A 144,179-nucleotide genomic window follows, 5' to 3' on the forward strand; every position below is an offset into this window, starting at 1 on the left:
GGGGCTCACTGCTGCGGCAGCCCTTGAGTTTTCTCTCAGTTCCAAAGGAAGGGAAGACCCGAGGCCACTGTGCCTGTGTTCGGGGCTGGTCTCTGCCGTGAAGAAGGTGCTTGTCCATGGCCTGTGTCTCAGCGGTTCCCGGTGTCCAGGTGTCTCCCGAGAAGCTCACCGTGAGCATCGGCTTTCCAGGGCGTGGGCTCATCCGAGCTCCATCGTGACCAGCGGGGGAAGCAGCTGCAGCAGCTCCTTGACCCATTGTACAGAGAAACGGAGAGTCAGAGCGATGAAGGTGTCAGTAGTGACAGAACCGGAACCCACGTCTCCTAGGACCCAGGGCTGCCTCCACCACCCCGTGTGACCTGCAGCGCTCTAGGGGACCAGCGGGCTGCTGTGCTTTTAGGGGGTGCTGGTTGTGCAGGGCCTGGGTCATGCCTGGCCGTGAGCTGTGGGCACCTCGAGTATCCAGCGGTGCTCAGGTTTCCCTTGAAGCCAGAGGGGATGGGGGAAGCTGAGCGTGGACAGCACAGACACCCAAGAGGAGAGAGAGGAGAGAAAGCAGAGACCAGGGAGCTGGGCACACGGGGTCCACGAGAGGGAAGGGCGGGACTTCCAGAAGAAAGAGCGCTCCAGAGAAACCTCCGCCCACCACCCCGAGCCCAAGCCCACCCACCTGGGCACAGTGGGGGCCCCATGGATCCCCCCATCTGCAGGAAAATGCTTCTCACTCACCACCTCACAAGCATTCCTCAAATGCCTGCTATGGACCAGCAGGCCAGCCTGAGATCTGCGGCGGGCACAGCTGCCTCCCAGGGGAGAGGAGTGGGTTCCTGAGATCTGCGGCGGGCACAGCTGCCTCCCAGGGGAGAGGAACGGGTTCCTGAGATGCAGCCGGACCCAGCCCCACGGCAGCAGCACAGGCGGTGAACAGTCGGAGCGTGCTGGGTGGTCAAGAGCCCTCCCTGGGTGTCCACTGGGATCTGTGGCCAACACCACCCGGGGTTCCCCAGGCCTTCCTAACCGCTGCTCAGCCAGGCCGAGCTGGGGGCCGAAGTTACAGCGGCCAGAGACGAGACGGCCCTTGCAGGCCTCGCTGGGCCCACCTCGGCTGCCCTTGCAGGCTGCTGCACTGCGGAGAAATGAAACCTCAAGTGATTTTTTTAATGGACCAGGGGAGGAGGGAGTAAAAAAATTTAGCAGTGCATCATTAGGGAGCCCACAAGTTCTCTGGAAGCTAATGAATAAATAAACCCTTGACAACTTCCCCCAACTAGCGCTGACAAGATAATTGGCCCTAATGTCTTAATTTCAATGCTTTGGATGCATTTGACTTTTGTTAATGAGACGTTAGCACGCATTGCGTGAGAGTGGCTTGTTTGTCGCAGGGCAGCTGAAGTGTGATTGGCCGAAGGTTTGTCTTTTTTTTTTTTTTTTTGAGACGGAGTCTCGCTGTGTCGCCCGGGCTGGAGTGAGTGGCGCGATCTCGGCTCACTGCAAGCTCCGCCTCCCGGGTTCCCGCCGTTCTCCCGCCTCAGCCTCCGAGTAGCCGGGACTACGTAGGACGAAGAAGGTGACGCTGGAGGGTTATTTCACAGCTGTTTGGTTTGGGTTTATCGTTTACTTTCCCTTTGCTCATTGTCCTCGCGGGAAGCCAGAGGAAAACCTGGGGCTTCCAGGGGCTGGGGCCTGGGCGTGGAATGGGACTCAGGGCCGCTGGAAGCTTCTCTCCCCAGCCTGAGGTGCTGCCACACGACTCCTTTATCAACGCCTGGAGTAATTCTCACTGTGATGAGGGAGCACAGAGAGCAGGTGGAACGGCCTGGACCAGCCTGTCTGTTTAGGAGGGAAAGGGACTCAGATCACAGTGGCCTGTGGTGGCTGGGGATGGGCTCTGAGTGCAGAAGCTCATGCAGGAAAGGTGCCTGAGCTCAGGGGGCGGCAGGAGAGGAGCAGAGGAAGGTAAAGTGGGGTGACCTGTGCCCCCATCCCTCCGGGCACACAAAGCCTCGGTGAGCAGAGCCTTGAGTGCAGAGGAGCCCGGGAGAGAAACCCAGTCTCCGCTCAGGAGTTCCAGGGGCACTTTCCTAACCTTCCTCCCTGACCTGGAAAGTGGTCTGAGGTTGGCACCTAGTGCCATGGAGGTCACAGAGTCCGTTCCGTGGGGCCAGGCCATGAGCTATCGGTGCCCCTGAAAAGAAGCCTGGGCCTGCTGGGCTGAGGGTCTCAGCGAGTGAGAGGAGGAGTCCATCTACACGGCTGTTCGTGCACAGGACTTTGATTTCTATGATACACTCTAATGTGCATCGACTGTATGTAATCTATCCGTGACTGCGCTGCTGACCCCTGCAACCACCAGAGCCAACCTTTAATTAACATCACTGTATATACGACTTGCAGATTCAAAGGGGTGACTGAAGTTAGTCTTCAGACAGAATCCAAATGATGGGGTTTTACGCACTAGAAATGGCCCTTGAGGCGAAGGATGAGGTCACAATTCCTGGGGAACTGTGGGGCTGCGGTGGCGGAAAGGGAGTTACTGGTAATCCCTTCCCTCATTCGCACCCAGCACACGTAAAATACCACTGCCTTTCCTAGCACATGTGCATTCTCGTTCCTCCGTTCTGATTTGATATATTTTTATCCAGGCACACATTTCCTCGGACAGGCAGGTGTCATTGGCTGGATTCTCTTTCTCCTTCCTTTTCTCTAAAACCTTCACTCATTTGCCAATCTTGGCAGACAGCTGGCATAATTTTTTATAGGTCCAGAATTTTGTAATAGACTGGAATTATTTTGAGTTCTGGATGCCCCCATTTTTAAAAATGTCTTAGGAAATGTCCCTGAGATATGGAAATGAAAACATAAAAAAGTTTAATTTCCTGCCTGAAATGGAGAAAACGTCAGAACAAACACGAATTAATTAACAGTAATATAAATTATCCTTTTTCTTTAACGAAGGAGGAATCACGCATGGCAGAGGTATGAGAGCAAATACCTGCCTGGCTCTTAGATTTAGAGAAATCTGAATTTGCATCCCGGCATTTTGTGACCTTGAGTAAGTTATTAAGTGCCTCTAGGACTTCGTCTTTTAAAAATACAAAATAGGGATGACTTTCTGCACTCATAGGACTTGTGTGAGGATTAAACGAGATATGATAGCAGAGGACACCTCATGTGGGTTCAGGCACTGATTAGTGTCTGAGCTTTGTGCATCGTCTGGAAGCTACAGATTGGCTGGAGGGAGGTCAGCATGAGCCAGCCTGAGGCCTCCTGCTGTTTATGTGCAAGACTCACCTACGCAGGGGGCCAAAGTCGTTCTTAGCACCCACGCTGAGCATGGGCTTCTCTGAGGCCCCCCGCTGACTATGGACGCAAACACCCCCTGCTTCCCTCTCTTGCCAGGAGCTCCTGACCCTGTGAACTCCAGGCAGCTCTTTACCCAACAGATCTTGACACCCGGGGAAACATTTCTTGAAGCAATTGCACAATTGCATTTTATGCCTGGAAATTCCACTTAGGCTGTGCTCCTAGGGAAGGAATCTGGACCCTGCCTCTGCCCAGGGGCCCTCCAGGTGCCCCCTGCGATCCTGCCTCTCTGGAGGGGATGCTGTGCTCACCCCAGGCATTCATGGGGGCCCCTGGAATCCTCTTCCAGATCAGATCAGCTGAGGCTAGAGCTGGTGCCAGGGTGGACTGGGAACCGCCTGGTGGCTAAGGCCATTTTCTCCAGCTTCTGTGACGGTGACTACGTGTGACCCGAGGGGAGAGAGAATTAGTAATTGGTTCCAAGGTAAATTAACAGAGGAGATGTAATGAGGAGTGTTGACTTTGTGCGATATTACTCGGTGCTCCTGTGCAATGATTGGATTTGCAAAGTCTGTGACTCAGCTTGTTCTTTGGGGAATGAACCCATAAAAATTGAGAGCTAATGAGAGCAGCCGTGTTCCTCTGACGCCAGGTTCAGATCCCGGAGCCACCTGGGGGAAAGGCTGTGAGGAATGGAGAAGGATCTGCATTGGAAATGGCACGAGGGGCCCTGCAGACTGACCCCATTCCTTCTGGAATCCCTTCTCCTCTGCCTGGTGAGTGTGCACGTCTTTCTCCCACAGGTTCCCGTTTGCCAGGTGGTGCTGGCTCTGACATCCACCCAAGGCAGCCGCCCCGTGAGCCCCCAGTGGGCCGGGCTCCCTCCCCGTGAGGTACACACCCAGCAGGCGCAAGGGGGGTGCAGATGGGCTCAGTGTCGTGGGGATAAAGGCAGGAGGGGACTGAGAGGAAGGCAGGGTTGGACGTGAGCCGGCTGGGCAGGGGCATTTATTGGGCACCGCTGGGGTCTGCACAGGCTGGTGCCACCTGAGTGTGGAGCCGGGTGCGGAAAAGGAGATGGAGAAAAGAAAAATCCCTGCTGTCGGGTGGCTTAAGACTCGTGCAGGAAAATCAGCGGATCCGAGCGAGGCACAGAGGACGAGTGTGAGTCCAGGAACGCAGCAGTTGATGCTGCAGGCCTCACAGCGCCTGGCCCGGGGCCGGCTGACTGCACGGTCCACCCGGCTGCACGGTCCACCCGGCTGCACGGTCCACCCGGCTGCACGGTCCACCCGGCTGCACGGTCCACCCGGCTGCACGGTCCACCCAGCCAGGGCAGCTCAGAGTGGAGTCATTGCAGGCCTCATCCAACTGGAGACTCAGCGTCCCCTCGTCTTACTGTTCATGGTGACGTTGGGAGTCACCAACCTTCTATCGGCTGCTGAGTATTGTTTTGATAGGTTTTGATGTTATTAAATATGAGCCATGGCTGTGCTCAGAACAGATGGTTCTTACTTATCACGTGGCTTTCTGAGAGCTGTGTGTGTAGCTCTACGCAGGTAGACCTGGGGGAAAGCAACAGTGCAAAGTGGCCTCTGCCCTTCCAAGCTTTGGCAACTGAGCAGGGAGGTGCTGGTTCCTCCTCCCACCTACACCCCCGTCAGTGCCGTCCTCAGTAACGGGCAGTGTGGTCCTCGCTTTTCCCCCTGGCGTCTGTCACTGACGGCTGCGAATCAGGCAAGGGCTGTGCGGAGCCCACAGCGGGAGCGTGGCGGCTCGGTGGCCCTGAGGCTGCAGGATGGAGCCAGCGCACCTCGCATCCCAGTCAGTGAAGAGCCACGGGCCTGGGTTCCTTTCCACCTTTGCACCGTCAAGCGGTGTGGCCTCTTACAAACCCTCAGTGCCCGTGTCCTGGGTCCCTTCTGATTGCCACAAAGGGTCAGGAGTGGGGGCTGGACCGCGAGGGTAAAGTCCCTTCAAATTGTGACCATTTGTGGTTGGACCGTGTGACTCACAGCACGGAGTTTCTGAGTTGCTTTGACAGGAGTTAGAGTTTCAAGGTTAAAAACAAGGTGAGTACAATACTGAGATAAGTAGATTCTAGGTTCGCCCTTGGAGACGGGCACAGTTTGTAGGTGTGGAGGAACGGGACATACGGCCTGAGACAGAAGAAGATCGAAGGGAATCATCCGAGAGGAAAGGCTCAGGGGATGGGTAGCTGTGGGGACAGGAGAGGTACGAGGACACGTGTCCCGTCCTCTGTGGAGCTGCTGAACGCCCGAGACACTGAGAGGAGCGCAGCGAGGTCACCTCCCCTCCCAGGCCTGTGTGTGGGTCTCACACACACAAGCGTGCGCAGCGCGAGGTGTGCACATGGTCTCAGCGGACATCCGAAAGCGTGCGAGGGCTTTACCTGCCCCGAGACCTCTCGCGCCATCTTCCCGGCAGAGGAGGAAACAGGTGCTTCTAACCCCGCTGGGCATTAGGAGGCGCCAGAGGAGCTGATGTCTGACTTGTTTAGAGGAAGATTTAGAAAAGATTTTTGCTTAGAAAGGAAAAGCCGGAAGCATAAGCACATCACACGGCTTCTGCAGCTGCTCCCTGCTAACGAGGGGTTGGCCTGGCTGAGTCTCTGGTGCTGTTGGGGATTTGCCCCCAGCCCCGGGAAGTGGCTCCCCAGGACGCCTCGAAGGGGCAGAGCTGCTGCTCCCCAGCCAGGAGCCAAGGCCAGCCCAAGTCTCACAGATTTTTTCCTGTTTTCTTCTCAAAGGTTTATAATTTTTGATTTTACGTTTATGTCTACGATCTACTGTGAATCAAGTTTTGTATACGGTGTGATAAAGTTTGTTTAATAGATAACCAATTGTCTCAGCATCCTTTGTTAAGAAACACTTTTTTTTTTTCCTGCTGAAATGCCTTTGTACTTTTGTGGAAAATTAATTGTCTATATATACATGGGTCTATTTCTGGGCCTCCTAGTTTCTTCCCATGGATCTGTTTATCTGCATTTAAGACAATATCACACTGGTTTGAGTGTTACAGTCTTATAGTACATTTTGAATCAGATGTTAGGCCTTTAATTTTGTCCGTTGTACTTTCTGATAAATTTTAAAATGATTTTATTATGCATGTGTTAAGTAGTTTGATTTAGCCATTCCACAATGTATATAAATTTATCAAAACATCTTCTTGTACACCACAAATATTTACAAGTTTTTTATCAACTGAAAAAATAAACAAAAACTTAAAACAAATTATTTTCTGAATTTCTCAAACAATATTTCTGGGACTTGGAATTGCATCAAATATTTAGATCAGTTTGGGCGGATTTGGTAACATGATTGGGTCTAATGACCTATGGACGTGGTGCATTTTCTCTGTTCCTTCGGCCTTTTATTTTCGCTCAGCATCGCTTTATAGTTTTCAGTGTGGGGTGTTGCACATCTTTGCCTGACTTGATGCTAAATATTCCTACTTTTTAATCTTATTCTTAAGAGTATTCTAAGCATTTCAAGTTCCAAATATTATTTGTTAGTATTACAGAATAAAGTTTATTTTCTGTCATGAATACATGCTTTCAAATAGGCTTTATTTTTTAGAACAGTTTTAGATTTACCAAACAATGGAGAGGGTAATATAGAGAGTCCCATGCACCTGCACCCAGGTTCTTACATTAGCATGGACAGTCACAATTAATGGACCTATGCTGGCACAGTATCAGTAACTAAAATCCATGCTCTATTCCAGTTTCTTTAGTTTTCCCCTAATGCCCGCTCCGTTTCAGGATCCCACGCAGAATCCCAGGGTACTTTCAGTCGTCGTGTCGTCCTGGCCTCGCTTGGCTGTGAGTGGCTCAGGCTTCCGTTGTCTTGGACAATCTTGACAGTTTTGAGGACTACTCGGGTGTTGTGCAGAGCGTCCCTCAGCTGGGATTTGTCTGATGTTTTCCTTGTGACTAGACAGCGGTTATATATTTCTGGGAGGAAGGGGGATCACAGAGGTGAAACATGCCGTTCTCACCCCACTGTATGAAGGTGTGGACTCAACGCCAGTGTTCCTAACCGTGGTCTTGGGCTGAGGCAGTGCCCACCAGCTCTCTCCACGGGGAAGCTGCTCCTTTTCCTGCCCCTCGTGTTGCGCTCTTTGGAAGGAAGTTACTGTGCACGGCCCGTGCTTCAGCAGAGCGGCCGGGCTGCCCCTTCTTGAGGGCAGGGAACCTACAGCGATTTGAAATTCTTCTGCGTGGGACCCTAGTCTCGTCTTTCCACGTTACTCACTTATTCAATCATTTCTTTATATCAGTATGGACTCATGGGTGTGTACTTTATGCTTTGGGCTATAATCCAATAATTGTTTATTTTGTTGCTTAGCGGTGTTCTACTTTTGGCCATTGGGTATACGTTCAGCTGGCTCCTGTGTTTCTTATCATCATCCATGTGGTTTTAAAAATTGGCTGGTTTTTCCTTTTTTCTTTTTTTTTTTTTTAGCACGATTTAACTTTCTGGGACTATAAAATATTTCAGGCTTACCTTGTCAATTTCTCACCCCAGTCTTAGAATCAACCATTTCTGCAGTAAGAATGACATTAAAAACCAAGATCTGGGTGCCAGGTACAATGGACTTTTGTACAGTGAATGTGTATCCTGCAAACGTGCATTCATTATTATGTGTGTGTTTTGTAGTTTTTATTTTTTTAAATTTAAATAAGCATGTAATCTGTGAAAATAGGCAGTTTTACTCACTTATTTATTTCTGCTCAATCTGATTGTCGTCTTCTTTTTTTCTAATTTAGCTGTTTAGAACTCCCAAAACAACAATAATTTCAGAGATAAGAACCATACAGCCTCTCCTATTACTAATTTTAGGGGAAAATATAGAATATTTCATCAGTAAATGTGATATTAATTACAGGTTTTTAATAGATTCCTATTATCAGGTTGATAGCTGAGAGATTTTGTTAGGAATAGACGTTGGATTTTGTCTAATGCTTTTTCTGCATCAATTGAGATAATCACATAGTTTCTCTATTTTAGTTTGTTCATATGGTAAATTGCAATGAACGATTGATTTTTGAACGTTTTCTGACACTAAACACCACCACTCTAAGTGGTAAATTCCCAGAAAACGCTCCACACTCCAGAAACCAGCCACATTGGGGGTCCCCAGGCCACCCGCACTTCCGACTCATTGGCTACCAGTGTAGAGTGTTTCCCAATCTTCCTCAAGGGGGTCAAGGAAAGTTGTGAACTTGCTGCTTATCTGGCTTTTTTATTGCAAGTTTGGGAGCAATGCTCTTTTCAACTCACCAAGCAGAAATAGGAAAACCTCCGCACGCTTGTGTGTACTTTGGTATCACTGTTTGCTCCTAAATAGTCTCATTCGCTTCACTCTTCGTATTTAGTGGTTTCCTTTATACACACACACAGAAACACACAAACACACACACACACACAAACACACACACAAAAACATACACACACACAAACACACACACACACACAAACAAACACACACACACAAACACGCATGCACACAAACACACACACAAACACACACACAAACACGCACGCACACAAACACACGCACACACACACAAACACACACACACAAACACACACGCACACACAAACACACACACAAACACACACACAAACAAACACGCACACACACAAACACGCACACACACAAACACACACACAAACACGCACACACACACACAAACACACACACAAACACACACACGCACACACAAACACATGCACACACACAAACACACACACACAAGTTAGCACAACTTAGCAGTCTGTAAACCACTTCCTGTAAAATGTTGGACACTCATGAAATCGTTTCCATTTACACCTCGTGTCCTTTGCACTGTTTCTCATGATTTTTGTACATGTTATAAATCCCAAATATGTGGCTATTATTTTTCATTTAAACAGTTTATTATCTTTTTTTTTTTCCCTGAGACAGAGTCTTGCTCTGTCACCCAGGCTGGAGTGCAGTGGCGTGATCTCGGCTCACTGTAACCTCTGCTCTCCGGGTTCAAGCCATTTTCCTGCTTCAGCCTTCTAAGTAGCTGGGATTACAGGTATGTGCCACCATGCCCAGCTAATTTTTGTATTTTTGATAGAGATGGGGTTTCACCATGTTGGCCAGGCTGGCCTTGAACTTCTGACCTTGTGATCTGCCTGCCTTGGCCTCCCAAAGTGCTGGGATTATAGGTGTTGAGCCATTGCACCCGGCCCATTACCTGAGTTTTTTGTCAAAATTAAAAGTAAGCCTTTAATAAATACCTTCTTTTTAAAACATTTCCAACATATATTTTCCTTTCTATAAATACAGTTAACATTTGGTATAATGTCATTTAGTCCGAAGACCTTCAACAGGTATGCAGTAACATTTGTTCAGAATATTTTGTCTTAAAATGTTTCTATTCTATGTTCAATTTTGAAGGCTATTTTTGCTAGATAGAGAATTTTAGGCTGACTTTTTTTTCTTTTGGTACTTTAAATATGCTCTTGCATCATCTTCAGGCTTGCATTTTTTTTTGTTGGTAATCTGCAAACATTCCAATATTTCTCCTTTATAGAATAAGTTTTTCTTCCTTCTGACATCTAAGGTTTTCTTTCTATCACAGTTTTGTAGCAACTTAATTAAAATACACCACGTGTTTTCCATTGGATATATATTGCTTGGGTTTTATCACCTTTCTTGATATCGCCCCACATGGCACAGCCCTGCAAGTTCCAGCAGCCTCCGTATTTCTGGATTCCAACCTCTGTCTCCTCACTTCAGTGAGACAGCTGTGCCCCGCTTGGTTTCCCTTTCCTCGGAAACCAGAACGGGAAGGGGACTCTGGAGGGGGAGGCCTCTCTCGGGCGTTGCAGTGCTATGCTGTGTGTTGTCTGATTTGGGAGAACCGTTACTTCATGTATCTTGTTCAGCTCTCTCAGTGTGAACACATCGGGGCAAGTCTGGTACCAGTGTCTCTGTTACAGCCACAACCAGGGGCTTTTCAATCACTCCCTAAGGATTCGTTAGACCTGCTAGTGTGCACTTAGAAGGCTCTTCCCACTGTATAACTATTGCCAAGTGATATGTGTCTAAAGCAGACGAGGTTTCTCTAGTATAAGGAAACTGGTTTTAAATAAAAATGCAACTCTTGCCATGCCCTTGAGTTTCCTCTGCATTGTTGGGGCTGCGTCGGTAACTACGTTTCTTGCAGGCACCAGCAGATGAGCCCCTCGCTGTCCCCCCACGTGCCCCCCTCCACTCGGGCCCATGTTTGCTCATCTGGACCCCTCCCCTGAGCAGACACTGGTCCTTCCTCAGTTCTGATGACAACACGTATCCCCAGCCAAGCCCACGGCACTCAGAATGACATGGACCTAAGCTGGGCCTTGCCCTGGCTGGCCACGTCCTTCAGCAGAAGGCTCAGCAGGTCCTGCACGCTTCGCTAGGGTCAGCATGAGTGAAAGGGAAGGCTCATACTCACGGTAATAAAACAGTTATGCTCATTCGTCGTCATTTTCCTGTCAGATGGAGGTCATTATCGGCATTTACAGAGGGTCTGCCGGGGCAGGCTCAGAGCTCGTGCTGGGTGTGCACCGGTGCAGAAAACCAGTGAGGCCTCTGATCCTGCAGAGTCTGGAATTTAGAATCTAGTTCAAGCAAAACCACTTTACTATTATTTGTCAGTAAAATGTACTTTGTTTGGATTAGTAAATGTCATTTTTCCTCTTTAGAAGTGATTTTGTTGTATATTAGAATAACATTGGGTGTAGTTCTCAAAATCATCCAAAATATTTTGGCCATGTGTGTTCACATAGACCCCAACCGTGAACAAACATAACTGTTTTTTACGGCATGTCTCTGGCACGTCCCTGGAAACAAACAGATGAGAGTGTTAGGTCACGAACATGAGGGCACCACAGACTCAGATGTGTGTCGAGGAGATCTGGACACCAAGGAGCACTCTGTATCCAGGGAAGCGTCCTGTCCGTAAAGCTTCCGCTCTGCGTGACCATTTCTGTAGGGCTCGTGCACAGTTGCAGCCATCCCGGTTCATGGCCAAGTCCTCCGCTGCCAGGAGCAGCCTTTGACCACAGTCCACGGTTACCAGTTACACGTGAAGACTAGAACGTCCAGCGTTCTTTGAAGCTGACATTAATTTTCAGCGTCGAGAAGATGCTTTTCCTCCCACCATGGGTCTAAAGTGATAAAAATCCAATCACCTTGGGATAAAGCGTCTTGTTTTTGTCTTTTGAGTAAATTTAGCACAAATGCAGAGAGTGCAGCCGTTCAGCAGAGAGAAGCGGGCAGGAACTCAGGTTTATTTTCGAGAAACAAGCACATCTCTCTGCCTCTTTCTTTGATCCAGAAAGACAAACGTCTTTTCAAGATGCTGCACAGAATATGCTAAGACAAAACGCCAACCAGCTCATGGAGAAAATCAGGTGCTTTCACTGAAAAAACTGTGTTTTTATGTTTCCATCATATAGTTCACAGTCAGCCCCTAGCAGCCAATACCTGTTTCCTCACCCAGTGGGTGGGCGCTGTCCAAGCGCTGAGGTCTCGAGAAGAGCGAAGGCAGGGGACAGGTGGATTCTCTTTGGTTCTCTTTCTCCTGCCCTTGGGGATCGGAACTCCAGGTTCTCTGGTCTTGGGACTCCAGGGCTCGCGCCACAGCCCCAGTTTCTCAGGTTTAGCCTCAGACAGAGTCACGCCATCGGCCTTGCTGGTTCTGGGGCCTTCCGATTTGCTTGGCGCGTTCCACGCCAGCTTCCCCGGGTCCCCAGCGCGCAGACGGCCTCTGCTGGGGCGTCTCAGTCTCCACAGTCATGCGAGCCCATCCCCTGATCAGTCTCTTCTCGTGTATTTGGCAACGATCTATTTCTAGTTCCAGATTCATATCTAGATCCTTCGTTTTATCCTCTGGAGAACCCCGACTAACACAAAAGGCAGGAGCCCGTCCATGAAGCGTCGTTTCCTCTTAGCAGCAGCGTCAGCCGACGGGTGCGCCGGGGCTGGAATGCTTGTCCCTCCAAAACTCACGCTGGTGTGTGTGATCGTCACTCCAGTCGTAACAGCACTAAGAGCTGGGGCTGTGACGAGGTGATTAGGCCATAAAGCTTCTGCCCTCGTGGGTAGGTTTAGTGCTTTTACAAAGGGCTTTCAGGACTGGGTTCTTGTCTCACCCTCTCACCTTCCACAACAGGAGGACGCACACAGAAGGCCCTCACCGGATGCCAGCACCTTGATGTTAAACTTCCCAGACTCCAGAACTGTGCAAAACACGTTTCTGTTCATCACGAATTACCCAGTTCCGGGTGTTCTGTTACAGCAGCAGAGAACAGACGGAGGCAGAGGGAAAGCTGGTCGCTGATTCTCCTTCTGTGAGGCTGTGAGCTCTGTGGATGGGTGTCTCAGGGGAGAATCGGGTCCTTCAGTTTGGGAGCCCTGAGTGGAGAGAGCAGCAAGAAGGAGCCAAGCAGGTGCTGTCCCCGGGACTCCTGGTGACTGAGAGGCCAGCAGGAAAGAGAAGACGCCGCAGGAGCCACAGATGGGTAAGCAGATGCCTCGGGGTGTCCATGTTTTCTGTCTTAGCTCGGCAGCAAACACACACATATCTCAGTAATATTCTTCTCCCCGGGACAGAGCGATGCTGGGGAAGGACCAGGTCTTCCTCTCAGGGTTTAAAGCAGCACGCCAGGGAGCATGATGGGAAAGGCTCTGATTTACTCCAGGGCTAGAGGATTTCTAAGACAGGGGGCGTGAAGGGAAGTCGGGCCTCTTCCAAGGCCTGGGGAGGGACGGGCCAGAGAGCCAGCTTCAAAATGATGGAAAGATGCAAGGTGGGACTCCTCCTGCCTCATTTGGTTTTGAAAATAAGGTATTTGTATTCCTAGAGCTAAGTCTTGAAACAAACTTAAATTTACATGAGGATACCTTGTCAAATATTACTGTTTAAAATGGACTGTTTAAATTAAAGCTTGGATTTTTTTAAAAATGGGGATTATTGAGACAGAGACATGTAAATTCTTCAGCCCTTGCTGGGAAAAAGGGTCACTGCACTTAAATACCCTCTTTTCAAGGACATTTATTCTTTCTTCTTTAGTGATGAAGTTTCAATGATCAGTATAAGTGTGTCCTGCATGGATATTTCTTTTCTTTCTCTCCATGTGGGAGGAAAGTGAGAAGAACTTGTAAGAAATAAAACTTGGGGTGATCACCTGCGAGGAGGCAGTCACAGCCACAAAAGCAACCATCGCTTCAGGGCAGACCCCACAGCCAGCGGCTTTGAGGTGCTTCCCGCCAAGGTGCTCTGGGGCCATGGAACAGATGCTACGTGAGGGATTTTGTACCTTGATAGACTTGATGACAGTTCTTTTAAAAGGCGGGGGAAGGGGAGCTGGACAGGGGAGCATTGTAGCCCTGGCCTGGGCTTGAAGGTTTGGACTAAACAAAGTGGTGACTGGTAGAACAATAGCAAACGCTGCGCTCTAACTGCCTGGCAAGTTCTCTTCTGTGTCCTTTCTGTTTGTTTATATTTTTAACTTTTATTTGAAGTTCCGGGGTACACGTGTGGGTTTGTTATACAGGTAAACGTATGTCATGAGGGTTTGTTTGCAGTTTATTTTGTGGTACTAAGCCTAGTACCCATTAATTACTTTTCCTAATCCTCTCCCTTCTTCCGTTCTCCCGACCCCGTGTGTGATGTTCCCCTTGAGGGCTCCATGTGTTCTTATTATTTAGCTCCCACTTGTAAGTGAGAACATGCGGTATTTGGATTTCTGCTCCTGTGTTAGTTTGCTAAGCATGATGACCTCCAGCTCCATCTGTGTTCCTGCAGAGAAGATGATCTTGTACATTTTTATTGCTGCATTGTATTCCATGGTGTATATGTGGCCTTAATTCACTGGTTCTTTAGGACAACCCTGGGACATACGTCCTGCTGTTATCTCCACATCCGCACACGAGAAAACTGGGTCATCCAGAGGTTAAGCAACATTTCTAAGGTCACAGAGCTAGTGCAAGGTAGGAATGAATGAGGAGCCCAGAGAACATTTGATTAAACACTAAGCTAAACACCTACAGGGAATGGAGAGGAAACGCGTTAGATTTGTTATATTAAAATCTATCTTTAAATAATACCATCTTTAGACATATCATTGTGAACGTTATCTAGAAATATAAACACTAATATGTTTTAAAAATAATAAATAATATTCTTTTACGGAATGTGTTCTTAAGTATCTTTTAGTTTAGATTTTGAAACAAGTGTTGTTTTGGGACTCTGTTCACCGACATTGTATTTAGAATTTTTGCATCAATATTTGTAAGTGGTATTAGTCTGTAATTTAGTTTCACTGTGCTATGTTTATCAGGTTATATCCATTTTATAGTTTATAAAGCTAATTTGAATATTTTATGTATGTTCGTTGGCTTGCAGCAATTTATGTATCATTTGAATTATTTAATCTTTGGGTGTTTGTTGGAATTCACCTGTGAAACTGTCTGGGGCTGGGTGCAGTGGCTCATGCCTATAATCCCAGCACTTTGGGAGGCCGAGGCAGGCAGACTGCCTGAGGTCAAGAGTTCGAGACTAACCTGGTGAACATGGTGAAACCCCATCTCTACTATACAAAAAGAGCTGGACATGGTGATGGGTTCCTGCAATCCCAGCTAGTCAGGAGGCTGAAGCAGGAGAATCGCTTGCACCCCGGAGGTGGAGGTTGCAGTGAGCCAAGATCGCACCACTGCGCTCTAGCCTGGGTGACAGAGCGAGACCCCATTTTAAAAGGAAGAAAAAAAGAGAAACTATTTGAACCTGGTACCATTTTTGTGTGTGTGGAATGGTAGAATCTTGATAATTTTTTCCATTTCTGTTATTAGAATTGGTCTGTTTAAATTTTCTGTTTCTACTGGCATCAGTTTTGGGAACCTGCTTTTCCCTAGGAAATTATCCATTTCACATAGTTTCACCGCTTATGTTTACAGATGTGTGCAAATAGCCAATGAAAACGTTTTTCCTTTGTCAATAATTATTTACCCCTGGACACTTGTTATTATGATTATATTTGTGATTCTACCGTTTTTCTTTATTAGTGACCAGTGGTTTATTGGTTTATTAATTAGGCCTATATTTCTTCTGTTTTCATGTTAATTTTGACTCTGTTTTCTGTATCCCCTTTCCTTTAGTTTGTGTGTGAATTACTCTTTTGTTATGTTTCTAGGTTTTAAGTTGGCAATGTAATTCACTTGTGTTCAGTCGTTGCTTAAAATGAAGCATTTGAGAAGGTTCAAGGCTGTGAGAGGAGGCTGGAGTCTGAAGTGAGATAGCTAGCATGAAATTCTTGGCCAATTTGACTAGGGGATTGTTAAGAGCAGGGATGTCCAACACACTGCACTATTAATTAGTTAAGATCATCTATTCGAAACTTCAGCTGTGTAGTGACTCTCCTCTGAGACTCTCAAATCCTCAGTAAAGGTCTCCGCACATAATTGACTTGTGCATTGGTATTTTGGAGAATGCAGGGAAAGGGTGTTGTCCATGGTTAGGATGTCAGAGGACAGACAGAAGAAAAGACATTTGAATGAAAGACCATCTTGGGGGAGGAAAAATTCTGCAGGAAGAGGAGATGCGAGAGAGAAGAAATCATGGGAACATAGTCTTTGGAAACTCACCAACATGTTGAGGACTGAGCACTGAACTTCGCCCAGCAATGGAGACAGAAGATGGAAGAAACGTTGTTAAAATATTAAGCGGACCTGCTGACTTCATAGAGACACCTTGGTTACCAGGTATTGCCTTTCACAAGCCCCACTCTCTCCAAACCGGGAAGTATTGTTTATGCTTCTATCTCCATGGCATTGATATTAAGATTCTATAAATAATCTAATGCTGGCATTCTTGTGCCCACTTCCACATCATCTTACTGGAGGTCTGGGGTGCCCTGACGGCACGAGATTGTGGGTGGGACATTGCAATCTCTACTTGAGAAGCTGGCCTTTATCAGTCCTTCTAAGTAGGTCACATGCAATCAGGAGTTTAACAGAAGCTCTTTGTGATTGTAAAACTGAAAAGTACTGGTATATTTTTCTCCTATTAATTATTCTAATCTTGGTTCAGTTACTAAACAAACAAAAAAGTAGTAAATGCTGCCCCTCTGAACCTCTGAAGAACTTCCCCACTTGTCTATGTCCTGGCTTATGTTTCTCAGAAATCGGTTCCCTTTAATTCATTCTGTGCCTCTGGGTTGTAAGTGGCAATAACACGTGGGCACTCAGAGAGGCCGGCTACAGTTGCCTTCACAGGCATCATGGCTTCGCTCCCTGCAGCCTCCTCCATAGAACAAGGAGGCATTAGTCACGGCAGGCGGTGGTCACCTGCAGAAGGCCGTTCCGGAGCCGCTGCTGGAGGGTGAGCACGCCAGTTCTTGGTTCCACCTCTCCTTGATGCTTCTGGCAATAAATCATTGCTCAGCATCTCTGATGTCCTGATACCTTGTAAGTCATTTGAGTTCTTTTTTTTTTTTTTTTTTGATGGAGTCTCGCTCTGTTGCCCAGGCTGGAGTGCAGTGGCGCGATCTCAGTTCACTGCAAGCTCCACCTCCTGGGTTCATGCCATTCTCCTGCCTCAGTCTCCCTAGTAGCTGGGACTACAGGTGCCCGCCACCTCGCCTGGCTAATTTTTTGCATTTTTAGTAGAGACGGGGTTTCACCGTGTTAGGCAGGATGGTCTCCATCTCCTGACCTCCTGATCCACCCGCCTCGGCCTCCCACAGTGCTGGGATTACAGGCGTGAGCCACTGCGCCCAGCTGCCATTTCAGTTCTTACCTTTACCTCTAAGACAAGCCATGGAATCTCTGTACATCTCTGAAAAAGGAGCATTGAAGCATAAGCATTGCTCAACACCCATTTTCCCCAGCCCATAATTTCCACAAACACATTTTTATGTCTTCTGCCTCTCCTACATTACAAGTAAAACATATCCAACCCATCTCTAGACTAAGATCGAGGTCATCTCCTCCTCATTTGTGTGCCCAGGGAAATGTGCCTTCCTCGTATTCCAAGTTTCTTTTTTGTTTGTTTGTTTATTTATTTATTTATTTATTTATTTTTTAATTTATTTATTATTATTATACTTTAAGTTGTAGGGTACATGTGCATAACGTGCAGGTTTGTTACATATGTATACTTGTGCCATGTTGGTGTGCTGCACCCATCAACTCGTCATTTACATCAGGTATAACTCCCAATGCAATCCCTACCCCCCTCCCCCCTCCCCATGATAGGCCCCGGTGTGTGATGTTCCCCTTCCTGAGTCCGAGTGATCTCATTGTTCAGTTCCCACCTATGAGTGAGAACATGCGGTGTTTGGTTTTCTGTTCTTGTGATAGTTTGCTAAGAATGATGGTTTCCAGCTGCATCCAAGTCCCTACAAAAGACACAAACTCATCCTTTTTTATGGCTGCATAGTATTCCATGGTGTATATGTGCCACTGGCCATCAGAGAAATGCAAATCAAAACCACAATGAGATACCATCTCACACCAGTTAGAATGGCAATCATTAAAAAGTCAGGAAACAACAGGTGCTGGAGAGGATGTGGAGAAATAGGAACACTTTTACACTGTTGGTGGGATTGTAAACTAGTTCAACCATTATGGAAAACAGTATGGCGATTCCTCAAGGATCTAGAACTAGATGTACCATATGACCCAGCCATCCCATTACTGGGTATATACCCAAAGGATTATAAATTATGCTGCTATAAAGACACATGCACACGTATGTTTATTGCAGCGCTATTCACAATAGCAAAGACTTGGAATCAACCCAAATGTCCATCAGTGACAGATCGTATTCCAAGTTTCTTATCGTGCATGACTAGCGCCTGGGTAATACAGTCGGCGAGCACATATTATTTGACCACAAATCCATGCTAGTCTCAAAATTCTTCTTTCTTTTTACCTGAGGAGAATTTAGTTGCATTTTAGGAATGTCTGTCTGATAAAATTCAGAGTCCTGAATCCCAGGTCTAGCTCAAATATTGGTTTGAAGTGTGAGCCTGGCGGCCTTTAAAATGAGGAATAGAACCTTTGAGCGCCTTCCTGTTGTATCCTCAGAAGAGCCCTCTGTGGCCCCTTTTTTAGGGACTCCAACCGCATTTATGGGGGTTCCATCCACGTGACCTGGTTACCTCCCAAAGGCCTCACCACCTGTCACATCACATTGTGGGTTAGGATGTCAGCATATGAATTTTAGAGGACACAGACATTCAGTCTATAACACACGGTATTCTATAACCTTTTAATACTTGTAGTTTTTCTTTTGTTTTGGTAGATTTCATTGGAGCTTCTACATTGACTATTATGATATCTGAAAACAAAGACATCCTTTCCAATTTGTATGCCCTTAATTTCCTTTCCTTGTATTCTTGCCCCAGTGTGATGCTGAATAGGAATGAGAGCCTCACTTCTGATCTTCGAGGAAAATCGTTTCGTCTTTCACCTTTAATAAAGTTTCCATTGTAGGTTTTGTTCTGGATGCCTTTTACTTCAAACGGGGAAGCAGGGTGGCTGGAGTATCTTTGCTGAGGTGTGTCGCACGGGGTTAACCTACTTTCCTCAGGAAGACGCCTTCTGTTCCCTCCTCTCCAAGATCACAATGGTCAGTCGGTCACACACCGTAACGTAAGTCAGCGTGTACTTTCCAAACACCCCTCAACGTGATCACTGCGCTGAGAGTACACGCGTGGGGGGAGAGGGCTGCTGAGTGAGAGTAGCATAGGCTACCTGCCAAACCTGGGAGCTCGTAGCCCAGAGACTGAAATTAGATACGCTCACCAGGCCTTTCAATAATCCAAAGCAGACCACAGTTTACATTAAAATAAATGATTTACAGAAAAACGATATAGGAATTCAAAGAAGGACGTAATCCCCAAGAAGTCAGAACCTGCTTCCTGCACTCAGCCTTGAAGAATGGGTGACCCTGGCCAGTCTTGTCTCAGGAAAGCCTCACATTTTCCAATCAGGAGTAACTGCTTCTCTTAACAGAGGAAGGTGCTGACTGAAGTTCAGGGAGTGAGCGGCATTGTCGGGAGGGCCACAGAAACGCCTAGAGAAGATGGACCACAGCACGGTCCGCACCAAACCCAACCCGCTCAACCTTCCAGAATATTCCCTATCCTACCGTGCCTCGCCCCTCCCTCCCCACACTTCTCAAAGGCCTCTGCCGGCGTGCAGTGTGTGAGCCTTTGCCCAGCGTTTGTTGGCAACATTGCAGGGTTTACAGACTCATCCGTCCGGGCCGTCTGCTCTGAGATACTGCCCGGTTTAGTGTGAACAGCTGTGTAGAGAAGGATGAGGACAGCACCCCCTGCTTCCAGTGTTTCTGTCACTCATGTCTTTGCCCTGGGCCCTGAGTTCTGGGGAGACGCACCCCCCTGGCATGAGAATCACAGAGCTTTCCGCCTCACGCTGGAAGCAGACTGTGGCCCTCACGAGGTTCTCCTTCGCAGGGGACCCCAGATGTGCAATTCTGTTGTCTACAAACTGGGAATGTAAATGTTTGCCCTGAGGTGTTTTTCAGAGAACTACTTGAAATGTCGAATATATCTGCACTTTTGTATTATACAATGTTACTGTAAATGTGAGAGTTTCTGGAAGCCGCATACTTCAGACTGCAGCGGGCTGGTTATGGGCTAAACATCTTTGTCATTACTGGGTAATTAATGCCGATTGTTCCCTAAAGTGACCCTATTAATTTACACGTCCACCAGCAGCAGACGCTCCTGACAGCGCTGGATGGCTGAGATGCTTGCTTTGCTCGGCTCACGTCTTGTATTAGGACGATACATCCGCCCTTTGTTACGTGACCTTGTGATCTCTGCCTCTGGAGCAGGCACAGCACATGTCTGCACCCGGCTGATGCTGGGTTTGAGCCGTGGAGTGGCAGCAGGCCTCTTGTGGGCGAGAGCCTTCAATCTGCTTGCCTGGCTCGGTTTAGCCAGTGTGCTCTGCTGGTCCCCCGAGAAGCACAACGATGCTGCCACTGCCCCTTCGGCCTGGGGGCAGAACGGACCGTAAGGTTAGCCTGGAGTCCAGGCTAGCTCAGCCCAGACGAGTTGAATCATAATCGACTTGCAAACTGTTGAGAGTGAATATAAATACTGGAAACAATTGCGATTTTGAGATACAGGGTCTGCCTGCATCCATGGTTTCACTTTCCACAGCTTCAGTTACTGTGGTATGAAAATATTAAGGTATTTTGAGAGAGAGAGAGAGAGAGTCCACACTCACATGATTTTTATTACATTTTTTTTTTTTTTGAGACGGAGTCTCGCTCTGTCGCCCAGGCTGGAGTGCAGTGGCCGGATCTCAGCTCACTGCAAGCTCCGCCTCCCGGGTTTACGCCGTTCTCCTGCCTCAGCCTCCCGAGTAGCTGGGACTACAGGCGCCGCCACCTCGCCCGGCTAGTTTTTTGTATTTTTTAGTAGAGACGGGGTTTCACCGTATTAGCCAGGATGGTCTCGATCTCCCGACCTCGTGATCCGCCTGCCTCAGCCTCCCAAAGTGCTGGGATTACAGGCGTGGGCTACCGCACCCGGCCAGCCCATCTCTATTTTTAACTCACCACTGGATCCACCCTTTTCTCTTTCTTTTAACCTGCTTGAATGCAAACCAAGCCTTTGCTGCAATGACAGCTTTGCCGATGTACATGGTGTCGGTGATGTCACAGTTCCCTAAGTAACAATCAATCTACTAAAACTCTACAGAAGAAAGCCGTTAAAAAGGATTGTGTGAGTGGCGTGTGTGTGTGTGTGTACCTGAAAACAAACACACTAAGTGTCCGTGCACACCCACTGGTCATCTTTTCAAAGAATATCATCAACAAAATCTCACTGCAGCGGCATCCGTGAGATGAGTCCCAGTGGATGAAGTGGTTTCCATGGAAATGTGTTATCGGGCTTCGGAAAAGCAGCTTGTTCTGCACATGAGAAGGATGTAAAATAGGGGCTCGGATCCCATGTGAACTCACACCGCTGCAAATATAGCCTCTAAGCACCTGGAACAGGCACGGGCAGAGGCTGGAGTTTAAGAAACAGGGTTTGTTCCACTAGCATGCCCGGGACCTTGGCTGTTGCCACGTACTTGTTCCTTGTTGTCAGAGACCCCAGAAGCCGGGAGCTCTCTGAGATTAAGCGCCGCACCTTAGTCACGATGGTTGTTGTTATTTTGTATTACTTATCAGCCAGGTATAAGTGCTTTACATCTATTATCTCATTTAGTTATCACACAACCTTAAATATGAGTTAGGTGTTTTAAGTCCTTTCTACAGTTAGGGAGGTCAGAACTATGTTTAATTGCCTCAGGGCCTTGCGAAAGCCTGGCTGCTGGTAGATGTTTAGACGGATGAATGGAGGCAGGAGTGAATGAGGGAGCAAGGGAAGACATGGGGAAAAGGTACGTTGCTCCTGTGAAGTCTCTGCCCAAGCCTGGGGAGCAGGGCACGGGGTCGGAACCATCAGACACTCGTGCTGGTAACGGGGGCCGCGGAGCTTGGGGACCGAATGGATTGGCCAAATCTGTCCAGCAACTCCCTAGATTCCTGGTTGACAGTCCCCAAGAGAACAACCCGTTTAGGTCAACTGAAGCCGAACCACTCGATCTCCATTCGTAAGTCCACTGAGGAATACATTTCTTTTTTCTCCAGCAAGCTTTAATACAACAGCCTGGATTCTCAGCCCTGGAGCCTGTTCTCCTCAGCCTGTTTTTCTGGCTCTGGCTGAGCCCCAGCCAGATAGAAGATATTTCTGAACGTGGAGGGTGGTTTAGGAGCTGTCAGCATCTCGTCCACAGAAATGGCCAGGAGGTTCAAACACCAGGGCAGAGGGCACCGTGGGAAGAGACATTTCCAGCAACTGTGGACTCTTCCTCTGAGAGTAAAAAAAATGCAAAATGCAAAACTCCTTTTTTGCTCGATGTTGATAGGAACGTACACTTTTGGCCGGGCGCGGTGGCTCACGCCTGTGATCCCAGCACTTTGGGAGGCCGAGGCGGGCGGATCATGAGGTCAGGATATTGAGACCATCCTGGCCAACATAGTGAAACCCCATCTCTATTAAAAATACAAAAACTAGCCGGGCGTGGTTGTGCGCCTGTAATCCCAGCTACTCGGGAGGCGGAGGCAGGAGAATCCCTTGAACCAGGGAGGTGGAGCTTGCAGTGAACCGAGACCGCGCCACAGCGCTCCAGCCTGGCGACAGAGCAAGACTCCGTCTCAAAAAAAACAAAACAACCCAAAAAAGAATGTGCACTTGCTTCCACAGCCTTTCAGTTATTACTGTGCCTTAGGGTAGCGAGAAGGCCCACCACCCGGATCGAACGTGGCCTTGCCCAGCCCAGGGGTACAGAGGCCTGTGGCTGTCTCTCCTTCGCCACAGAAGGTGGGTTCGTGTCCCCCACTGAACCAGGCCAGGCCCAGCCGCTTACGGCGTAAACCAGGGAAAGACCTGGTGCTGCCAGTTAGTGTGTCCACGGGACGTGCATCCCTCCGGCTGCCGGCTGTGATTTTGTGGTTCCATCCGAGACACCTCAGCACAGCTGGCGGTCCTCACCCGGGATGTGGCAGAGGCGTCCGAGAGCAGCCAGGACAGAGGGAGCTGCCGGGGCCGGAGGACTGGCTCCTGCCTCTGGAGAAGCTGTCGAGGGGCCGCTCCTTCCTCTCCAGACAGCTGCTGGGGTCCGGGCCATGGTGGAGAGAGGAATAGAATTGTGCTTCTGATATTTTATAGTGTAAAAATCAAGGAACATTTTTAGGCCATGGCTATGGGCAAAGTTCTGGTGAGTTTTTTTTTTTTTTTAATTAACTGACAAATAATGATTGTATATATTTTGGAGGTACAATGGGATTTTTTGGCATGCACATACATTGTGGAATGTTTGAATCAAGCCAGCTGACATATCCATCACCTCACACAAATAAAATTTTTTTGTAGTGGGAACGTTTAAAATGTACTCTTTTAGCAACTGTGAAATATATGATAATTATTATTAACTATCGTTCTTTGCTGTGCAGTGAATCACTGAAACTTATTCTCGGGTGACGTTTCCTGATGAAATCTTGCCTTAAATATTCTTACAACCTAGGTAGCAGATGGATATATAAAAGCTAAATTTTTTTCAGGAAATAATACGTGGTTGAATTCAGGCCAAAATCAAGTTCTTCAAGTGATTCGTCTTCATTTCAGCTGGAAAAGCTGTGTTTCGAATCCCTGTCTTCGGCCCTTCCTGTTCTCCTGGGCCTCAGGGAAGCCTAGTTACGGAACCCAGGAACGTTCTTCGGCTTCCACTTTTGAATGTGCTTTGCATTCTGCTCTTCCTCGGTGCGCTCTCCTAATACAGCCGCCTGATCTGTGCCCCAGCACAGCCAACTCCAGGCAACAATGGTGGATGTGGACCTGCACCTGCTCAGGTCTCCTCCTACTGCGGTGGAGGGGAAGACGCCTGCCGAGACCTGCACATCTGGATGGGCAAGGCCATGTCCAGTCTGGGCCTCTGTGTGCCTGGACGGTGAGGTTTCTCCTCTTCCTTGTCTCCTCGGGCCAAGGCCATGCAGGATGATGGGGCTGGGCTATCCAAGCCCACTATGTCCACACAGAGAATTGCTTTGTTTTCTGTGGGAACAGAATGGAAGGCCTTTTATTTCTAGAAGACATTATCTCATCTCCTATATTAATCCGAGATCTAGTAATGACATTTACGACCCAAAAATATGCCTTTGGAATGAAGCAGTTATCTATTGAAGAAACTTCATTTCTAACGGAGAACAGAGCTGGACTCTGACAAGTTCCAGAGTGTCTCAGGAAATAGCAAATCTATCCTGGACTAGGAACAAGAGAGCTTTGAAAACAAAGAGCTGCGGATTCCAGGTGCAGGCAGCGCCCCAGGGAAGGCGGCTGGAGCCGAGCCAATGTCAGAGCCTTTCTGGTAACCTTGTTCACCCCGAATCTTCTTTCCTACTTGCTGAGATTTAAGTACCAAAATATCTGTGATTCTAGATGTTGACATAAAAATAGCCTTCAAGCTTCACCCAGTCCTTGGGGGTCTATGCAGCAAAGTAAGCCGGTGGGGAAAGGCTGAACTTCCTACGGGAGCCGGAGCAGATGCTCACTGCCGAGCTTAGGGAGGTGATCCTGGGGTGGGTCCAAATAAACATTCAATAAGCTTGTCAGCCCGCAGTGGGAGTCCCTGCAGAGCACACGTGTCCTCCCTGTTTGTGGTGTCCCGGCAGTGACCTCACTTACTTCATGAGGGTTGCCCCAGCACCTCCTACCAGGGCCACGTTTCTCCCCGGGGAGCATGTGATCGGGGGCTCCAAAGGTGCTGGTTTTATTTTGTGGCAGGAAATCAGCACTCCCCAAGCACCGAGTGGGCTGGGTGAGGGGGGAACAGTTCAGGGGAAAAGCACAGCTCACGTCTGGAGTATGAGTAAATCTCTGACTCTCATGTCTGTCTGATTTTGTTTCTAAGAGTTTTGGGGAAGCTGGTATTCAGGATGGGTTCTGACTGGCAGTGAGCAGCACGTGTGGGTGCTCGGGAGGGAGCAGGGAGCAGGCGGAGAGACGGAGCAGGAGGTGGACCAGACAGAATAGGAGGCGATAAGGAAAGCAAGGGAAAGACAGGGATGAGAACGGGGCAGACAAGAGGGAGAGCAAAAAAAAAAAAAGGGAACTAAAAGGGAAAAGGGAGGGCAAGAAAGGACCAGAAAGTGTACTGTGTGGAGGACATGAGGGAAAGTCAGGGAGAATGCAAGGGGAAAGCTCTGCCCAAAAGATGAGATAAAAAGAACTGACGGCAGAACCTGAAATGTGAAAGGAATGCATATAAAACAGAAGGAAGAGCCCCTCATGTGAGTGGATGGTGGGAAAGCAGCCAGCACACAAGTGTGCTCCTGGCAGGGGAAGGAGGGGATGTGGGGGCTGGATGATGCCCCTTCCATGCTGCCCACATTTTGCTCGTCTGAGAAGCTCCACAGCGGAGGTAGACGACCAGGTGAAGACGGCGGAGCTCCTCCCACCCATCCCCAGGCTTCCTCGGGGTGGCCAGGCTGTTATGTCAGTAGTGGACCCAGAGAGAGGCTCCTTCTCCAACTCTGACAGCCTCTGGCACAGAGACCATCCAGAGACCGGACGCAGCCTCTTCCTGCGGGTGAACTGAGGCTACATCCTTTGATGGCCCAGGAGCACCTGTTGAGGTGGGCATGCCCTCCTTGTGGGCTGGCAGGCTCTAAGCCCCTGCATGCTGGCTCAGAAGTGCACCTGAACGGTCGGGAGCAGGGGCTCACGCCTGTAATCCCAGCACTTTGGGAGGCCGAGGCAGGGGGATTGCCTGAGTTCAGGAGTTCACGACCAGCCGGGGCAACACGGTGAAACCCCGTCTCTACTAAAATACAAAAAAATTAGCTGGGCATAGTGGCCTGCGTCTATAGTCCCAGCTACTTGGCAGGCTGAGGCAGGAGAACAGCTTGAACCCAGGAGGCAGAGGTTGCAGTGAGCTGACATCGCACCACTGCACTCCAGCCTGATGACAGAGCAAGACTCCATCTAAAAAAAAAGAAAAGTACACCTTAATGGCAAGGCTGCCATTTGCTCCACAGGGGCTCCCTGTAGTACCACTCTTAGCCCACCTTTAGGGCTAAGTGCTCAGCCTTGAAGGGAGGTGCTGGGTGCCCCTGGCATTGCTCCCAGAGCCAGGTCCTGAGGAAGGAGAAGGGCTCTAGGAAGGAGTCTGGAGGGAAAATGAGGTGAGGTGAAGTGTCCTGAACAGGTGAGCACAGCAGCAAGTCTTGATCCACAGAGAAACTGAGACTGAGCACTAGGCACCAGTGTGCAGGCAGCACGGCCCATGGACACTGAGGAGGCGTGAGCTCATCTCCTTCAGGAGGCACGCTTCTCCTGGAGCTTGCTCTCACGGTCTCCGGGCTTCTGAGGGGGAACAGCAGCCTGGTAATGCAGGCGGATGGGAACCAGCCCCCAAGTGAACAGGGGATCTCAGGTTGAAGGCGGGGACTGCGGAGGTCATCAGGCCCAGCCCACTGCTCTGGCTTGACCCCATGCCCCTGGGCTGGGAAGGACAGGAGTGCATGGCTCCGGGAGAAGAGAAGGGGAAGGGTGGAGCTACCAGGAAGGAGATGGCCTCTGCTGCATCCCACCAAGTCATTCGTCCCCATAAAATAACAGTCTTGGTTATAACTACAGGTCTGTTATCCCTCGGTTTGTAAATAGAACACCCATGTTTGAGCCCAAGCTGTGTCTTTTACCAATGGGATCAATTTTATTAAATTGCCCAGTCTCTCTGAGTCTTCTCCTATAAAGTGTTGTAGATGGTGCACACACTGCAAACTCGTTGTGGAGAATGAGAACAACGTAGGGCTAGTGTCTACCAACAACCTTCTGGAATGTAATCTGTGCTAATACACGGAAACTTTCAACCATTGCTATGAGTAAAGAACCTGATGACCTGAACAGCCAGTCATATAAACCGTATTTCAGTCAATTTGATAACCAGGAGGAAACACGTCTTTCACTACGAAATACTGTCCTGGGTCACGCTACATCTGTGCGCTCCTCCGCCCCACCCCGCCCACGTTTGCTCGTACTCTTCGTCTCGGAATGCAGGAGGTGGGTCCTCAGGGATCTCCGCAGTCAAGGAGAAGCCCTTGGCCATGCATAAGCCTCTTCCGCAATGGCAGGAGAGCTCGTTCTCCCCCTCCCCCTCCACTTGAGTGACTAAAATTGAATCAGTAGAATTCAGCAGATTAAGAAAATTGGTGTCATCCCACAGCTTCATTACCTCGCAGGAGATAATAGCACCTCCAGATCCCAGAGGGCAATTACCAAACTGTAACACATCATTCATGAGCTAACCACACATCCGCCCCTCCCTGAGCTGAATCCCTGCCACCCGCCCTTGGTGCCGACGACTTTGCTTCCAGAGGGCACCCGAGCCCAGCCGCGCCGTGCACATCCCTCCCCAACACGTCCCAAGCATGGGCAGACACGGCCGCTCTCTCAGCCTCCGAGCATGAGGACCTAGTTGCAGGTTGAGCACCTGAACCCAAAATGAGATAATACCTTTGCCAAAACTGTCATTTATTGTCTTAAGAAAGCAAATTATAATCAGGGCTGGGTGCAGCTATGTCTCATAAACGACTTTCTGGAGGACGCTGCAGGCCACCGGGAATATTCCCGCCTTCCATTTGTGTTTCCTGCAGAGAACTTCGGTCTCCCAGAGAACTTCCACGTGGCTGAACCCCACACGGGCCACGTGTGTACTGAGACTGGCACACAGCGCGAACGTCCTCACCAGTGAGGGACTGACACCAGCTCTCTTACGTCTCAAGTTAAAAAATAATAATAAAGTTTTTTTTTTAAGCAAGGGTTTTCAAGGGCCTTCCAGTAGCTTGGGGGAGAAGATACGTATTTTCTTGGATAGGCAAAGCAAAACATATTGATTACGACAATGCAGTGATTTTTGGAAGCGAATCCAATGAGAAGAGTTGCCTTTTAACGTCAGGCCACCCCAACTAGGATTTCCTGGTTTATCATCCCTTTTCTGTCTACGCTTTGTAATCACTGAGGCTCAGTCCCTGTGGGTACTGACGTTGGGTGAATCAGAGGAACAGGAACATTAAGTAATTCACCAACTGAAGACACAGCCACTCTGACTTTGCAAGCTCGTTTCTTCTATTTAAACCTGCACAACAGAGGTTCTCCAAGGCTGTGTTCTAGCCCCTCTTTTCCTCGTTTGTCCAAACTCTTCTATGGAGAATCATTCAAGTCATCATATGCGATTAGAGTGAGTGTGAATGACATACGTGTATCTTCAGCACCTACTTGTCTTCTGAGCTCCAGACCTATATATTCAAGTGCCCCTGTGATTTCTCTCCTTGGATGTTTCCAAAGCACATCAAACTGGTCATGTCAAAAGCTAGATCAGTGACCCCTCGCTGACCGCTCCCCAACCTGCTCATCCTCTTCTGGGCCCATAACGCCGCACACCCAATGGCAAGACGTGAGGCACGGCAGTCCCCCTCGACCTCTTCTCCTTTAGCCGCACATTCAGTCCCTTACCAAGTCATTTACTGACTGAATATGTATTAAACATGCCCATTTCTGTAAGCCTCAACCGTGATTTTAGTCCAAGCTACAACCGTTTTCTGCCTGAGCTGCTGAAATGGCCTCCTCTGTGTGGCCTGGTGTCCACCATCCCCACCTGCACCAAAAGTGACCTGTGTGATACTTAACTGTGATGACGCTGACCACATCAGTCAACATTATTCAATGGCTCCTCGTTAGTGTAAGGATCAAGCTACACATTTTTCACGCTGTCTGTGAAACACGTAAAGGCTGACATGAACCCTCGTACAGATCCCACCGCAATGGATCCTACACAGCCCAGACGACAACGTCAGCACCAAGGTCACAGGAAAACCTTTGGGGCATAGACCATTTATCGTAATTGTTCTGTGTTAAAGGGATAAAGGAAGTCTTTGATCTTTGGGCTTCAGGCCCTTCCAATCAATAGCACATAAAATACGTAATGCATGGCTCTTGGTTGACAGTAGGAACAATAAATCCTCAATAAATCACATTAATGAGAAATCCTCAATTACAGAAATCAGTAAGACTCCCAGACGTAACGCACACGTCACTCAGGAACCTGGAATAAACTGGGACACGTGTGTTTCTATGCATTTGGAAGTTATAAATATGCATGTGAACACTGGGTGGGGGTTATCCAAAGATGGTAAGAAACTCCTATGAATTTCAAATCCCCTAAAAGTAATTTTGCTGTGAAGTCTCAACTCACCTAATATTAATTATTTAACAGCGAATTTAACATGGGGGTTAAGAACATGACTCTGGAGCCAGAGCACCCAGCTCCAATCCTGACTTTACTAATTCATTCTGGTTCTCCGGGCAGATTACTTAACCCACCTGTGCCTTAGCGTCCTAAATAATGAGAAGGATTGTAGCAATAGTACTCACTTCATTAGAGCTACTGAGAGAATTAATTAAATTGTATACAAAAGACATTTAAAAGACTATCTAATATATAATAAGCACTAACTACATAAACTGTTCATATTGCCTATGTTTTTATGGGAGTGTGGTCAGCAGCACAATGCTTCCTAAAGGACATTCCCTGTCCCGAATCCCTAGAATCTATGAATACGTTGCCTTGTGACAAACGGACTCTGCAGACGTGGTTACAGTTTAATACCTGAGATGGGAGACAGGAGATGCCGCATATGACACAGACCTTAGGCCTGGCCTGGTGAATAATTGTACACATGCTTCTGCTCCTCTTAAGGAAACTAATTTTTCTCCTCTGAGTTTGATGTGGTTTGAAGGCGTTTTGGTGGAGGAAACAGCAAGGGTCGAACCAGTAGCAGGCTGGCTACGGGAGAAGCCTGTGGAGGACAGGCCAGAATTAGGGGCAAATGTAGGGGTGGAAAGTTGCTCTGGGAAAGTAATAATATTAGAGTGTTCATTTTGTGCGTATTATGGACTAGGCACTACTCACCCCACTTAATCCTCAGAACTCATAATCGTTTCCCTAAACAGATGGAGAAACTAAGGTGTGGACCGTGTCACGCACAGGGACGCATGGCTGGTGAGCTGCAGGTTTGGTAGATCTGGGATTCAAGCCTGCGCAGTCTCGTGCCAGCGCCTGCACCCTCGGCCCCACCCTACACTGCAGATTGACCTGGATTACACCATGTAGTGTTTGATTGACGGGATTTATTGTAGAGGTGATGGGCAAGTATACAAATGTATGAATAGGATGTGGTCATACCAGAGATCTGCCCCAGGAAGGCTGCTCCGGCATCGACACCAGGACAGTCAGGGAACCCCGGGAAGGAGAGAGCAGCTCGGAGCAGGATTCCCAGTGAAGGGAAGGACAGAGGCAAACAGGGGAGTCTGGGAGGGGTGGTGACGCTTGTGCTGGAAGAGGTGTCTGAGTTGCTTATCTGGGAATCACTGTAGAGAATCGTCAGGCCAAGTTTTGAATTAAGCACAAAGAGAAATAATTCATGCAGCTATAAAAGCCCAGAGTGGGCGGCCGAGTTGGTGGCTTTCATGGTGTCTAAATTGAGTAGCACTATTCAGAGACAGGGAGGCAAAGACGTCTCAGCCATGGGATTCATCTGCAATGTCTTCTTCCGGGAGTAAATATGTTTTTATTAGCTTTATACATATAATCATAAGGAATTAGAACATCGGAGAGAAGACGACCCTCATATAATCATAAGGAATTAGAACATCGGAGAGAAGAAGACCCTCATAAGATTGGGATTGTTTTTTAGCACAGGTACCAGGACGTCAGGTATCAGGTCACGTTAAGATGATTCGCTACAGCGTCCCTTTCCTCACTGCTGGTGGTCGCTGAGGTCTCCCCAGCCACGAGCCCTCCCCAGCCACGAGCCCTCCCCAGCCATGAGCCCTCCCCAGCCACGAGCCCTCCCCAGCCACGAGGCCTCCCCAGCCATGAGCCCTCCCCAGCCACGAGCCCTCCCCAGCCACGAGCCCTCCCCAGCCACGAGCCCTCCCCAGCCATGAGCCCTCCCCAGCCATGAGCCCTCCCCAGCCACGAGCCCTCCCCAGCCATGAGCCCTCCCCAGCCACGAGCCCTCCCCAGCCACGAGCCCTCCCCAGCCACGAGCCCTCCCCAGCCACGAGGCCTCCCCAGCCATGAGCCCTCCCCAGCCATGAGGCCTCCCCAGCCATGAGGCCTCCCCAGCCATGAGCACCCCCCAGCCATGAGCACCCCCCAGCCATGAGCACCCCCCAGCCATGAGCACCCCCCAGCCATGAGGCCTCCCCAGCCATGAGCCCTCCCCAGCCATGAGCCCTCCCCAGCCATGAGGCCTCCCCAGCCACGAGCCCTCCCCAGCCACGAGGCCTCCCCAGCCATGAGCCCTCCCCAGCCATGAGGCCTCCCCAGCCATGAGGCCTCCCCAGCCATGAGCACCCCCCAGCCATGAGCACCCCCCAGCCATGAGGCCTCCCCAGCCATGAGCCCTCCCCAGCCATGAGCCCTCCCCAGCCATGAGCCCTCCCCAGCCATGCTTCCTGTCCAGACTGTGAAGCTGTGAGCCAATTCAACCTCTTTTCTTTAAAATTACCCAGTGTCAGGTATTTCTTTATAGAAGTGTGAGAACAGGCTCTCAGGAGATGGGCGTCTCCTCCAGAAATAACTGAAACGTTTTGTGCAGGAGCTCACAGGGGCGTCTAAGGGACCGAATACAGTCGTGTGTTCTTAGTTTCTTACCCCAAACACAAGTGAATTTCACATTGCGAGAGAGTCCCTGGCGGAAGGGCTGTCAGGGCCCGCACATTGGCCTTATTTATCCCTCCCTTCACATCTCCTGTGTCTGGGCCTGAAAACTTTCTCCGGTCCCATGGAAACTGGCCCTCTCCCTCGCATCAACTTTTATAAACTTCCTTTTCTGTTTCACCGTAGAATATTCCCATATTTCTGAGAGGGTGTGTGATATCATGATACAATAAGAAATATGCATTTGATCGCTGTCCCTAGTTCCTGGCACAGAAACCCTGAAATCCTGGTGGTTTTCTGAGCAATGGGGTACAAGATACATCTCTGGTTTAGTGCAGAGACGATGCTGCTTCCGGCCAAGTCCTGTAGTGGCTGCTGTGTCAGCCACGCTGCGTGTGGCGTGGGAGAGCAGAGTGGCCCTTCCCGCTATTTATTCTTTTCTTCCTTCACAGTGGCAAGCCCTCGGTGACCTGGCATTGGGCCTTTCCCATTTGCCCAGGACCGCATGTTTCAGAAGGTGATAATGAGTGATATCAGTAATAACAACACAACCACCACAAACAAAACAAAAATCATAATTGAGGCCACCAACTTTAGATTTCTCAGGAGGAAGATGAGCAGCCGTATATTAATATACATTAAATATATGTGTATCTTTTAGTGGTGATCAATACAATTTAATAAATTTCTATAAAATTTAATAAATATTTAATAAATGCAATGTGATTATTATTTTTAGTAACACTTAATAAAAGTTAGCCACAGTGAAATTAGCTTTAATGTGGATTATCCAGACTCTGGACATTGGAGAGACTCCTCCGCCCAAACAAACGGTCAATGTTAAATTTCAGTGTATCACCCACAGACACCCCGTAAGGAGCAAACTCACGGCCGTCACAGTCCAACGTACCGCACTTTTTATGGAGCATTCAGCAGGAAACTGACCGCTGTTTTGAAGAGAAATCTTTAGTTTGCCCCAGCACGTCATGGGACCACTCTGATTACTTTATTCTGGCAGTTTCATGGCTCCAGAAAAGAGCAGATTCCAATTATTACTGTTCAGAGCCGACGTCCAGGACGTGTCGGAGTCAGGAGCCGCCGCTGGTTAGAGGAAGTCGCTCTCCCCGGGCTGGGCGCTGCGGGGAGCACCGAGGGGCTCCTCCTGTCCTGTTCTTGCTGTTGGAGGCCGGGGACCAGCTGTGATCTTCCCTCACACAGGCCTTTGCCGCCAGAGATGCCTCCGCAAAGCAGGCGGTTCCCACCGACACACTCACCTTCCCAACGGGCCGCTCTGCCTCTGGGAGGCTCGGGGGACGTCCCCGGCTGCTCGCCTGGGCTGGGGGAGACATGAACGGGAAGTCGGTGCCTTTTCAGCACATTTTTCTTTGGTCTGAACGTTTTTCACAGTAATTTGGTATTCATTAATTCGTTCATTTTACCATGAATTTGTTCAAATATCTGTTCCACAAATACATATTGTGTGACTGCTGCTGTTTGCCAAGCACCATTCTAGGTGTTCAAATAATGACTTGGGGAATAATAAAAGTGGAAATAATAAAATTAACAAACTCCATTTGTTTAAAAGTAATGGCACTTAAGATCCTTGCATAGGTGATCTTGTTTCTTGTTCAAAAGAACACTGTGGAGTCAATGTTATTATCCCTTCCTTTGAAAGGATGGGAAGCCTGGAGCCTAAATTCAGACGGGCAGCACCTGTGAGCGGAGGTGGTGTTTGGACACGTGTTCGTCTGAAGCAAAGTCCGGCGACACTGCTGTGCTGTCGGTGGCGGCAGAGCCCCCGGGAGCCTCACGCACCTCCTGGGACTATTTCCCGCTAGCTGACTGGTGGGGACATGTGTTACCGTCAGTCATTTATCAAGGAAGTTTTAAAAACTTACCCCAAACTCTTTGCCTCTCTTTCTCTTATTTATTCCATGTTAGAAACCCACCTCCATTCTGCCGTCTCCAATAACGTCGAAGGGAAGGCGGCTCGCACTCCTCGCCCAGGGCAGGAGGTGGCAGAACCTGCACAGAGCCGTGGGGAAGCCCCGCAGTCCCTCCTCTTAGCCGTCCCTCTGCCCCCAGCTCTGTGTCCGCCCGACACCTCCATGGCCCCCACCAGCGAGGCCCCTTTGACTGACAGGGATGCAGGAAACGCACATGCAGGGAAGACAGGCCTCCCTGTGTGTGGGGGGGGGGCCAGGGACGCAGCTGGCCACAGGCAGCGCCAAGCCAGCCTGGAACTTAATTTCAGCAGGGGGTTTGGTGGCACAGGTGGGGTGAAGGGGAGTCCTAGACTTCTGAGCAATCCTCCAGCTGAGAAAATCGTGTCACTTCCTGAGGTATTCAGACAGAGAGAAGTGTTAAAAGGAAAATATGCATCTCAGGCCCCTGCCCCGACATCCCAGCATTTACGGGAGGGATGTGTCGGCCGCTCTCCGCTGCTTCCTGGAGATGATGCCAGGCATGTGGTAAAGGGAAGGCTGCTCTGCTGTCCTGACTGCAAAAGCCTGAAAATCGCCCTTCACTGCCCTCTGCAGCTGTGTCCACTCCGACGACCAAAGCCTGCTTGTTTCCCAGCCAGCGCCGTGTAATGCTGCAGATTCGGTCTGGTCCGCTCTGGCCACGTTCGCCTCTCCTGGACCAAACACACCTGAGGCCAAGTGCAAAGAAAAGCACCACTGCCTGAGCGTCTCCTCGCCTCCATCCCGTCCTCCCAACCCGGACAGGTCAGCCGAAGAACTGGGCAGCGACGCCACCGCCCTCACCCTGCACAGCGTTTAGGGGAAGGTCCCTGTAACCATCAGGTGGGGGCTGGAAGTCGTCTTGGGGGCTTCAGGCCTGGGGAAGAGGGCCCAGCGCTCGCTTCGCGGCTGCCTGTCAGCACCCCGGCCAGCACCTGCTGAAAACCAGAGGGGCGTCCGGACAGCAGCTCTCGGTTCAGGGAATCCAGTGCCCTTTCGGTTTATGTCACTGGTGACCCCTTTATGGATGTCCCAGCCTGGACTTCTACCCTGAACACGTTTAAAGTCGAACCTCCCTAAACCCGTTCCTTCTCCATCCAGGAGACCCTGTAATTGGTGCCTCGGAAACGTCAGCGATTCTCAGGGAATCCTGGTGGAATCTGACAAGAGCGTGGGGAGGGGAAGCTCGAGGGAGGAGCTGGTTGGGACCGTGGGGCCTGTGGCGAGGGCCAGGGCTCTGGCGAGCTGAGGACACTCTCCGTGTAGGCACAGGGAGCGGCGTGTCTTCGGACTCTGCACACCCAGCTCGGGGGTGTGTTTCTCATCGAATCACACACACGCGTGTGAGCCTCTCGCCTGGCTTCTTGGTGCGGAGCCCCTTCTCCTGCCGTTGCCTCCCTGGCCTCTGAGAATGGAGCCGTTTAGTGTAAACCACCAGCCTGGGCGCAGCGGAGACAGAAGGATGACCCACAGGCAGGGCTGCAACCACCGGGCGGGGAGCGCGGCCCTCCCAGCAGGGGCCTGCGATTAAAGGGAGGAAGGGCGTGAGTGCGCGGCTCACAGGAGAGCCGTGGTTTAGATTAGTGGACGGATTGGCACAGAATCTGGATTACTATTTTCCAGTAGAGACAAAAGGGGCTTGTAGGCACTGTTCACTGAACCAGGCAGAGAAAACTATTTTTCAAGGTGTGTTTTTAAAGTGGTTTCGGTGTTTCAGACACAATTACAAGTACTTTTATAGAAATGTCTGTGTAACTAAGACAAACATCCATTTACAAAGTGGTTTATTTACACAGAATGTCGATTTCTTCGTGTGGAAAGACATTCCAACAACGGACCGCAGCCTTTTGGAGCTGCAGAGACAGGCCAGGGTGGCTCGGTTTCCGTGACCTTCCTCAGCTCCCACCCCGGGCGTCGCTGTGCCAGGCTCGCACAGCCTCTTCCGAAGAGAGAACCGTCACTGGAAAGAACAGCGTCTCCGTCCAGGGTCCAGGGTCGCGGAGCACAGACTCCTCCCCGCGTGTCTCCGTCCAGGGTCGCGGAGCACAGACTCCTCCCCGCGTGTCTCCGTCCAGGGTCGCGGAGCACAGACTCCTCCCCGCGCTCAGGCTCAAAGACTCTCACGTGTCCCTCTGTGTAAAGAGCGCAGCTTTTCTAGCTCCATTGTCACTTACACGAGTTTATTTTGGTTTGTGGAAAAAATAAGTATTATCCTATCTTACAAAACACATTTCAGCAGACAGCATCGAGCACTTCGAGGCTTCATTTGCATAATAAACTGCCCGGAACAATGATGATCCATAAAAGAGTCTCATAAAAATACCCTCAGCAGGTGGCTGAATAAGTGAAAACAGGGTGATTATCACGGCCACCAACGACGTGACCAGGGATGCAGCTTCATAAACAGCTTGTCGGTGAGTTAATTCGCTGGGGACGAAGGCCACGGCTGGGGCAAAAGGCCTGAGCCAGCCACACAATGTGCTTGCCAGACACCGACCCCAGCGGAGATCACATGCGTCGGGGGCAGCGGGGCTGGAGGGAACGTTCGGGTTTGACCCACACACACCTGAATTTCAAACCTGGCCTCACATTTCCCAGACGCCTCATCACACAGAGCTTTGGTTTTCTCATCTGCGAAACGAACATAAAAATACCTACATTTCGATTTGAAGACCAGAGGTTGGGTAACGGGGGAGCGGGGAGGGGGACCCCACTGTTTCGGGACCACACGCATTGTGATCATCTCATCCCTGTGGCAATCCGGGCGCTGGTGTATGTGGCATTTTCATGTTACAGATGAGGAAAGTAAGGCTCAGGCAGCTGAAATAACTTGTCCAAGGCCACTCAGGGAGGGAGCATTGAAACCGGAAGCCCCGCCCCGTCCTGCAGGTCTCCCCAGCCTGGCCGCGCTTCTCCCTCCCAGCTTCTCCCTCCCAGCTTCTCCCTCCCGCGCTTCTCCCTCCCGGGGCTTCTCCCTCCCAGCGCTTCTCCCTCCCGCGCTTCTCCCTCCCAGCTTCTCCCTCCCAGCGCTTCTCCCTCCCAGCTTCTCCCTCCCAGCGCTTCTCCCTCCCGGGGCTTCTCCCTCCCGCGCTTCTCCCTCCCAGCTTCTCCCTCCCAGCGCTTCTCCCTCCCAGCTTCTCCCTCCCACTGCTTCTCCCTCCCACCGCTTCTCCCTCCCAGCTTCTCCCTCCCACCGCTTCTCCCTCCCAGCTTCTCCCTCCCACCGCTTCTCCCTCCCAGCTTCTCCCTCCCAGCTTCTCCCTCCCACCGCTTCTCCCTCCCAGCTTCTCCCTCCCACCGCTTCTCCCTCCCAGCTTCTCCCTCCCAGATTCTCCCTCCCAGCGCTTCTCCCTCCCGCGCTTCTCCCTCCCAGCTTCTCCCTCCCACTGCTTCTCCCTCCCACCGCTTCTCCCTCCCAGCTTCTCCCTCCCACCGCTTCTCCCTCCCAGCTTCTCCCTCCCAGCTTCTCCTTCCCGGGCTTCTCCCTCCCAGCTTCTCCCTCCCGTGCTTCTCCCTCCCGCACTTCTCCCTCCCAGCTTCTCCCTCCCGGGCTTCTCCCTCCTGCGCTTCTCCCTCCCAGCGCTTCTCCCTCCCAGCTTCTCCCTCCCGGGCTTCTCCCTCCGGGGCTTCTCCCTCCCGGGGCTCCCTGTCTTTGTGGCGTCTGGGTGGGCTCCTTGCTGCTCACCAGGTGGTCACACAGTCCTGCTTCGCAGGCAGCTCGTTTTTTCTTTCTGGACCCAAAGCTCCTTGAGGACAGTGTCAAGATCATGACTGTCTTCGTAAAACACTGCTTTGCCTGTTGATCGCTCCCCTTATTCTGAGGACTCCCCTGAAGGCATCTCAGGAGCAGCAGTTTCCCTGCCAGGCCCTGCAGAGCCTGGGAGAATTTGCATCTGGTCCAGGCCTGTTCGCTCCTGGATGGAGCCTGCCTGGCTGCCCTCTGCCTGCTCATGGAGGTCTCCACTGCTCAGACCTGGGCCCTGGGAGGCCTTGGGAGGGGAGTTGACCAACAGGAAGCAGGAGAAGGGGAGGGGATAAAAGCAAGGGGAAGCCAGACAGCATGAAGAAGAGAGGTGGAAATGGTGCCTGTGCCAGGAGCAGGGTGCCCTGTCTGCCCTCAGAGCTCAGGCAGAGTTTCCATGGCAGGGGCTGGGGCTGGGGCTGGGGAGGAAGCCAGACAGATGCCACTGCCTCACGATTAGAACGGCACTGTGGCTCAGAAAACCATGACACCAAGAAGTGCCAGGAGGGCAGGGACCTACTGAGGGGCAGCAGTGGCGTGGCACGGGGCAGCCTGTCGGCACCTCGACCTTACTGCAGTTTAGGGGCGGGAATGGGATGAGGCATACGCTGGCGATGGGGCAGGGGCCAGTCCCGAGGAAGCCAATGACTCAGGCCTCTTGGTGCCAAGCAGGAAAACCCAACCACAAGCAGCTTAAACATGATCATGGGCATTTATCGACTTGGCCACCTAATAGGTCTGGGCTCAGCCAACTAGGTTCTCAAGTGACATCACCAGGTACTAAGGTCAGCCCCGCTCACCCACTCATGGGCTGAGAGCGGGGAGAGCAGGTTCTGTTGAGCAGGAAAATAGCAAATATTTACCGTGCAGGGTAGCAAAAAGAAAAAGAATAGAGAGGAACATGATTGGAGAGGAAGCTGAAAGGAAAAAGGGAGCAGGAGGAACAGGGAAAAATGAGAAGCAGGGAATCAGGCAAGAAGTTTCAAGACAGCCCATTGCAAAGGTTGGGAAAGAAACAGACTCCAGCAGATTTTCAGGGTTGATTGTAAATTTGGCAAGGATTTCACAGAAACCAAAAAGAACGTGTGGTTCTGCTCCCATCCGTACATCCTAGTCCCATCCGTCGCTCGGCTCTGGGAATCCTCTCCCCACAGCTCTAAGCAGATGCCACCAGCCTCTACAGGCTGGGCCCAAAGCCTCGCGGCTAAGCCTGTGACAAGGCGGCTCCACACCTCCCTGTGCTGCTTCACTGCCGGGTCCAGGGTCATCACCCTCCAGTTCATTCTGGGCAAAGCCACCTGCCATCCTCATGCACACTTGTCCTCGGCCTAACGTGGGCCCACGGCTTTCACCTCCCCGAACCTTGGCTCCTGTTGACCCTTCATTCCGACAAACCTGGATGCAGATCAAGATGCTTGATTTGTGAAGATGCAAGAAACTCTTATCACTTCTTTTGCTGTAATCCCTCTTTCTTCTCCGTCTTTCGAAGCATGCCTGTTGGGTCGGAAAGCAACACTAAATGGGAAGAACTAATATTTATTCAATTCTTGCCATGCACTGAGCTCTTTCTGCAGTTTTCTAATCCTCTTTTTCCTTTTCTTCATTTGCTGTTTCTTAAATTAAGTACTGCTTCGTGCAAGACAAAATGTTTTCATCAAGAAATCCTCTTTGCTGGTGTTAGATGGTTGCTGGCACCACACCGGGCTGGTTCTGGTGGAGGCGGGCGTCCTCGCTCAGCCATGGAGACCATCAGGCTCAGAGAGCTGGGCTGGCCCCCCCAGACCACGGAGCAGCAAGAAATAGAATCACAACTCAAACCTGGATTTTGTCTCCAAATCCCACAAAGCTGAACTATGGCACCATAAAGAAAAACATAAATAAATGATTTATGTGAAAGGACAGAGGAAGGCACTTTTCTTTCTGTTGCGAACAGCGTAGGTTAGAGTTCGTGCCAGACACGTTCTCTCCAAAGTCCTGCCAGGAACTTTTTGTCCAAAAAGGGGTGAAAATTGCCGTGATGCGTAGCGTGAAAGCGGAAGGGTGCAAAGCTGAGGTGTAGGAAAGAAGATGGGAGGTGTCTGTGCCCCTTCCCTGAAGGGAGGTGTGGGCTGCGGGGTGTGTGGGGTGGAGAAGTCCTGAGGGAGGCCCGAGAGCACCCTCTGGAGAGGAAACCGCGTCCCGGGAGCCTGGGCCGGTCCCCGCTGAGGGCAGGAACACCTGCAAGCCAGAGGGCCCCAGGGCCACCTGAGCAGCGCGGGCTGAGTCCGCCGCTGACTGGGCAGGGTTAGGCTGAGACAGGGGCTCCAGCCCCAGCAGGCTGGAGGTGTTCAGTGGGCGCCATTGCACCGAGCCCAGAGGGTGACGCCAGAGCAGGACTGTCTTTCAAACCTTAGAAAATCTTGGGGCCTTATTTTTACACAAAATCCACAGATTTTTAGCAAGCAATACCGTTTCAATAGTGTCTATAAAACATAATTTAGTAGAAAAAACTTACATAAATCCACAATCGTTGTTTGGAGGATGTTGGAAATACGGCGTGGATAACTACATTAGGGAATCGAAGTGGGTGGTGAAATTGTAGGACTTCTAATAATATTTCTTTCATTTTTATGATTTAAAAATTATTGTCAAGAAAATCTTTCATTCTATAGAACTTTAGAATTCCTAAGCAGGATGGAAAACCTCAATCCAAATTAATCTTGCCCTAACTCTTCCTGCCAGCTGAGATCATTCTGGTAGAAGTGGATTTAATTCTATTAAAGCTGCTTTACTTTTCAGTGCTTAATAGGATGCAAATGTATGTAATTAATTTAGTTTTTTGCATAATAAATATTCCCATAAAGTATCTTTGCTGCACGATCCCAAGTGTTTTGTTATTAATTATGTTTTTCAAAATCAGAGAAGAAATATGAATGTTGGTAAGTATTTAAAAAGCATCTATTCCTGTTTGTTTCTCTAAACTCAGTTTGGGATTAGTGGCCCTCAGCAACGGATTAAAAATTTGCAGGATGCAAGAACGGGTCTGAGAAGCTGGGTTCCTGAGCTCTGGCTGAGATGGAGGTGGCAGGAGCCGTCTGAGCTCTTCCTGCACCATCCCTGCTTGGAGCTCGTTGTCCTGAAAGAAACGAATATACAAGCAGGGTGTGAGGAGGGGAAAGCAGGCAGGCCCCGCACTGCGCTGTGCCCACCCCAGTCCCTCATGTCTTCACTGGAGGTTCAGACCCTGCCTGGGTCCAGCCTGGGTTTCCCTCCTCCTCCGCAGGGAGGATCCGCTCTATTCCCACCTTCCCACCCTGTCCACTGCTCTGCAGATCACCTGACCTCAGGTAGAAAGGAGTTTCCATTGCATTAAAACATTTTTTCCACCACAAAAGCAATATACAGTCATTATGCAAAATATGTGATTCACAGATAAACAAAAGGAAAAAATGCAAATTAACTGTAATCCCACCATTCATCGAGATTTATGTTTAACACCTTGAGATGACCAGCACTCCTTTACGTTTCCCAGAAGGAAACGTCTGTGGAGAAATCGACGTGTGAGACTTGCTGCAAATCTTCCTCAGGCCAAAACTCACCCGAACACAGAATCTTCACGTAGCAGTTTTAATAAAACTTGTCTCCTGTGACACAGGTTTTGGGAAATTCTAGTGCAATCCCTGCTTGTCCCTGGCAGCGGCCCCCTAATGCCGTCTCCGTCAGGCTGGTGGCGTCTGTCCCTGTGGAGAGAGCACGACCTGGCACCGCTGTGACCACCGGTTCCCAGGCCCTGTGGGATGAGCCATGTCCTCATGGCATCGCTGCCCTGCCTGACCTCGGGTCTGTCTCGTGGTTATTGTCTCTTTATTTTTCAGCTACCTCTTGTCTTCATAACATTTATGTCCTTGCCAGCACATGGGCAGTTTGATTAGGGGAGAATTATCACCCTTTTAATGCAATATACAACCAATGGGAGATGCAGAGACACTGAGTCTTGTTTAAATTTTCTTACAAATTAGAGGCCGGGCACAGTGGTTCACGCCTATAATCCCAGCACTTTGGGAGGCCGAGGCGGGTGGATCACCTGAGGTCAGGAGTTGGAGACCAGCCCAGCCAATATGGTGAAACCCCATCTCTACTAAAAACACAAAGGTTAGCCGGGCCTGGTGGCGGACGCCTGTAATCCCAGCTACTCAGGAGGCTGAGGCGGGAGAATCGTTCGAACCTGGTAGGTGGAGGTTGCAGTGAGCCGAGATCACCACTGCACTCCAGCCTGGGTGACAGAGTCTCCATCTCAAAATAAATAAATAAATAAATAAATAAATAATAATTTTACAAATCTGAGACATGTGCCTGAGAGACATGTCTTAGAACTCTCGCCAACTCATTGGTCAAGTCACGTATCCACAGAATAACTGAGTCGTTCTGCCGTCTTCACCCGGGAGAGTGACCAGGTCTTTATGGCTCAAGGCTGGGTTTGCTTGTAGGAAATCCCTGTGTGGGTTGCATGACTCAAGCAGCGTTGGGGATTTCTCCCTCAAAAACGTCTTTTCCATGGATGCCCAGGGAGCTCTCACGGAAGCTATCAGAATGGTCTTTGGCCTGGAGACGCCGTCATCCACAGATCTCTTCTTGTTTTAGCCACCTCTCTCTCCTCCGTGGGCTCTCTAAGGAAAATATATGCATAGGCTAAACTGGCAAAGGAAAGCAAAGTAACATTATTAATTGGGGCTTTGGTTCCAAGCCTCCAAACAGATTCCATTAAACTAGGTTGGACTCAATGGGAAATTCTTCACGAGAATTTATGAGACTATGCAATAGGGCAGATCAGAGCTTAGAACCACGTGCTGGGCAGTACATTCCTTTCTATGCACTCACAACCAGACGCTTAACTCCACCAACCAGGCCAGGGAATTCCTACAATAGCTGGAGGAAATGCAGTCACAGCACGAGGGACCCTGCTTGTCTGCAGTGCTCACTGCAAAGCCAGCCAAGCCTGGTTGCTGTATCAGGAAGAGAGAACGTTCGGAGAGAAAGCCGGTCTGGCCCTCGGCACTTCTCGCTGCAGTCACTGGAGAGGTGAGAGAGAAGAGGGACCCCACTCTGTCACGTGTTTTCTCTGAAAACAAACCCAGGACAGTACGACTAAGCGTTGACCGAGAGTTTGGAATTTCCTGTCCTTGATGCCACAAGCAACCCCAAACTTGGCAATGTACAATAGCAACTGTTTTATTACGCTCTTGGGTTCTGCGAGCCGGGGATCTGAGAACAGCGCTGGGGGGTGGCTTGTCTCTGCTCCGCACTGTCTGCATCCTCAGCGTGGAAGACCGGGAGCTGGAGGCAGCTTGGCAGCTGAGGTCTGAAACCCCTGCAGGCACACTCCTTCAGATGGCCGTTGATGCTGGCTGTTGGCTGGGACCTCTGCTGGGCTTCCAGCCAGAATATCTGTTTGTGGCTTCTCCATGTGGTTGCTTGGGCTTCTTCAAATTTCTTCTAAGAGTGAAATCCCAAGAGAACCAGGCTGAGGCCATATCACCTTTCACACACTAGCCTTGGAGGTAAAATCATGTCCTTCTCGTTGTACTCTGTTAAATCAGGGCAGTCCCAAAGATCCAGCCAGACTGAATGAGAGCAGACAGACATCCCCATTCCATGGCTGGTGTGTTAAGCTTACGTTGTAAGATGGGCAGCGTGATTACTCGCCACACCAACCCACCCGTGATTAGTAACCAAGTGTCTATATGGACCTCGTGGAAGCAAATCTACCAGTTACATTCCCACCCACCGTGAGCAAGGGTTCGCTCTTCTCCGCATCCTCACCAACAAGTGCTACCTTTTGGCTTTTTCATAAACGCCATCCTAACAGGTGCAGGTGATAACTGTGTGTGGTTTTAATTTGCATTTTCCTGATGACGAGTTGAGGACTTTTTCCTATACCTGTTGCCCATTCGTACGCCTTCTTTGGAAAAATGCCTATTCAGGTCCTTTGCCCATTTTTAATCAAGTTATTATTCTTATTATTTTGCTACTGAGCTGTACGAGTTTCTTATTTAACATATTAACCCCCTTTCAGATATATGGTTTGAAAATGATGTCTTTTATTCCATAGGCTGGCAGATGAATGGATTAAGAATATGTGACACACACACACGTACTAAAATACCTTTCAGCCTTAACAAGAAGAAAATCCTGCCATTTGCAATGACATAGATGAACCTGGAAGACATTATATTAAATGAAATAAAGCAAGCACAGAAAATCACTTACTACATGATCTCACTTATATGTAGAATCTGGAAAAACTGGAATCATTGAAATAGAGTCGAATGAAAGCTGCCAGGAGCTGGGGGTAGGAGAAACGGGGAGATGATGGTCAAAGGTCAAAGGACACAAACTTGCAGGTGTAAGATGAGTCAGCTCTGGAGACCTAGTGTACAGCGTGGGGACCTCAGTTAACAATAATGTATTTGACACTCGGAACTTACGTGTTCTCACCACACACACACACACACACGGACCTGTGAGGTGAAGGGTATGTTAATTTGCTTGCTTGTGGTAATCATTTCATGATATATGTCTGTACAAAACATCATGCCGCACACTTTAAATACATAGATTTGTGTTTGTCAGTTTTACCTCAATGAAATGGAGAGGAACGTCTCCTTTCCCTGACCTGCCGCCTGACCTGCTGCAATCCAGAGGTTGGAGGCCGGGCGGTGTCACCACCAGAGCGGAGATGGAGGCGAGTTTAAATGACGTACAACTGTGTCGGGAAGTCAGAGCGGGCACCAGGCTCCGTAAGGAGAAGCTCGGCCTCTTCAGGACGTTCTGCGAGGACAGCACATAATCCACATCCCACACGATGCCTTTCCCTGGTGACGTCATTCCCGCCATGGCGTCTGGATCGTCCACCTGCCAGCAGTGCCCAGAGCCTCAGGCCAGACCCACCCTCTTCGGATTGCCCACCCTGCAGACCCTCTCGAAGAGCTCACGGCACCCCCAGGGAGGGTGTCCCAAATGCCGCCTTCTCCCACCAGCCTGTTCTCACCGAAGTCTTGGTTATCTTGGTAAATGGCACCGCTACCCAACCAGTTGCTTGAGTCCATAAACGTAGGACTTACCACTCACACCACCCTTTGTCTTATCACCCGGTTTAAACACATCTCTCAGCCTGGACCACGTCTCTTTCAAAGTATACCTTGAATCTCTCCTTAGCTCGTCGTCTTTATCCTCATCTAGATGTGACCACAGTCAGTGCCAGCCGCCAGATCCACACCCTGCTCACATTCCTGCTTCCCTCCAGTCTACTCCACTTGCACACACTTGCACACACACATATACACTCACACACACTCATTCACGTGCACGCTAGCACTCACACACAGCACTGCAGACACTCATACACACTCACTTCCATGCCACAACCACACACTCACACACACGCCACAATCACATGCACGACCACCACACACCCACACACTCACGCACATACAGTCACAGACAAACACAAGATCTTTAGGAACGTACGTTACTGAGCATTGTTTCTGCTTACAATTCACCAGTAGCTTCCTGTGGCGTTTTGTATTTAATTCAAACTTCCTCACCCGTTCCAGAGCCCCTGAGAGCCACGGCCCCTGCCAGCCCCCCAGGTTCCCCCACACCACACCGCCCAGTCCCTCCACACCAGCCCCTGCCAGCCCCCCAGGTTCCCCCACACCGCACCGCCCAGTCCCTCCACACCGGCCCCTGCCAGCCCCCCAGGTTCCCCCACACCGCACCACCCAGTCCCTCCACACCGGCCCCTGCCAGCCCCCCAGGTTCCCCCACACCACACTGCACTGCCCAGTCCCTCCACACTGACCCCCTGTAGCTGCTCAAGGGCTTCCTCTGCCCCGTAGTTTCCACACGGCCTCCCTGCTGGGTGCTCTGCCTGCCAGTCCTGGCCTGGCTCCTCCTCCCAGAGAGCACCCGATGGAACGAGGCTCACTGGACCCAGGCACTGCTCCTGTGCTGGTCTCCACGGGGCCTCGGTCGTGGGCAGTGGGTCCATCGTTCACTGAGAGAGTGAGTGTGTTCACCTGCTTACAGTGTGTGTGTCCTACACTGTGCTCCGTGTGTGCGTCCCGCGCCGCGCTCCATGTGTGTCCCACGCCGTGCCCCGTGTGTGTCCCACGCCGCGCTCCATGTGTGTCCCACGCCGTGCCCTGTGTGTCCCGCGCCGTGCCCCATGTGTGTCCCACGCCGCGCTCTGTGTGTGTCCCACCCCATGCTCCGTGTGTGCGTCCCGTGCCGCGCTCCATGTGTGTCCCACGCCGCGCCCCGTGTGTGTCCCACGCCGCGCCCCGTGTGTGTCCCACGCCGCGCCCCGTGTGTGTCCCACGCCGCGCCCCGTGTGTGTCCCACGCCGCGCTCTGTGTGTGCGTCCCATGCCGTGCTCCGTGTGTCTGTCCCCCCCAGTGCTCCGTGCGTGAAGGGACTGACTTGCTCACCACTGCAATGCCAGCGTTTCTGGTGATCCACACGTGCTCGGCAAGACCTGGAGTGAGCACCCCAATGCCACCTCCACTATAGAGACACCCACAGAGTGTGGCAGAGGCAGCCACGGGCCCGTGTTTACGTGACTCAGTCTCTGATGCCATCACAGGTCCTCGTTCCCATGGGAATTTGGGCACATTGCTGCCCGTCTCTGAGCCCAGCTTCCTCCCCTGCATGTAGGAGGGTTTACGTCAGGCGTCTTCATGGCCCTGAATTCGGAAAACGTAAGAAGCCGTCGCTTCCTGGGGTGTTCGGGGCTGGCCCGTTGTGTTCGCCGGGAGCCTGGCGGTGTTCCTGGGCTTGCCCCCCTTTTTCGGTTAAAGTGTTGAGAGCGAGTGTGTTTACTGGCTGGAGAGCCCACGGTGTGTAAAGCTGCGGTTAACTGGCAGCTCCCTGGGACCCTGATCCTCGTCCGCTTGGAAGCTTCTTGTAGCCACGTGACCCATCTGTGTCTCTGCTTCCCTTTATGGGACCAAAGACCGCCTGACCGTGGCTCCATGTGGACGTGAAACAGGGTCTGGAGTGAGCCAAGCGGGAGAGCAGCAGGTGCCGCCCCGCGGGCTGGGACACCGGGCTGGAGTCTGTGGTGGGTGTGGACCCACTGAGCAGGCCGCGTGCACCGGGTCTCACACCGAGGGAACTCACGCGGTGCTTTCCTTGTTTTCTGGTGAAAATAATTGGGCACAACGAGAGAGCTGAGCCACCTGTGTGCCGGGCGCCCGACATGAGTGGCCTCCCGGTAAATTTGGCCAGGGCAGAAGATGGCTGAAGGTCAAAGTAGCTGCAAGGGGTCCGTCCTCAGGCATGAAGATAAATCGCTCAAAATCAGCTTGAAAGTGACCAGAGTGAAGCTCCTCCTTGACGCGGCCCGAGACCCTGTTTGCTGACGGTGATGGGTTTGCGCTAAAACGCTCACTTGCTCTTGCCCCTTCAGATACAATCAGCGACTGTCCCGCAGAGAGGGGCCTCCGCCAACCTGCAGAGTCTGGTGGTCTCCATAGAGCGTCTCTCTTGACGTTCTTCCCTAACCTGCTCTTACCCTCGGAGCGTTTCAAACACCGTGCCGGGCTCTTCTCCCTCACCCGCAGCACAGAGTGCGGAAGAAACAGCGCCAGGGCCTCTTTCCTATCCGTTTAGAGAGAAGAGGGTGGACGGTGTGGGCAGGAAGTCACCAGAGACCAAGGGTAGGAGGAGAGAGAGGCAGGATGGGAGGGAGACAGGGCAGGGAGGGAGAAAGACAAGTCATCGGTGGGCAGAGGTGAAGGGAGACGAGGGGGGAGAAAATGAGGAGCGGAGAGAAGCTTGCCATGGAGGGCACAGGTGCATTTCCCCCTCAGAACACTGGCTTGAAGCAGAGAAAATCAATTTTAGTGATATTCAAGGTTGAAACACCCACCAGCGATAGACACCCTTAGAAATGGCTTCACAAATGCATGAACAATCTACAAAGACACAGAAAGGTCCAGGAATTCTAAGTCCTCTCTTCCCTTTAGGTCTCCGCCGAGACCAAAGCAAGTTATTTTCTGACAAGGGGGTTTCATCAGACCTTGGTGCTCGCTGGGATGTTTAAGTGGAACAAGGTTACTGAGTCTTGTTTGCATCGTGCGATTCTAACGAGAGAGGCTTCTCAGTCACGCCGAACGTAACCACGTGTGCAGATCCTCATGTTCTCAGACACCAGCCCTTCTCGCAGACTGGCTCGCTCTGAACTGCAGTCCTGAGGCCCACGGTCAGCGTCCGGTCTGAGGCACACGGAGTGCGTCACCCAGAATTTTTGGAATGGAAATGCACTCATCCTCACAAGAGGCAACCACCATTACACAAAGGGAGCTTCCATGGCTCCAGGAGGCTGCCGCTCTGTTATGCCCAGGTTAGGTTCACTAAGCGGATTCCTGAAATGCTGTAATTCACGGAGGGTTTCCTCTCGTGTGTGGCTGAGTTTATCCGTGCCCCTCGGAGCCAGCCAGCTCCACCTTCCACCTGCCCCCGACCAACAGGAAACCTGAGGAAGTGAGGGGTCGGCCGTGCCCCCTTTCCTCAACCCTTCTGCCTCTCAGCCTTCCGAGGCTGCAGAATTTCACCCTTCAGAGGCTTCCAGAGTCTGCCACTCCCATGAGGAGCCGTCGTCCTCCATAAATGAAACGTAGCCCTTTCCCTGAGGAAGGGTGGGGCTCACTGAGCCTCCTTCTGTGAGGCTGGGCTTGACTGGTGGGCAAAACCGAGTGTGGCTGGGCCCGGCTGCTCGAGCGGGGCCCTCCCTGCTGCTCCCCTACCCAGAGGGTGGCCTGTGACCAGAACGTGGCCTCAGAACTGCAGCCCCTGACCCACTGGTGAACTCAGCCCAGCTGAGGATTCCCCTTCCTGTGTCCAAGTGATCTCATTGCTCAATTCCCACCTATGAGGGAGAACACGTGGTGTTTGGTTTTCTGTCCTCCCGATAGTTTGCTCAGAATGATGGTTTCCAGCTTCTTCCATGTCCCTACAAAGGACACGAACTCATCCTTTTTGATGGCTGCGCAGTATTCCACGGTGTACATGTGCCACATTTTCTCAATCCAGTCTATCGTTGAAGACCTGTCCACAATTTTAAACTTAGAGGCACAAAGGGTACAAGAGCTTCCACTTCATCACATGGAGCTGGTGTGAGAATCTCAGTACTAGGGTGTCTGAGAGATGGGGCTGACATGTCTGCCTCTCCGGAGACTCCGGCCTGGAGAAGGCCCTGACGGACGGGGAGGAAGAACCAGGTGGTTTCAGCCCGACCTTGGCAAATGGCCTGTGTCCATCCCTCTTAACCTTTGCCTTACAAAAATAACCTGCTCTCAGCACAGAAACAAATAACTAGCCGAACATGAAAATCAGGCAGAGACACCACTGGTGTGGAAAGAATAGCAATATTATCCTAATGGCTCTGCAATAAAATACAATCATGAGAGGAAATTTACCCTGAAATCACGTTCCTAAGCTCTGCAGAGAAGCCTCTTCAGCACATTGTCCCTCCGAAAGGCGTCTCCCTGAGGCATGGGCAGGGTCTTTTCTTACGCCTTTGCCTCTAGACTGAGGCCCTTGTCTGTGGACTGCCCAGAGGCGAGGTCCCAGCTGCCCCGTGGGTCCGTTTCCATTGAGAAAGCTGCCTGGTCAGCCACAGACTTGCCAACCACGTGGAGCATGGGGAGCACCTGGGCCCGCTCTGGTCCTGCGGCTTCGGTAAGGTCCCTTCCATGGGGTTGAGAAACTGACACAGAAGATGCAAACTGTTTCTTGGTCTTCACATAGGAGACCTCCTCTGGTATATAGTCCAGGCACTAACATTGCAATTCTGAAACTGTGCGTTCCTCTGTTCAAATTTGGGTCCAGCAATACTTTTCTGTCTCGTGCTGCTCAGCAAGTCACCTACGCCCAAAGCACACAGATTCCACAATGCAGCATGCGCGTGGACATTTCTGTGCCTGCTGAGTGGCCGCTGGCATTGTGGAAAGGCCGGTGGTGTAGCACAGAGCACAGGCTTTGCGCCAGGCTGGGTCCTGGACCCCGTAGCCTGGACCACATCACTCAGGATGGCAGGTTGTGTGTAACTGAAGAGGGTTGGACCTGGCACTTGTTGATTCACATGTTTCAAGCACCAATGTAACTTATATATTCATGAAACATACTGCTTATAACAGCTCTCTGAAGTATTTGCATCTGTATTTTTTGTGCGAGGAAACTGAGACCTGGGGAGGTTAACTCGCATATAAAGTCCCCAAGCTGATACGTGGCAGAGCCACGCTTTGTAGAACGAAGAAGTTTCTCCACTTAACTCCTCTCAGCCCCAGTTCTGTCATCAGTAACTGAAAGAAAATAACTTTGTGGGGTTGCTGTGAGGACTAAGAAAGAAAAGCACCAAGCACAGCTGTCTGCATGTATGTGCGCGCTCCCTCTTTCCAGCCGTGGAGGTTAAGCCCAGGATGAAGGCAGCATTTATGACGACTGTACCAGGGTACAATCATCTCTTATTTAAGCATTTATGGATCTGTACTCAAAGCAGTTCAAGGAAAACATGAAGACACCTCAAAAAGAGATATAGAACCAAGCAAGAGGAAGTAAAATGTAAAATAAGTGGGTCAAGGAACAAAAGAAAAAAGAAAAAAATGGGTGAAAAGTAGAGAGAGGTCAGGAGAGACATTCGAACCAGAACCTCGGTGGTGTTGCTGTCTGGGGACCCGAGAGTTACTATTACTGAGCTCCAAACTGGCTGTGGGGTTATTGTCTGTTCGTTTTGCTGTGGAGGGCACAGCTGCTCCTAGGACGCTGCTCAGAGAGATTTCTCTGTGGACCACCTTTACTGAAAACCTTCTGTGTTCTCAGCTACAACTACATGAGGAAATAGATGGACAAATGGCGCGTTTTTGGACAATTTCTCAGTGCGAGCTGAAGATATATTTCCAAAGCCCAAATCAGAACAGATGAGGCTAAAAGAGCGTCAGGTGGGGCATTCCAGGGCCTCCTGAAGGTCTTTCTTTAGCAACCGATGCACAGCCTGGTGCTCCCTGCCCACGAAGTGCTTGAGGTGTTTCCTCGCTGGCTCTTCGTACATCTTCCTGATGGTTAAGTGAGAAGGAACCCTGTCAGGAGAGGTGTGCCAGAAGGCTGCCCTTTGGCTACCGGGGAAAGAAACGAGGGAGACTCCCAAAGCAGGACCAAAACTGGCTGCAAGAGGTCTCTGGGCACGATCTCCCCTCACAGGAAGGACCTCCCCTCACAGGATGGATCTCCCCTCACAGGATGGATCTCCCCTCACAGGATGGATCTCCCCTCACAGGAAGGACCTCCCCTCACAGGATGGACCTCCCCTCACAGGATGGACCTCCCCTCACAGGAAGGATCTCCCCTCACAGGATGGACCTCCCCTCACAGGATGGACCTCCCCTCACAGGAAGGATCTCCCCTCACAGGATGGACCTCCCCTCACAGGAAGGATCTCCCCTCACAGGATGGACCTCCCCTCACAGGAAGGATCTCCCCTCACAGGAAGGATCTCCCCTCACAGGATGGATCTCCCCTCACAGGAAGGACCTCCCCTCACAGGAAGGATCTCCCCTCACAGGAAGGATCTCCCCTCACAGGATGGATCTCCCCTCACAGGAAGGACCTCCCCTCACAGGATGGACCTCCCCTCACAGGATGGACCTCCCCTCACAGGAAGGATCTCCCCTCACAGGATGGACCTCCCCTCACAGGATGGACCTCCCCTCACAGGAAGGATCTCCCCTCACAGGATGGATCTCCCCTCACAGGATGGACCTCCCCTCACAGGATGGATCTCCCCTCACAGGATGGATCTCCCCTCACAGGAAGGATCTCCCCTCACAGGAAGGATCTCCCCTCACAGGATGGATCTCCCCTCACAGGAAGGACCTCCCCTCACAGGATGGACCTCCCCTCACAGGATGGACCTCCCCTCACAGGAAGGATCTCCCCTCACAGGATGGACCTCCCCTCACAGGATGGACCTCCCCTCACAGGAAGGATCTCCCCTCACAGGATGGACCTCCCCTCACAGGATGGACCTCCCCTCACAGGAAGGATCTCCCCTCACAGGATGGATCTCCCCTCACAGGATGGACCTCCCCTCACAGGATGGACCTCCCCTCACAGGAAGGATCTCCCCTCACAGGATGGATCTCCCCTCACAGGAAGGATCTCCCCTCACAGGATGGATCTCCCCTCACAGGATGGATCTCCCCTCACAGGATGGACCTCCCCTCACAGGAAGGATCTCCCCTCACAGGATGGACCTCCCCTCACAGGATGGATCTCCCCTCACAGGAAGGATCTCCCCTCACAGGATGGACCTCCCCTCACAGGATGGACCTCCCCTCACAGGAAGGATCTCCCCTCACAGGAAGGACCTCCCCTCACAGGATGGATCTCCCCTCACAGGAAGGATCTCCCCTCACAGGAAGGATCTCCCCTCACAGGAAGGACCTCCCCTCACAGGAAGGATCTCCCCTCACAGGATGGATCTCCCCTCACAGGAAGGATCTCCCCTCACAGGAAGGATCTCCCCTCACAGGAAGGACCTCCCCTCACAGGATGGATCTCCCCTCACAGGATGGATCTCCCCTCACAGGATGGATCTCCCCTCACAGGAAGGATCTCCCTTCACAGGATGGATCTCCCCTCCAAAATGACACCTGCCACTTGCACAGTCCGAGGCCGCCGTAGAAACCAGTCCTCAGGTTCCCTGTCCTTGGTGGGCTCATAGTTTCATGATGCAAACCCACACCTGAATCCCCTAACCATGGTACAGCAGCATGCGGGATGCACCACACATTGCAGGAGAAGGGGAAGGAGCTTACCTGGTCGAGCCACCACCAGCCACCCCAGGGCCACAAGCTTGGCTGGAGTAGGTGGAGTCCAGGAGAGGATGGTGCAGGGAGAAAGAACAGTGCACAGCTCCGAATCCCCCTCTTTTTTGGAGATATAACCACATGCTCAGCGCTTGGTCCAGCTGATACGTTGACCTTCACAGATTGAGGTTTGACTCCAGGCCCTCCACTTACCAGCTGGTGACCTGGACTAGTCACTGTGCTTTCCTGTGGGGGTAGCATTGATGTGTGAATAAGGAATAAGGTAATAATATAATCGAGTAATAAATAGGACGCATAGTGTCTGTGTGGTGAAGAGCAGACCCTCGGAAGTGATGGCTGTTGGTGTTTTGTTACCACTGTGATCACACACGAGGGAAATGTGGCCCATTGGGGCAGGTTCGACCCACGGCTGACACCGTTTTTCCGGGTCTGGCTGTCTCCGCGTTGTGAGAACACTCAGTGCCCCCCGAAAATGTGAGCAGGACAAGGGCTTCAGGGCCACAGTAAACCCTCTACCTAAGATCTGGAGACGGCATCAGGCGAAACCCAAGGCTCGTTGTGAATTGTGACGCTTCTGTCTTGTACAACCAGATCAGAGAGAGCGATAAACACTGAGTGGGTGTCAGACCTCTGCAGCTGGACACCTGGTGGCCAAAAATGCAGGAGTTAAATCCGGTTGGAAGGGGAGTCTCAGCAAAGATCTGAGCTGAATGGAAAGTTTCTGATGAAGTCTCAGATTGTCAGTGGCTGCTCCATCCTTTACAGCCTCTCTCCCATCCCTGGCCCGGGACACCCTCCCTCCACCTGGACTAGAACTTCACACAGACTCTCCCATCCCCGGCCCGGGGCACCCTCCCTCCACCTGGACTAGAACTTCACACAGACTTCAATCACAAACATCACAAACGTGTCTCACAAAAGTGTTACCTGCTTCCATGGCAAAGGATTTCTCAGAGTGAAAGTCCCGGGGTGCAGGAATGGCCTGAAGTGAGAGCCCGAAGCCTGGGGTTGACTCAGGAGGAAACAGCTCCAATGGGAAGGGCCCTCCCTGATCCCTGGCTCTCTCACTTTCTGTGGTCACTACTCACGTGGCAGTCACGTGGTGGGGCAAGGAGCAGAGCCTCGGGAAAGTAAAGAGGTAGCACTTGACTCCAGTCCATCTCCTTAGTAGCTGTGTGATCCTGGGCACAGTCACTTATTCCCTAGATCTGCACTATCCAATGTAGCAGTCACTAGCGTACTGCGCACCCAGGCTGGATGGCAGAGCCTACTGCATACCCAGGCCGGATGGTACAGCCTGCTGCATACCCAGGCCGGATGGCAGAGCCTACTGCATACCCAGGCTGAACTTCAGAAAGAAAATTAGCTTCCTGTGGCCGGGCGTGGTGGCTCACGCCTGTAATCCCAGTACTTTGGGAGGCCGAGGCGGGCAGATCATGAGGTCAGGAGATCGAGACCATCCTGGCTAACATGGTGAAACCCCGTCTCTACTGAAAAACACAAAAAATTAGCCAGGTGTGGGGGCGGCATCTGTAGTCCCAGCTACTCAGGAGGCTGAGGCAGGAGAATGGCGTGAACCTGGGAGACAGAGCTTGCGGTGAGATCCGGCCACTGCACTCCAGCCCGGGCGACAGAGCGAGACTCCGTCTCAAAAAAAAAAAAAAAAAGGGAATTAGCTTCCATAACTTTTTACTTTATAAATTTCTATACTTTTAACTTTTTGACTCTTTTGTAGTGACTCAGCTTAGAACACAAACACATTGCCCAGCTGTAAAAGAATATTTTACCTTTGTATTCTTATTCTATAAGATTTTTTCTGTTTTCAAATTCATTTATTTTTAACTTTTTAAACTTCGCAGCTAAAAACTAAGAAACAGGCGTGGTGGCTCACGCTGTAAACCCAGCACTTTGGGAGGCCGAGGAGGGTGGATCACTTGAGTTTGGGACCAGCCTGGCCAACAAGGTGAAACCTCATCTCCACTAAAAATACAAAAATTAGCCGGATGTGGTGACAGACCCTGTAATTCCAGCTACTCGGGAGGCTGAGGCAGGAGAATCACTTGAACCTGGGAGGCAGAGGTTGCAGTGAGCCAAGATCGCACCACCGCACTCCAGCCTGGGTGACAGAGCAAGACTCGGTCTCGGGGGGAAGAAAATCTAAGACACAGATGCACACATTAGCCGAGGCCTGCAGAGGGTCAGGATTGTCACTGTCACCATCTGCCACCTCCACATCCTGTCCCACTGCAAGGTCTTCAGGGTCAATGACATGCATGGAGCTGTCATCTGCGGTAGCAATGCCTTCTTCTGGATTTCCTCCTGAAGGTCATGCCTGAGGCCATTTTACAGTTAACTTATTTTTATAAGTAGAAGGAGCCCACACGTTAAAACCATAACAAGTATAGTATACTAAATACGTAAATCAGTATACCATTTATTATCATTATCACTTATTAGGTACATGACATAATTGTGTGTGCTAGACTTTTATAGGACTGGCAGAGCAGTATGTCTGTTTACGCCAGCATCACCACACACATAAAGAAGATTAAATGATCGTATTTATTTAATTACCCACCTGTTTGCTGTCTGTCTCGTCACCACTGGAATGTGAGACGTGCAGTCAGGGGCCGTGTCTGAACGCACAATGCCCATCCCATGTCTACAAAGGTACCTGGTACAGACTGATGATCCGCACCACAAACTCTCCTTTCTCCACCCTATCCCCGCACCGCAAATTCTCCTTTCTCCACCCTATCCCCGCACCGCAAACTCTCCTTTCTCCACCCTATCCCCGCACCACAAATTCTCCTTTCTCCACCCTACCCCCGCACCACAAATGTGGATTCCTGGACTCAGGATGCGTTTGTGGAAGGAAGGAAGGAAAGAAGAAAGCAAAGAGGAAAGAAGGCGGAGGAGGGAGGAGGGAAGAAGAAGCTGTTAGATGTACTTTGGGCAGCCTCAAAAATCTCACACAGTAAATATTTTTGTTTCTGGAAATGAACGTGATGGTTGGGAGACCAACCCAACACAGACGGTCATTTCACACGTCGGCTTTTTGACAGCCTGAAGAAGTTTGCACCTCTTAGGTGTGTAAGTTGTGAGATGTGCCTTGGGCCCAGGAGAAGGACAGGGGAAGGGTCAGTGGTGTTTTGTGCTCTGTTTGGGAATGTTCCCTTGCAACACCGCAGCCTATCCACACCCAGCCGCTTCGAGCACTCAGGTCCCAGGCTTTGCCAGCTGCTTTAGAGGAAGACAACAGCAATTGACTGCCTTTCTTTCTGCTTTCACCTTTTAAAGCATAGAATTTATTTAAGAGCTCACTCCTTAAATGCAAGTTTGAAGGTGAAGGAAAGGAGCTGCACGTACAGAGGGGGTGTCTCACGCTGCCTTTCACAGGCTGCGCTCCCCGGGGTGACACAAGGAACATCCTTGAGACATTCTCTGTGTGCAGTCAGAACACATGAAAGGCAGTGGCAGTGCAGCATGCACCGTGCACACGTACATAGGCACACAGATGCACACAGACACACGGCACACAGGTACACATATGCATGCACTGCACATATACCCACATGCACACACGTATGCAAGCATCATGCACACACCGTACCCAGAGACACACACACATAAACACACATGCATGTACACATGCACATCTGCAAGAAGAAAATTAGGTGACCAGAGCTAGTAATTACACAAACGCCTGTCACACCACAGCAGAGGCTCTGCCCTGTCAGCCGTGGCCGGCAGGTGTCAGCCCACTGTGGGGAAGGGGCTTGGAGTGTGACTCCACCGTGGGCTGCCGGATGCACGTTATTTCTACGTGAATCACTGCTTCTCAGGGCCTGGGAGTAGTCCGTGGACAGGCGACCTGGAGGAGCAACCACAAAAGGCCCAGGGCTTTCTCTGCTCCAGGTTAACTTGGTTGTGAAGAAGAATATGCCAGAAAGCTAACCAGCTGGAAAGCTCCTCCTCTAAGGGAGAAAGGGTCCTAGCAGCACAGGAAGCCGTGGCTGCTCTTGTATACCTCTCTCCATCTCATGAGTCTGCTTTTGAATGCCTCCTCGAGGTGCCGCTCCCAGGCTATGACTGGCTAATCAGGTCTGATTCACGGGACTAGGATGCCATAATCCTCAAACAGGAGGAAACTATGCTAATAATACGTTCATTTGTTTTAAAGCCTCCACTTAAGGGGATTGGGTTGGCCTGAGCCCAGGGCCCCTGAGAGCTCAGTTCCGTCTGTGAGGGGCCTGGGGGAGGGGTGCAGGGCATCTGTACTGACTGTAGACACGATGGGGTGTGTGTGTGTCTGTGTGTGTGTGTGTATGGTAGAGGGAGGAGGATGTGATGGGCTGCCTGTGCACACACCCCTCTCTCCAGCTGCACGCCTGCACTCCAGGAACCAAAACCCAGCTCTGTGCCAGCGTCTCCCATGACTGCTCCCAGATGCCTTTGTTTCAGCAGTTCTGGCTCCTCTTGGCTCCAGGCATCTTCTTGCTATTCCTCTTTAAATATTCCCAACGTTCAGGCTTCAGCGTCCATGCCAGCCCCTCCCTGACCCAGCCCCAGCCGCGCCAGCCTGGCAGGATACCAGCTCCCCACAGCCTCTCCCATGCATTTCAGCCCACTCCCTTTGATGCATCGGTGACTCGTGGCTTCAGAGTACTGTCTTCATCCAGGGTCTTTGAACAGTGCAGCCTGAGGCAGAAGCTTTGGTGCTACCCGCGTTCTGATTGAGTACAGCCTCAGGGAAACAGGGAGGAGGAGCAGTGGATTGAGGTGGGGAGGGAGGGCGGGCAGACCTGGGTGCCACCGCTGCCGGGTAGCAAGTGTCACTGCTGTGAGTATCTGTGTGTCAGGACAGGTGAGGGGAAGGAGACGGAATCGAACTCCCCAGCTCCCCTTGGGCCTGCCTCTCGCTGGCCAGCACCTGCCTCACAGGCACCGACATGCCCCCGCCCATGCAGGGGCTCTGCTTGCAGCCCCTGGTGCACATGGCCCGCCTTCCAGGCCAGGCTTAGGAGACCAAGCCCCACGGAGCCAGCCCAGCAGCCTGCAGTGGAGTCAGCAGTGACCGGCTCCAGGGCCTGGGGCGCCCGCTCTGCAGGGAGGCTGTGGCACGGAGCCCTCGCTTGCTTTTTATGGCTGCCCAGGGTGGAACACAAAGCAGAGAGGGTTCCAGGGGGCTCTGAGGTGGAGGAAAGACGGTCTGGGATACGATCCGGAGGTGGGAGGCGGGCACAGCCCTGAGACGTTGTTTAGAGAAGAGAAGCTGCCAGAGGTTAGAAAAAAGCCTGGAGTCTGAGAGGAGACAGGGCCAAGACCAATTCATTTCTGTGAAAAATTAGGTTTCAGAGCAGCCCTGTACAAAGGGCAAGTTCATTTTATGTTTCACCATCTGCACTGGACGTGGTTGGAAAGTCATCGATGCCTCAGGTCTCAATGCACCTTCCCTCCAGGTTCACCTCCTCTGAGTCTCTCAACACCTCTCCCCACGTGGCGGCCTCTGAGTAATGCCAGCCCCCAACCCCTTTCCTTTCCTGCCCTTCAAGCATGTCTCCCAGCACTGCCCCTCCCAGCACTGCCCCTCCCAGCACTGCCCCTCCCAGCACTGCCCCTCCCAGCACTGCCCCTCCCAGCACTGCCCCTCCCCATCTGCACCTGGAGCCCAGGAGAGGAGGCCTCAGCTGAGCCTGCATCTCCAGGGAAGAATCCCAGTCCCAGGAGCCACCTCCTTCCTGGCCCTTGCTCCCTGCAGTCCCAGCTCCCACCTGGCCCAGAACCCAAGGCACCCACCCCCCGGCCTGCTGCCGTCCCCTGGGTGGTCTGCAGTGCGGAGCAGGACAGGAGCTGCCAGGGCCTCTCTGCAGCCTCCTCTCTAGGGGGTCAGAGCCCATCAGGCTGGAAGGAGGGTGGACGCAGGTGCCCGGTTAGTATCTCTCTAGGGGGTCCGAGCCCATCAGGCTGGGGAAGGAGGGTGGACGCAGGTGCCCGGTTAGCAGTCCTGGCGGGTTGGACCCTGCATGCAGGGGCGGCTACAGCCCCCCCCTCTCATTCCCCCACTCCTCCCAGACGCACCTGGTAAGACCTGGAGAAAATTGCTTCTCCAGCACAGTTAGGGCCGTCACGATTAGCAGGACTGGAAGTTCCATTTTTACAGATAAGGCAAATGTGTTTAGATTCGTGCATGGTCTCTAATTAGAACAAATAGTCTTAGCCACACAGCGAAGCAGAATTGATGATTCACTGATAGCTAATGGCTTTCAAGAAACAACAGATGTACTTAAAATGAAGATATATTTCATGGTGTATTTTTCCCTCCAAAAAACACTTTTGGTTGATTGAATAATGCATTATAATGATTAAGCTGCTAGTTCCAAATATGTTCTCAGGAATTTATGAAGCAATCTGCCCTCCCAGCCGCCCGGAGAGGAGCTTGAATGCACCTAAGAGAGAAGAAGGCAAGACCTGTGGCCCCCACGGCTTCTGGCAAAGTGGGAAGAGCTGAGGGGTCTTCACGACTGGGGAGCGGGGGCTGCAGGGAGAACGGACGTGGGTCCCGGAGCACACCCAGGAAAAATATTCGTAAAGATAGAGGTAGGGAGGGGAACCCACTGTTCTCCAGCTCCCTGGGCCAAAAGCAGCCCTGGAGGCCACTGGCACAGCCTTCAGGAGCAGGACTCAGACCTGGCGCCAGGCAGGAGCCCCCCCACCGCCCCCAGGCCTGGGAGGGGCACGAGGACCTGAGAGGCTGAGCCGACAGAGAACGACGGTGACCTGGGCCTGGAGTCTATCAGTGAAATCTACACTGAGGAAAATATGCACTAAGTATCTCAGAAGCCCCCACAAGGGCAGGGCAGTGAGTGTGTAAGAGGGAGGTGGGGTGGGGAGCCCGGAGCTCTGAAGTTAAATTGATGCCACTGACCCACCCCTCAAATGATTTCCGGCCAGAGTCTTCTCTGCTCAGGACTCCATCCCTGTAAGAAAACTGAGGAGCTGGATTGGGAGAGGAGGGAGGGCCTGGAACATGAGTTCTAAGCTATCAAAAGGGGCTCTGCTTCCCCTAAGGCCATGGATGCCGTGTGCCCTGTGGGACCGACACACCACACTCCCGCTCTCCAGCTGCCTATTTTATCTTCCACGCCCAGGGAGCACCGAGGCCCTCCCCGGAGCCTCCCACACCCACACAGCACGCTGTAGCCGCCTCCGTCAGCTCAGGGAGGGCAGCTCTGCCTCACACTGCTGGAGCCAAGGCCAGCGCAGGGCGATGCCTGTGGAAACAGCACGTGAGGTCAAAAGCCTAGTGGGTTTCCCTGTGACGGAAAGTCTGAGCATTGAGGAAGGGTGGAGGGGACCAGGAATTAAGGGGTTACCCGATGCTGGGAACAGAAACGGGCGTTTGACATGCAGAGTTTTCCAGATCACTGGAGATCAAAAAACTCGTCCTTGTTCTAGAACTTTTAGTCTCTGGTGTGCGACGTTGGGTAAGTCACATTTCCGCTCTAGGGCACGTCTGCCTCATTTGAAAAATGAGAGATTTGGACTAAAGCGCCTCTAAAATCTCTTCCACCTTAAGAGTCAATGGTGAGCTGTCATTTGGGTGATGCGCGCTCGTCATAGCACCCCCTAAAAGACACTAAAGACAGTAGGCTGGCGGGTCATTACTGCTTCAGGGCTCCGGGTGCGGGCCCCCGAATGCCACCTCTCAGCAGAATCACGGAATCGCCAGGGCTGCTTCCGGAAATGCGGATTGCTGGCCAACGTAGCTCTACTAGATCATCATTCTGTGGTGGGACTGGCAAGTCTGTGTCTCCAGTGACTTCTCTGCTGAGTGTGATGTCCCCAGCCTTCCAAGCACCACAGCGAGGCCGGCACCAAACTCCTGATTTAATTAGTCACAACTAGGTTAGCAGAAAATTATCAGAGCATTGACGGCAAATGCTGTTCTACAATGAGCTTCTACCTGGAGATCTGTGAGGACCAGCAGAGCCACGAGGATGCATGGTTCTCAGGAGGCTCAGCACCGGTGCTGCGGAGGGAGCCATCCCGGTGGACAGGGCCTTTGGACACTCCGTGCTGTTTCCGTGGTGTGGGCTGGGGAGACTCCGGGAAGGGCCTCAGCGCTCCTGGGTATGGAAGCTGGACAGCAGGAGTTGGTGTGTCTGCCCCACAGTGCACACAGCGGCCGTGAGCTTAGAGGAAGCAGAGCCTCTCTGATAGCTCGTAATTCACATCCCACACTCCCTCCTCTCCACTCTCCACACATCCCACACTCTCCCTCGTCTCCACTCTCCACACATCCCACACTCCCTCCTCTCCACTCCCCAGCTCTTCCGTTTTCTTACAGGGATGGAGTCCTGATCAGAGAAGACCGTGGCCTGAAATCGTTTGAGGGATGAGTCAGTGGTATCAATTTAACTTCAGAGGCGTCCCTCTGCCCAGGCTCTGCACCCCACCCGCCACCTACCTTCCTCCCGGACACTCACCGCCCTGCCCTTGTGGGGCCTTCTGAGACCATTTAGTGTATATTTCACTCAAGGAAGGCCTCAGTGACAATCCAGGCCCAGGTTACCATCCTTCTCTGTTGGCCCAGCCTCTCAGGGACTGGCCTGGGATGGACCCTGGCAGGTGCAGCCTGCCTTCTGGAGGAACCCACCTGGCGAGGCTGTGTCCTGCTTCTTACCCCCATTCCTTTGCCTGAGCCACACACCTGCTTATGCCACCCTTTATCTCAGGGCGTTCTTCAGGCAATACATTCATCTGACATGGCTGAGGTATCCTCACATGGCCCCTTCCCATCTACCTGTGAGGGAAGCCACTTCCTCATCCAGAGCCCTGGACTTGCTGTTCCGTCTGCCTCAAGTCCTCTTTCGCTGGGACCCCATGTGGCTGCCTCATTTTCCTCATTACCCTGTGAGATGAAATGTCACGTCCCCAGAGATTTCTCCTGGATTGTGACCCCAGTCACCGCCTTCGTTTGTGCATTACACCTAGCACTATATGAATTGCACACATGCACACACACATGCACACACCCACGCACACACACATGCACACACACACGCTCACACACACCCACGCATATGCACACATGCACACACATGCACACACACACGCACACACACCCACCCATACACACACATGCACACATCCATGCATACACTCTCGTGTGTGCACACGCACACACATATGCACACACATGCGCACACACATGCACACACATGCACACACACACGCACACACACATGCACACATGCACACACATGCATGCACATACACATACACACACACGCACACACGCACACACACATGCACATACACGCACACACACATGCACATACATGCACCCACATGCACACACACATACACACACGCACACACACATGCACACATGCACACACACGCACACACATGCACATGCACACACACGCACACACATGCACATGCACACACACGCACACACATGCACATGCACACACACGCACACGCATGCACATACACACGCACACACATGCACACACACATAGGCACACACATGCATGCACATACACATACACACACATGCACACACATACACACACATGCACACATACACATGCGCGCACACACATGCACACATACATGCACACACACATGCACACACATACACACACATGCACACACATGCACACACACGCACACACACAAGCACACACATGCACACATACATGCACACACACACATGCACACACATGCACACACGCACACACACAAGCACACACATGCACACATACATGCATGCGTGTATCTTGTAGTTGCCGTTGTTATCCACCCACCAATCCCCAAATGGTGAACTCCATGGGGCAGTAACTTTGCCCGTCATAGTTAATCCTGTTTCCCCAGAACCTAGAAACGGGTACACTCCAAGTCCTTAACGAATACTTATTATGTAAGGTTGGATGCTAGAATAATTCCATGAATTAAAATATCTCAGTATCCTATTCTGGAAAGTAAAAAATTGGACTCATTGTCCTCGGGGATCTCTTCGAGCTTGTGTAGGCCTGAAGAAGCCACTATTTGTCCAAAAAAGAGCAGTGGGAATAACCTGAGGGCCTCGAGCAGGCCAGGGACACAAGCACCTGTCACTGAGGCTTTGACGTCTCGTGGTGAAGACCTCCTATGAGCAATGGATGTGCAGACCGGTGGTGAGTGAGTGGCTCTACAGGAGGATGGACGGTGCTCTGTGGTGACGTGGATGGAAAGTTCTCAGGGTGTCAGGAAAGGCTTCACACAAGAGGGACAGTTGAGCTCATCTTCAGGGGTGAGTTGGAATTCACCCGATGGAGAATGAAGTTAGGCATTTCAGGCAAGAGAAAGAAAAGGTCGTAGGCATATGCATTTGGAGGCACACGGCTCCTCTAAGAAACAAGGACGGACACACAAAGGTGAGAGCCACGCAGGGTGGAAAGCCTGGGCGAAGGAACAGATGCGTCCTGGACTGAGTTTGGAAAGCTCTGTGTTCCGGTAGGCTGCTCAGAACCGTTCTCAGGTACTCGAGAGCCAGCAGAAGTCCAGTACACAGATTTCCTTACAGTCACAATGAGCTTGTTTCATCTTTAATCAGAGGACTAGTTCTCGTTTAGAAAGATTGGAATGGCAGCTGTGGAAAGGATGAAGGAGAGAGAGGCACAACGAAACGCAGGGAAGTACCTAAAGTGACTGCAGTCCTTCAGCTGAGAAACAATGGATGGCCCCACTCAGCAGATTTTGAGAATAGCCAATGAAACAGATTTAAGAAAAAAATACATCACCAAAATTTGAGAGAACACGATTAATGTATTAGTCAGGGTTCTCCAGAGACAGCACCAATAGGGGAGGGAGAGGCAGAGGGACAGGGAGAGGATTATGGAGATTGAGAAGTCTCACAGTCTTCCATCTGCAGTCTGGAGACCCAGGAGACCCGGGAGACCCGGGGTGGCCTGTGAACCAGAAGAACCAGTGGTACAAGTTCTAGTTCTAGTTTCAAGGCGGGGGAACAGGATATCTGACAGTGAACTTCCAGTCTGAGGGCAGGGAAGTCCCTGCTCGGGCCATCTGGCAGAGGAAATGTGTTCTCCTTCCTCCCCCACTTTGTTCTTTCTGTTGAGGCCGTCAGCTGAGTGGGCGATTCCAAGCCACGTCGGGGAAGGCAATCGTCTTCATTCGGCCGACCAGTTCAAATGCTTCTCTCATCCAGAAACACCCTCTCAGATTCATCCAGAAACATGTTTAACTAAATGTCTGTTTGGGGCACCCTATGGCCCAATGAGGTTGACACATAAAATTAACATCACATGGCCGGGCGCGGTGACTCACGCCTGTAATCCCAGCACTTTGGGAGGCCGAGGCAGGTAGATTGCCTGAGGTCGGGAGTTCGAGACTAACCTAGCCAGCATGGTGAAACTCTGTCTCTACTAAAAATACAAAAATTATCCAGGTGTGGTGGCAGATGCCTGTAATCCCAGCTGCTCGGGAAGCTGAGAGAGGAGAATCACTTGAACCTGGGAGACAGAGGTTGCAGTGAGCTGAGACCGCACCATTGCACTCCAGCCTAGGCAACAAGAGTAAGACTCCACTCAAAAAAGAAAAAAAAAAATTACCGTCACACATGGTCGTGTTTCGCCCAGTTGCTGCTTCCTAAGTCTAAACTTAATCTCCACTGAGCTCCTAAATTCCACGTGTGGCGGAGCCTAAATCTGCAGAACAAATGCTTCCGCTGGTTCATTTCTTACTGGGGCTGGACACAGCCGATGAAAGACTCTTGGCTTCAAAACTGCATGTGTTTGAGACAGCTACTAAGTTAGCTCAAAATTCTCATCTCTAGGCCAAGATTTAGAATTGTTAGAGCCAAGAACTTTTGAGTTTATGGGGAATTGCTTCTTGACAGCAAAATATTTAATATCTGAAAGCACAGGAGGAGGAGGTGACCGAATCCAGAGACGTTCTCTGTGGATTTAACACCAAAGATAATAGGCTTTGCTTCATCTGCAGTTTTGGCTTCTTCTTTACAGAATCGTAAAGTGCTTTGGCCTCCTGGCCTTCTGTGCTATCCATATATCTGGAAAGGAAGGTGTTGGAAGAGATTAAGGAAAGAAGGGCACAGTAACATGCATTGAATGCTCAGTATGTGCAGGACATAACCCTACAGGCTTAATATTATCAACATTGAATTTTGGGATGAGGAAACTGAGGCCAGCAGTATTAGGTCATCTGCACATAAGGCATGTGAGCTGGGTGGGGTGTGGAAAATTGTGTAGGCCCCGAGTTCAGAGTTGAAAAGAACTGATTGTGGAATTAGTGGATATTTTTTATAATTTTATTTTAAAATAATTTTAGATTTTCTAAAAATTTGCAAGAATTGTACAAAGGTAATTTGTGCCTTTACCTAAATTCCCTAGTCGTTAGCGTTGGCCTCATTTCCTCTGCCTGTGGACATATATTTTTAAATTACCTACTTTAAATAACTTACATTTTTTAAATTGAGTACTTCTTATTGTAAAAATCTATTCTTATTAAAAAAAGAGAAGAAGAAACAAAAATTAGACCGACTACTACCACCAATTACTTGTATTTCCTTTCAGAGATAGTCTCTATAAAGAGAGTACACACATACACACACACACACCCTTGTTCACAAGTGGGAATCCATATAGACAGTGCTTTGTACTTTTCTTTCATTGCTTAAAATAATCCTTGAGATTACTTCCCATATGAACACATACTTCTTTATTTTTAACATCTGTATCCCATTGCATAAATGAATCTTAATTCAGTTTATCCCAACACTATGTATACTGTTAATGCCCATTTTTTGCTGTTACAAAAAGTACTGCAATGAATATGTCTGTACGTACACTTGTCCTTAGGTATCCATGGGAAATTGGCTCTAGGAAGAGAACCAGTTCATTCTATTCTGTTGATGCTAAAATCCACAGATGCCCAAGTTCTTTATGGACAATGGTGTAGTATTTGCATAGAACCTATGCACATCCTTTTTCACACTTTAAACCTCTAGATTACTTACAATATCTAGTAGAAGGTAAATGCTCCATAAATAGTTGTTTAGGAATAATGATTGAGATAGTATCTACCCAATTCTAAAATGCCTGGTCAAGTACGTACTACTTTAAAAATGACAAAACAGAGGCTTCCAGAGGTTAAGTAACTTACTGGAATCCAGCATGTGGAATTATCTCCTGGGTCTAGAACAACAGGGCAGTGTCTAAGGAAACCTCAGTTAACCATCCCTTATCCTTAGGAATCAAAGGAAGCAAGTGAGGCTCACCCGGTGACCTGGATTCCAGAGGCCTGGCCCCCAGATGTGCTGAGAGTAGAGGGAGACGCACCCTAACACGGCAGGGGAGATTCCTGAAGGCATCGCTGTCCACGGCTTCCGCTCAGTGTCACTTACCGTAAGTCTGGAGGAGGGAGGTAACTATGGCTCAGCAATAGCTCTGCAGCCAGCGGCAGAATGCTTTGCAAAACCCAGCAAAGCTTTGTGAATAAATGTCAGCCCTTCATGTTATCAATGTCAAAATGAGTCCCAGGGAGAGGCATGACTTGCCCTGGCTGCACAGCTCCTGGTGAAGAGCTGGTCATTCCACACTAAGCTGACTCCAGGCCCTGCCACATTTGCAAAGTGAAGTAAGCTTCTTTCTTCTGCCCTCAAAAAGCAAAACAAAACAGCAAGGCCTGCTATTTACCAATGGCAAAACCTCAGGAAGCCCACAGTTCTCCAAATCAAATAAAGTGAGTATCGTAGAGGAAGGGATGGTCAGTACAAACCTGTTTGCCTTGTTAACCTTGTGTCACCTCAGTGTCGCCAACACTGGACCAGGCAGCTCGGAAGCAGCAGGGTGCTGGCTGCCCGGGTCGAGCCACTTGCTGAGAGTCTGTCCCAGAGGTGAGCGCAGCGGGGAGGGAAGATGTCCTGGACGGGATGATCTGATCGCTTGCAGGTCCTCCCAAAGCCTTCCTGGCTCCTAGTCAGCAATGCCGGAAAAGAAAGCACTCAGAAGAGGGTCAGCAGGGGTGTGCTCCGGCCAGAGCTGGGGGCCCCTCCCCATGCGGCAGTCGTCTCCATTCTACGTCCAAGCAACACACCTATCTAAGGTGGTTCAGCCCTCTGCCTCTCTTTTTAGCTTTTAGCCTTTTCGGTGGACTTGTCCTATGACCAATTTAAGTTGAAGTTGGCAATGATTTCCTGGTGGAGGCAAACAAATTGGATTTTGCTGCCTTGATGCCAGTGATGAACCATGGGGTAAGAAATGTGAGTTTGTTGGCACCATAGATGGGTAATTTATAGATTCAACGCCATCCCCATCAAGCTACCAATGACTTTCTTCACAGAATTGGAAAAAAACTACTTTAAAGTTCATAAGGAACCAAAAAAGAGCCTGCATTGGAGACCCCTGGAACCCCCGGAGGGGAGACTGTGGCTGACACCGGTCCGTACCCTCAAAGCCCAGTAAATGATTAACGAACGGTTCTGACTGAATGAGCGCGTAAGATTCCCCCTCCTGGGGAGGGTGGGGCCTGCCCTTTCCATTTGCACTGTGGTCAGAGGGAGAAAGCAGCATTTGGACTCAAAGGAAAGCTTCCTGGTGCAGCTGGGCTGGGCCTGCAGAGCGGTGAGCGATGGACCTCGAGAGCTGGGGGACACTTGTGTGGTGTGAACGAGTAACACACAGCCAGGTGCTCCCGGTGCTGCTGCTGGACGCAGTCAGCCAGCTGAGCTCAGCAGGGCCCACAACAGCCCAGCGCAGCCCTGCAGGGAAGAGGGCCAGTGTCCAGGCTGCATCTCCCAGTGTCCAGGCCTGGGAACTCCGCCTCAGTTGACCACTCCACAAACATATAATGTACACGTATGAGGCAACTGCTGTGTGCGAGGCAGGGTGGACACACGCTGAGGCTCTGAACTCCCGGTAAACGTGGTTAAACGGAGAACACGGCCAGAGCTGACCTAAGGAAACTTTCATGACCCATTCCTGTCCCGGTGCCGCTCTCCCCTCACCGTCTCTAAAACCGTCACCACATGAGGCCCTCTACTAGTCAGACGACATCAAGATATTTGCAAAAGTATCCAAAGGGTCATGAGAAAGAAGCTTTTAGAAAACTGAGACAAGGACACATTCCAAATACCTCTCAACATTTCCAGTTAGATTTCTGTCTTCGGGAGAACTTCTAGGAGTTTGAGATCAAAGAGGACCTACCTCCCTTCACTGCCGCTGCCTGCTGAGAACCAGCCTTGCCAGGCAGCAGGGAGGGGAACGGAGGAGAGAGCTGGGTCCGTGCCAGGTCTCCCCAGCCCGGAGCGGAGAAGCACAGGCTGTGGGGACGGAGGAGTGTCGACTCTGGCCTCGCAGTGTAAAGGCTTTGGTCAGAGCCTGTGTGCAGAGGGCCGGCCTCACACGGGACACAGGACTCCACGGAGCACCCTCAGACCTGCCCCGCCCCCCCACAGTGCCTCAGAGAGTGTCCTGCATATGCCAAATGTAACGCGGGCTCTGCCTCACTGACGAGATTCATCTCGAGGCGTTAAATACAAACTGTGACAGACGGAGGATCTATTAGTCCGTTTTCACTCTGCTGATAAAGACGTACCCTAGACTGGTCAGTTTACAAAAGAAAGATGTTTAACTGGACTTATAGTTCCGCATGGCCGGGGAAGGTCTCACAATCGTGGGGGAGGGTGAAAGGCACTCCTTACATGTGGGCAGCAAGAGAGAATGAAGAAGAAGCAAAAGTGGAAACCCCTGATAAACCCATCAGATCTCGTGAGACTCACTGTCAGGAGAATAGCACGGGAAAGATCAGCCCCCACGATTCGATTACCTCCCCCTGCTTCCCTCCCACAACACGTGGGGATTCTGGGAGACACAATTCAAGTTGGGATTTGGATGACACAGCCAGACCGTATCAGAGCACATTCGGTCAAAGAGCCTCAGCTGAGCTGGACGAGAACCAGGATTGTAAACAAGTGCATCCCCATCAGATGATGTGTCTCCAGCAGAGGGAGGGGCCATCACTGCCCCTGAAGCAGCCACACAACTACTTCCATTCCTGGACAAGAGAAGTGCGTGCTCTCCCCGCCTGTGAAGACGAGACGCTGAGCTCTGCCCCCCAGGTTCTCTCTGCAGCTCAGCCCCTCCTTATTCACTAAGGGCTCATGTGCCAGGCCCCGTGGAGAGCACCAGGCTCAGAGGAGCGTGCAGCCTGCAGACGCTCTGCCCTGGTGCTGCCGGCGAAGCGGACAGAGGAGGTGAGAAGCGAGCGTGAAGATGCGCCCAGGATGTGAGAGTCTAGTTTACAGTCCAGGAGAAACCTCGCTGTGCGTTCAAGCTGAGACTTAAGCAGAGAGTAGCAGGCGGCTTAGGGGACCTGGTGACTAGTGAGACACCCGGGATGGGAAGAATTCCTCTCAGCCCTGGGAGGTGATGGTGGATGCTCAAGCTCCCACCCTCACAGTGCACAGCCTCAGGGAGAAAACCTCCATCAGTGACAGAAACTTTTCTGTGCAGAGCCACCTACAAACGCTACAGCTCAGGGGCTGTGGTCTGAGGCCCTGAGGCTCGAAACGCAGGACTGAGGTGATCGTCCGGACACAGCAGCTGGCCTGTGTCTAGAGCCGTGGTTCTCAACTGGGACCCCCCACCCCAGGGGGTGTGGAGACATTGTGGTCGTCACACCTGGGGGCAGAGGGAATTCACCGCTATCTAGTGGGAAAAGGCCGGGGATGCCGGCAAACCTCCTGCAGAGCACGAGCTCCACAACAGAGCGGTGCCCCGCCCAGCATGCTGACAGGTCCAAGGTCGAGAAACTACTCTAGGACGTAGCAGAGCTCCATAAATACCAGCTCCTGTTATTTTTCTCTTTCAGTCTTCTTATTTCTTGTTGATAGTCCTCGGTCTCTCCAGGGGCCACGATTTCTAGAAGTTGCCACACTTTGCCCCATTTAGCACCGCAGGGCACTGTGGCCAAGCCACAGTTCCCATTTCTTTGGGAAGTTAGAGATTTGAAAAGTGCTCATATGATGAGAGCACATGGACACGTGAGGGGCCTGTTGGGGCGTCGGAGGAGGGAGAGCATCAGGAAGAAGAGCTAACGGACGCCGGGCTTAACGTTAATGCCTAGGTGATGGGTTGATCTGTGCAGCAGCTTTTTCTTGATGAGGGGCCCGATGTTGTCTTCCGCTGCGTTCCCTGGGTGCCTTCATTGTGACTTCCAGTGGCCTCAGGAAGACCCACCTCCCTAGAGCCTGGATGTCTGGATATCTCGTGGGGAGGGCCTATGTGGCCTTCTGTGCGTGGAGTCGGGGAGCCTGTCCTAACAGCCTTGAATTCACTCTTACGCCCGTTCTTCCGCGGGGACAGAAGAAAAGGTTTCGTGTCCTACAAGACATTAATAAGCTCCTACATTAATTTTACTGCTATTACTAATATTTCTGTCAGAGTAAAGATTTTAAAATTAAACCAAAATCTAAATAGATGTATTGGTGACATCCCAGTTCCACAGGGAGCAGCAACCCTTAGAAGCTTTTGTCTCAGGAGAATTTTCATATATCTAAGGGCTCGTGGGGGGAAAAGCAAAACTGCTGAGTCTTCCAGGCAAGAAATAATAAAGTCTGGGGAAGGGAACGAAAGTAAACCCAGCCTCGTCCAGTGATTGCTGTCTCATCTTTATGCCATGCCTGAGTACGAGAGTCCTTCCCCCCGCCCTTCTCATCACATCCTCCTTTCCACTGCTGGGCTTTCTTACAGGTGCCAGGGTATTAAAAGTTTTCTAGGTCTTCAGCTAAGATGTGTCTTCAATTCCCACCTCATCCCTTGGAGACTTCCCCAGCAAAATTAGCCAAAGAAGAGCATCTGGCTTTCTTTTTACAAGAGCACCTGGCTCATCGCCAAGGGGGAGAGAAGATGATCATGTAATTGTCCCAAATAAACAGCAATAAATCTGAGCCCAGACGGGCCAGGAGTTCCTAAACAGGATCAGCTTTTCTTCTGTTTACAGGTGTACTGGCAGGAGCCTTGGCAGAGTTGTGAAGAGCAGGCCCTGTGCACACCCACGCTGTGCCAGGTCCCATCCCTGAGGAGCATTAGTTACATGGCCCCACATGTGTACGCCTGCTGTTCAGGGTATACAGCAGGCCTGCGCCAAAGCACTGAGGGATTCTGATGTGTGAAACTGCTCAAACTTGACTCTGAATAAATCCCTCTCCCTTTTCTCCCCCACCTAATCTACCATCCAGGACAGTCTGCTGACTCCTTGAGGACCTGCCTAAAGGGCTGGTGTCCAGAGTGGTTGCCTGACCAGACGCCGTGTCTGCAGGCAGGGAAGGGTGAAACCTGGGACTGAGGGCAAAGAGAAGGAGAAGTGCAGATAGGCAGGATGTGGAAGATGGAAAAGGAAGGTGAGGGTACAGGAGGATGATAACAGAGAGATCACGGCAGCGTGGAAAAGAGAGAAAGGCCATGAGAAAGGAAAGAGAACAGTTAGGAAGTTTCTGTGGATGTTAGGGAAATTGTGGGAAAGCAGGGAGAGAGAAAGACCAAAACACAAGTATTTCAGTGAGAGAAACGGGAAAAAGGTGAAAGAGAAGAAACAGCTGTGCAGAAGATGGAGAATGACATGCACGATAGGCTGCAGTAGGCTGGGACTGGAGGACGCAGCCCGAGGGAGGGAGTCCGGCGGAAGCCTGAGGACAGAGCGTCAGCCAGCAGAGGGGGGCGGCTTTGCATGGTCACCTCATATCCTCTGTGTATCTCTCAGCTCAGAGAAAACCCCGCTGGGGTGGTGGCCGGCGTGGAGACAGTGGAATTTCCGGATTTAGAGACAGATGACCGTCACTTAAGTAAGTCCTGGTTCTGCCTCTTTCCTGTGGGGACTTTGGCCAAGTCACTGGCTCCTCTGAGCCTGGGTTTTCAACTGCAGAGTGGGGATGACGGTGCTCGCTTTGCAGGATCATTGAGAACATTAGGGAAATAGAAGTCAGGGTCAAGTAACACCTCAGGTTACACGGTTGGCAATAAAATGCAGGTTAGCTATCGTTCTTTTTGGCCTTCACATTACCTATTGATTAGATCAACTGCATTTGCATAACTCAGTTTGCAGTAAGCTCAGATAATTAACAGAAAAATTAATTTAGTAAGAAGTTTTGCTCTAGGTTACTCTGCTTTTATATCACAACCTCCCCCACCCACCACACACACACACTCTCTGTCACGTTCTGCCTCCCAGTGCGCACGGTGTGGCTCCCAGCAGGAAACACAGGGTTAGAGAGAAGCCCCTGGCTGTGAACCTGCTCTTCTTCCAGCTGGAGGCACCTCCCTCTCTCCCTCCACTTGAGTGACTTGAGCAATTTACTCCAACGATTCAACAGAACTCAGCCTATTCTGTAAAGTGGATCCTCCTCGAGGCTCAATACTTGGTAAGAGACAATGGGACCTCCAGATCCCAGATGCAGATTCACAAAATATAACCTGTGGCCATTCACAGAGCTACACACACCTGCCCCCTCCCTGACATGATTCCTGCCACCCACCCAGGGCAGATCGCACTTCCCGGAGAGGGCACCTGCAGCCCAGAACTGTTGGGGGCCTCCTGGGATCCAGTGCTCACCCCCTTCAGCGACTTTACAATCACCATCAGGGCTTGCTGTGGGCCACAGCCGCACCGTCAGCCAGGAGCATGGCCGTTTACTCAGCACGTACAGCCATTCTTCTGCATCCATGAGGCCTCGACTCCAAGAACCTCCAGATACCAAAATCTGCAGACGCTTAGGTTTCTAATATAAAATGGTGTGGCGTTTGCAGATAACCTTCACCCATTCCTACAAAAACGTTAAGTCATTTCTAGATTACTTCTAATACCTAATACAGCACAATGCTATGTAAATAGTCATGATACCACGCTTTTTATTGGAATAATTTTTATTGTTATATTTTATTGCTTTTCTGAATACTTTCGACTTGTGGATGTAGAACCTGTGGACAGAGGGCCTACTGTAGCTATGCATCAGGACATTTTAAAGTCTGTGTGCTTGGAATCTAACACAAGAGAGGGTAAAAAACAGCATTTATTGTAAGTAATCAACCTCCACAATGGTTTTGGAATACAGTTGAGTCTCAGGAGTGACTTGACCCAGCGGCTTGGCTCATGAGGACACGGCTCTTTTTCTCTGCTCTTTGGAGAATGACCTTCATCTCTCAGACAGCGTCTACACGGCAATGCCCAGGCACTCACCTCATGCTAGGCCCTGAGGGGAGCAGCGATGGGTTCTCATAAGGCTCATGTTAAAAGATAAGGTAACCCCAGAAGGTCTCTGGCTGGCCTAGGTTGGGTCAAGGACTTGCTGTGGAAAGAAATCAAACAGAACGTGCCTGTTTTCACTCCAGCTGCCTCGTTAGAGTGGTGGAGGAAGAACCGTTTTCTAGAAGGAGAAGAGAGGTGCAGTGTATTTTTCTGGATGGAAAACACAGCCACACTGGTAGGATGGTCCAGTGACCTTCAGACACAAGTTAACAAGGCTCCTCTTGCACATCAGGCCCCGTCCGCTGCTGTTTGCTGTCTTCCTTGCCTCATTCTAATTGAAGAGGCCCAGCTCCCCGCCTAATTCCGTGTCTACTCAGCACTCACCCTGATGGAGACAGTGAGGGGAGCAGGGAGATCGGCTGACCCCCCAGAGACAGGAATGGGATGATCCTGCTGCTGTTTACTTGGTGGGCTCATGCTCCTCTACCTGACCATGCTGTGTTGGGATCCTTCAGAACTGGGTCCCAAGCCTGCTTTTCTTCTCACTCAACACTTTTCCTAGAGTATGTCCTACAAGCCTGTGGATCCCATCACCACCATATGTGGATGACACAGCAATACTGTCTCTCGTCCAGACCTCTCTTCTGAGCTTCGGACCCCTGTGTCCAATGGCCTCCTTCGTTTCTCTTCCTGGACGTTTCAAGAGCCTTAAAACCCAACAACCTCCCAATAGAGTTTATGACCTTCCTTCTCTCATTCTGAAACTAGTCCACTTTCTGTACTGTTTCCTAACAAATTAAAATAACTAGTAACAAAAGCTAGAAACTCAACACCCTTACTTCCTCATTTTCCTTCACCCCATAATTCAATTCATTACGATGTTCTTATTAAACAACCCTTATATGTATGTGTTTCTCTCTGTCTCCACCACAATTCTTGCCCAAACAGCCATCATACCCTTCCAGAATTTCTGAGAGTGCTGTCTATTTGGTCTAACAGCCAACCTTTCCGTCAGTTATCTTTACTGTCCGGGAGCAAGGGCCCGGTTCCCCGAGCTCTCTGGTCTGAAAAATCTGACCCTCAGCTCAATAATAATAACAGTTAGAGCAGGCTACGTAGTCAATAGCAGGAGCAGTGGATCCCCACACAAATCAAAGGCTCCAATACTCAAAGCCTGTGAACCTCCTAGAGGTAACGTACTCATAACTCGGGAATCTAAAATCAGCCAGGCCATGGGACGCAGCATCTTTATTTAAATCTGTGTGGCGAGTAAACACAGAGGGACGGAGGAAGACTATGGATGTGGGGGGTCTGCCTATAAACACGGAGGGACAGAGGAAGACTATGGATGTGGCACGTCTGCCTATAAACACGGAGGGACAGAGGAAGACTATGGATGTGGGGGGTCTGCCTATAAACACGGAGGGACGGAGGAAGACTATGGATGTGGGGGGTCTGCCTATAAACACGGAGGGACGGAGGAAGACTATGGATGTGGGGGGTCTGCCTATAAACACGGAGGGACGGAGGAAAACTATGAATGTTATAACTGCCATGTGAATTTCCAGACCAATCAACCTGTTCTTATGCTAAAATATCAGCTTCACGGACATTCTTAACACCCTTGAAGAGCTGTGACAGCAGGGAAGTTATGAGGATGGTCTCTGGTACTAGTTTTTCTGGCTTGAATCCTGTCTCTGACACAAGCTACAGTACTTTGGACAAGTTACCCCATTTACACCTCAGTTTTCTCATCCATAAAACGGGAACAAAATTAACAGCACATTCCTCATTAAGACTTTTGTGAAGTTTAATTTTAAGGTAATTTATACAAAACACACAGGACAGCATCCAGCTCATAGTAAGCACTGTATAGATGTTAATTTTTACTTTTACTAACAGGACACTGTGAGAGGGAGAGTAAACCACATCGGATACACATCCCAGAGCATCTGGGGTCCAAGGGACGTTGGACAAACCCTCACTCGTCACTCACCATCGGAGTGACCCCAGACAGGCCCATGACTTCTTCACAGTAACTGCTAAAAACTATGAAATGTGGATACAAAGAGTTCTCAGGGTTTGGGAAGGTGTGTATATGTATATGGCATTTTGTAAGGGTTTGCCATATAATAAGCCCCTAATTGATGTCAAATATTGCTCCTGAATAGCGTTGATCCTGTCCTGATGAAGATTACATCCTAAAAGAGAGAGTTCGAATTGTTCACACATAGTATGAAGTTATAGTAAAATATCTTAATATATTTGAGTACCTGGAAAACAATTCCCTGAAGTTGCATATTGGAAATTCACAAAACTGCCTCTTTGGTAGATACAATTCCCTCTAAACCAGCCTCCTTCTGGGCAGCTCATCCATGTTCTCTGGCCTTTAGGTGCACAGATGGCCGGGCAGGACAGGGACTGGCCAGCCGCTGTGCGTGGCTGTTAGATGGCACTCGGGCAGCAATCCCTTATTTAATAGCTCACCCTGGGTGACTAAGCGGCTGTAGGCTGCCAGCACTGAGCGCGCTGAAAGCTTTAATCGGTACTTAGTCTACATAGCGCATTAAAGGGCCACAGATTCCACACGAAGGTGCAGGAAATCTGGCTGCCAAAAGAGCCTGCAACGTGGCCAAGCAAATGCACTAATAAAGCGGGTCCTTCTCTGCCTGTCTCACACTGGGTCTGTCACAGGCAGGAAACCTGTAAGCCCAGAGGCTTGGACCCAGAGATTGCATGATTGCAAACATTTGGATAAGATGGACTGTAGATTTTTAAGTTTTCACACAACATCCTGAAATCAGACCAGGCAGAAGGAGAAATCCAAAACAGAACAATGATGAGTAACTCTAGGAATCAGTAATAAAAACTCCCAAGAAGTAGAAACCCAAGGCCAGATGAATTATACCACAACTGAATTATACCAAACACACAAAGAACTAACACCAATCCTTCTGAAACTGTTCTGAAAAATCAAGGAGGAGAGAATTCTTCCTACTTCATTCTACAAGGCCAGGATCACCCTGGTACTTAAACCGGATAAGGGCACAACAAAAGAAGAAAACTACATACCAGTATCTCTGATGAACACAGACACAACATCCTCAACAAAAATACCAGCGTATGGAATCCAAGAGCACATCAAAAAGATAATACACCATGATCAGGAGGGATTTACCTCAGGGATGCAAGGATAGTTCAACATACACAAGTCCATAAACGTGATGCATCACATAAGCAGAATTAAGAACAAAAAACATACGATTATCTCAATAGACACAAAAATACGTCAATAAAATTCAGCATTCTTTCATGATAAAAATCCTTAAAAAACTCGGCATAGAAGGAATACAGCTCATCATAATAAAGGCCATACACAACAAACCCACAGCCAACATCCTACTTAACAGGGAATAGTTGAAAGCATTTCTTCTAAGAACTGAAACAAAACAAGGACGCCCACTTTCATCACTCTTATCCAACATAGTACTGAAAGTCCTTGCCAGAGGAACAAGGCGAAAGGAACAAAATGACATTCAAACTAGAAAAGAGGAAACCAAGCTGTTCCTATTCGTTGATAATATGATCTATATGTAGAAAACTCTAAAGGACTTCACCAATAAACTCTTAGATTTGATAAATGAATTCAGTAACATTTCATAATACAAAATTAAAGTACAGAATTCAGTAACATTTCTATATACCAGTAACAATCTACAGAGGACCAAATTGAGAAGGCAATTCCATTTACAATAGCTTTAAAGATAAAATACCCAGAAATAAATGTAAATGAAGACGTGAAATATCTCCATTAGGAGAATTACAAAACACTGATGAAAGAAATCGTTGGTCACACAAACAAATGGAAAGACTTCCCATGCCCATGGACTGGAAGAATTAATATTGTTAAAGTGACCATACAGCCCAAAGCAACCGAGAAGTACCATGTAATTCCATTAAGTTACTAACATCATTGTTCACAGAATTGGAAAAAACAATCTTGAAACCATATGAAGCCGAACAAGAGGCTGAATACCCAAAGCAATCATGTGCACAAAGAACAAAGGAGGAGGCATCACATCACCTGACTTCAAATTCTATTCCAAAGCTGCAATAACCAAGACCACATGGTAATGGTGTAAAAATAGACCCACAGAACAATGAAACAGAACAGCAAACCCAGAAATAATGCCACATACATACAATCAAATTATCTTTGACAAAATAAAAAATACATAGACACTGGGGAAAGGACACCGTATTCACTTAATTGTTCTGGGAAAACCGGATTGCCCTATGCGGAAGGGAGAAACTGGACCCTTACTCCTCACCATATGTAAGACTCAACCAAAGATGGATTAAAGACCTAAAGGTAAAACCTGAAAACACAAAAATCTTAGAAGAAAATCTAGGAACAACTCTTTTGGATGTTGGCCTTGGCAAAAAAATGTATGACTAAGTCCTCAAAAGCCCAGTGCAACAAAACCAAAAATAGACAAACGGAACTTAATTAAACTAAAAAGCTTCTGCACAGCAAAATAAATAATCAACAGAGTAAACAGACAACCTACAGAACGGAAAAAAAATTTGCAAACTATCAGTCAAAGGGCTAATATCCAGAATCTATAAGAAACTCAAACAGTTCAATGAGAAAAAAAAAAAAAAAACAAAAACCCACTAAAAAGTGGGAAAGGACACGAACAGACATTTTTCAAAGGAAGACATAGAAGCTGCCAAGAAACATACAGAAGAATGCTCAGCATCACTAATCGTTAGAGAAATGCAAATGGAAACCACATAAGCTACCATCTTACACCAATCAGAATGGCTGTCACTAAAAAGTCTGAAAACACTAGATGTTGGTGAGGACGCAGAGAAGAGGGAAGACTTATACACTGTTGGTGGGAATGTAAATTAGTACAACTTCTGTGAAAAAGAGGATGCAGATTTCTCAAAGAACTAAAAATAGAAGGACAATTTGATTCAGCAATCCCACTGTTGGGGATACACTCAAAGGGAAATAATTTATTAGAACAAAAAGATACCTGCTCTTGTATGTTTACAGAAGCTCTGTTCCCAATAGCAAAGATATGGAATCAACCTACGTGTCCATCAACGGAGGGCTGGATAAAGAAACGCTTTTTATATATGTAAATGTCTTTTATATGTTTTCTATACACATTGTGTGTGTGTATATATTTACACATTTTGTGTGTGTGTGTGTATATATATATCACACATATATATCATGTAATACTACTCAGCCATAAAAAAGGTTGAACAATTATGTCTTTTCAGGAACGTAGATGAAACTGGAGGCCATTATCCTCAGTGAAATAATTCAGAAAGGGAAAGTGAAATGCCACATGTTCTCATGTATGAGTGGGAGCTGGACAGTGAGTACACATGGACATACAGATGGAATAATAGACTTTAGAGACTATGAAAGGTGGGAGGGTGGGAGGGGGTGAGGAACAAAAACGACCTTTGGGTACAGTGTTTACTGTTTGGATGGTGAGTATGCTGTAGGCCTAGACTTCACCATTCTGCAATATATGCATGGAAGAATCCTGAACTTAGACTCCCTAAATATATTAAAAATGAAATTTAAAAATGTTATTTAAAAAAGAATTTCCAAATTTTCAAATGTGTATTTTAATGTCAATTAGATATACACTTAGGCTGGGCGCGGTGGCTAAAGCCTGTAATCCCAGCACTTTGGGAGGCTGAGACGGGCGGATCACGAGGTCAGGAGATCGAGACCATCCTGGCTAACACGGTGAAACCCCGTCTCTACTAAAAAATACAAAAAACTAGCCGGGCGAGGTGGTCGGCGCCTGTAGTCCCAGCTACTCGGGAGGCTGAGGCAGGAGAATGGCGTAAACCCGGGAGGCGGAGCTTGCAGTGAGCTGAGATCCGGCCACTGTACTCCAGCCTGGGCCACAGAGCGAGACTCCGTCTCAAAAAAAAAAAAAAAAAAAAAAAAAAAAAGATATACACTTGACATCGCCTGACTTTTTTTTTATTGGCCAGCGGTTGCCTGCACAGAACATGGCTCACTGGCAGGGGCGTGTCTCCCCCACACTAGATTAGAGAAGTCACTGGGTCCAGGTGCTCCTCAGTGCTCTCAGGTACTGCTTGTCCTGCTGGAAAGCACAAAGTAGAGGCTAACGATGTGTGCTTTGCAGTCTAACAACCTGAAATACAAATCCTGCGCAGCCACCACTTCTAGAAGTACAACTTTGAATAATATACATACCTTCGGCAAAATTCAGAGAATTCATCTGTGAAATGATGATTTAAAATAGTACCTTCCAGCCAGGCGCAGTGACTCATGCCTGTAATCCCAGCACTTTGGGAGGCCAAGGCAGGTGGATCTCCAGAGGCCAGTTTGAGAGAAGCCTGGCCAACGTGGTGAAACCCCATCTGTACTAAAAATACAAAACTTAGCTGGAATGGTGGCGGCGCCTGTAATCCCAGCTACCAGGGAGGCTGAGGAGGAAGATAGCTGGAACCCGGGAGGCAGAGGTTGCAGTGAGCTGAGATCGCGCCCCTGCACTCCAGCCTGAGACACAGAGCGAGACTCTGTCCAACAACAACAACAAATAGCACCTTCTTTATTAGATCGTGGTGAGGATTAAATGATATCGAGTGCTCAGCAGTGTCAGGTACGCTGCAAATGCCTGACAAACATCAGCCTCATCGTCACTGCCTTCCCCACACTGGGACTCCTCGCTCCACCCAGGACACTGGGGAGCCCGGGAATGTCAAACAGGGTCAAACCCAGAGTTCAGCCCTGTCAATTTACAGACGTGGTGACTGAGGCACCGAAGAGGTTGGCTCAGATGTCCTGTGTCCCAGACAAAACCCCTCCACTGCCCCCTGGGCAGCCTGTCCTGATGGCCTTGGCAGAACGAAGACAGGCTCAGACCTTGTCTGTCAAGTCCCATCTGGTGACAAAGGCTGGCTCTGCACGCAGGCAGCACACCCTCCGACAGCTGCCCTGTCTCCTTCCAGAGAGACCCAGCCCATCTTGGCCACGGTCCATCTATGGTGGCAGAACTGGTGGTGGTGAGTCCTGACAACAGGATGGACGGCCTTTCCGCAGGAGCTAGGACATCACTGAAATGCAATATTCCTGTGGACATTTGCAAGCGAGCTCCACATCCTCGCACGCCACAGGGGAGGGCCCTCAGGAGCCCTGGGGTTCCGAGGCCTGGAATCCAGCGATTCTCTCTCAGTTTAGTTACTAGCAAGCCTTCAGAGGGTGAAGCGACATGTTGCCTTGGCCCCTGCGTGACTACAGAAGCAGAGATTGCAGTGAGGCAGCTGCAGCCCAGGAGTGCCGGCAGCCACCTGAGGTCAGGAGAGCCGAGGGCCAGTGCTCCCCAAGAGCCTCCAGGAGTGCAGCTCTCCCGAAATACCTCAGTTTTAGCTCCGTGAAAGTGTTTTGAACTCAGGCCATCTCTACTGCATGATGAATTGTGTTAAACCACCAAGTTGGTGATCATTTGTTACAGCAGCCACGGAAAGAAGACCGATGCTCACCCGGTCCGAGTCCTGTAACACATGCTTCCCATGGATTCCATAATCGTTGGTATGACTGAGATTGTAGCTTCTCGTATCCCCATTACTTATTCTAAGAAAACATAGGATAAAAATATGCTGTATTACTTACCCGAGGTACCTAGTCGGTGGCCTAGAATGAGACAAATCGAGTGCACAAGTGAGTGTGCAAGTGAAACGGCCTCGTTGTCTGGAATCGTGGTCTCACGGCTGGGGTGATACTTGGAATCGTGGTCTCACGGCTGAGGTGGTACCTGGAATGTGGTCTCACGGCTGAGGAACTAAGGACACAGACACACAGGAGTGAGGCTGAGAGCGGCAGTTTAACAGGTGAAAGAAGGAGGACAGCTCCCTGAGGGAGAGAAGGGTCCCGAAGAAATGAGTTGCTGGATCCGTGGTGAAATGTAGGCAGTTTTACAGATGCCTGGTGAGGGGGTGATATTTGACATACACAGAGCGCAAAGGATTGGTTGGACCAGGTGTGGCATTTGCACAGGGTGTGAAAAACTGGTAAGGACTAGACGTGCTATTTGCACAGGGTGGGAATTTTGGGCCACCCTCAACCTAACCATTTATTGTGCAGGCGGGTCCTCTGCCTGGGCAGCACCATCTTGCCCGTTTCTTTATGTACAGGTGGTGACAAGAAAAGGGAAGATGGAGCCTCCACGTTGGATATGCCTGACCCTCAGGTAGCCCTTTCTATTGGCGCAGCTGCCGGCATCCCCCGTGCAAGCTCCCACCTCGCTTGTCTATGTTGGGAGCTCAACTTTTCAGGCTGCTCTTTGTTTGAAAAAAAAAAAAATTTCTTGGGCTGCTTTTTGTTGAAAGGGAAGCTCTGCCAAAGACAGTTTTACCCTCACTATCTGCCTAAATAATTTCTTTCTACCTCCTGTATCACAAGGCAGCTCCACGTCTCTTTATGTCCCAGTGCCCAGAATGGTGCCTGGCAAATGGGGAGATGCTTGAAAAATATCTGTTCAGTAAATTAGCAATTTAATATAAGGGGCATAATATGGAAAAATAAGTGTTTCGGGGCCGCTAAGGGGTACAGGGGCCACGGGAAACTTCTCCTTCGCCCTCTGAAGGTTTGCTGAAAATTGACTGGCAGGAGACAGATTAACTGGGGAAGAGGTACACACATTTTTAACGTGCATGGGGAGGATCACAGAGTTATTACAGAGGGCACAGAGGCTTATAAACCCTTTTCACAGAGGACGGAGGAGACGGGGACGCAGACAATGCTGTTCGGGAGCAGTGATGATCATTAGGAAGAATCTGTGTGGAATTCAGAGACAGAAATTAACTTGTAAACAATACGTTTTGGAATCTGAACGACCCCAAGAGGCAGGCATTATCTCGTGAAAAAGACCATCCAGGTGGTAGCATTTCTGTCTGAAATGAGATTTCAGGAATGGACTAGATGGCAATTGTGGGTTTTTTGATAAGAAGATTTCTTAGGTAAGGAAATTACAGAGAGAGAGTCCCTTCCTGCCCCAGAACAGTTTTAGGGGGACCCTGATTCTGAGGCTCGTTTGTGAGGTGTTTTAATGTTTGACAGCACTCACCATGCCCAGGTGTCATGTATCAGGGAACCATTCTGCAACCCAAAAGTCCTCTGTCTAAAATGTCCCTCGAAGTTCACACACTAAAAGCTAAGCTGTTGGGTGTGAAGATAATATTTGAGTTAATAGCTGAGAAGCAAAAATTGTCATTAAACTGGTGTTCTATTTCTAGGAGTAGCCCAGTCCAATTAAACAGCTGTGTCTCGTTTCAGGAAATGGCATTGCAGATGGGCTCCAAAACAGCAGAAAAACAAAGGTTAACATTTGGAGCAGTCTATAAACGGATTTCTTCAGAGTCTGGAAAGCAGTCAGTTGAGGTATCCAGCTGTTCAACTGAGGCCTCTTTAGTTACGGCGGAAGTAGACGCTGGCGATCTGACAGATTTTGTGGTTTGTAGTTTCTATGTCACAAGGTTAGATATGCATAAACTTCAGCTTGCAAGGCCTCAGTAAAAAGGTATTATCAATTTCAGTGAGTTTAAAAAAATGGGGGAAAATTTTGACTGAAGACCTGTAACCAGAAAAAAAAATTTAGGATTTAGTTTAAATTGTAGGCAAATCATAAAACTGAAAAAATAAAAATGGTCAGGGCTAGAATCTGATAACAAGTATACTATAGTTTTCTTCTGAAACATAAATTTTCTTTTCCAGTCCCACATTTAATTTAAGCAAAGATAAATGTAAGCAAAGAAAAAATAAATGTGAAAGAAAAATAAATCTTGGGACTCCAAAATCACTAAGCCAAAGGGAAAAATCAAGCTGGGACGTTTGTCATGCAAACCTGCCTCCCAGTCTCTATAGTCTATTCCTCAGTAAGATAGCTACAAAACTTTTGAAAAGCTACCGCATACCTCCCTCACAATTTGCCCACAAGGAAATTCCTTGTAGACAAAGCACAAGCAGATGTCAGAGTCGTCCTCTGCTCACGTGAGACGCGCGCAGCTGACTGCGTCCTCTGCTCCACCGCTTCACTAAGCCCGACCAAGGCATAAGTAACTATTTCTGTAAATTGCATATTCAGTAAAAGCCTAATCAGAAACTCAAAAGAATGCAACCATTTGTCTCTTTTCTACCCCTGACCTGGAACCCCCTTTTGGTTTTAAGTTGTCCCTCTTTTCTGGACTGAGCCAATGTACACGGCACATACACTGATTGATGTCTCATGTCTCCCTAAAATGTGTAAAACCAAACTGTGCCCCAACCACCTTGGGCACGTGTCATCAAGATCTCCTGAGGCTGTGCCACTGGCATGTCCTTAACCTTGGCAAAATAAACTTTTAAATTGATTCAAACTTGTCTCCGGTACTTTTTGGTTTACAGTAGGACCAGTTTATTTGCAAAATAAAGTTTAGACTTGTTTTACTTGGCCTGGTTATTTGACTAAAGTACAGCCAGGATAGTACTTGGCCACGTAAGTGCTTTTTAAATTGACTTGACTGAAACTTTCTTTTATAATGAATTTCAGGTTCAATCTTTAAAAGCCTCTTAAGATCGGAAGCCAGGCTGACAATTCGCCATCAGATTTTGCCTGTAATACTTGTACGAAGTGGGTAAATCCCTCTTTTTTTGAGGTCCCCAAAATATCCTGAAGTTCCTGGGCTTGTCAGAAAGTGACATTCTTTCCTTACTGCAAGGTTACAAACCTTGTAATATGGTTTGGCCCTGTGTCCCCACCCAAGTCTCATCTTGAACTGTACTCCCTTAATTCCCGTATGTTGAGGGCTGGGGGGACTGGGTGGGAGATAATTTGAATCATGGGAGCGGTTTCCCCCACACTGTTCTCATGGTAGCAAATAAGTCTCACAAAATCTGAGGATTTTGTCAGGGGTTTTTGCCTTTTCATCGTCCTCATTTATTCTTGGTGCCACCAGGTAAGAAGTGCCTTTGGCCTCCTGCCATGATTCTGAGCCTCCCCAGCCACGTGGAGCTGTGAGTCCAATTAAACTTCGTTTTCTTCCTAGTTGCAGGTGTGTCTTTATCAGCAGCATAAAAATGGACTCATACACCTTGTAGGAGAACCATGGAGACGACGTATCAGGCCAGTTCTTCCAAAGGTTTAACAGCTTCTTCGTTCCTCAAAGCAATCTGGTCAATCTGGAAATATGATGACATCTCAGTCAAAGCTTTGGTAATGGAAACTATACTCCTAACTGCCCTCTCACAAAGACAGCAAATTCTCATTGAAGTTACGCTGACACTATATTGACATAAAATACAAAGACCCGCAAAATGTTTTCAAATTCTGTAGAGATCAGGCAGAAAGAAAGGTGAATGTTCCCATTTCACTCACAGCAACACATTTTACCCATTGTTGTAAGCTGTAAATAGCTTAAAAGAAAAAAAATGTTGTCTTGACTCTGAAAAGCAAAAATAAAAAGAATCAGCAATATTTCAAATAAAAAGAAGTCATAAAAATTGTTTTGGTCTTTCATCAGTTCAGTCTCATGTAATTAATTTATTCTACTTGATGTTGGGTTAGTAATCTTCATGGACTCATTCATTTGTTTATTCGAGTTTTGTAAGTTTTTACCTAATCCAATGCTATAATCTCCAAAATTATAAAAAATCTACATTCAAGAGTACTTGTTATGGTCTTTTTCACGAATGTCCTTGTAGAAGAAGTAATTTTTGGCTGTAGGCAACTATAAACCACTTTTTGAATCAAAGTAAAGTGATATTGTCTATGAATGACAAAAGACTTAGAAGAGCCGTGGTTAAAGACACATTTGACAAGGAAATTTGATTATTTCTATGGCTAAAAATATTTATGAACATCAAGTGACATTCCCCTCCACTGTTTCAGTGGTTATTTACAGAATACAGTCTGAAGTTATCTCCTGGGCTCTGACGGCCAGCCCTTTGCTCGGAAGTGGCAACGTGGGGCAGGACTGAGTGATCCTTCTCTGGAACCTGCATCTGTAATGGTGAATAGAATACGTGACAGAACAAAACCTGGAGGCAAATGGAAAGAGAGCGGGGTGAAGGTGAGAGCAAGGAGTGGATGAGACGATGTGAGACAACAGGTGCAGGGGCAGGGGATGAACTGGGTTGACAGGTACTAGTGTGAAGTTCTGGAGCCTCTTTAGCTCTTAGGTGAAGGGCAGCAAGTCAAACATTAAGGTGGCTGGGCACGGTGGCTCATGCCTGTAATCACTTTGGGAAGCCGAGGCGGGTGCATCGCTTGAGGTCAGGAGTTTGAGACCAGCCTGGCCAACATGGGGACACCCCATCTCCACTAAAAATACCAAAATTAGCCAGGCGTGGTGATACGCACCTGTAGTCCTGGCTACTTGGGAGGCTGAGGCAGAATAATTGCTTGAGCCTGGGAGGCAGAGGTTGCAGTGAGTCGAGATGGTGCCACTGCACTCCAGCCCGGGCGACAGAGTGAGACTCCGTCTCAAAATAATAATAATAATAAAATAAGGTGAATCTAATTTCAAAATTTTACTTCCCCAATGAAGCATACTCACATCACCAATTTTTCCTCATTTTTCATTTTCCTTCTCAAAATTCCCCTTTCATACAATATACTAAAATAGAATAGTTATTTGTATGAATTCTGAAATTAGAGCTCCTGGGATTAATCCCTGCTTATTTCATTATGATATGTCTAACCTGAGGTCGTTGGCCTAAATTATCCAATCTGTTTTTTTTTTTTTTTTTTTTTTGAGACGGAGTCTCGCTCTGTGGCCCAGGCTGGAGTGCAGTGGTCGGATCTCAGCTCACTGCAAGCTCCGCCTCCCGGGTTTACGCCATTCTCCTGCCTCAGCCTCCCGAGTAGCTGGGACTACAGGCGCCGCCACCACGTCTGGCTAATTTTTTGTGTTTTTTAGTAGAGACGGGGTTTCACTGTGTTAGCCAGGATGGTCTCGATCTCCTGACCTCGTGATCCGCCCGTCTCAGCCTCCCAAAGTGCTGGGATTACAGGCTTGAGCCACCGCGCCCGGCCCAATCTGTTTTTTTTTTTCAGTTGTAAGTGTTTCCTCCTCTTGTTGTTAAAATAATTTGAAATAATGCACATACAGATTTAGAACATCAGTAGGCCTATAACACTCCATAGATGACTGCTGCTATTATTGTTACTATGATTATAATTATCTCTAATCACCGGGCCCCTCATGAGGCTCTTTTGGGTTTTCCAGTGAATGGGAAAGTGTGAAGGTTGTGAGGACTTATCTCAAGCCAGCAGGTCCTGTGCGGTTTTGAAGGCTGCTGGTGACCTGGTTATTTTGTCAGTAATTCTAATTCCAGGTATTTCTCTTTCTTCTGTGCACAAAACCACCGACCTCCTGTGGGATCACAGCAAGGCAAATGTGAGAATAACAGGCTGAAAACTTCTCTGTAGCCAGCATAGGTCGTTTTCCTTTTCTAGATATTTCCTGAGCTCAGAATGAAGGCGTTAGGGAATTTCTCAGACTCTTTTACTTATATTGTTTTACTAACAAGCTTGTGAATTAAGTAGAACAAATAAATTTTTTAAGTGAGGAAACCAGTGCACACAGAAGCTAGATGTATTGGAAGAATTTAATTTCACTCATTTGTTTAAAGGACGTAAAATCATCTAGACACGGATTCCGTATCTGCCCTCTCTGAACAGTCCAGGTCCTAGAGCAGGACGTTTTATCTCACTGGTGCAGTGAAATTATCTTGAAAGCACTGTGTATTCTGCAGAAGGGGGCGAGAATTCTATACACGAGAATCTCCTCCTGAAATTCAAAGGAGCTTTTTTCTCAACATTGAGGCATGGCCAGAGCACCTTCCTGATAACTGGACTGAGCTTCAAGCTAAAGCCCAGCGGGAGGCTGAAGAAAAATGAGAGACTCAACGATGCCTGCTGGGCAGGTGCCTTCTCTCCTGGCTCCTCTCCCACTCTCTCCTTCCCTCCAGCTTTCAGCGCCCAGACAGGGCCCGGCCGGCTCAGTCCCCAAGTTTTCTGAGGGTCAAGAGTAAAGGGGCTCAGGCGAAAGGTGCCTCTGCAGGATCAGCCCCTCTCCAGGTGGCGGCAGCAGACTGGTGAATCCTCCTAACAATGCGCTCAGACAGGTGGACACGTTAACGACTCTGCCCAGATTTGTGGCTGACACCTGGCAGAGGAAGAGAGAATGATTAGAGGTCCCTGTCGCAGGGAGAAATCATGCACATGGCCAGAGGGGCAACTGGTTCAACTAGACCAGACTGTAAGCCTGTCACAGGGATTAGTGGCTCCTTGGGGATGGCATGTGATTGGCAGCTACTGGGGGGAGAGCAGAGGAAAGCAGGGGGAGGTCGTGCAGAGCTGCAGAGAGAAAACGTCCAGGCACCGCTGTGCTCTGTAGCAGGCCCCACTGTGCTCACAGCACTCCCCTCAGGAAGGCTAAGCTGGTTACGCTGTCAAGAGAGTGGCTTTGGCTTTTTGGGTTTCTAGGGAGAGAAAATCCTCCACCATTTGCAGAATCTATTAATCTGCTTCAAACAGGTGACATTTGCTATTAGCGGCAGACGATAAAGGGTGGATTCTCAGTCTCAGTAATGGCTCTCCCGGAGGAAATTCGCCTCCTTCTCTGGGAATCTAGGCTGGTAATACTGGGCAGCCTGAAGTACTTGTCAAGTCTCTCCCACAAAGTGAGACTGTATGCGGATAGGTGGAGGACATGGGAAACTTGGGGACTGCAAAAGGGGAAAACCGAGAATGTGAGGAGGAGTGGGACCATCACACATGAGGAGGGCTTCCCTGGCTCAGGCCACAGCTCCACGACTGCATAACCTTGTTATGTAACACCTCAGTGCCTTGGTTGCCTCATCTTTGAAACATAGACATAATATGCTTGTGGTTGTGAAGATGTAACGACATGAGTGGACTGGAGTATGTACCTAATGCACACTCAACAATGTCTAACTATTTAATGGGAGAAAGATGCTGCCTGTATATTTTAGGATGGAAGAATAAGACAAAAAATTCACAAAAGGTAGCTCCATACCCCAACCCCACTTAAGACGTTGAAATATTAATGGTTCCTGTCTAACGGTTTTATTTTCCAGTGAGATGTCACCTCAGTTTGTCCGACAATTCTGGGGATGTGATCGGGATACAAAGGGACGAAAAAAGAGAAAGCATGACATAGATGTTTAGGAAAGTGGAAAAGTGAACATATTTGAGAAACATATTTGACTAAGCAGTGTTGGGGTAGAAATCATGAATATATGATGATACCAAAAGTATAGCGAGACAGAAAGGCATGGTTGGTCTCCTCCAAGGTTGGTGTTTGGCAAAATGACTACAATGGAGTAAGAATGGGGCAAAGAAGTTGAATTTATATGTAAGGACCACAGATTTAAGGTACTTAGTGAAGAAAATGAACTCCAACGAGACTGGATGGGTGGATGAATGGGTGGATGAACAGATGGATGGATGGATGGATGGATGGATGGACAGTTGGATGGATGGATAAATGAATGGATGGATGGGTGGATGAATAGATGGATGGATGAATGGGTGAACACATGGACAAATGAATGGATGGATGGATAGATAGGTGGCTGGATGGATGGAGGGATGGGTGGATGGATGGATGGATGGATAGATAGTTGGACGGATGGATAAATGGATGGATGAATGAATAGATGGATGGATGAATGGGTGAACACATGGACGAATGAATGGATAGATGGATAGATAGGTGGATGGATGGATGGATGGATGGATGGATGGATAAATGGATGGATGGATGGATAAATAGATGGATGGATGAATGGGTGAACACATGGACGAATGAATGGATGGACGGATAGATAGGTGGATGGCTGGCTGGCTGGCTGGATGGATGGATAGATAGTTGGATGGATGGATAAATGGATGGAAGGATGAATAGATGGATGGATGAATGGGTGAACACATGGACAAATGAATGGATGGATGGATGGATAGGTGGATGGATGGATGGGTGGGTGGGTGGATGGATGGATGGATGGATGGATGGATGGATGGATGGGTGGGTGGATGGATGGATGGATGGATAGAGAGGTGGATGGATGGATGGGTGGATGGGTGGAGGGATGGATGGATGGATGGATGGATGGATGGATGGATAGATAGGTGGATGGATGGATGGGTGGGTGGGTGGATGGATGGATAGATGGATGGATGGGTGGATGGATGGATGGATGCATGGATGGATGGATGGACAGATAGTTGGATGGATGGATAAATGGATGGAAGGAGAATAGATGGATGGATGAATGGGTGAACTCATGGACAAATGAATGGATGGATGGATGGATAGGTGGATGGATGGATGGGTGGGTGGGTGGATGGATGGATGGATGGATGGATGGATGGATGGATGGGTGGATGGATGGATGGATGGATAGATAGGTGGATGGATGGATGGGTGGATGGGTGAATGGATGGATGGATGGATGGATAGATAGGTGGATGGATGGATGGGTGGATGGGTGGATGGATGGATAGATAGGTGGATGGATGGATGGGTGGATGGGTGAATGGATGGATGGATGGATGGATAGATAGGTGGATGGATGGATGGATGGATAGATAGGTAGATGGATGGATGGATGGATGGGTGGATGGATGGATGGATGCATGGATGGATGGATGGATGGATAGGTGGATGGATGGATGGGTGGATGGGTGGATGGATGGATGGATGAATAAATGGATGGATGGATGGATGGATGGATGGATGAATAGAAGGATCTCTAGGTTCCTCTTCAGAGCTCACGTGATGTAAATGCTATGTCGATAGTTGTCATGCTGTATTTTAAAATTTGTGTCTATTTTTTTCACAGAGACAAGGTCTCACTCAGAATCTTATTCTGTCTCTCCGCAGGCTTGAGCTCCTGGGCTCAAGCGATCCTCCTGCCTCAGCCTCTCAAGTAGATGGAACCACACGTGTGAGCCGTAGCACCTGGCTGGTATCAACATCTTATTGTTATATTGTTACTTTTTATATTCATTTTTTGAATATTTTTGATTTGCGGTTGGTTGAATACACAGATGTGAAAACGTGTAAATACAGAAGGCCGATTGTATGGGTGATGGTCCTGAAGTGAGCCTGGAACATAAGCTCTCTGATAAAAGCCAATCACTAACACAATGTGAGGCAAAGGAAGGAACATGAGTTTTGCGGTTCGGAGTACTGGCTGGCTGCCAGAGCCACCACGCACCAGCCTAGGGGCCTTTGAGCAAGGGCACAGATTCAGTAAATAGAAAACTCACTAGATTTTTAAAAGAGTATTATAAAATACAAGACATTAGACAAGTAAGTGTTAGAGACAGATGGAGCAAAAAGTAGATACTGCGGTTACCTATAGGTATTTGGAACTTAACCAAACAGCTGCTTCCCTTAGTCTTCAGAAAACAAAACAGAAATGGCATCACAAAATCTAGGAGCTCAGAGACAGGCACCACCTGTCAAAGCTTTGAGAGTCTCAAGCAGCCAACTATCAGACCGCCAGAGCGTCCTACCTGTGCTGAGGTTGGGGTCTCTGAGGGGACACTTGGCCTTGGATCTTAAATTGTCAAGTGTCACTAATGCCCTGATTGGTGTCCTGAGCCCAGTCCAAGGAGTGCAAAGGAAAAGGAGCTGTAGTTATATACGCTGCTGCGCAAAATTAAAACAAGGACACAGACGCAGGAGGAGAGCCCCACCCAGCCTCAGCCTCTGATCACTGCCCAGCGCCTTGCTTCGGCATGGCCTCACTGGAGACAGTCAGCCAGGGGTCTAGAGAAGTGTAGTTTGCAGACTCTCAGCCCCAGCACCACAGCGCAGAGAATGCGAGGGTGGCCTGGCGGGGGCACCTGATCAGCACGGCTGGCTTCTTTCTTTGTTTGCAGCATGGGAACAATGCCTTGCTTGTCAGAACTGGAGGTCAAGCACCTAGCACAATGCCTGGCCTGTGATATCATCCAGGGCACCACGACCATACGGCTGACAGCGCTCACGCTGGAGTAGCTATTTACAGCTTTCACACGTGGTCACACCTATTCTCACGTTTAATCCTCAGAACCCTCCTGGGAGGACACACAGATAAAAGTACCGACGCTCGGCTAGGTTGCAATGATGGTGTCCTCCCTGGGACGCTGGCCCCAGACCCTGGGCAATAGGATTTCCCAGTGTGGGTGACAAATGAGGAAGGGCCAGACCTCCCCGGGCAGTGTGGGGCAGCCTCAGTCTTTAGAGCCTGCTTTCACTAAGGACACCATCCCCATTGCCCCCAATTTAGGACACACCCCTTTGAATAAGCCAGTTACATATATCCCAGGGAAAGGAAGATATTGAAGGATTATGACCTTTTGAAACAAATAAACAAAAAATAAATGAATCTCCTGATATTTAAAGAAAGAACATTTCAGCCGGGCGCGGTGGCTCAAGCCTGTAATCCCAGCACTTTGGGAGGCCGAGGTGGGTGGATCACGAGGTCAGGAGATCGAGAGACGATCCCGGCTAACACGGTGAAACCCCGTCTCTACTAAAAATACAAAAAACTAGCCGGGCGAGGTGGTGGCGCCTGTAGTCCCAGCTACTCGGGAGGCTGAGGCAGGAGAATGGCGTAAACCCGGGAGGCGGAGCTTGCAGTGAGCTGAGATCCGGCCACTGCACCCCAGCCTGGGCGACAGAGCGAGACTCCGTCTCAGAAAAATAAAAGAAAAGAAAAGAAAGAGTATTTCGTGTAGGTACCTTGTCACATTTCTGCATAAAACCATGGGCCGGGTGAGTTTTGCTGCAGACGTGGAGACCAGATCTGGAACCTGCCTGAGGTCAGCCTGGGAGCGGTGATTCCACAGTGGGGTCCACGGTGCAGCCCGAGGCCAGAGGCATCCAGTCTCCTGAATGAACTCCAGGGTTTCCCAGTGGAAGGGACAAGCGCTGCCGCTTTCTCCATGAGGTCAGCCTGCACGGAGAGACTCTCGGACTCCCCAGCTCGGTCGGGGTTTTCCTGGAACGGAGCCTAAGTGAGGCATAGTTTGCAGGTTTCACTGCTTGTTAATCAGTTTATTTTCTCCTGCAACTTCCTAAATGTAGCCATGGCACAGCAGCCCTGGAAGGACAACCGGAGACTTGGTGCTTGCAAAAGCTTATCCTTCTTTGCTGGGAGTTCTGGGATAGTGTGTCAGTGTGTGCGTGTTGGGGTGGAAAGAGGGCAGAGGGCATTCATGAGTTCCCCCCTCATCTCTCTTAGATGTCTGTGTGTTATCTTTTCTTGGCGGAGGTCGGATCAGAAAATGCCATGTGCTATTTCACAGGGAATTCCCAAAGAGCAGCCAGCTCCGTTGGTTGCTAAGAGACAGCTCTGCAGCTGGACTTGGGCTGCAAAATTTGAACAAAACGAGAAGAGCACAAACGGGCTTGCCAGGTAACAGAATCTGCTAGGAAACTGGTGAAATAAGTCACGGCACCTCCACAGAACGGAGTATAACTTAGCTATAAATAGACATGAAGAATATTTTTATATTCAAAAAATATGCATGTTGCTTTTTCTCCAGGATAAAATTTTAAGTTAAAAAAATTGAAATTATGTGTACAATATGCTACTATGTCTTTAAGAAAAAATTGGGTGATAAAAACAAATAAATTTTCTCGTTTTTAAAAGGTCACAAACCATATTTTAAAAAAATGTTTATCTATGAGTCAAGGAAGAGGATATTTTGGAAAGCACCTAGAAAAGCTCGTTTGAGGCTGGGCGCGGTGGCTCACGCCTGTAATCCCAGCACTGTGGGAGGCCGAGGCAGGCGGATCACGAGGTCAGGAGATCGAGACCATCCTGGCTAACACGGTGAAACCCCGTCTCTACTAAAAAATACAAAAAACTAGCCGGGCGAGGTGGTGGCGCCTGTGGTTCCAGCTACTCGGGAGGCTGAGGCAGGAGAATGGCGGGAACCCGGGAGGCGGAGCTTGCAGTGAGTCGAGATCAGGCCACCGCACTCCAGCCTGGGCAACAGCGTGAGGCCTCAAAAAAAAAAAAAGAAAGAAAGAAAGAAAGAAAAGAAAAGCTCGTTCGAACTAAAAACAGAGCAGGACACAGGCTCGCAGGTTCGGGACTGCTCACTGGGCGCAGACACACAGAACAGACCCAGGGGCACTGCAAAGGCTTTGACCTTGGGAATGACATTGAAACCACAACCACGGAAGGTGTCAGCACGTGCGGCCTGAACCCAGCCTTGCTGCTTGGCTGCGGGAACAAGAACACCAGGACTCTCCGCAGGGTTTAAATGAGACCCAGCGTGGCACGGCATAATATTCAAATGCCCAGGATATGGCTCACGGCATAATATTCAAATGCCCAGGATATGGCTCACGGCATAATATTCAAATGCCCAGGATATGACTCACGGCATAATATTCAAATGCCCAGGATAAGACTCACGGCGTAATATTCAAATGCCCAGGATAAGGCTCACGGCGTAATATTCAAATGCCCAGGATATGGCTCACGGCGTAATATGCAAATGCCCAGGATATGGCTCACGGCGTAATATGCAAATGCCCAGGATAAGGCTCACGGCGTAATATTCAAATGCCCAGGATAAGGCTCACGGCGTAATATTCAAATGCCCAGGATAAGGCTCACGGCGTAATATGCAAATGCCCAGGATAAGACGCATCTTATCTGTTCTAGAAAGAGACAGGAAAGCCTCAACCTGTATCAGAAAAACGATAAACGTGGCAACACTGAGGAGACACAGCTTTGGAATTATCTGATTAGGACTTAAAGCAGCTATTTAAATGTTTCAACAAGCAGTACTGAATACTCTCAAAATAAATGGGGAATAGGAAGTAATTATAATGTTGTAACTTCTAGTTTGTTATAACACCTAACAAATTTACATCTAACAAAGATAGCATCTAACAAATTATCTGTGCTATTTTACCACCTAACACATTACTACTAATTTATTTAAATTACCTTACACTTAGTCCATATTCAAATTTTCTCTTTTGTCTCATTTTCTTATAGTGGATTTATTTCAATCAGAATATTAAGTCAATACCTTGCATTCTCTCATGTTACTTAATTCTCTCTTTCTTTCTTTTTTTTTTTTTTGAGACGGAGTCTCGCTCTGTCGCCCAGGCTGGAGTGCGGTGGTGCAGTCTCGGCTCACTGCAATCTCCGCCTCCCGGGTTCATGTCATTCTCCTGCCTCAGCCTCCCGAGAAGCTGGGACTACAGGTGCTGCCACCACACCTGGCTAATTTTTTTGTATTTTTACAAAAAAATTACAAAAAATTTTACAAAATTTTTTACACCCCCAGCCTCTCTTCTCCATCCTCCACACTCCACCCAGCCAGTGCCCCCACAGCCTCCTCCATCTCCTTTTTTTCTTCACTCTATCTCTTCCCAATGTCTTACTACCACTTCCAACACCCCTCTTCATACAGGAAGGAAGGAAGGAAGGAAGGAAGGAAGGAAGGAAGGAAGGAAGGAAGGAAGGAAGGAAGGAAGGAAGGAGGGAAGGAGGGAAGGAGGGAAGGAAGGAAGGAAGGAAGGAAGGAGAAAAAGAGAGCTAAGAAAGATAGAAGAATAGAAAAGAACAAACAAATGATGAAGTCCCAAGCCCACTGAGATTGTTCTTTCTGGCCAAATCCCACTGTGTCTGCTGGTGTGTGATGCTGTGTGTGTGTTTATGGGTGGGTGGATGTGTGGGTGTGCACCTCCAGGTGTCCTTGCTGTATCTGCTTTTCTTAGGAACAATTATCAACCCTATGTGGCCTTCACTAGACCTTCCAAACACCCAAGGCAGCACACAGGGGCTATGTAATAATGAACAATAATTAATAATAATAGCAATGATGATGCTCAGTGCTGCTGACTAATTCGGATTTCTCCAGGGGGAAGAAGCACAGTTGCTATTTTTGGAGAGAACAGAACTGAAGAACTGTAGGAAAATTTGCATTTTTTAACTAATTTATTGAGTTTCCATTTATGACTTTCTTTAAATGTGACATGAATGAATGATTTTATTTTCTAAAAGAACACTACCAAATGAGAACACTTATTTATACATTTTAACAGCACCCAATAAAAGTTACCGTCGTGTTTCATAATCACATAATGACTATTTGAGAAATGTTTTTCCACGTGGATAAATGATGAAGGGCAGCTTTGGGTTAACTTGCTAATTTATCTTTCTTCATATCCTCCAAGGTCATAAATATCTATGATCTATTGCCTGGCACTGGTTTTCCAGTATCCATAGGACCCTCAGCATTATTTTGATGACATGGCTTTACTTTGTCTTGGTGGATCCCGTACTCACTGTTATTGCTGAACTCAAATTGCTTCAAGTTCCAGATAAACCTCTTAACACCATGAACAAGTAGTTTATTCCAGGGAGCAGCTCTTGGTGGTTCTCAGCTCTTTGGGAGGCTCTTTGGGCGACGTGCGCCTTCTTCCCATTCTGAGGTCTTCGTTTCCTAAGCCTCCGTGGCAGGGCAGCCAGCACCTGTTACTGCGTCCATCTCCACCCAGGTGGGCTCCGCTCTGCCCTGTGGACGTTGAGAAGCTGCCTTTCAAAGCGGGTCTGACAGAGTCGGATCTGTCGGGGGTAAAAGTGGCAGAGCTGCTCAGCTCAGCAAGTTTTTACTGCGTCTGAAAATCTCTCACCAGGAGTTTTTACTCATTTATTTCTTTATTCACTTGAGCATTTCTACATTCTATAAATAGTTACTTGTCAGGCATTGTTCTTGGTGTTAAAATCAAAGCAATAATGTTACTTTTGCTGTTAAAAATGATAATACCAAAACATTGTCCATAAAATAAATAAATTAAAAATCAGACTTTATTAAAACAACATTTTCGGTCCTTACAAAACGCTGTTAAGAAAATAGAAAGAAGACATACCTGAAGAAAAATAAAATATTTTCCAAGAATATATTTGACAAAGGACTTGTATTTAAAATACATAAATAACTATTAAAACTCAACAACAAAAATACAGGCAACCCAATTTTTTAAATGAGCCAAACGACTGAATAGACACTTCATCATAGGATGTGTATGGACAGCAAATAAGCATAATAAAACATGCTTAACATCATTAGTCACATGAGAAATGAAAATTAAAACTAAACTGAGACACCAGCAGACCCCACCTCCTGGTGAGGCCTTGTTCTGCCACCCACAACGTGGGTATTGGTGAGATACCCACATACAGCAGAGCCCAGTGTTCTTTACACCAAAGGAGGCAACTCTTAAGCGATGGGCCAAACGTTTGTAACTCAGAAACAGAGCAGCCCGAGACTGTGGGCGACGGGCTTCTCAGTCTCCAGAGGGTGTGGTGCCCCTGGTTTCCAGGAAGTACCACCTGGCTTGTCTGGGTGACTGTGCAGGCTGGCAGGGGCCTAGGCCTCCTCTCAGGTGTAAACAGAAACGGTGCCAAGTCCCTGAATAAAGAGGCTTGTTTGACGAGGAGGCGCTACTGACAGAGTCAGAGTGGGGCCGGCACTGCATTAGAATCCTCAAAGCTGTCACATCATGTAGGGCTTCAGTTCTAGGCCTTACGCCGCACTGAGATCAAACACAGGCCTAAAGACTGGCAGAGGGAGCAGGAGGGAAAATGGTACTGGGCTGGTGCAGCGGTAAGCAAGGTTTTTGCCATTGAAAGTAGTGACAAAGACACAATTACTTTTGCACCAACCTATTAAATTACGCTTTTCTCCCACTGCCTGTCTCATAGCCTTGAGGTGGAAAGTCTCCTAGAGCAAATCGTCGGCCAGATCCAGAGAAGACAGTGGAAAACACCGTGAATCCACAGGAGAAGCTGCCCATGATGTCAGGTTGGCTATATATTGGATTAGAGCCCTACAATGTTTTCTCATTGAGGTAAATTACACTAATGTTGGTCGTTTGTTTTCTGAGGTAAAATTCATATGACATAAAGAACAATTTTACAGTGTTAAATTCAAAGATGTTTAGCACATTTGCAAGGCTGTGCAATCATACCTCTGTCTAGATCTTTTGAAAAGTCCTTTACCCTCACATAGTCACTTTCTATTTTTTCTTTCTTCCCAGACACTAGCAACCACTAATTAGTTCTCTGTATGGATTTAACTAGTCTAGATATTTTAGATAAATGAAATACTACAGTACTTGATTTTTTTGGTCTAATTTTGTGCACATTAGGCTCAAATAATGAAGACATGATGAAAATTATGCTAAGTGAAAAGTTGTAGCATGTATCAAATACTTCATTAATTTTTGTGACTGAATAATATTCCATTATATGAGTAAACCAGATTTGTTTATCCATTTACGCACTGTATTTTAGGTTATTTTATTGGAATCTCTCTCTGTTATCTGGGCTGGAATGCACTGGCAGAACCACAGCTCTCTGGAGCCTTGAACTCCTGGGCTCTAGCAATCCTCCCGTCTCAGGCTCCTGAGTCGCTGGGCCATAGGCGTGTGCCACCATGCCCAGCTAAGTTTTAACAATTTCTGTAGAGATGAGGTTTTGCTCTGTTTTCCACACTAGTGTTAAATACCTGGCCTCGAGCAACCCTCCTGCCTCGGCTTCCCAGAGTTCTAGAATCACAAGTATGAGCTACTGTGCCCAGCCTCATCCATGCATTTCAATCAAAGCTTGTAAGTAGCATTTCTAAACGGCAGAATACCCAGAAGGCCCCTCACTTCAGCAGGAGGGGGAGGTCAGAGCATGCAGAGTCTCCAGTTTTTACCAACACTGCACTCTAACCGCAGAAGGGAGCAGCCTGGGCATGGTTATGTGAGCAAATGAACACTTTGCTTCCCTTCTCTGTCCTCAGCACCATCATCCTTTCTGACCCACCCCTAAACCTGAAGAAACTCAGTTTTTCGGAGATGTTCAAAACCTGTTCTCTAAGCTTTATTGTGGGTCTCCTCACCCCAGGAAGTTTTCTGGGCCTTGGTCTGAGGGCTGAGGTCAGGCTGGGCTTTTTAACCAGCAGACTTTGTCCGGAGGCCCTGATTGCTATATCGAAACTCTTCATCCACAGCCAGGGAAAACAGTAAGTCTTGTTCAGAACCAGTTATTTTGAACTGTTCATTGACATTCCCATGAAATCATCCCTCAGCCAGGCCCACTTCTCCCAGAAATGCTCACCAACATCTTCAGGTCCCTGGAGCTTTGCCGCTCAGGTGACCTGTTCCTCTCTTTGGGTCCACTGATGGAGGCAGATGATGGAAGAGAGAAGGGAGCATCATGCCAGTCATTACTTTAAGAGACTCTTAATGAGGCTGTTGCATGGGTGATAGACTGTACAAAGCAAGACGTATAAAGCTATTTGGATTTCAATTGAAATTGTGAAAAATGTGTGCTTTGTGAAAGGTGTTGTTGCCTGATGTGAAAATGTAAGATGTTTTCCTACCCAGACTAACCATATAAATGGATGAAGAGAAGCGGTAATGTGATTATGCATGTTAAAGTGATTTTAAGCCATGAAGCTATGTGCAGATATTGTATGTAGGAGTGGGCAGTGATAGTATTGGTATCACTCCAATCTATAGAGCTTATACACAGAGTTTTAAATCCATTTATAAATATGTCACACAAAATGCATCTTGTGTGAGGAAGTAGAAGGTAATGCTTCTTTATATTTACAGTTAAATCTGAAGTATAGAGAAGGCAAAAATCTTCATTTCTTACCAAGTCAGGGTAAAAAACAAGGGATCCTAAATCTTGACATGGTGAGTTTCTATTACACGTTGTTCTGCCTGAACAGGTAACTTAGATTGTTTTCAAAATAGCAGCAACTTGGAGTGGAAAATGGCCTTTCTTTGAAAACATATATATTTTATAGAAAAGCAGATATGAATTCAGAAAACAAGCCAGTAATCTTACAGTGGAAAGTATGTATGTGTGTGTGGTGGAGAAGGAGGTAGGGGAGAATCAAATTTGTATTTAATGACCCCGGTTTTACTCCTGTTCTATCAGCACGGCAGTCGATATACTTAGTTCACTAATTAGGCGATCACAGACACTTTTTTTACTTCACTATAGGGCCTAGAAAACTCAATACTTATTTTCCTAAGTCTTTCTGACAGTAGGGGTAGTGATATGTCATTTCTCAGACTAATTAATTATATGTGATTACTGGGGGTGAGTCTAGAACTTTTATTTTTTTTCCAAATAGAAGAAACAGTTGAAACTAATGAAATTTTTTTTATTCTTCTGCTTTGATTCCAGATATAATTTTGAGTTGGAGGTACCATGTTGCTCATGGCAAAGTCATGAGCATAAAATAAAGGCCAACAGAACAAAGAAAGACCATCACGCCCTCACTCACACCAGCTAGCTCTAAAATAACACCGTCAGCTGCCTGTCTCCAGGTTATGCATTTTGAGAAAATAATACCTCCTTATTTACAGCTGAATGTATGTTGAAATTCTAGAGCCAATTATATAATTTGCAAGTTGGACTTGCAACTAAATTTCCCAGATACGGTGTTAAAATGGGAGAGAGTCCATTTTAGAGAGCCCAACAGAGTTGACAGGACAATTAGCTAAGAAACATGCGCACGGTTGTGGTAGAGGCTGTGTGCCTTCTTCTCCATCACCACTACGTCCTCCTGCTTTCTGGGAGACTGTTATACCCATAGCATTGCTAAATGGAGCAAAAAATTCTTTCCTGGGCAGATCTCAAGGTTAGGCATAGATTTGCATTTGGGCTGGATGAATGAGTGAAAGATGAATAGACTTTCAAGTTCTAAATAAGAAAAATGAATTGGATAATATTGTCTATAGAACTCATCAATCATGTTTTTCTAGACTCTTCCTTCACCTTAATTATTCTGGCACCCTGCTTAGGTCCTTCATCTGAGCACTTAACTCAAGAATACTTCAAAGCTCAGTTGGGTGCTGCCGTCCCTCCTCAGGTTGGGTGTGCATGTAAAAATGTGTATATGCTGGCTAAAGCTTAATTTTTTTTCTTTTTATAGAAGTATTTATATTTGAATAGGAGATTCTTGAAGCTATAAGGCCTTTAAAGTGTGACAGAGCAATATTTCATAGATATGGTTTCCAGCACTCTGACGGATGGTAAATAATGCCATTTGTGTGTCTTACTTTACAGGAAGTAAAAGAAAGACAGATACTCTGCGTTTTCATGTGCTTGACCTAATAAGAAGCATTATTTAAGTACAAAACCAGCTCGGGTACTCTCGTCTTTAATGCAGGCATAGTGATTCATTGACAGCCTTGATTGTGAAGATTTTAAGTGATGCTGATGGCCTAAACTTTTATGATTTTTGCCTTGATTATTTATAGGTTATAAAGAGAACAGATTCTTTGAAGCAGAAGAAAACATTGGTTCCAAGAGCCGAGACTCATTTGCTGATTTTTCAAGGCTAATCACATAACGCTTGCTTACAGATCCGGGTCAGGAAGACAACCGTTTTCAGCACTGGACAGCGACAAGCAGGGCTAACTAGGCAGCACCTCAGTGAAGAAAGGTCTAAGTCTAGAGAAAAAAATCTGTGTTTACTCAGATTGGAGAAAAGAGAAAACAAGATTTAAAAAAGAGTGCATTTTAAAAAATAAATACTATTAACTTCTTTCCTTTAGCAATTGAGTAGGATTTTTCTTGTTTTAATGTAAATCAATTATTTCCAGCTATGCCACCACCACATAATCAAAGCTGGAGTGCACAGATTTCATGCCTCGGTTTTTTTCTTGATTCTTTCCATGGATTTTTATGGAACTGAAGCTAACCCCTTTTCTCTCTTCTCCTCCCCCAGCGCAATGAAAGCACTGGTCTCAGGCAGGAAGTCTCACCCGAGTGGAGAAAGGTGGCACTGGTCTCAGGCAGGAAATCTCACCCGAGTGGAGAAAGGTGGAGCCCCAAGAAGGGGTGATGCATCTCCCCATTTTCTTCAGTGTTTCCTCCCACTGCTGATCAAACCCTAATTTATTGTTCAGACCATGTGTGTGCCTTTCTCTAAGTATATTTATTCTGATGTGAAATCATTTCTATGAGCACTGTTGATATCGTTGTAACTGTTTACTGAGTGCATTTTCTTTTTTTGCAAAAGGGTTATGACAGTGTCTATCCAAATCAGCATTTTGCCTGATTCCATTAAGCAGCGGCGTAGGAAAAACAGAACAGAAAGCTTAGTCATAATCATGCTGGCACATGCTTGTGTGAGTATATACAAACATACGTATACATATATTCATATATTAGATGCCATGACACCTAGAGGGGATGTAACCTGGGGATTGGCTGGCTATGGTGTGTATATAATCAGGAATATTTGATTTGTTAAGTTTATTTATATCTTACCTTTTTCCATTTTCACAATAAAATCATTTACATGAAGGTTGATGCTAAACAAGGAAATGAATATGATGAATATCAGAACCAAGGAAACGAACAGGCAGTGCCGCGCGTCAGCTTAGCTGAGAAATATATCCTTGCTGTAATTAAACATCAAATTTGCCTCTGAGCTTCCTCAGTAGAAGCAAGTGCCAGAGGCTCTGCTCACAATGCCCCTGTGAGGGGCTTGCAGTCACGGTCTGTGTGGAGGATTTGGGCACTTCAACAAGGAGAGTTGCTCCTTCTTTCACTGCCCTGCCCAGCAGTGACAAGACGTGCTTACGGCAGACTGTAGTGAGCAAAACCGAATCACAAGGACAGAGAGCCCAACACATTTGCCTGAACTGTTTTCTAGAGAATAAAAGCAGGGATGAACAGTTTTAGATTTGAGTATTTTTAGATTAAAAATACTTTGTTATGAGTGGTGACAGTAGGGAGAATAGTGCTTCACTGAATACTCCTTACCTGTTATCTCTTCATCAGGTATTATTTATATGATATCAACTCTTCCCAACAAGCCTAAAGAAATTCCACTGTCATCATAGAGCAAAGAAAACTGAGGCTCTAGAAAGGCTAAAGAATTTGCTGAAGGTCACCCAAGTAGTAAGAAACAGAACCAGGATTTAAACTCAGATCCAATTAAATTCCTATGGTTTTATTTATTGAACTGCAGAGCGTTCTGTGTGCCATAACAACGGGGCATATTCTCACGCTGATTATGGCACAGGCATCTGGGATATTCCATAGCGATCCAACCCCTGTAACATCAAGGCCTCACAGTCTATGCGAGGGAGAGCCCATTCAAACAGAGGTCTTGTAAGGGAAGTGCTGCAGGCCCAGGGAATCTATTGTGTACAGGGAATTTTAAACCCACACAAGGACAGCCTGGCTGTTCCATTTTCTATGAAGCTGGGAAGTAGTACTGAGTTCCTCAGATCATTCTTCTCCTTGCTCTTTCCCATAATTTCAAAATCATGCAAGAGTCAAGGGATTTCACACTTTCCAGCCCCCACATCTATATCTATATTTATATTTCTATTTATATGTCTATATATTTAAATCTATCCATGTATCTGTGATCTATCTACATGTCTACCTGTCATCTATCTATCTATCTATCATCTCTCTACCATCTCTCTGTCTCTTATCTATCTATCTGTCAGTCGTCTATCATCAATCTTAAATATGTCGAGAGAGAGAGAGAGAGACAGAGAGACACATACTCTGGAGGTTCTCTACAGCACCCTGACCCCTGACTACTAAGGGAAGTTGCTAAATACAATAAGGGACAGGATGCATATTTGTGAGGGCAGAAGAGCATCTTATTTCCCAACCGGAGCGTGGAGCCCCGTGGAGCTCTAAGTGAGCCAATGTTTCAAACCTCCCTAATGCTCTGTGTTCAACGGCTCCCAGGGAGGCGCTGTCTCTACGTCTGGCCTGCACTGCCACAGCAAGTCCTGAGGCTTCGCGTCAGAAAGGGCTTCCAAACCAGGAGCGCTGTGAGAGGAAAAGGGAGACGCCTTTTCTTGGGATTGGTGGGATTGAACTAACTTAGAGTCTGGATTTAAATAAAAAGGCCACATGGCTGCATTCTCTGCAAGGTTTGAATTTGGCCCAAACTGAGAAGTGGATGTGCCTCCCGGAGCAGGTTTATCTTGAAAAGGAGAAACAACTGGGGTTAAGCTGAGTCCCTCGGGAGGCCAAGAGTCCTTCCTTTCCGGGTGCCACTCGTGTCGGGCTGGCCCCAGGCAGGGGTTCCAACGGCATCTCCCTTCCCCGACTCTCCAGCATCCACGGTCCTTCCTGCTTCTCTGCTCATCACTGGGGTTGACTCAATTCAGAGCACTGGCCAGTAATTGTCTCCGAAGGTGACAAGGGCAGCCCGTGCAGTGGCTCAGGACATGGGAAGAGGCCTCATTTCCTGCATTTGGGGGGATGGACTCGGCCTGAATTCTGTCTGGAGTGGAGTTTGACAGATGCTTGTAATAACTGTCTCTCACACCACACAAAATCAGCAACTGTCTGTGCAGGAGACTGGCTGCCTTCCATTTGCTAGAAAAGAAGCCAGAGAAATAGCCCTAAAAATCAGTGTGGAGGGTTTGGATTAGCCAACTGGGGTCTTTTCTGATGTGGGTAGACCAGGAAAGCCTTTTTCAGGAAGAGGGAGCACCTCCCGCTTGGTGCCTCCGGAGTTTGTCTCGCCTGACCTTATAAACGGTCTCGTCGGAAAGGACCAGGAATGCAGCTCCACGCAGCCCCACGCAGTGCATGGCAGGCACGTCCTGGACCCATGCAAGGTGACTGACGTGTGGCCACTCTCCTTCATCTGGCAACAAGCCTGAGAGGCGATGCAGGTGAGAACCTCAGAGAAGACTGCACAAGCTCCCACAACCGTGCACACAGGGAGATAATGGTTCACACGCACAGGGCCCTTGTGATCTGCCAGGAAACTCTAAGCAGGAACGGGCAGGACAGAAGTGGTGGCCTTCAAGCCCGGGTGAGAGCTGCTACTTACCTTTCCCTGAGCCTGGTGACCCCTACTGGACATACGCCCTGGACAGAAAATGAAGTCTACGGGTGAACTGAAAGTGAGTCCCAAACAGCCCTATCTAGGGACCCCTCTCCTCCGCAAACAGAAAAAGGAAGACTTCTCCTTCTTCTGCAAGAACAGCCCTTGTCCTTCGGCAAGACACTCAGAGACCCGCAGGCAGGCAGTGAGGCCGGCGTCTCCAGCCCAGGCCGCAGGAGTGAGAGTCGACAGTCTGGGGTTGAGGAGCAGTGCACATGCATCAGGTGGAGCTGCTTTCAGCAGCTGATGAAATAATCACTGGCCAACAGTAACTTCAACAAATAGCACTTTCCATTTTTCACATAATGAAAACTCAGAAGTCAGGTGATGGCTCAGCGGTGTCAGACCTGAATCTCTGCAGTTCCTATGACTTCTTCTGCTTTGCTTGTCATATGGTCTCCACGGCCCTGGACATTACATCCTCGTTCAAGACAGAGAGAAGTTGAAGGAGGCGGAGGTTTTCTCTTTACCGAGAAGGCGAACGTTCCCTGGCATCTCATGGCTGAGGGCTGGGTCGCATGATGAACCTGAGCTGTGAGGCTGAGTGGGCGACCTCCTAGGCTTTGTAGTGGAAAGTCACTGGGGGAGAGGAGGCTGGGAATGGACACTGGTCAGCCAACTAGGAAGCCTAGACACTCTCAGGAAAGTGCCAGGAAAATAAATTTTACAAAGCGCTGAGCTCCTGTTAGCTGAGGGAAGATAGGAAGGGAAAGTTGAGTCAGACCCTCAGAGAGGAAGAATTCAGGGTGAGTCTACAGAGTGATGTGAAAGTAAATTTATTAAGAAAGTAAAGAAATGAAAGGCTACTCCATAGGCAGAGCAGGGAGCTCCCAAAAGCAAGAGGAGGAACACATCCGCCTCAGGTCCAATGCCTGTTTATATATAAAATAGAAAAGCAAAAATCATGGGGCAGGGGTAACATGCTCCACTGCAAGGTTTGTGAGAAAGCTTTGTTCATCTCGTGTAAATACTGTCTTCCACAAGAATCTGTGTATTATCTTTAATGAGAAACTTATTTGAAAACTGAAGGCCGGGCGCCGTGGCTCACGCCTGTAATCCCAGCACTTTGGGAGGCCGAGACGGGCAGATCACGAGGTCAGGAGATCGAGACCATCCTGGCTAACATGGTGAAACCCCGTCTCTACTAAAAAATACAAAAAACTAGCCGGGCGAGATGGCGGCGCCTGTAGTCCCAGCTACTCGGGAGGCTGAGGCCGGAGAATGGTGTGAACCCGGAGGGCAGAGCTTGCAGTGAGCTGAGATCCGGCCACTGCACTCCAGCCTGGGCCACAGAGCCAGACTCCGTCTCAAAAAAAAAAAAAAAAAAAAAAAAAAAAAACTAAGAATATTTTTGCTCTTAAGCTATCAGGACATGAGGACCTGTCCCGGGTCTGTGAAGTCCCGGATCTCTCTAGTAAACATTATTAACTTGTTCCCTTAGCTGCCACCATTTTGTAACTGGGAATGCCTGACTTCCTGGGAGCACAGCCCAGCGGGCCTCAGCCGAGTTCTCTCCAGCCCCTATTCAAGACGGAGCCTCTCTGGTTCCAACGCCTCTGTCACATTCATACTTACCCTCAGCTGCTCCCTCCCCAGCCCACAGAGCCCGAGGAGAAGCACAGGGGATCCCTCCCCCCACCACTGGGTTTCCTGCCCACACAGCCCTCCTGTGGTCTCAAAACAAGATAGTTTATTAAGGACTCAGAGAGCCCCACCTTAGGTGGCTCTGTTTACAGCTTGAGGACTGTAAACCAAATACAAACAAATAAAAATTATAAACCCCTAAATCAACTAATGGATCTTCCCTTCAGCCAAGGGCACTCCAAAGTTAACCTGAAAAATTAGTTGGAAATGGGCGTTGGACATGCCTCATTATATCCTCCTCCCTTTGTGGAATTCACGCCCAGCTGACCCGCATCAGCTTCAGCACAGAGACCTTGAGACTGACAGAACGACTGTAAGTCTGGTAAGAGACATTTACAGTCTGTTCTCTCTGGCGCGTGCTGCCTGGAGGCTTCACCTGCCTGAGAAAACCTTGGTCTCTACAGCTTCTTTTGGTAACCCAGACATTCCTTTCTATGGACTCCACGTCTTTAGTTAATAACCAGCTGCCAATAGGAAAGGCTTTGAATCTGCCTGTGACCTGGAAGCCGCTCCCTGACTTTTCGGTTGTCCCACGTTTCCATCTAGAACCCACGCACATCTTACACGTGATGATTGATGCCGCGTGTCTCCCTCAAGTGTACGAAACCAGGCTGGGCCCCTCCTGGCGTCCTGGCGCTGAGTCAGGCCATTGGTAACTCATATTTTGCTCAGAATAAATCTCTTCAAATATTTCAGACTTCAACTCTTTTCATGGACAGAAGTAAACTCTGACTTTTTTGTCTTCTTGCTCAAATTCCTTTCTAAGGGATCTGGGGAGTCATGCCCTACAGACTATAAAATCTAGCTAGGAAGATTTGCAGTAATCTGGTACAACGTGACTTATTTCCAAACTGACTTGGAATAGCATCACATGACACAATCATTTTGCAAAATTACCCAAACACGACTGTTTTGACACTTTTCTTTTTCTTTTTTCTTTTTTTTTTCTTTTTTTTTTTTTGACAGAGTCTCACTCTGTCATCCAGGAGTGCAGTGGTGAGATCTCAGTTCACTGCAGCCTGAATCTTGTGGACTCAGGTGGTCACCTCACCTCAGCCTCCCAAGTAGCTGGGACCACAGGTATGCAGTAGGCGCTCACCTAATGTTTGTGTTTTTTGTAGAGATGGGGTTTCACCACGTTGCCCAGGCTGGTCCTGAACTGCTGAGCATAAGAGCTGTCTCCGCCTCAGCCTCCCAAAGCGCTGGGATCACAGACATGAGCCGCCGGGCCTGGATTTTCATGCTTTTCAAGGAAGTTCTTGTACAATCTAGAGGCTGCTTACGCTCCCCAACTGCTCTCCCAGGAGGTGCCGCAGTTCTTTGTGGGGTTAGCTGATGTCGTCTCTCCACAGCTGGTGCCCAAACAGGAAGAGCGACCAGGGCTTCTTCTCGGATCAGGACGGGGTTTTCATCCCAGAGGGGCCTGCGGGGCCCATGGGGAGGAACCTGCCTGCTCCTTCCAAGATGGGGGCTGGGGAGAGTCTCCCAGCTCTGCAGCCGGCACTCAGAGCCTGGGTGTATGCAAATGCTCTCAGCACCTGCCTGCTCTTCCAACTTCAAGCGAGGGCGAGGGTTATTGGTGAGGTCTCCAGGACCAGACTGAAGTCTATGAACTAGGCAGGATGCAAAACCACCACGACCAGAGGCCTGTGTGCTAATGCACACGTGGTATCTGATGGCCTAATTATATCATATCTTTGCAGGGAGGTACCGGAAATTTGCCTTGAAGACAGGACCAAAGGAGCAATCAGTTAAGAAAACCACTCACCTCCAAGGATCTGGAGAAAGCAATTTAGTCCCTGCTCCGTATTCTGGGCGTGTCCAACTCGTATTCCCCAAGCTTTCCCCAAGTTTTGTGACGTGGGTAGCTCATCTGTGGGAGGGGCGGGCACTGGGAGCCCTCAGGAGGCTGTGGAAAGGAGGGTGGGGTCACCGGGGTGTGCAGGTTTGGCAGGAGAGGCTGCGAGGGCCCTGCGTGGCTCTGTCCCCAGCTGTCTCTGTCTCCAGGAACCCCAACCTGGCTGGCATCGAAGTCCTGGCCACACCGTGGCAGCTTCCCTCCAGCCAGTGAGGAGAGGGCACATTTCACTGAGACTGAAGCTGATTCTTCCACGAATGACCTTGATGAAGGCGGAGCCCTGAAGGGCGTCTGTGAGGTTATCGCACAGACACTGACGGGCAGAGGCAGATGTGCTCACTTCGACACATGCCACAGACACTTGCCCGGAGGTATTTCATTAAAATCCAGGAAGCCACAGCAGTAATTCCTTCTCTCTTCAAGCCTCTGAAAAGTCTTTGTCAGAGCTGCACATTGCTAATAATCAGGGGAATGCAAATTAAAACCACAGCATCACTTCACATTCGTTAGAACGGCTATAATGGCATGGAGGACAGTTTGTAAAACACATTAAGCCAGACACAGAAAGACAAATGCGCATGATCTCACACATCTGTGGAATCTAAGAAATGATGTCATGCAGGCAGAGAGTGGAATGGTGGTTGCCAGGGGATGGGAGAAGAAGAAATGTTGGTCAAAGGGTACAAAGTTCTGGTTAGACAGGAGGTATAAATTTTAGACATTTATTGCAGAGCATGGTGACCATGGTTAATAATAACGTATTGTATATTTAAAAATTGCTAAAAGAGTGTATTTTAAATGTTCTCACCACAAAAACATAAGTAGGTCAGGTGCTGGATATGTTAATTAACTTGATTTACTCTTTCTACAATGTAAACATGTAGCAAAACAACACATTACATCTGTAAACCCTGAAAATCTGAGACAGAACTCAGTTAATTTAGAGAGTTTATTGTGTCAAGGTTAAAAGGATGCGTGCCTGTGAGACAGCCTTGGGTGGTCCTGATGACGTGTGTCCGAGGTAGTTGGGGCACAGGTTGATTTTATACATTTTTGGGAGATATGAGACGTTAATCAGTATGTGTAAGATGTACACTGGTTCAGCCTGGAAAGACTGAAAACTCGAGGTGAAGGCGGGACAGCTAGAAATGGGGAGGGGTCTTCTAGGTCACAGGCAGATAAAAGACAAATAGTCGCATTCTTTTGAGTTTCTGATAAGCCTCTCCAAATAAGGCAGCCAGATACGCATCTATCTCAGTGAGCAGAGGGATGACTGAATAAAATGGGAGACAGGTTTGCCCTGAGCAGTTTCCAGCTTGACTTTTCCCTTTAGCTTAGTGAATTCGGGCCCCAAGATTTATCTCCCTTTTACATTGGCCTCCCCGCTTTCCTTTTACATTGGCCTGCCTCCTTTTCTTTCAAAATTTTTGGAGAAACTTTTTTGAAAGAAAATGAGTCTCTGGTCTCAAGTTTCATCTGATCTCTCATGGCTAGGATGGTTTATTCTTAAATGGATAGTCCCAAGTTATTAGAAAAGCTCATTTTTAAAATTTTTTATTTTTTGAGATGGAGTTTCACTCCTGTTCCCCAGGTTGGAGTGCAATGACGCCATCTTGGCTCACTGCAACCTCCACCTCCTGGGTTCAAGCAATTCTCCTGCCTCAGCCTCCCAAGTAGCTGGGATTACAGGTGCACGCAACCACACTGGGCTAATTTTTGTATTTTTAGTAGAGACAGGGGTTCATCACATTGGCCAAGCTGGTCTTGAACTCCTGAGCTCAGGTGATCCACCCACCTCGGCTTCCCAAAGTGCTGGGATTACAGGCGTGAGCCACCGCACCCAGCCCAGAAGCTCATTTTTAGCAGGTTGTGAAGTCTCATGTCCTGTGAAGAGAAAATAGAAGGAAGAAGAGAGAAAATCAACAACAAACAAAAGAACAATCCAGGAAAATCAATATACGCATGTCACTCTGAAGTCCATACATCAGTAGGCAGGTATGAAAGTGGCTTATGTATGTAAATAGGTTGCTGTTATCTTCTTTCTTCTGAAGTTGTCTAGCTTCAGTTTGCAGGGTTTTACAAAAGCACAGCTTAGTTTTCAGTCACTCCAAATTAGAAAAAATGGGGGAAAAAAGAAAAACAAACTTGAAAACCTTATTTTGAAGACTTGTAGCAAAGAAAAATTAGAATTTGGTTCAAACTGTAGAAAACAATTAAAATAGAAAAACACTAAGCAAGACTAGAATCTAACAACAGGTGTACTATAGATTTTGAAACATAATTTTTCTCCAGTTTTCCATTTTTACTAAAGACAAATTATGGTAAGACTGATTTGCTTTATTACACTTGGCTTGATTATTTGTATACAATGCAGCAAGAATAATCATTTTTTCAAAAGGCTTTTCAATTGGCTTTGCTGTAACTTTGTTCCATAGAAGGAATCTCAGATAAGACTTTTTAAAGGCTGAGCCCAGCCATGGATTTGTAGCATCAAATACCTGTGAGTTGGGTGATCCTGTTCCTTGAGGTCCAAGATGGACATGGGGCTCCTGGACCTGTTAGAAGTGCCATTCTTTACTAACCACACGTCAGGAACCCTGTACAGGGACTGTGCAGACAAGATATCAAACCAGTTTTCTCAAAGGGCTTTTATTGGATCCATAAGTCAAGTTGGATTCCTTGAAGGAAAGCACACCGTTCCAGTCAGAGTCTCGGGAAAACAACTTGTTTCTCCAATCGTGTCCTCTTACAAACGAAAACAGATTCTTATGGCACTGATGCAAATAACTATATTGCCATAAGTTAAGAATGCTCACAAATTCTGCAGCTAGAAAGAAACAAGAATGCTCCCAATTTTGTTCACAGGAGTATACTAAACTGTTAAAAGAGGTCAATAGCCTAAAAGAAAAGTTTCCTTCACTAAAAAAAAGAAAAGGAAACAAAAGTTAACAATGCTTTAAGCAGAAAGTCAGACAGGTTCCTTCAATCCTCTATAAGGTCAGTCCATGTAGTTAAGTTCTGGTTGCGCTTGATCTTCACGAACATTTCAGCTATCCGTAAGTCCTGAGCGTTTTTCTTCTATTCCAATGTCACAATCTCCAAAGTTATCAGAAGCTTGTATTCAAGAGGACCTATTAGAGTTTTACAGCTGATTATGAAAACAACTTCTAAAGAGGACCAAAACAAGACAACAGTTGTCCATGGATGACAAAAAGTTTGAGGAAAGCCATAGTCAAGGATATGATTGACAAGGAGACGTGTTACCTCTGTGGTACACAATAATTTAACATAATGATTATAATTATTACTGATAATGTACATTAAGTCATATAAGAATTGTAGAAGTTTTTCATAATTTTGGAACACATACTAATAGCATATTTATAAAAATACAGCCCAAAGAAAACCAAACACCATTTCATATTTGACAATGCTTCTTGTATAATTTTTGTAACAAATAAACCAAATTATGTTATTTTTTGGACTTTAGGGAACCTAGTATCTTAAAGGATTAATTAAGTCAGAAAAAGGCATAATTTATAGGTTGATTTTGGAAAGTGTGTCAAATATCAAAGGTTTAAAACATTTGATATCACAGGTCACTGTAAAATAAGTCATTCATTGGACCAAAGTGATAACTAAAGGATTTTGACAAAAGACAAAAACATTTATTCTTTGGGAGAGGGCACTTAATTTTCCAAACAAGAAGACCTAATAAAAACAGCATGAAGCCAATAAAATTTGTTTTTTTAAATTTTATAAACAATCTATAAAATTTAAATATGGACCACAAGATATAACTTCCATAAGCTTTTTATAAACTTTATAACCTTTATTAAGGAGTCAGTTAATACTTTAAGAAAACCTTGTTACTCTGACAGGGCCTCATATGCTGGTCTTGCATCAGTGTGCTTTTGACATTAATGATTACCTGATAGAGAAACATAACTTATTTTATCTCTCAAAATCAGCCCTTACAATCTCACACGCCCACCTCTTCCACTCCTACTTTGTAGCTCTCATCTGCCATTACTCATGCCAAGGTCAAATCCTCTCACAGTACAAGGTAACCTGTGGTACCCGCAAACCACAGTGGCCAGGACATGCAGTACAGGAAAACAGAGCTTTAGACCTAAGACGAATTTGTCCGTGACTCCACAAAGAAAACAGAGCACTCCAAAAGGGGTGAGGGGTGCATTTGTTCTGGATTCTTTAAAGAAGTTCAAGTCAATGGAAGCCTTCTCTAGATTTTTTGGTACTGCAGATGGCAAAGGGGGAAGGAGGTATAGAGTGGAAGAAAAGTAAATAAAAGAACATTTGTTTTTTCTTAAGACAGGAAGCAAACACAGAAACCAAGCACATGGCTTTTTGTTTGTTTGTTTTCTGTTTTGTTTATCTCTTTGGCAGCTGCGAGGAATTTTGGCCAAATTAGAGAGGCTTTGTTAACCGTAATTCGGAATTCTCGCTTGGATTTGACCAAGTCAGGTAGTGTTGGTTAAATCTGCTGAGGATAGACCGAAACAAACAACAGTGCTCTAACGGTAAGGAGAAATTAAGACCAGCTGGTTCTTAAAGTTTAACCAGGACAAAACCCCAATTCAGCTACTTACCTAGGGATGGGTCTCGGGCTGAAGACTGCTTCCTATCATCCTAAAAGCAGAAAAAAATAAAAACAAAAATAATACCTAGAATTCTTCTTCCTTGCTGGGAATGAACTCAAACTCCATAAAAGAGTTACCTGCCTTCCATTGCCATGGAAACCTTCCTTCAGAGGTGGCATTGTGGTCACTTGCACCCTGCAGACCTGCTCCACAATCCTGACACCTGTCACTCCTGGGGCTTGCTCATCCAGCACATTCAAAATTGTTAGACAAAGCAGGACCGGACCCCTTCCAGAGTGAGGCAAGCCTGCTTGGCATGATGCAGCCCTTGCCTAGCCACATAATAAAATAAATTTGATGATTTAGCAGCAATAAAATAAAGATGCACTTTCTAACAACGTGATTTGCATGATTATTCTTTCCTTTACAACTCTTCTGACTGAAAAATATATATAAAGATAATTCTGATAGCTTAAATATATTTGTAAGAGTCAGTGAACTGGTCTGTCCCCTGGGGAGCTGGGGGAGGAGCTTGGATAGAGGTGCAGGTAAGAAAGAAGTGGGCAGAGGCTTTTGCTTCCCAGGCTTTTGATGGTTCCAAGAAAGAAGAGCTTTGCTGTGGGGAGGACTTGGGAGCAGGAGCTGCAGTCAAGACATGCAATCAACTCCAGTCACAGAAGCAACCTCTGTGTGATAAACAAACATCCCTCAAGGCAGTGACAGCTGGCTAGGCTGAGATGGCTGGAGCAGGCTGCTCTCCACCTCCCTGAGGGCACAAGCTACAGCTGCAGGAACTTGGATGAGACTTCAAGAAGGGTTCCCACCGGGGCCTGGAGACCAGGGCTCAGCCAGCCCAGGAAGTCCGTGACCAGGGATGGGTGTGTCTATGGGTCCTGCCCATAAGTAGTGCAGGCACCCGCCGATCCAGCAGCCCCTGCAAGGCTGTCTGAGGTTAAGATGAGGGCAGAGGGATTCACTTGAAGGCATGAAATTTAAAGGCTGTTCAATTATTGCTCCTCTCTCTGACCTCATATTTCAATTCCTGTGAGGAAATCAATGACTCAGGAAAGTGAGAGAGAGGAGGAGAGAGGGTGTGAGAGCCAGAAACTAGGAGCTGGCCAACAGAGGGACTCAGCTCTCTGTGGCAGGATACACTGGCCATGCTGACAGTCACTCAGGGCTGGCCACTGGCACCAGCTGGCTTTCCCCAAATGTCCAGGCACCCCCACTCCTTCCACACCCTCAGCCTCTTCCCAGTTTGATCAGGGAAACTTGGCTCTCATTCATGCTAACTGGAGCCAATGTGCTAAAGCAAATTTTTTTTTTTTTTTTTTTTTTTTTTTTTTGCAAAATTCATGCAAAGTTCAAAGCCAAAAATGGTATAATTCTGTTTAAAGTGTCACAGACAGAAAACATTTCTGGAATGTTGAAGTAAGGATCTCTGAGAGTCTAATCCTCCAAAAACCAATGAGAACATTGCAAAAACTATTTTTAAAAATCAACTTTTCAGAGCATTGAAATCAACCAAAGGCTTGCCACAATCCAAAGGTTATCTGCTCAAGAAGCATGGGTGACTCTGGGCGAGAGCAGTGAGCTTGGTGGTGCTGTAACTTGGCCTTTGTCATCCCCTTCCCCAGCACTGCAGTTGCCTTGAAAGTCAACCTCATAACTAAGATATCCGGGAAAACCAACAGCCTATCGATCGCTGGAGGGGAGAAATGAATCTGAAGCTTCCTCAAATCACCAAACCCAGAAAATTGTCACTACCCGATCTTTCTAGCAGCTCCCTCCAAAGGCTTAATCTCAACTATGTTTGTATCTGATCTCATAGTTCCCTCTATGTGAATATCCTTATTAACAAGATATTTGTCAAAAACAATTAGTGAAAATCGTTTAAAGCCACAGTTGGCAAAAGTGGTGGCACCAACAGAGGCTGACAAGAGGTTATAGGCCCTACACCTTGAAAGGGAAAAGGCACAGGGAACCTCAGACTTACTTCTGAAAATCAGGAAGAATACGCACATTTGCAGGCTCTGTGCATGTCTAGGAAAGGCCTGAGAACGCCCCATTCTCTCCCCTCTGAGTGATCTCGAGGACCTGCACAAGCAGGATGTGGAGGATAAGAACGGCCGAGCTGTAAGCTGCCAGCCGAATCACTGAAGGCGTATCCCAGCACCCAAGGAGCCCTGGCTCCCCGAAGAATCTATGGAAAGAAGAGCAAGTTAAACTTGAAGCAAGCTGAAGGAAGTAAATCATTAACATTAGGGCAGAAATACATAAAATTCCAAACAAACCAAAAAAGGAGAAAGTTAATTAAATAAAAAGTTGGTTCCTTGAAAACAAAAAGAAAATAAATGTATCTTTAGACAATAAGACCAAGCAAAAAAGATGAGCACTAATATATAGAATGAAATACAGGACTTCACTACTGATCTCGTGAGTATACAATATGCCCAAAATTAGACATCTTATAGGAAGTGAACGAATTTCTTAAAGACACACAAATTATCAAAACGTGCTTGAAAAATAGATAACCTGAATTTTTGTATGTCTACTAAAGAAATTAAGATTGTAGTCAAAAATTTTCCAAAAAGAGGAAATTCCATTCTGAGATGATTTTACTGGCAAATTGTACCAAACATTTATGGAAGAAATAATACAGATTTCAAACATTGTCTTCCAGAACATAAAAGAGGACTGGGTAATTCCAAACTCATTCTATGAACCTAGCATTATTCTAATATCATAACCAGAAAAATACAGTACAAGATAATAAAATTACAAACCAATAACCAACATGGACATGAAAATTATCAACAAAGTATTAGATAACCAAACTACATATATGTGTGTGTGTGTATATATATGTGTGTACATATTATATATGTGTGTATATATATTATAGAGAGAGAGAGAGAGAGAAAGAAAAAATGAAAGAGAGAGAGAGAAAGAGAGAGAGAGATTATAGATAACAACCAAGTAGAATTTATCCCAGAAAAGAAGGTTTGGTTTAACATTTGAAGATCAGTTAATGTAATTATATAATCAATTAATATAATTCACCTTGTTAACAAACTAAATTAAAAAAAAAAAAATGAAAACCCGTATGATCACCATATAGATTCAGAAAAACATTCAACAGTGTTAAACATCCAGTCACGGTAAATGCTCTCAAGCAAATTAAAAACAGAAAATTCCTGAACTTAGTCAAGGACAACTATAAGAAACTTAGAGCTAAAGACTTTTGGGTTTGGTCTGGCAGATAAAGAAGTTGGAAGTCATCACTCTCATCCTCACAACAAGAAAATAATTGAACAGGCCGGGCACGGTGGCTCACGCCTGTAATCCCAGCACTTTGGGAGGCCGAGGCAGGCGGATCACGAGGTCAGGAGATCGAGATCATTCTGGTTAACCCGGTGAAACCCCGTCTCTACTAAAAAATACAAAAAATTAGCCAGGCGTGGTGGTGGGCACCTGTAGTCCCAGCTACTCCGGAGGCTGAGGCAGGAGAATGGCGTGAACCCGGGAGGCGGAGCTTGCAGTGAGCTGAGATCATGCCACTGCACTCCAGCCTGGGCAACAGAGCAAGACTCCATCTCAAAAAAAAAAAAAAAAGAAAAAAGAAAATAATTGAACAAACAAAATCAAAGACTTAAAAACTGCTCCACAAAAGTGAATGTAACGACAAGCGACAGAGTGAAATACAATATTTGCAAGACAGGTCTGATAAAGGACTTGTGTCCAAAATATACACTCTTAAAATTTAACTGAAAACCAACACCCCAATTAAAGAATAAGCAAAAGATCTGAAAAGACACCTCAACACAGATATACTGATGGCAAATCGGCGCGAAACGATACTCAACATCATATGTCATTAGTGAACTGTAAATTCAAACAGCAACGAGATACCACTACACACCTATCAGATTGGCTAAAATCCAGACAACTGACAACGCCAAAACCTGGTGGGGTTGTGAAGCAACAGGAAGTCTCGCTCATTGCTGTTGGGAGTGTAAAATGGTACAGCCACTTTGGAAGAGAGTTGGACAGTTCTTTAAAAAATGAAACATACTCTTACTATATCAACTTAGAGTCACACTTCTTGGTGTTCACCCAAATGAAATGAAAACTTATTTAAAAAAAAAAACCTTTACAGTAAGGTTTATAGGAGCTTCATAATTGCCAAAATGAGAGCAATCAAGATGCCTTTCAATAGGTGAATGGATAAAGAATGTCTGGTACATTCAGATAATGGAATATTATTCAGTGATTTAAAAAACGTGAGCTATCAAGTCATAAAACTAAATGGAGCAATCTTAAAACATATTGTTAAGAATCCAAGCTGAAAAGAATGCACACTGTTTTCCAGCTACATGACATTTTATAAAAGGCAAATGTATGGTCATAGAATGGATATCGGTTATTCTCAGGGGTTCAGGAGGAGGGAAAACGGGATGAGTAGGCAGAACGCAGTGGAGTTTTAGGGCAGGGAAATAATTCTGTAGCATCTGCTAATGGTGAGTGGTCATTATGCGTTTACATTAGTCAAAATCCACAGAATACACAACACAGTTTGAATCCTAGCATAATCCATGAATTTTAATTAATAATCATATAACGATATTGGCTCCTGGATTATAACAAATGTACCACATGATTCTAGATGTTCGTAAGCAGGAATCTGCACAGGAGGGGGGCATATTGGAAGTTGTCTACTTTCCACTCAATTTTTCTACAGAGCTAAAACTGTTCTGAAAAATAAAATCTATTAATAATAACGAAAAAACTAACATCACGAACATCGAGCGAACGACGAGAGGCTGATTTTTCCCTGTAATATCAGGAACAAGGTAGGAATATGTCTTCTCTCCTCCTTTCCAGCTCCTTCTGCCAGGGCAAGAGGCCAAGGGGAAAAACAGTGAAAAATAAAATAAAAACTAAAAAGCCACACAGACTGTGAAGGAATTCAGGAATCAGCATCCGTTTACAGGCAACACAATTGTCTATTTTCTAAAAGATACACAGGAAGCTTCAAATAATTGAGTTTGGCAAAATTGTTTCGTACCAGGCCAGTGAATTCCTGTGACAGCCTTTGAACCTCTGAAGTCACTGCTGCTTAAGTGACTGTCTCTCATCTGGGAGAAGAAATCACTCTGTGCCTTGGCCTCGCCAGGTAGCTGGCATACAGTAGATGCTTAATAATTGTCTGTTTGGTGAACGACTTAATTAAAATATGTGTAAGGCAAGGGAATCTAAAAGAATTCCGGATCATTTTTCTGTCTTTTTTTAGAACGGGCAATGCATGCCAAGCACAAGGCAGATACAATTACAGTCTTCATTTTGTCCTGTTTTGTTTTGTTTGTGGAGAAAAGTCGTTCCTGTAAAAAGCGGTGTTTCACTTTCTACATGTGCCATCAGTAATTAACTTAACGGAAGCGAGGGATCTGGAATCCCCCTCAATCCAGGTCCGGGGGCAGGAGTCGCTTTGAAACAAGGGAGGCGTCATTGCCTGACAGGGTGCTGCTCCCTGATGAGGGTCTACAAAGGGGGGCGGCTGGATTTTTAACCTGTGCCCCGGGATGTTCGCACGCCAGGACGAGGCCCAGGGCGCCGTGGCTTTGAAATCAGGCCTGGGCTTGCTTACAGCTCGGCCGTTTGCGAGGTGAGCGGCATCAGGGAATCACTCAGCCTTTAGAGGCTCCTTTTCATCCTCCATCAAATAAGCTTAATTGTAGCACATGCTTCCGAGAATTGTGTGACTGGAAGAAGCAAACACACACGCAGAACAGCACCTGCTAACGTTATTAGCAGAACCTTCTGATGTGAGGTGGTCAAGCTCCTGCTCGGCATCTCTGCTGACTCTGCTAGACTCAGGGGCAAGAAGGGGACTCACAGGGAGGAGGAGAGGACTGAGACAAAAGCAGATTGCACCTTAATGAGAAGTCACTATTTCCCAAGAACATCTGCAGCTCTCTCCCTGTGCGTGGAGGGAAAGCCAGACTTCACGCCGCTGAAGATAAAGGTGGCAAGGGGAGGGGAGCTGAAAATGCAGTCAGCTGCGGCCACCGCGGGGCCCTCTCTCCTCGGGACCCCAGAAGGCCAGAGGCTTTTCCGGGTCTGTGTCAGAAACTGGAGCCTGAAGTGTGTCCCTGCCCGGGGTCCAGACACGAAAAGCCTGCTGGATCCCCCAGGCTCCCTCAGAGGCCCCGGCACCTCTGCCTTGCACCCAGCCAGAGCCCTTCTGCCCTCGCCCACTCCCTGTCACACCGGCCGCCAATTGCTCAGCCCTCGGTGGCCGGCAGCGTGGGAGCTGACCCGGGTGGATCCCTGCCTCCCTTTGCGTTGTGGCTGATTGAGTTTTCATTGGTAATTCTTATCTGTAATGGAAGCTAATGGCACAGATTCCCAAGAATTATTTGTTGAGTAGAAAGAAAGAGGCACATCGGACTGTTTCTGGAGAAATTAAAGAGCTGGCACCATCAGCAGGCGGCACGGCACTGGTCGGCCTGATGGAGGAAGAGCCTCTTGCAGAGGTGCTGCCACTGTTAGAAACAGCACTGCTCGGACCCTCCACCTCTGCTCTGGACACTTTTAGAACGTGCTTCCTCTGGACCTCTGTCTGAGTACCCCGCCTGAGGACAGGTGTCAGGAGGGAGTGCTAAGGTGGCCCAGAACCAGACAGCTGATGGCAGCCAGCACAGGCGGCATTCTCATGCTTCTGTGGGCAGAGAAACAGCTGTGCTGGGAGCTGCGGACCCAGGGCCGCCTCCTCGGGCTTCTCCCTAGCACACAGAACCTCACCCCGGCTGGCTTTATACACCTCATCTTACCTTCCGGCACCTGTGTCTCCAGCGGTGCAGTAAGGAAAGTGAACCAGACACAAGCACGGAGCATTCCCAGGGTGCCTGTGCTGCCAGAGGCTTGAGGCTGATGGAAGAGATGGGCAGGATCCTGGCACCGTGCATCTGGGTGCCCTCTGAGTTCAGGGATCCAGGTCTCTGTCTGCATTCTCGCAGCCCTCTCACCAATTGTGTGTATATGTGTCACATTTCACAGTTAGGAGAACACGGCAGCTGGAAGAGGGTAAATCACTTCGCCAAGGTCATGTGCTCATCAGGTATTTCAGGTCCAAGTATGAACCCAGCCTACGGCCTCATCACTGCTGGGGCAGGGCCCCGAGACGGGGGTGGGAGGGGCCCACACCCACTGTCCCCGTCCTCTGGGTTTCTCTAACCTGCCTTCTGCTCCCCTGTCTACAGGATTCCACTGTCTTTCCCACCCCAGATGAAGCACCTGCACAGCCTTCCTTTCTTCCAGCTTCTCAGGGACAGCTCCCTCTCTGGTCCTTCTGCCCGGCACCTTCTCTCGGGGCCCTGAGTCTCTTGCAGCCTTAAGTGATTTTGGGTGCCCTAACAGTGTTAATTAACTTTTCTCCCTGAATTCTCTGTCTTCCTTCGAGAGAAGGGAGCAATTACAGGTTTTATGTGAAACAATTACTTGTAATTTGCTTAATGAAACAAAATTATTGATTGACTATTTGGTTTATCATCACAGTTCTCTAGGTAGGCATTGTGTCCAAGTTCTGCACATGGTAAATTTGAGGCTGAGAGAAGCAGCTAACTTACCATCATCTCAGATCATGCTGCCAGTGGGAGGCAGAGCTGGGGTTTAAGCCAGGTCTGTTTGTCTCCTAAGCCTGAAGCCTCCCCATTGGAACCTGGGGCCTCCTGGGCCTCCCACAAGGGCTTGCTGAATAGTTCTGAGGTAGAGCTCAGTCAACCCTTCTTTGGGTCTTCAGCTCCAAAGGAGACAGCCAGCTGCCTTTGTGCTCAGCACAATTTTCCGGTGAAGGTGGGATAGAAGCACAAGGGCGGAGCAGATAAGAGTCCTGATGCACAGTGCTCCCCACCCAGGGCAGCTCTCCTGCCAGGGTCTCAGTGGCCTTGGCAGGTCCCTAGACCTCTCTGGGCCTCAGCTCCCCAAAGTGTAAAATGAGAGTTGATGAGATGAGATGCCAGCACTGCTCCTCTGTGGTGTAGATTGCAGGGCACTCTGAGCTCCTGGAGATTCGAGGAGGTGAGGGTGACAGTCAGCAAAGCCATTGTGGCTTCCTCACAGCTCAGGTTCAGGGGGCCGGGGCCTCTCAGGCAGCTGCGGGCCCTGTAGATGCTCTTTGTTCTTCTCCGTCCCTGTGTCTGATGCTGGCTGTGTCCCAGCACCGTCATCCTCACTGTGATGTGAAGACAGGAAACTGTACCAAGGGTGTGGGTTTGGCTATAACAAATACCTAAAAATTCTTCAGCATGTGGAAGCATTTTGGAGCTGAGTAATGCATATAGGCTAGAAGGGTTTTGATGTGTATGTATGCTAAAAAACAAAAAGAAAGAAAAAAAGCCTGAATTGTTGTGAACACACTCTTAAAGGTAATTCTGGTGGAGGTTCAGTTAGAAAAAAGGAGAGCTGTAGAGAAATCTTCTGTCTTCTTAGTGAGTTCCAAAGTCATTGTGCACATGATGCTGGTAGGGACGTGGACAACAGCAGCCATTCTGATGAGGTCTCTGATGGAAATGAACATGGCATTGGACAGTGAAGAAAGATGATCCTTATTACAATGGGGAAGAGCTTATCTCACTCGTGTCTGTGCTCTAGAGTTTTGTGGAAGGTGGAACTTGTAAGCAATGAAATTAGATGTTTAGCTGAGGACATTTCTAAGCAAAATGTTGAAGGAGTAGCTTGGCTCCTTCTGACTTCTTATAGTAAAATGCAAGTGGAGACAAATGCATTGAAGGAGAAATTGTTAAGCTAAAAGAAACTAGAAGTTAAAGATTTAGAAAATTCTCAGCCTACTTATCAGGCAATAAATGAGAAAACATGTTTGGAACAGACACTAAAGGTGTGACCAAGTGACTGTTTGATGAGAAGACTAGTATGAATGTGGAACAGACACTAAAGGTGTGACCGAGTGACTGTCTGATGAGAAGACTAGTATGAATGTGGAACAGACACTAAAGGTGTGACCGAGTGACTGATGAGAAGACTAGTATGAATGTGGAACAGACACTAAAGGTGTGACCAAGTGACTGTTTGATGAGAAGACTAGTATGAATGTGGAACAGACACTAAAGGTGTGACCGAGTGACTGTCTGATGAGAAGACTAGTATGAATGTGGAACAGACACTAAAGGTGTGACCGAGTGACTGTCTGATGAGAAGACTAGTATGAATGTGGAACAGACACTAAAGGTGTGACCAGTGACTGATGAGAAGACTAGTATGAATGTGGAACAGACACTAAAGGTGTGACCAAGTGACTGATGAGAAGACTAGTATAAATGTGGAACAGACACTAAAGGTGTGACCGAGTGACTGTCTGATGAGAAGACTAGTATGAATGTGGAACAGACACTAAAGGTGTGACCAGTGACTGATGAGAAGACTAGTATGAATGTGGAACAGACACTAAAGGTGTGACCAAGTGACTGATGAGAAGACTAGTATGAATGTGGAACAGACACTAAAGGTGTGACCGAGTGACTGTCTGATGAGAAGACTAGTATGAATGTGGAACAGACACTAAAGGTGTGACCGAGTGACTGTCTGATGAGAAGACTAGTATGAATGTGGAACAGACACTAAAGGTGTGACCAGTGACTGTCTGATGAGAAGACTAGTATGAATGTGGAACAGACACTAAACGTGTGACCGAGTGACTGTCTGATGAGAAGACTAGTATAAATGTGGAACAGACACTAAAGGTGTGACCGAGTGACTGTCTGATGAGAAGACTAGTATGTATGTGGAACAGACACTAAAGGTGTGACCGAGTGACTGTTTGATGAGAAGACTAGTATAAATGTGAAACACAAGCTTCAACAACCATCTCAAAGAAAAGCGAGGCATACAGGTGGGATTACACCAACAGAAACACTGCCAGCTGTGGCTAATGACATCATAGAAAACCAGACAAAACGAAGGAAGACTGTCAGACTTCTTATGCCCTACAGGACGAGACCACACATGGATTCAGCTGCGAAAATTCACCATCTTTTAAAACAAGGGAAAAAGGACCCCAAAAGCTCTTATCTCTTTCTTTTAGGCAGTTCCTTCCACCATTACCAGCAGCTCCTTCTTTTTCTCTTTTCTTTTTCATCTACAAAAATATCCCTGGTATCACCACACCCTTCTTTGTTTAATAAAGGGTTTATTGAGGGATGGGCAGAGAGTGGTGTGTTCCCAGATTCTAATGAAACTTACACTTGTTCATCTCCAGACACATTTGGTAGACTGATAATGGCACTAAGTTAGTGTGGATAATAGAAAACAATATACATGTAATAACAACACAAGGCAAAAACTTTGCAATCAAGAGGAACAAACGTATCTTCCTTCACTAGCCAGGCAGCTGGCGACACCTTCCAAAGTCATTAATGGATTAATACATCTCCCTACAGGCCTGTGGTTGGTGATCTGGCCACACGAGTGCCATCCTCAGGGGTTTCAGCAAGAGAATTTGGCTGGAGATGTACCCAGTGTTCAGGCCATGGGCTCTCCTGAGAGGTGTGATGGGTGAGAGGTGGGCACATAATAATTTAATAGAGCTTACTACACTATCTTCTCTTTTATCTGGGACAGACAATTAAATCAGGTCCTCCAGGGATGGAGCTGTACCGTCCACAAATTTTAGAGCTCCCAGATGAGTCTCACACGCAGTTTAGACTGAATATTGCCTTAGTAGAGAAACATGTGTAAGACATTATTCTGGAATCATTGGAGGTTATTCTCCAGTCCAGAATCACTTAGGATGTGCGGGCAAATAGCTCTGTTTTCTATGAAAATTGATGTACAATCTAGCGTGGTATGATCTGAAGGTTTAAAAGAAAAGTTGACATCTTTTGCGTGTCATCCTGGAGCAGCAGACATCACATCAGTTATTGAACTATGGGAGCCAGAGGTGCCTCTGAGGTGGCCCTGCAAGCACTGAGCACAGAAGCTTCCCCGATGAGAGCAGGGCATGAGGTGCCAAAGGCTGGGCGTGGTGCTGAAGGAGGGAACCTTCCGTCCTGGAAGAACAACCTCCTCCCTGGCTGGAGCTTTCCCAGCTTTGAGGCTGAGCCTTGGCCCTCTCTGGAACTGAGATGCAAGGTCAGCCTGGCCCCTGGGAAGGGCAGGATAAGGCCAGATGCTCCCAGAAACTGCTCCTGCACTCCCAGTGCAGGCTCTGGGTCCCCAGAATGGTGCCCGTCTGGAAGGGGCTCCTGAGGAGGGAGCCTCTTTCCTGGAAGGCTCAACCCTAGGGCAGCTGGGAGACTGCCAGTGTCTGCGTCTGAGGCAGGGGCTCACCAGATGGCCACCTGTCCTCCGTCGTGCTGTGAGGGCTGTGCTAGCTCATGTCTTACCATTTCCCAGCCACACTTAAAGAGCAGGACAGTTTCCGGGGCTACCTAGATGTGACCCCTCTCCTGCTCTCCCTCACCCCACGTGGGCCATGCTCCATGGATTAGTTCGTGTTCACATTGCTGTGAAGAACTGCCTGAGACTGGGTAATTTATAAATAGGAGGTTTAATTAACTCACAGTTCTGCATAACTAGGGAGGCCTCAGGAACTTACAATCACGGTGGAAAACGAAGGGAAAGGAGGCACATCTTACACGTGGCAGGAGAGAGAGAGAAAGAGAGAGCCCAGGGAAGTGCCACACGCTTTTAAACAACCAGATCTCAGGACCCTCCGCAGACCCATGGAGGTAACGATTTGAGATGAGATGTGGGTGGGGACACTCAGCCAAACCATATCCCTCCACAGGTCACTCAGTTACTGAGGTCAGGAACCAGCTCATTCCAGGCTGGGCTGTTGGTGAGCAGGCTAGGCCGTCTGCACTGTTGAGTCAGGAGCTGGCAGAAACATCAGGATGTCTGAAATTTTACTGTCTATTCACATCATTAGTTATTGACTGCTGTGTAACAATACTTGACAGCTAAAAACAGCACATATTTCTTACCCCACAGTTTCTGCAGGCCAGGATCCAGGCTGTGGCCCAGGGTTTCCTGGTACCGTGATCGAGCTGGTGTCCAGGGCTACAGCTGCCTGAGGAGCTGAGGACCCCGTTCCAGCTCTCCCATGTGGCTGTGGGTAGAGGGCTTTGTGCCTTAGTCCTCAACATGGACCCTTTCTTCAGCTCTCCGTGTCAGTGAGGATGATCTCCTGTGTGTGGAAAGAAGGAAGCATTTCATAGCCTGACCTCACATGCATTAATTATTTAACGTGACTGCCCCCTGGGCAGGAATTCTGAGACCATTTTACAGATTCTGGAAGCCAGTGCCCAGAGAGGTGCATGACAAGTGTTGGAGGGTCTGGGGACAGAGACTCCTCATCCAGTCCCTCCACCCTCCCCAGTGCCCAGGCTGCTACTCTTCACTGGGAACCTGAGAGCCAGGGAGCTGGCCTGGTCCCATTCACCGCCCCACCTTCAGCACACCACTCCCACCCGGGACCTGCTCCGGGCTCTCCCAGCCCTACTGAGTGGCTGTCACTTTGCATGTGACTTTGGCCTGAACCCCACCTGCGGCTCCAGACCACACCCTAGCCCAGTCCTGCATTATGTTCCCTCAGGGATGAGATGGGCATCTTTCAGATCAGTCTGGCCAACCAGGGACGCAGGCGCACACTGGTCTCGGAAGAAAGAAGATTTCCGGAATTCCCAAACTCTACCTCATTCCTGCTGTTTAAGAGCATCACCTCACAGAAAATGCACTATTTCCTTTTTTTCTGCAGAGGACCATGAATAAACAGACAGAAAAATATTTTTAAAAATAAAAACAACCCATAAAAATAAATTTCTAAGTTTATTTCTTTTCCTGTGGGGGAATATGACAGTAAAAGTAAATAAATAAAAAGACTAACTTCCCAGTTAATGGTAGTTTAGCTACCTTGCAGTTAAACAAATCCTCAAGATGGCAACTCATCCAGTTTGCAGAAGCCAAACATGACAAGGACGTTACAATAAACATATTAAGCACAATAACTGTCGAAAGCAGTTGAGGGAGGTTGTCAGAGTTGGTTTATTGGTTGGTTTGCACAGGTTCAATGACTCAATCGCACATTGCTGTTTTGTATCCTCTCTTGTAAGGTTTTCCTGCCTCTGCAGCAAATCTGTGACAATGTGAACACCTGTCCTGAAGAAGCCGCAGGAACACGCCCTCGGTCCTCTTGTCACACCATGAACCCCATAATCAGGGTTTGGTCTAAGACGCCACGTGGGTTCTCACCTTCACACAGGAAGAAATTCAAGAGCGAGCCGACAGAGTAACATGAAAGTAGGTTTAATAAGAACGTAAAGAAATAGAAGAGAGGCTAGTGCATAGTCAGCTGGCTATTTTCATGATTATTTCTTGATCATGTACTAAACACGGGGTGGGCTATTCATGAGTTTTCTGGGAAAGAAGTGGGCAATTCCTGGGACTGAGGGTTCTTCCCTCTTTCGGACCATACGGGATGGCTTCCGGTCATTGCCGTGGCATTTGTAAACTGTCGGCTCTTTGTAAACTGTAAACTGTAACTGTTCAGCTTCTTCACCACTTCCTGTCTTATCAGCAGGGTCACTGTGACCTGTATCTTACGGAAGCAGTCCTGCTGAACTCCTGCTGAACTGCTTCACCGTGACTTCTAAGATATCAGGGTGTGGCCCAAAGCCCCAGGCCAGGCTTTTCATGAGGCTAGGCGAGGATGACCCCAAGTAGGTCTGAGCTGAGGCCTGCTCCACTCCCCACCTCCCCACAATCTGCAAGCCACACAGTAGTGCCTAGTGTCCTGGTCTGTTTGGGAAAAATATAAATAAGTAAAAAAATAGCAGTAAAAACAAAAAAAGAAACAGCAAACAAAAGTGAGAACCCCAAGCTGAATCGTGACCTGCTTCTCCCAGCAGACGGTCTCTCCTTGGTCTCCCCTGCTCTGATTGTTCAAACTGACAGGGTGATGCCCGCTTGAGAAGGTGAAATGCAGACAAAAGTGGCCCCCCAAGGGGCTCTCCAGGCACTTCCTTCTGCAGGGGCCTCTGTGGACTCTTTGCACGGCGATGCCAGGAGCTGCGGTGCTCTCTGCTTTCAGGGCCTGGACGCAGCAAGAGCTTCCGCCTCAGCCCTGGGGCTGATGTTTCTTACCAGATGACATTCTGAAGCCCTTTTCTCAGCTGTCAGAAGGAACGCAGCATCCTCCTTGGCTTGCTTTCGCCCCACTCGGCCTGTCCAAGACCCCCTCTGGGGCCAGGGAGCCCAGCCCTGGTGGCTGAGCAGGGGGTGCTCAGGGCAGGTGGGCAGGCTGTGGCCCTGAGAAAGTCAGTACTGCACAGAAACCACGTTCTTGGTTTGCTGAGGACAGGGCAGGTCAAGGAGGGAGATACAGACCAGGCATCAAGTACCTTCCAGACTCTCTGAGGACCACTAGCCCTCATCTTCAATGTTTTGCCCTTAGGCTTGAAACTCAACCAACAGACGACACAGAAGAATGGGGCTTTTATGTCACTCCCAAGAGGATCATTTAGCTTGAAGAGACCCAGAAAGCTTTTAACGCACTTACTTAATGTGCATTGGATTTTCCCCCCAACCATTTTCTTTTGTGGTTACTGTAAGAAATATACACCCCCATTCTTGAGATATAAGAAAATTTAGAGAATCAAATGGAATAAAAATTTTCCAATAATCCCCCTTCTCACCACTTTTAACATGCTGAAATATAGCATTGTAGAGCATTTATTTCATATAAATTATCACCTGTTAAAGTATACACTAAATTATAGATACAGTAATGTAGAAATTTTTTTTCTTTGCCTCTTAGTGGGTAGAGATAAAAAAATTAAAGACTAAAATGGACAGATAGAGATGGGGCCTTCCCCCTTGTTAAAAAAAAAAGCATACCAAGGAGGTTGGGTTACGGTTTGGCCTTATACACTTTAGGGTGACAGCAGTTGTAGGTACAATTATAAATCAATCTATGATCTATGGAAATTGTACATCGGTTCAGCCTAAAAAGGGAGGATGTCTAGAAGTGAGGTGCTTACAGATTATAGATGGATTTAAAGATTTTCTGATTGGCAACTTGTTGAAAGAGCAAAACTGTTTAAAGACTTGAAGTCAGTAGGAAGGAATGCTTGAGTTAAAATAAGGGGGTTGTAGAGGCCAATGTTACTGTTACGTAGATGCAGCCTCTTAGGTGACAGCCCTCAGAGAGAAGAGATGGTGAATGTCTCTTTCAGACTTTAGAGGTGTGAGGCTCTCAGTTAAGATCTGAGATCTGGGGAATGCCTTGAAAGGGAGGCCTGGCTGCGTTAATGAAGATTCTCTACAGATGCCAATTTCTTCCACAGAGGACAGCTTTGCAGGGCCATTTCAAAATATGTAAAAGAAATCTATTTTAGGGTAATTTTTTTATTTCCTCTAGGGTCTGCTATCTGCCAGATGATGCGGTACCAGAATCAGGTTGGAAGTCGGTATCTCATTGCCACAAAGCCTCTGTTTAGTCAGTCTTAGGATCTTCCTTTTAACATTAACACCGGTCAGTTGTGCCTGTACTCCAAAGGGCATAACAAGGCATGTCCAACCTCCCTTCCCCTGATGGCTGGGAATTCAGTTTTTCAGGTTTTCCTTGGCCTAGAGGGAGTCCGTTCAGTCAAGTATGGGGCTTAAGATTTTATTTTTCATTTATATTCTATATAAGGACCCCCCTTAGTTTGCACAATGAGGCCAAGGGGAGTGCTCCTTGATGGGGAGGCAGGGTGGACTTGGGCCATGGGGAAGAACCTGCAAACATAACTGGGTGGCCACCGGCCTCAGGCCCTGTCCACGCAGCCACAGGAGTGGCCAAAGAACTGGAGGAGGAAGGCCTTTGGTGAACAAGGTTGTTGCAGGAGCCTGAGCAGGACTGAGGCAGCCAGGCAGGGGCTTCAGAGACGCCACCGCCAGCAGCACTGGAACAGCTCTGGCAGTGAGCGAAAGGCTGAAGCAATCACTGAAAGCAAAAATCGGAGCCCCCGAGTCTCATTCCTTATCCTTTATCAGAATGCCTAGCCCACTATTTCCATGTGGCAAAGGCAGTGATCGGGCCCATTCACCGGTGAAGACACAGAGGAGGCACAAGACTCTGGCAGAGCTTCTGGAGGTGTCACGGGGGAACCAGTCGGGCAGCTGGATTTCCGGGTATCAACTTATCCAGGAAAGTGCAGGGTCTGGGCTCCTGCAGCCCTTCCCGCTAGCCGGGCAAAGTTCCTTCGCTTTCTACAGGAGCCTCTTCAAAACCATTATCCCCACCACACAGCAAAGGCAAGGGCAGCTGGGCTCCTCTGGAACATGACTCCACCTCTCTCTTCTGAGAGCTACCCTGAGCCTGCCTGAGCTGCGATGCACTGAGGGCTTGAGTGATAAATAAACCACGGCCAGCTTTGCAGAGATCTCCATCTGGTGACAGACACAACGTGTTGACCAACAGCAATAACACTGTGGAGTCAGAACTCATGGGGGCTCATGAACTCTGCCAGGGGCTTCTGCCAAGCTCCACCACGTCCTGCACTGTCTTCCCTGTCAGGAGCCAAGGCATCCAAAGCACCAGAGCAAATCCAGGAGGGAAGCCACAGCATTCCGGGGCCTGGGCTTCTCTCTTTCTGTGCCCAGAAGAGCAAGTGCTTCTGGAGAAATTCAGCTCAGGATGAGGCAGGTAGACCAGCAGGCAGTCAGCACTTCCTATGTGGCTCACATAACCTACCTGGGGACAATGTCACATCTGATGGGACTTTCCTGTTCTGATTGTTCTCACACACCTTACACTTGCCTTGCGCTTGCTGTCATCCCAGCTGTGAGGTGACTTTGGACACACTGCTCAGATCCTCTGTGCCTACTGCCCTCATCTGAGATAGTGAGACATTAATGCCTGCTTCTTAGTACTGTTGTGGGGACTACATAAGACAATGCTTTCAGAGAACTTATTGTAACCCTCTTCACCTCATAGCTCCCCATAAACGGTGCTTTCATCATTGCACTGTTGCTGTGATCATTATCCTCACCAACATCATCACCATTACCAGCATCATCATCCTTACCAACATCATCACCGTCAACATATCATCCTCACCAACATCATCACCATCACCAACACCATCATCCTTGCCAACATCATCACCATCACCAACATTATCACCATCACCAGCATTATCATTATTATAATAATCATAATCATTATTGAGTTTGACGATTTTCCTTTAAGGTGGATCAGGTATCACTATCCTCATTTTTAAGGTAAAAATGGAACCTTATCTGGCTTATTAAAAAAATTTAATTATTCCAATATAATTTACCACACAAAGTTGCCCTTTCTGACAAATGGAAACTGTTTCCATAAGTGGGATTGTAACAGAAGGGTTTTCAGCAGGCAAACAAACCCAGCTGGCAGCCTGCCTATAGCTCTTGCTTCTCAGTATGACATGCCATCAGGCAAAGACCCGGAAAATGCTCAAGAAGAAGTCAGAATCTTGTGTCCTGTGTCCGTCAGGCCAGACCGTATAATCTTGATCATTCAGCCAGCATTGTTTCCATTGTATAACCATTTATATCTACTCTGCCATTAGGTATTCAAAATCTCTGTGCAGGACAGCCACCTCGTGTGCAGAGCCCTGTCAGTGTAAACATTTCATTCAATGACACATTGCACAACTTTGTGCCCATGTAAGTTAGAGGGAATTATCCAGAAGAATTTAGAATAAGGTAGAGAAGAGACACCTGCATATTTGCTTCATGTCTTATCGTGCACGTGAAGATTCTAGCAGAGCTAGCACAATCTTTTCCCTTCAATTATCTTCTTTCTTGTCAAATGTGTCATTCCTGGGTAGTTTTATGTCTCTCAGTGGGAGAAAAGGGCGGCAATACTGTTATTACTCACAGTGCCGTGGCTCTTCAGAACCCATTTGTATGGAAACGACGCAGTCTCCTAATGCCATTTATCTGATGCTGGGTCTGTCTCATTCATGCCGCTGTGGCCCCCGCCATGCTGCCGTGAACACTGGGTGCCGGCAACTCTCCCAAAAGTTGCTGCTGGGCTTCATTCACAGTGACCACACATTCAAGTGTCTCCAGAGTGTGCCGGATGTGAATGATAATTTAATTGCTGTCCCGTTAACTCTCAGAATTTTACAACACACGTGGAGAACAACACATTTTTCTTTTGATTTCTTTAGGCCATAATCATGATGTTGCCAGACGTGATCTCTTCCAATGTTGGCAGCTGTGCTCCTGCCTGCAGCTCAGCACCAGCAGGGAGGTGAGGCAGGGGCCCGTGGAGGAGTGAGAGCTGTGGACCCACTCACACATGGGATGCCTGTTTCTTGTGCAGGCCGGGCTTGGGCTCAGCCTAGGAGAGAATAAATTCACCATAGCAATGAGAAGCAAGGGAGGACATTGATCAAAATGACTCATAAGTGTGATGGGGCCAAAATCTCCAAAGTCCTCAGAGGAACTAACTGTGGCCACCCCCAGAAGCCTGCTTGATTCACAGTTTGGGGTCTCCGTGTAGAGAACGAATACCCTGCATACTAGAGGGAGAGGGCGCATAGGGGAATGGATGCCTGCCACCAGCCCCACCACCTTCACAGCTGCAGTCTAGAGGTGGAACTGTAGCCAGAGTGTGTAATAACGTACAAATTTTGGGTGACTCTTACATTGGGCCCCGGATGAGTTAGTTCAGGGCTCCAGCTGCAGATGCGCCACCTCTAATACTTGGGCTTGAGCCATGTGGGGGCCCACGAGTGGGCTCTGGCCTGTCCATATCCATGTCCTCGATGAGGAGATGGCGCCTCAGGGCTGAGGGAGTGAGGCTGGCAGGGAAGCTGAGCGGAGATCACCATATAAATTACCTCTCAGCACCTGTCATCAGCAAAATAAAAGAGGAAAGCATGGGTGTCCTTGTTTCTTTCTTTTTTGTGGGGTTGTGGAGTGGGCATGGGGGCTTTGCCCCCTCAGGCTGCCTCCTGGGATCCAGGCCTTCTCTCTCTAGCCAGTGTTTCATGATGGCTCCTCCATCCACCTGCCTCATTTCACCAACACTTAACTCTTTCCACTCCTCCAGCCCCACATGCAAACATCATCCGTCCTGTGCATTTCATCTTCTGGATCATCCTGAATCCGTCCACTTCTCACCAACTCTGCTGCCACAGCCTGGTCCACGCCATCGCCATCGTTCATCCTGGATGCATCAGCCTTGGAGTGAGCAGGTGGGTGAGTGAGTGGGTGGCTGTGAATGCGTGAGCACATGCTGGTGTGAGGACACTGTGAGAGTATGAGCAAGTGAGCATGTGAGCGTGTGTGTATGAGTGTGAGTGTGTGTGTGAGTCCTTGGAATATTGCTCCTGTATTAGGCACAATCAGAAAAACTTAAAAAATCAAAAGAGCCCTTGCCAAACAAAAGAAAACAAAAAAGCTCATTCTACACAGAAAACAAAGCAACCACTAACTTGGATCATTTGTAAGAAGATCTGTTCGAATTAGTAAGTAATATAATGGAAATTCCAAGGAAATACATCAACTCTGATGTGGCTCTTCCCTTTGTAACTTAGCACTTGGATCCTTTTCTTTCTCTTGAAGAAAGTGTATGATTCCTTCTCTCAAATTCTGAGATGCAAAATTGCTGTGATTTTCTCGCTTTGAAATGTCCAGAAACTTAAGCTAAATGTATTGTTCAATTATGATATTAACACTGGCTTTTCTCGTTGTTATACTTATCCTAATTTTCATCTCTTAATTTTCTACTTTATTTTAAAAATTCACTATGTCTATATATTTTAAGAACACAAATAAAATATTATCCAGTAAGGTCTCTGGAGGACACGTTTTAAGGCCTAGTTAAGACTGAGGGGTTTTATAGCATAAAACTATATGCCTAAGGAGCTTAATATGTTTGTTCTTTTAAACAGTTCAAGTGTTTTACTAAATCGCATTTATCCTCTTAATTTGCTTAGCAAATCTTTTTAAAACACATAAGGGAAAGATAAAGATAGCCTTTGAAAGAATACAAATTCTAAATTAAGAGAAGCCACATTAATGAGATTGTGTTTGCTTGTTTGTTTTATCTGCAACTCAGTTGTGTGCGTGAGTGTGCGGTGGTCAGTGGGGACATGGACTGGTGGAAGCTGATGGGAACCTAGAACAGCTTCTGGGCCTTCAGAGAAACCCACATATCTCTGCCTTCTGTGGACTTAAAATTCCAGCGGGGATTCCTGGCCAGGTTGTGAGAAAGGAGCACATCAAGGCTCACGACTTGTGCTTGGAGGTGAGCGGCAGGCCCGGTCTGTCTCAGGGTCCTCTCACGCGTGTGCCGTGGCTGCTCGGAGGTGAGCGGCAGGCCCGGTCTGTCTCAGGGCCCTCCCGCGCGTGTGCCGTGGCTGATTCCCCGTGGAGGCTGCAGGAAGATAGAGGAGCAGGGAGACACTTGCTGCTTTCATGGGATATGCTTGATGGATTTTGTTATTTCCTGGAGGAAAATATTAATGGGAGTAAGAGATTTTCTAGATTTAGGGATCTTTTTGTCATACAGTACATCGCAAAGCATGGCAGGACACATTCACCCATGTGTCTTAGTCATTCAGGCTGCTGTACAGATTATTATAGGTTATGTGGCTTATAAATGACAGGCATTGATTTCTCACTGTTCCGGAGGCTGGAAGCCCAAGATGAGGGCACCAGGGGTTTGATGCCTGGTGAGGGCCCTCTTCCTGGTTTTAGATGGTGCCTCCACGGTGCCTGTGTGGTGGGAAGGGCGAGTGTGTCTGAGCTCCTTTTATAAAGGCACCAATCCCATTCTTGAGGGCTCTGCCCCATATTTGGCTGGTGTCTTTCTACTGGCCAACCCCCTTCTATGAGCTTTATTTTCTTCAATCTGTAGGATGTCATCCTTCTCAGAGGGGCCACAAATTGATTTATTCTTCCAAAGTCATAACGTGCTCCATACTATGAAGTGTTACAAGTGTCATAAGTGTCAGTCCTAGGCTTGGCTGATTGGAGATTAAGATGTTGGGGATGGATCGAGGTGTAGACAGAGTGGTGAGGGAGAGGGCGAAGCCCTGGGAGCAGCGGCCAGATGACAGGGGCTGTGTGCCCAGCTTCACCTGGCCGTGGAGTCACTGGGTCTGTGATGCAGGGGCGCTGCTCCTGTTCCTGCCTCAGTGGGCCCTGGAGAGAGGGCCCGGCCCGGTGCTGCCCCCACCACACAGGGAGAGTGTGGCTGTCCCAGCCTGGGGTATTCCAGGCAAGTATCAGAGATGGTGCCTCTGCAGCCCTGCCCTCTCTGCCTCCGAGAAACAAGGCACTGCCCCTTGACGCACTCTCTTATTTGGAACCACCGGAGATGCTCATTAGCCTCCGCAACACGGTCTGTGCACATGTGGAGTTTCGCTTTCCGGTGTGGGATGGTCACTGGTACTGGACTAACCCTCCAGCATCAATCAGCAGGTGGCATAGAACAATGGACACAGAGAAGAGACACGCAGTGAGCCCATTGTCACCCCAATGTCACCATGACTTTCTGCCTCCTGGCCACAGCAAAGGGCAGTGGGGAGCAGAGTGGCAGGCAGAGCCACAGCCTCGCTGAGCCCTGGAGCCGAGCTCAGATCAGAGTCGCAGCTGCAGAGGCAGGCATGCGGCGCCTGTGGGCACATGGTGGGTGAGGGCAGGCGTCCACATGGGTTCTCCATGTCTGTGACCTCGTTTCAGGGTTGGCTGTGCATGTGCAGGCTCAGACTCCGCTGGCCTGGCAGAGGGGGCCTCTCTGGCTGAGAGCAGAATAGAGGCAGGGCTGGGAGACATGGGATTCCGTCCCATGGGATTGAGAGAACTCACCAAGCACCTCAGATCCTTCTGACAGACCCAGAACAGCTGCACCTTGGAGATGAGAAACATGGCCTGCAGGAAGTAAATTACAAACAGAAAACAGACATAGACACATCATAGAAGGAACCAGAACCGAGCCTGAGAGATGCAAAGCTCCATGACTGTCTCTGTAACAGAACTTAACACGCTGATGGAAGACAGCTCATCTAGACTGGACCCTGTCTTATTTCCAACGTTGATAATTTATGTTTTCTCTCTCGTTTTTTTCTGTGTCGATCCTTTCAGGGATTGTGATATTGTGGAATATGTATTTGGCCTGTTTCTCCTTTTCCTGGTGTGTAACTGCGGAAACTCCTGGAAACTCCACAGTGACGTCTTTTTTCGATAACAAGCTGACTGGTGGGTGGCAGCCCCTAGGCAGCCTCAGGACGGGGCACTGGTAACAGGAAAGACCAAGACAGGACCAGAGGGTTGAGACTTTCAGCCTCTACCCCCCAACCTCTAGGGAGGGGAGAAGAGCTGAAGCTGGAGCTGATCACAAATGACTGATTTACTCCATCGCGCCTACGTTAGGAAACCTTCCTACAAACCCCAGAGGGCCCGCCAGTGTGGAGTTGCTGGGAGGGCCGCACGCCTTGGAGTTTCACACCTTCCCCACCTGCCTTGCCCTGCGAATCTTCTCATCTGCATTTTGTAATATAACAAGCTCATAAACGTAAGCATTTACCTGACTTCTGTAAGCTGCTATAGCAAATTAATCAAACCCAGGGAGGGAGTCATAAGTACCCAATTTACAGCAGCCCAGCAGAAGCACGGGCCAAACAGCCGGGTTTTGTGATTGGCATCTGAGGTGGAGGGTGATCTTGAGTGACTGCGCCCCCAACCTGTGGAATCAGATGCCGTCTCCAGGTAGATAGTGTCAGAACTGAATGGAATTGGAAGAAACGCAGGTGTACCTGCTGTGGAATCCGTAGGATTGCTTGGTGGGGAAACTCCCCACAAATCTTGGTGACAGGAGGTCACAGAAGTATTGCATGATGATTGTTGAGTGAGGAGATGGGAAAAGCGCACTTGGGTGTCTTCTCCCTGTCTCTCCTTAGGGCGTTTATCGTCTGTACACCCATCTCCTAGCAGCTTCTGTGCCTTTTCTCCCTCAAATGTCCTCCTGTGCCCTCCTCCCTCACGGAGATGTAGACAAGCTGCCCCATGTTTTCTTGTCTTGTTGGAAGCCTGGGGCTTGACACCAGATATGTATCGTCTCAGGATGTGTGCACCACACCGTTCTCTATCCCACAACTCTTTTTCTTACTTTGCTAAACAATAAGGTTTTCAGGCATTGCTGAAAATAATTGACTTTCAAAAAAATATCAAGACTCAGCTTAAGATCTGGATTTTGCAATGCATTTATTACTTCATGTGTCTTCTGCTTATTCTCTTGTGAAATTGTATTCTAGGTACTGATTAATTATGCCAAGCCTTTCTTCCCTTTCTGGATAAATGGCAGGGTTTGTGACGCTGACTGCGTGGTGTCCTTCCCGTTTTGTCTAACATCGGCCCCTTTATTGTCTTCGGTCCATCAAACGAGCCCATGGTCCTTTACTGCTTTTCCTGCAGGGATAAGCACTGACCCTGATGGTCCCTCTAAGGTCACACGTGTGGCTGTGAAGACGTGCAGGGGAGCAATGGCAGACAGAGGCAGCACAGCCCAGTCCAGATCCCCGCGGGCCCCGTCCACAGCCTCTCTGCCTCAGCTCCTTACGGAGGAAAGGACAGAATGCCTCGAAGGTCGACACAAAGCCGGGGCGTGTTAGAGCTCCTGGGACCATGCGAGAGATGGGAGAGTGGACAGCGACCCCAGGAATCTGCTCAACACGGGGTGAGGAAGGCGGACTCTGCTTATCCAGTTTGCTGGGTCTTATCTCCAGAATTCATCAGAACTAGTAGGAGACCAGGTGAGTGATTGCACCTAGACCCCTCCCACACAGGTGGGATTGCACCTGAGGGTAATTGATTGTGCTGTTGATACAGGTGGTAGCTCCATTTGGTTGGCCAAGAAGGACGTCTAAATACACATGACAGTGGTGGACCAGGCAGAGAGTCGGGAAAGGCAGGGTCCAAAGCAAAGAAGCAAAAGTTCCTCTGACACACAGAGCGGGTGGGACTTGGGAGTCCAGGCAGCGGAGCCCCACCGAAGTGTCTTCACAGGGAGCAGAGCCCCTGTCAGCCTAGAGCTGAGGGCCCATTCTCGGGATGGGCTGCCAATACCTACGCAGGAGAGCCTCGGGGTGCTAGGGCATTCACTAAAGCAGGACCCAGGACATAAAGAGAGTTCTGAGGATTAAAGCCCAGGCTGGGGCTTGGGCTCAGAAACCACACTCTCAGATTCCGGGCGCTGGGTCGGAGCTGGGCCGGTAATAGGGATCCTTACCGTCAGGCCCCTGAGCGTGTGGCTGTAGCTGTTGAAGCTTCCGGTAGAAGGGCTGACACTCCGCAGACAGGGATCCAGGGGCTTCGTTGTGCTGAGGAGGCTGCATGTAGAGGCCGGAAACCGGGTTGAGCCTGGCAGGTTGGAAGGTCGTTCATGGACCAAGCACGTGGGCTGCAGTCCCTGTGAGCCACTTGGCATCACTCCACAGCCACAGGGTGCTGTGAGGAAGGCTCCTTGAATGCACATTTTGTTCGAATGAGAGAATTCGTTCGTGTGAATTAATGAGAGAGGGAGTTGGAATAGTAAGAGGCGGGCACAAGCAGCCACTCATTAAACTCTGCAGAATTAATGAATGACTAATACAGAAAGGATCACCAGCTGGAAAAGAAAAGTGACTCACACACTCCTCTGGTGAGAGGAAAGAACCATGAGGCTGTAGCTCACGGCAGGGTTTCCGGTGGGTCAGTGACAAGCTTTCAGTTTGGAGGGTGGCTTGGGTACACTGGAGACAAAATAAATCAGTACAACTTTCACCTCTTTGTGACCTTGTCACACTGCACACCTGTTTTACCTTCAAGACGCTCTCACGAGCTGGGTATTTTTATCTATTGTGGGGCCCCGGAAACCGAGCCTCAGAGAGACGGGTTTTGACCGTCAAAGGCCCCTCCGCTCTCGGACACCTAGAACTGTGCAGTTTGAAACGAGCCACGGTGAGAAGAGCTCCCTAAGTCAGGGAGGAGACACTGGCTGCACAGAAACAAGCCTCAGCCAGGCAGGGCTCAGGACGTACACGTCAGCGGCTCTGAAGGCAAGGCTGGCGCATTCTGACCCTGGACACAAGGTGACCTTTGCTCTGCAGGATGTGGGCCAAGCTCATCGCCAGGTGTGCATGACTTTGGGAGGAGGGTCTGCTGGCCTGGGTTTGAGGCAGGAAGAGAAATGCGAGGATTAAATTTGTACCAATTTTGCTACAAAGTAACAGATTGGAATCTGTGCCCTGAGGCCGGCAGCGTGTTCCACCTGCTTTCTCCACAGTGTTTTCTCTAGGCCTGTGTATCATCTCTGCTGGACTTTCGCCTGCTGACTCTCTGCTGGACTTTCGCCTGCTGACTCTGGGCTGTCTCAGCCTCACCCTCTTCAGTTCCGTCTTCTGATACCCCCATGGATTTTGCAATAATCGTCCCTTATTTTTGCAGCTTTTAGAGCAGCGTTTGTCTGCTTCTCTGAGCTGCCTTCTGAGGCAAGTGTCTTCATCCACACTTTAAATACGAGGACACAGCACAGCAACGTCCTGAGGCTCTGCAGTGAGCCGGGGCTGAGGCTGTTCTCCTGACTCCTGTTCTAGACTTACTGCTTGTCTTCGGAATTGTCCCAAGCTTCCATTTTAGTACAAGCCAGTATCACCTTGCTTGTGGGTTACCCGTGCGTTTACCTTCCAGCTCATTGTAAAAGCCTCGTGGGCAGGATATTAGCCCCTTCTCATGCTGCTAATAAAGACATACCCAAGACTGAGTAATTCATAAAAGAAAGAGGTTTAATTGACTCACAGTTTCGCAGGGCTGAGGGGGCCTCAGGAAACTCACAATCGTGGAAGAAGAGGAAGCAAACATGTCGTTCTTCACATGGCAGCTGCAAGCAGTGCAGAGCAAACGGGGAAAAAGCCCCTTATAAAACCATCAGAGCTCGTGAGAATTCCTCACCGTCATGAGAACAGCATGGAGGTAACGGCTTTTCTTATTCCATTACGTCCTTCCCATGACACTGGGGGATATTGGGAACGACAATTCAAGATGAGACGTGGGTGGGGACACAGACAAACTGTATGAGGCAGGAACCAGTTTTCACTCAGCTTTGCATTCCCCCAGCTCTTCTCAGCATTTGATTGACGGTTCATATTCACCACTAAGTGTAGTTTGCTTACTGAACGAAATCTGTGGGCACGCATAGGTATGTGTCCGTGTGCACATATGCGTGTGTAAGCGTGTGTGTGCATGTGTATGTGTGTGTGCACGTGGGCACATGTGTATGTATGCACATATGTGTGCTTATGTATGTGTGTGTGGCCATGTGTGTATGTTGTATATGTGTGTGTGTCAGTGTTATGAGCTGGAAAAAGGAAATTAGGAGTGACAAGGCAGAGTGAATGTCTTCAAAATCCAAGGAATGTGTTCGCATATAAACAGACACTGGAATTTGGAAGCACTAAGGCTGGCCTTCCTCACTCGCACCCTCTCCTCTCTTGCCTTGATTCTCTCATGAATACAGCCACACTCACAACACAGCCCTGCCTGCATCCCTCTGGCTCTTCCTTAACTCATTTTAAGAGGACCAAGCTTTCGATAGCATAAAAGAATCTCCGGCCAGGGCACGGTGGCTCACGCCTGTAATCCCAGCACTTTGGGAGGCCAAGGAGGGCGGATCACGAGGTCAGGAGATCGAGACCATCCTGGCTAACACGGTGAAACCCCGTCTCTACTGAAAATACAAAAAATTAGCCAGGCGAGGTGGTGGGCACCTATAGTCCCAGCTACTCAGGAGGCTGAGGCAGGAGAAGGGCGCGAACCCAGGAGGCGGAGCTTGCAGTGAGCCGAGATCGCGCTACTGCACTCCAGCCTGGGTGAAAGAGCAAGACTCCAGCTCAAAAAAAAAAAAAAAGAAAAGAAAAGAAAAGAAAAGAATCTCCATTGTCCGTGGTGACAGGGATATCTCCTAAGCAACAACCGATGGTTGTCATGAAGCATGCTTGGAAGAAGAGGATAGGAGAGAGGTAAGGAGTGAGGCCTGCAAGCAGAATGCATTCACACTCTCCTACTTCATAACCTCATTCTTTCCTCAAAGAGCAGCAGACACCCACTGCGTGGCTGGACCCTTTCATCAGCATCGGAGAGGTGGGTCCCAGCTCGCTGGGCTTCTAGACAATTCAACAGCATCCTTTTAATTCTAGAGGTGGTCCTCTTGAGAAAAAAAGGAAACAGAGAGCCATGGGACAATTTATTATCCACCCCATGTTACTACAACCTACAGGGTCCTGTGGCAAGTGTATGTCAATGTAAAAGTTTGGCAAATAGAAACACCTTTCATCAGAGCCTTGGAATGCGGGAGCATGGGGCTGAGCTGAGGTTGTGGTGTCGCCCCTCACTTTCTCCTGAGAGCCACCGTGCTGTCCCCAAAGACAGGGACCAGGTCCCGAAGGCAGAAAGCTTGTTACTCCATTTTTACTTCTTCGGGGCACTGTGGTGATGGCTCTAAATGCATTATCTCATTAATTATTCTTGGAACATTATTTATACAGTTGGTATAATTAAACTCTTTCTAAAGCTAAGGAAACTGAGATTCAGAGTGACAGTGATTTTACCAGGTGGTCTAGCTAATAAACTGCAGAGTGAGAACTCAAACCCCCGTCTGTAGGAATTCAGTAATGTGTGCTCCAGACACGCATCACTGTGGACATAATTATGGGCTGCCCAGTAAAACTAAGAGACCAAGCTGATCACGCTGTCTGTAGGACATATGGCTCACGACCAGGAGATGGGAGAACAGGATCTTGTGTTGGCTCCAAGTAAATGTCATATACATCTGTTGACTCACAGAACACGTGGCACCAGGAGTCCCTGCAGAGGATGCAGCCTTCTCTGTTTACAGCCTTCTCTGTTTGCAGCCTTCTCTGTTTGCAGCCTTCTCTGTGTACAGGGTCCTGGCAGGAACGTTTGCGGCAGCAGGAGGGGGCCCTGAGCAAACCCAGACACTGCCTAGTGTCTGCCCAGGGGAGAATTGGTGCTGAGGGCCCCAGCTGGGCATCAGGTCTCCTGACAGCACCAAGGGCAATGTCTGAAGACAGAGATTTAGGTGAGTGAGAGAGAACAAGTTAGAAAGTGAGCAAACCTCTTCCTCCCACGTTGATCTTTCTCCATTACAGTCTGGGATTCTTTCAAGACCGGGGCGAGAATGTGGCCACTCTGTGAAGTTGAACAGTGGCTCCTTGTCTGCAGGTGCCCTGAGGAGAGCAAGAGACCCCCAGGCTGAGCCTGGGCTGGGCATGATAGATGCCCGGGGAGGCACCAGGTGCTTCGCCTCTAAGAAGCTGGCTTTGGTCTCCTGTAGACTCTCTTCTGTGAGGTTAAGTCTTCAGCACTGCTGAAAAAGTGAACTGCCAGACAGATCCCATTCGCAGGCCATGAGCCAGTGGAGGCTTTGGCGGCTCAGACAAATAGATGATCCAGGGACCTGGGGTGTGGGGCTTCAAATATGTGTGCAAGAGCAGACCAGGATCTGCAAAAAAATAGAAACCTCAGGGCGTGCTGAGGCAAGAGCCCTGGTAGCAGGGCCCAGAGGCGTCAGAAGGGTCTAGAGACAGAGAACTCGCAAGGAGGAGAATGCAAAGGGACAGAGGCTTGGTGGGAACATGTTGGGGGCTTGGGTTGGACAAGGAGGGAAATACAGGGAGAAGAGACGTGATTGTATTTTTCTGTGAGCAGCAGAAGAGCTGCTTCCTGGGAGAATGATTTAAAAAGTTTGCCCAGCTAAGTCTTGGACAAAGCTCCGGGATCATCAGTTCCTGAACCCACGAAAGCCCAGTGTGAGTGGCTGAGTTAGGTCCTTCGGAGTCAGTGCACTGAGCAATGCCTTGTCAGAGAGGGTCAGGAAGAAAGTTACAGCTCTGGAATCCATCTGCAGTGTCTTCCTAAGGATGCAGATGATTTTACGTTAGCTTTTAGGCAAGTAACCACAAAGGATGAAGCAATGAGGCGGAAAGAACCTTATAAAATGGGCGGTGGCTCCCCGGCAGCGCAGCCCCCAGGACCTCAGCGTGTCTGAGAGTGCTGAGAAGAGCCACAGCATTTCCCTCTCCCTGCCAATGGCCACCCCAGGCAATGCCAGGAGCTCGAATAGCCCTGCGGAAACACCAGGAGAGTCACCCCTCAGGAGCCAGAGAAGGGCTGGAACGTCCTATTCTGCAGTCTGGAGGGTTTGGGGGTGGAATTTCATCTTAGCCTTCCCAGACAGAGGAGTATTTACTCTTTCTTTTAATGTTCTTATAAAGAGAAACCAGACAACCTTCTCTCTGTAGTATCACCTCCCTTGTAGTTAAATAGCTGTTCTGTTTGTCTGTATTGACTTCCTTTGGCTTTTGTCTATTAAAAACAGAGTGCAGATGAAAGAGGATGTTTCTTGGAGCCAAAATTTACTGTTTGTGTGACCCACCGAAGTTTTCACAGGACTTTCTGAACCTCAGTCTTCTCATCTGTAAAATTAGAGCCCTGGCTTGTTTCATAGTGCTGAGGTCCACAAGGAATTTGTAAGCACAAGAATAATTAGACAACCCAAGTAGCAGATGGCAGACACCCAGTGCCGAAGACTGACTGACCCTGGCTACAGGCAGTGAGAAGACTCAGACCAAGAATGGGTGCCTGGGTGGAGTTTCGTGGAAGACACAAAATTTGTTCTGGTTGGAGAGCAGGGTTTGGACAGAGAACGATGCCAGGTAAACCTTGGCAAAGGAGGTTTATAGGCAGGGTCTCTGAGCCCGAGCTCACAAAGTGTAGGTGAAGATCTTCCTCTTGGTGAAGACCTGGGTGACACAGTGGTCTCTGTATCCTGATGGGACTTAGGTGAGAGCAGTCATGAAAATAAATATAGTAACACTTCTTTAGAGAATCGGGCGTGTTACATGAAATGATATTTGTGAAGGAAATGGCACACGACAGAAACCCAATGCGTAGATGCTTCTCTCCTCTCACCAGACTGTAAGATGAGGCTGCCCCTATTCCTTTCTTTTTCCCTGTTCTTAATGCAGGAGAGATTAACAAAAACACTTGTTGCCGAGGCAAGAGGTAGGGAGACAGACCCCGTCTCATTGCCCAGAGCAGGGCGCCGTCCCTGGCCACAGGACAGCAGTTTGAAAAGCGGGGACCTGACATTTCGGGTCTCTTTCTGGCATCTGGTCCAGGTATCTCTTGGAGACATTTCCACGTCATCACCGCAAGTGGCTGTGAAGTTGCAAAGACACTCTCTGGGTGCTTCTGAAGTGGCATTTTGGACACGGTTTCTCTGAGCTGGAGAGCCCTCATTTCCCACCATGCAGAGGTGAGACAGGAAGGCGCTGGGTGGGAGCTCAAGGCTTCTGAGACGTGTTCCTACCAGGAAGCCTGAGGGACCGCCCTGTGTCTGACAGCAGCTCCGCATCAGTGAGTCTCTTCCATCCTTGGATTGACTTCACCAGACCCACAGTCCCTGAATAAATCGCTTTACCCACCCTCCTCCCTCCTTCCTCCTCCTCCTCTCCTTCCTCTCTCTATCGCCCCCTCTACTGACTCTTCTCCTCCCCTTTCTTCCTTCTCTACTTTTCTTTAATTTGGCCTCCACACCACTTAGATGCTCTTCCCCCTATGTCTCCCCCTTCCCTCTACCTCTATCTTCGCCTCTTTCTCTAGTTTTCTCTCTACTTCTCTCTCCCTATTCCCTCTGTCTCCAGTGGAATGATTCAATTCAACTCGCCAAATACTTAGATAGCAAACAGTACATGCCAGTCACTGTGTAAGTGCGGTAGAGAAAAGAACAAATAAGATGCTCCCTTGGCCCTCAGAGACCTTACCATGGCTTTTCTTCTTTCCTGCCTTTGACTCTCGCTGTCTCTCTTCCTGTCTTTCTGTCCATCCCTCTCTTTCCCTCTCTTCTCCCCTCCTTCTCTCCTCTGCCCCATCCTCTGTCCTATCTTTCTTTTTTCTTTCTGCCGCTCTCCTTCTTTTCTTCTTGTCTCTTCCTATTTTTCTTTCTGATTCTTTTTTGTCCTTCTCTGTCTTTCTTCTGAAATGATGTCACCAGAGTCCCAGAATAAAACTAATCTTATAGGTTACAAGGTTGCATTATGGTAATCGCATTGCATTTGCTATAAATAAATATAATGGAAGCAAAAAGCTGTTTAATTGAGTAAGTTACAAAACTATGCAGCACAGGGTCTGTTGGATCACTTATTTTTAGCCAATGTAAAATCTGTGGCAGTATAAAGCATTTCTTCTTCAATTCTATTGTTTTGTACATTGACAATGTTTTCAAATGAAGTAATCTTCCATCAGCTCTCCTTCTTCACATGACCCCGTGGCAGGCAGGGAAGTGTATTGTCCCCTCTTCACTGTTGAGCGAACAGGAAGGCCAGAGGCCTGGCAAGTGGCTCATCCCACCCACACAGCCTTCATTTCTGTCCCATCTGAACATCTAAGGCCCCAGAGCAGAAAAAAGTTGAAAATCATCTTGAAATCACTGTGATAAGCAAGAGCCTGGTGCAGAAACTTGTTTCCATCAATCTGTTTTGCTAACTCAAAGAGCCAGGGCTGCACTCACAGGAGCATTCGTGGCTCTGAAGCCCAGCAGGGGAGGCTGCAGAAATAGAAGGGAGTCAGGGACACCTGCTGGCCAGGTGCCTTCTCTTCTCACTGTCTTTCCTTGTCTCCAGCTTTCAGAGCCCTGGCACGGCCCTGGTCTGTGCTGGTTCCAAGCTTCCTGAGGGTAAAGATGAAAGGGACTCAGGCCAAAGGCACCTCTGCAGGCTCAGCCCTCTCTCCAGGTGGAGGCAGCAGTGAGGCCCAACCGCCAGCAAATCCTCCTGACAGTGTGCTCCTCGACAGGTGCACATTTTAACCAGCCTGCTGGGATTTGCGGCTGACACCAGGGCAGAGGGAGAGAGAATGATTAGAGGCCCCTGTCGCAGGCACAGGGAGAAACCATGCCCCTGGATAGAGAGACAGCCAGTTCAACTAGGCCATAAGCCTGTCGTAGAAATCACTGGCTCCTTGGGGTTGGCGGGTGACTGGCAGGTGCTGGAGAGAAAGCAGTGAGGAGCTGCAGAGAGGGACCACCCGGGCAGCGTGGAGCTCTGCAGAAGGCCCTGCTGTGCTCACAGCACCCCCACCTCCCCATTCAGAGAGGCTCTGCAGGCCGCTCTGAAAGCTCAGCTCCCACCTCCCCATTCAGACAGGCTCTGCAGGCCGCTCTGAAAGCTCAGCTTGACCTCCAGAATTTGTTGAATAAGCCCCTCTGCCTCCACCACCTGTCATAGTAAGGGTTGAGGTGGATGGAAAATTTTCAGTCTCAGCAATGACATTTGAGACATCAAAATCCCCTCTTCTAATGACTCTTGAGGGGCAGAAATTGCTACCAAATATTTTTGCCCAGTATACAGGTTCTATGTGTTCAGAGTAGGTGGAGGAAAATCATTCCAATCTTTCATATGATACACCTTACAACTTCATGTACATATACTCTGCACTAATCAGTTAATTTGCAAGTTAAAAGTCAACAGTAAATTAATGA

At 48.4% G+C, this 144,179-nt stretch overlaps 5 long non-coding RNA genes across 6 annotated transcripts in view; 2 read left to right on the plus strand and 3 right to left on the minus strand.

The window, feature by feature from the left end:
- Positions 1 to 1,186, minus strand: part of LOC135967289 (uncharacterized) — a 1,246-nt gene extending 60 nt beyond the window's left edge. The window contains exons 1-2 of the long non-coding RNA XR_010581273.1: positions 730 to 1,186; positions 1 to 246 (exon numbers count right to left, since the gene is read on the minus strand). The exon at positions 1 to 246 is cut by the window's left edge and continues 60 nt beyond it. This is a non-coding gene — a long non-coding RNA (uncharacterized lncRNA). The remainder of the gene's footprint in view (positions 247 to 729) is intronic.
- An 11,467-nt stretch (positions 1,187 to 12,653) lies between these two features.
- Positions 12,654 to 84,045, plus strand: LOC123568663 (uncharacterized). 2 transcript variants are annotated; one of them, XR_006692064.3, is made up of 3 exons: positions 12,654 to 12,872; positions 65,512 to 65,665; positions 83,592 to 84,045. It is a non-coding gene; the product is annotated as an uncharacterized lncRNA (long non-coding RNA). The 2 variants fall into 2 exon arrangements; XR_012422824.1 differs by lacking the exons at positions 65,512 to 65,665; positions 83,592 to 84,045 and adding exons at positions 13,424 to 16,110; positions 18,759 to 18,850.
- On the minus strand, positions 63,031 to 66,362 carry LOC141408409 (uncharacterized). Its single transcript, XR_012422825.1, has 2 exons — positions 66,039 to 66,362; positions 63,031 to 64,311 (listed from the first exon to the last, which is right to left on the minus strand). It is a non-coding gene; the product is annotated as an uncharacterized lncRNA (long non-coding RNA).
- Positions 79,105 to 82,141, minus strand: LOC141408411 (uncharacterized). Its single transcript, XR_012422827.1, has 2 exons — positions 81,635 to 82,141; positions 79,105 to 80,350 (listed from the first exon to the last, which is right to left on the minus strand). It is a non-coding gene; the product is annotated as an uncharacterized lncRNA (long non-coding RNA).
- Positions 84,046 to 89,415: 5,370 nt separating the features above from the next.
- LOC141408410 (uncharacterized) lies at positions 89,416 to 100,913 on the plus strand. The gene is made up of 3 exons (XR_012422826.1): positions 89,416 to 89,541; positions 96,304 to 96,449; positions 100,337 to 100,913. It is a non-coding gene; the product is annotated as an uncharacterized lncRNA (long non-coding RNA).
- The last annotated feature ends 43,266 nt before the right edge of the window (positions 100,914 to 144,179 follow it).

This window comes from Macaca fascicularis, chromosome 14, assembly GCF_037993035.2.
Source record: "Macaca fascicularis isolate 582-1 chromosome 14, T2T-MFA8v1.1".
NCBI classification, from domain to species: Eukaryota; Metazoa; Chordata; class Mammalia; order Primates; family Cercopithecidae; genus Macaca; species Macaca fascicularis.